Source organism: Octopus bimaculoides, chromosome 10 (assembly GCF_046866305.1).
Source record: "Octopus bimaculoides isolate indiv1 chromosome 10, ASM4686630v1, whole genome shotgun sequence".
Taxonomy (NCBI): Eukaryota; Metazoa; Mollusca; class Cephalopoda; order Octopoda; family Octopodidae; genus Octopus; species Octopus bimaculoides.
Window position 1 is genome coordinate 60229354 of NC_142937.1, and position 144179 is coordinate 60373532.

The 144179-nt window shown below is 37.4% G+C and overlaps 2 protein-coding genes and 2 long non-coding RNA genes across 6 annotated transcripts in view; 2 read left to right on the top strand and 2 right to left on the bottom strand.

Annotated features, from left to right (window-relative positions):
- Positions 1 to 9272: 9272 nt before the first annotated feature.
- LOC106880025 (N-acetylgalactosamine-6-sulfatase) lies at positions 9273 to 56155 on the top strand. Of its 3 annotated transcripts, XM_089358705.1 has the most exons (16): positions 9273 to 9411; positions 9574 to 9640; positions 9785 to 9880; positions 20377 to 20500; positions 21530 to 21604; positions 22533 to 22635; positions 25420 to 25563; positions 32176 to 32242; positions 32389 to 32516; positions 33744 to 33880; positions 34592 to 34695; positions 38241 to 38377; positions 40992 to 41094; positions 43233 to 43354; positions 47343 to 47460; positions 53575 to 56155. In XM_089358705.1, exons 3-16 carry the CDS (start codon positions 9848 to 9850, stop codon positions 53659 to 53661), a joined length of 1482 nt encoding a protein of 493 aa, XP_089214831.1. In that variant the 5' UTR covers positions 9273 to 9411; positions 9574 to 9640; positions 9785 to 9847; the 3' UTR covers positions 53662 to 56155. The 3 variants fall into 3 exon arrangements, with proteins under 3 accessions (XP_089214831.1, XP_089214832.1, XP_014785311.3); XM_089358706.1 differs by lacking the exon at positions 9273 to 9411 and having other exon boundaries at positions 9509 to 9640; XM_014929825.3 differs by lacking the exons at positions 9273 to 9411; positions 9574 to 9640; positions 9785 to 9880 and adding an exon at positions 15203 to 15573.
- Positions 56156 to 57383: 1228 nt separating this feature from the next.
- LOC106880024 (U5 small nuclear ribonucleoprotein 40 kDa protein) lies at positions 57384 to 81729 on the bottom strand. Its single transcript, XM_014929824.3, has 8 exons — positions 81513 to 81729; positions 77960 to 78089; positions 76183 to 76276; positions 74073 to 74238; positions 71360 to 71603; positions 65197 to 65279; positions 59966 to 60131; positions 57384 to 58631 (listed from the first exon to the last, which is right to left on the bottom strand). Exons 1-8 carry the CDS (start codon positions 81615 to 81617, stop codon positions 58582 to 58584), a joined length of 1038 nt encoding a protein of 345 aa, XP_014785310.1. The 5' UTR covers positions 81618 to 81729; the 3' UTR covers positions 57384 to 58581.
- Positions 81730 to 107857: 26128 nt separating this feature from the next.
- LOC149133748 (uncharacterized) lies at positions 107858 to 108565 on the bottom strand. The gene is made up of 2 exons (XR_016243298.1): positions 108463 to 108565; positions 107858 to 108357 (listed from the first exon to the last, which is right to left on the bottom strand). It is a non-coding gene; the product is annotated as an uncharacterized LOC149133748 (long non-coding RNA).
- A 34067-nt stretch (positions 108566 to 142632) lies between these two features.
- LOC149133749 (uncharacterized) overlaps positions 142633 to 144179 on the top strand; it is a 10903-nt gene continuing 9356 nt past the window's right edge. Inside the window, exon 1 of the long non-coding RNA XR_016243427.1 lies at positions 142633 to 142737. This is a non-coding gene — a long non-coding RNA (uncharacterized LOC149133749). The remainder of the gene's footprint in view (positions 142738 to 144179) is intronic.

Below are 144179 nucleotides of genomic sequence, written 5' to 3' on the forward strand. Positions count from 1 at the left end.
ACATACATACATACATATTATTTAATAACCATTTGTTTCTGCCTCATGCAACCAAAAGTTTCATAGGCTCGTCACATGAAACTAGCTATGGTTTTCCTGTCATTTTCTGCATAATTATAATTATAGGTCGGCATAATCAATTTACAAATGCTGTCATGCAGTTAACAACTGCCTGTCTATGTTTATTTTATTAAACTTTCATTAGCTTGATCATAACATTTCCTGTAGCCAATCCTTGTTTGTTTGCATTCCATCTCGAATCATTTGATGTTGGATTGGTGGAACTTCTTATATTTACTCCCTATAAATTATGGTGGACATTCAATAGGAAGTATTGAAGCACTTATATATGACAGAAAGGTAGCTTGTCTATCAACATTTTAATTTTCTTTCAAAATATTCTGTTACTTTCTGTTCGTGTTTTTCCAACAATATTTGAGCAAACATTTAGGCATGTATAAATATGAGTTTATCTAGTTATGGGAAAAGAGCGACTAGGATGCAGTTTAACATGTGTAGTAACAGTCAAATAAACAGCAGTATTCAGTCAGGTCGGAAATAATCCTTTCTACTATAGGCACAAGGCATGAAATTGGGGCCGGAGGTGATTACATCGACCCCAGTATGTAAGTGGCACTTATTTCACTGACCCCGAAAGGATGAAAGCAAAGTCGGCCTGTGCGGAATTTGAACTCAGAACGCAGCGACGGGCGAAATACAGGTAAGCATTTCGTCCAACGTGCTAACGATTCTGCCAGCTCGCCACCTTAATCAGCTCAGCTCAGAAATAATGATACAGATCTAAGGACCAGCTACTGCAGCGAAGAGTATTCGAACCCAAATCCACATTTTTATTAATTGTCAAACAAATTTCGGGTCTTTTATTTTCTCCTCTCTGCACTTAGAAATTAATGAGGATGAGTTGACATCTGAGACTTTCTCCAGTCATGGAGGAGTTAGATAAGTCTAGAGAAACCTTAACCTACTATAATCGCCAAACTTGATAAATACCAAGAGAAATGTCAAGTCTATCTCTTTGGTACAGGCAACGCCAAACAATTGACATAGGCCGATTTCTGGTCAGAGTGACGCGCGAGAATAGAATAATCACTCTCTCCATTTTTAAAGGCACTTTCACTCAGTCTCGTTCACTAGCAATACAGTGATGGAGCTAGCTCCCACACAGAATGATCACACAGAAAACACCATACTGCACTTACAAACAATGTGCACTCGGGACGACGTCGTTTATTTCATATTGTAACTACATTGTAATCAACTAAATAAATGGTCATCTTCATAAGCAATTAATTGTTCTTCAGTCATTCATTTCTCCGCTGCAGCTTCATCATCATTCAAACATCATCGTTACACATATACAGTGCCATATTTACTATTGTGCTTAAGCACACCTAAGCACAATAGTAAATCTGGCACTGTATATGTGTAACGATGATGTTTGAAGCTGCAGCGGAGAAATGAATGACTGAAGAACAATTAATTGCTTATGAAGATGAACTGTTACTGAATATCTCTCTTGTTTCCTAGTGCTAGCCACAATATGTTGGCAAAAAGCCTTTACTTTATAAGCTTTTACTTTACATATATAAAGTAAAGGCGCAGGAGTGGCTGTTGGTGTGTTTACGTCCCTGTAACTTAACGGTTCCGCAAAGGAGATCGATAGAATAAGTACTAGGCTTAAAAAAGACAAATAAGTCATGATGTCAATTTGTCCGACTAAAACCCTTCAAGGCTGTGCTCCAGCATGGCCACAGTCAGCTGACCGAAACAAATAAAAGAATATATATATATATATATGAAAGAACTTTTCCCCTACCACCTCCTCTTCCGGTCTTTTCACAATGTAACCTCGTGGGCATCGGTACCATTTTCCTCTTTCTCCGTTCTTCCATTCTCCGAACTTTCCATCTTTCCGACGAAGGGCTACGCCCGAAACGTCATACACTCTCTCTTTCCTTTCCTGAGCGTCCAATTACACTATCCGTATCACGTCCTCACTTTGTTGTTTTTTTGTTATTGTTTTTTGGAACTTATATATATATATATATATATATATATATATATATATATATATATAAACCTTCACATATCTCAGTTCATATTGCTCCCGGCTTTATTGAACTTCATAATACCACCCAGTGAAATCCTCAAGGTCATAATGAGGGACACAATAAAAACACTCAAGTAAAGAATTTTTGTTACTCGAAACATTTTTTTGTGCTCGTGGTTCGATTCGGATTTCTTGGGGTTAGTTGTCCAGGTTATAAAAGTTCTGCTTTTTTTTCTTATTTGTTTCGGGATAATGTTGAAAAGAGCAGATCCGTATGTGAGAAAAAATTATGTGCCACGATTTATTTAAGTGCTGTGAGTTAGATTATAACAGAGGTTCTTAGAGAGTGCGGGATCCCAGCTATAATGAATTTTAAACTTGGTGCTAAGATCAGCTAGACAGCGCTTGTGGCTCTCCATAAAGTCACTAATTCTTCTTCTCAGCACCCTCCCATATATCTTTATGGATATGAAAGGTGGGTGAGATCAGTTGGTAGTTTCGTACGAGCAGCTTAATTCCGTTTTCGAAAACTGAGATGACAAACTGCATGAAAAAAGTTTTCAATTATATTAGCATCCGTCTCGCAAATTTCTTCAGAAATTAGCAAGAAGAGGTGTAATTTGATGTCAGTACTCCTTCAAGGTACAAACAAGCTACTGCCGAGAAAGTAAAACTAAATTTTAACGATGTAAAATTAACAGCATAAGTGAAATTTAATGGCGTTGAGCTGAACTCGAAACTACCTCGCAGGTTCGGATCACCAGTATCTTTTCTCTTCTTCTTTAATGCTGTGGGGTTTTAGTGATCATAAGATTCAATTTGATGCCCACTGTGCAAATGGATTATCTTAATAGTACTTAACTAGCGAATCTCGGAGTTATAGTATTACACTAATACTAATATATATAAATATATAAAATCACGTGATGCGATTGAAAATACGTTTAATAATCTTGCGGTTCTTTTGTATTTAGTTTAAAAGCATAATAGTCCAATACATTGTTAGTATAACGATTGGTTAGAATATCAAAATACTTTTGACAAACGGTGTATCATGTATAGTTGTTACATTACTGAAACTTTATGCATAAAGCCAGAAAATTTATTGTAATTTGGGTTTCCATTTTCATAGATTTAAGATTATCAAACTTATAAATGGAAATCCGATTTGGTTGAGCAAATCATTTGGGGGCAAGTTTTCATTACAATTGACAAACGATCAAGTCACTCGAAATCAGGGAATTCCAAGTGAGGGAATAATTTGAAGCCTCTTGTGGGCCTCTGATTGAACCAATCAAAGTCTTCTTCGGTAGCTTTCTGTTCGATAACAACCAATAAGAATCCACTTTAACTGGAGCAGTTTCAAGAAAGGCTAATTAGATTTTCAGCTATGATAATAAGTTCATCTTTAACCATTGAACAAGCTACGTTCTACTGCGGCTACTGCCAAGGGGAAAGAATGCTGAATGACTTATTAAAACTAATATTATGTTCCCCGAAGTTCTATTGACGTGAAACCAACATTACTTAGAAATCGGGAAAATTATAATATTATTCAAGTTTAAATATTCATCTGTTTTATATTAAAATATTTTTATATTTACATTTAAAATAAATGTAAACTATATGCTGAGCAAAAGTCGTGTAAGGATTGCACTAAAAATAAAACAACCACAGGAGACCATTTCTCTGATATCTTTTTGTTATTCTTGCTACATTTCGTCCTCTTCGCGTTTTAAGATAGTATCGTAGTTTTAGCTACGGATTTGAATCCTAAAATCTTCATATCCACCTTGTTCAAGGTTCACAAAAATTTATTTTATTTTGTGTGTACAGCTGCATAATTAAACCTTAACATACATTGTGCCTGTATTCAGTGTGTGTATGTAAAACAAATAAAATTGAATACATAAAAAGAAATCCACCCGAGAGAAAGGAAATACAAGAAAATATTTGTTGCTCGGTGTTGCTGATGAAACAAGTTCAAATTTCACCGCTGTCAACCTTTCCTTTCGTCCCACCGAAATCAATAAATGAAATACCAGGGAAATACAGCGGCCGATGATATCAACTCACACTCTCCCTACAAAACTATTGGGTTCTGTACCTAAATTAGAAACAAACTAAGGAAAAAGTTAAAAAATAAACTGCTCCATTAATAAAAAGAAGAAGAAAAAAACTCCGAGACTTTGTTTATACAAAATGGTAGAAATTCTCGTGATTTTGAAAAGTGAAAATCTCTTTTACTTGTTTCAGTCATGTGACTGCGGCTATGCTGGAGCACCACCTTTAGTCGAGCAATTCGACCCCAGGAATTATTATTTGTAAGCCTAGTACTTCTTCTATCGTTCTATTTGGCCGAACCGCTAAGTGACGTGGACGGGCTTCTTTCAGTTTCCATCTACCAAATCCACTCACTTGCCAAAGGTGCCACGCAGTGGAACTGAACCTGGAACCATGTGGTTCGGAAGCAAGCTTCTTACCACCTAGACCATTCTTTCACTATGGACCGCTTTGATTCCTTTTTACTCTGCTGGACCCCCATAGCCATTCAGAATCTAATAAAAAATCCTATTATATTTTTGTAATTAAATATCATTAGGAACTGTATAAAAAGAAATGTTAATATTTTGTGTATTGTAGAAGTATAAGCAATTTATTGCGCATAAATTTCAACAACAAAATCTTATTTGGACCCCCAGGGATCATGTGGACCCCAGTTGAGAACCACACCAGTAAATCAAATAGGAAATTTTTAATGATCTGTAAACAACTTCCTTGCCGACTGCGCGAGAAGTTTGAACACATTTTGAGCTATTAATAAAAAGGAAAAAATGTCTTTTGAATTAGATCATAAGTTCTTAAAGTGTGCGCTACCCCCCCCCCCCCGGTGGGCGTTGAGACGGTCCAGGTGGACGCTGGTGCTTAAGGGGGCATAGAAAACAGTGGATTGGGGGACGCTATGAATTTATTATAATATTATTATATATATGTATATATATATATATATATATATATATATATATGTGTGTGTGTGTGTGTGTGTTTCTGTGTTTGTCCTCCTAGCATTGCTTGACAACCGATGCTGGTGTGTTTATGTCCCCGTCAATTAGCGGTTCGGCAAAAAGAGACCGATAGAATAAGTACTAGGCTTACAAAGAATAAGTCCCGGGGTCGATTTGCTCGACTAAAGGCGGTGCTCCAGCATGGCCGCAGTCAAATGACTGAAACAAGTAAATGAGTAAAAGAGTATTGTATACAAATTATGTATTATATTAAATATCAAATGATTCATAGTATATATAAATTAGAAAAATATAAAACATGTATTTATACATAAAAATAGGGGTGGGGTGCTGAGGGTATTACGTGGCCATGAGGGGCGTTGGCCCAAAAAGTTTGAGAACCTCTGAATTAGACAAAATTAGTCAGAAAAATGTCTATTTAATCAGGGTATTAGATAAATGTTCACCAATTGTTGCCCGTTTCGTAGTTGTTCAATCAGTAATTGGCGGTTTAATGAGCACACAAAAATAATAATAAATAGCTAAATAGTTAATCGTAGATGTGGCTGTTTAAGGTTTTGAGATAAAAGATCACAAATTACAGAAAAATGATAACCAAGAGTCTCTACAACAGTCGTTGGCATTCAATGACTCCTCGTCAGATCCAGATCTCCCGGTAAATTATCGAGCATACAAAGTCTTCAATCAAAATTATAGTGTCATCCGACACGCCGTGTCTATAAAAGATGCTGATTAATTTTCAGTGCTATGTTTTGAACCTAATAATTGCAATAATTAAAACATTACACTCCATAACCTAAATGCACTTGCTATTACCATTATTTTTATACTCTTATAATGCTTGCATAATTTACCGTTATTTTCAACCAATATTTAAACATCCTGTATGGTGCAAGATCACCCAGAACGATTTAGGTTTTATGTGGCAGACCTATTCCAGGAACGACAGTTATTCTAAGAAAATTGTCGATTCAGACGTTGTTAAATAATTAAAAGTAAGTGACATATATATGCTAGTTAAAAAGATAAATTTCGAAAATTATACTCTTAAAGGGCAAAAAACATGAAGAAAATCTTGACAAACATTTTCAAGTTTATATTTGAAAACAATGTTTTTTTTAATGTGTAAGGTTCGAGAATCTGTTAGAATTAATTATGTCGTTAACGTGTAACTACACATCATTTGTTGTTGTTGGCACTCCGTCGCTTACGACGACGAGGGTTCCAGTTGATCCAATCAACGGAACAGCCTGCTCGTGAAATTAACGTGCAAGTGGTTGAGCACTCCACAGACACATGTACCCTTAACGTAGTTCTCGGGGAGATTCAGCATGACACAGAGTGTGACAAGGCTGGCCCTTTGAATTACAGGCACAACAGAAACAGAAGGAAAGAGTGAGAGAAAGAGTACAGCAGGGTTCGCCACCATCCCCTGCCGGAGCCTCGTGGAGCTTTAGGTGTTTTCGCTCAATAAACACTCACAACGCCTGGTCTGGGAATCGAAACCGCGATTCTATGACCGCGAGTCCGCTGCCCTAACCACTGGGCCATTGCGCCTCCACACACATCATTTACCAATATAATAAACCACTTTCAATATTCTATATGATTAAGGCGGCGAGCTAGCAGAATCGTTAACATGCTGCCACGCTCTGAGTTCAAATTCCGTCGAGATCGACTTTGCCTTTTATCCTTTCAAGGTTGATAAAGTAAGTACTAGTTGGGCACCGGGTTCGATGTAATTGATTTAATAACTCCCTCTCCTCAGAATTTCCGGCCTTGTGCCAAAATTTTAAACCAGTATTTTATATGACGGCGAGCTGATAGAATATTTAACACGTCAGGCAAAATGCTTAGCGGACGAAATCGTCTGTCTATACCAGTGCTCCGCAACCTTTTCTTTCATTTGTGACATATTTATATTGCTTTCAAAATTCGGCGACACACCTAGCATCGTTTCGTGGAACACCAGTGTGCAGCGGCATACCGGTTACAGAGCACTGGTCTATACGTTCTGAGTTCAAATTCCGTCGAGGTCGACTTTGTCTTTCATCTTTTCGGGATGGATAAAATATATACTAGTTGAGCACTGACGTCGACTTACCCCCATGCTCCACGCCTCCAAAACTGCTGACCTTGTTCCAACATTTGAAAGCAATATTCTGTAACATCAGAGAACATTATAGAATAGTCTCTATAGTTTGACAAAGGTTTCGTCAAAACAGGTTTGATGGACGATGTTAACACTGTTTTTATTCTTTTACTTGTATCAGTCATTTGACTGCGACCATGCTGGAGCACCACCTTGAAAGGTTTTAGTCAAACAAATCGACCCCAGGACTTTTTTCTTTTTTTTAAGTCTAATACTTATTATATCGGTCCCTTTTGCCGAACCGCTACGTTACGAGGACGTAAACACACCAACACCGGCTGTCAAGCGGTGATGGGGAACAACACAGACACAAAGACGCATACACAGATATATCCATGCATATATATATATATATATACACACGACGGGTTTCTTTCAGTTTCCGTCTACCAAATCCATTCACAAGGCTTTGGTCGGCCCGAAGCTATAGGAGAAGACTACAGGGTGTCACGCAGTGAGACTGAACCCAAAACTATGTGGTTCAGAAATAAGCTTCTTACCCGACAACCACGCCTATGTCTATCCTGAGTTTGGCTGGCTTTCGAAATAGCTGTCCCACATAAGTTGTAATTACTTTGTTTTGGCAGAGATGCCCCTCCCTCATACTTCTGTGTTTTTTATCACACATTTTAAATCAGTGGGAAAGCCTTTCGTTTAACCCATAAAGCGCTAGGATTTGCATGAAAATGAGACTACCATGCACACAGAGAAAACAAAAAAATAGTTAAAATATCTTCTTAATATATAATGGTGATAAGCTTTACATCATCTGAAAAGTCATTAGTTGAACTGTTAGTCCCCTTGCAATTGGGGGTATCGGGGCGTTTGAGTGACATTAGACCCCCAACAAACGCCTATAAATTAAGTGCACTTGTCTGGGCCATAATCGTGGCCCGTCGCGCTTTATGTGTTAAGAAAAAATGTCTTCGTGCTTTAAGAATTTCAACCACCTATTTATTGATTTTTTTTTCTTTTCTGTTATTTTCGTCATTTTATTGTATTCCATATTCAAACACTTGTAATTTGCATTAAAAAGACAAATGGGGCTGGAGAGAAGATGCCTGACTAAGGAAGTATATGAAAACAGATGGAAGATTGTGGAAGAAAGTTGCGTATGGAAGGTTCCTCGTGAATGCGAGATAGGTCACAACCCGGAGCAATGGAAAGGCGGGGTTCGTGAGGTCCGAACTGAAAACTCGTCCCCACGCCATCTGTAAAATTTTAGTAATTTTTCAGATTAACACCTGCACGATTTTCACTAGGGTGTTAAGGTTTTAGGGTTAGGATTAAGGTTAGAGTTAGGGTTATGGTTTAGTGTTAGGATTAGGGTTAGTGTTAGTGTGAGGGGTTAGGATTAGGTAATCGTGTGGATGTTAATCTGAAAAATTACCAAAATTTTTACGTCCTGTATGTTTTTGTTTCATTCGTTCTATACATAATTGTAAATTTTTAAAATCATATATATGTTTTTCATTCGTTCACTGACCCCATATCAGTCGTGTTGTCCCCTCTGTGTTGGCCCCTTGTGGATAATAAAGAAATGGTTGTTGTTGTTGTTGGCACTCCGTCGCTTACGACGTCGAGGGTTCCAGTTGATCCGATCAACGGAATAGCCTGCTTGTGAAATTAACGTGCAAGTGGCTGAGCACTCCACAGACACGTGTACCCTTAACTTGGTTCTCGGGGATATTCAGCGTGACACAGTGTGTCAAGGCTGACCCTTTGAATTACAGGCACAGCAGAAACTGGAAGAAAGAGTGAGAGAAAGTTGTGGTGAAAGAGTACAGCAAGGTTCGCCACCATCCCCTGCCGGAGCCTCAGGTGTTTTCGTTCAATAAACACTCACAACGCTCGGTCTGGGAATCGAAACCGCGATCCTATGAACGCGAGTCCGCTGCCCTAACCACTGGGCCATTGCGCCTCCACAAAGAAATGGCAATTTGCATTAAAAAAAGATACCTGCCACCACCACTCGACCTCATCGTACATTACACGATGAAAAGAAAAAAAAAACTTGGCATTCGTTTGTATGGCATTCATCCACACAATCTTCCCTCGTGATAGAGGCTAGACTGACAAACCAGGTGAATTTATGTCGTCTCCTTATACCGACACGAAGACGTTTAAAAAAATATGGATTAAAAATCAAGCACCACAAGTGGGTGAGTGAAAGACAAAATTAGAATTTGGAAAGAAAGTATGCATAAAATGACAATTTCAGTTGTATAACATCTGGAAGAGAATATTTTTTTAACAAGAAAAGTATAAGACCAAAAATCTCGTTTTCTCTCTCTCTCTCTCTCTCTCGTTCTTTCTTTTTATAGCAAAAATTTGTCGCGGCAGCAGTACATCCTAAGAAAATCCTTATTGAGAGATGAAAAAAAAAAAATGGTTTGTAAAATTAAATTATATATTTTTTTTTTTTTTGTTGCTGTCACAGTTTTTGAAATTTTGATATTAAATGGAAATTTTAAAACTTGGTGTATTGATATAATTATTCACGCCAAATTTGATTTTGTTATTCACTCGTTTCAGAAAAAATTTACAGAAACCCACCCAGAAAACGGAGTTTGGAAGCTGGCATTTTCTCCGTGACACATGCCTATCACAAAATCAACGACGACGAAAGTTGTAAGGAGTTTTGAACTTTCAATAAGTTTTAATGAATAAAGTCGTGTGAAACGGAGGAACAGACATGTAAACAATTTAAAATGGAAAAATCTGAAATCAATTTTTTTCTTTTCGAAAAAATACAAGACCATCACTTACAAAAAAAAACTACGTCATAAAAAATTGTATTTACTCAATTGTTTAAAATACTATACAACAAACCAATCCAAAATATTTTATTTAAAACTAACATGCATTTGAACATTATTAAAGAATTATTTTTACAAAAGCTAAATGACATAATAGTAATGAAAACCTAAAACAATTATTTCAAGTTTCATTGAAAACAATGGATTTTTTCTTTTTTGTAGAGAAAATTCAAGAATGAAAGTTTGAGATACACTCTGGAAAGTCTGTTAAACAAATTACAATTATCATATCGCCTGCGTTACGAACTCGTAGAGATGCGAGTCTACCGTACAGTGATGGGTCCCACAACGTTTATTCCCTCGTTTTACACCGACCCATGTGTTTTTTTTGGTTTTTTTCCACAACTTGTTGCATGTGGTACCATCTCTCGAATGATTAAGAACCGACTGACGTATGCATTCCTCTTGTGTGTCGCGATTCCGACATGGCACCACACAAAGAAAATCATGTCTAGTCCCGCGACACCCTCCTCTTCAAACAAACTGCTCAGGTAGCAAGCACCCTTCCTCAGTTGTATTTGCGTCTTGAGAAGACTGTTTCGTCTATCTGAATTGGGTTGCGGAGCAGGTCGTCGTGCATTTTACGAACACAGCTGTTATAATCAACAGCTGTGCAGTGGCTCATCCCCAGTTCTTCAACACAAATCCGAACTTAAGTCAATTCCTTGGCCCATGAGGGAAGGAAAAGCAGTACAGTCCTAAGAGTGCAACCTTACAACCGTTGCATCTTTTTCGGAAGCCGGCTAAAATTACTCAAAACTTAAACTTTTAAAGTTAACTTTTTATTTGGCAAAAAATTAGTTTCATTTCCACAATTAGCATACAAAACATCAATATACTAAATTTTAAAATAATTGGAACAAAATTTTAAAAAATAGAAAACAGTAAAGATCCTTTAAATTTTTTGAACTGTCACACTTAGTGTTAATATAGTCTTGCCTTTTTTCAATATAGATTTTAATTTAAAGGAAAATAGCTTTTATAGCATGGAAGTAGTACGGCGGCTGCTATCCAGGCCACATCAATTTCCGGTGATCTGCCTTCTACCCTAACCCTGGAAGCACGTCTCCCAAGGTATGTGGGTAGAAGCACCACTTCTTCATTTTTCAACGGTGCTGCCGAAGGTAGCCTAGTAGTAGCCGCCTCTCGGAAACGCACCTCTATTGTTCCATATTCTGTTCCTCTGGCAAAATATGTAATTTCTTGCCAGATTGGTCTTAATGCTCTTCAATTTACTTGGTTGCCATAATTCCTATTTTTCCCTGCTTCTGTTGAATATGTTCTATAGATTATTGTTCTTTCCTTTGTATTATTTATTATCTCTTGAGGAGGGGACACCTTTACATCGTATCCCTCTCTACTGAGAAAATCCTTGTAACACTTCAACAAGTCAATTTCGTTATTCTGGCTCCTTGTAACATCTGCAAAGTTCCTCTTCTTCATTTGCTCGTCTATTTATAAATTGATCTTAACAACTCCACCTCAGAAGACGTCAGTTCCGAGGAGGTGAGGTCCTCGTATTGCATCATACTTGATTAACCCTCCTCTTCGAAGAGGGAAAGCGTCAACAGTCTGCCGCAAGGCAGCAAAACAAATTAACAAAGTGTTCAAAGAAAACGAAACAAGTAATAAACAGCAAAGTATAACTCACGATAGACAGACATAAAAAAAACTCGAACCTCAACTAGAACTTTCTTTATTTGGCACTTAGGCCATAACACAGAGGGGGACACAAGGACAGACAAAGTAATACAGTACGTGGGGTACAAAGAATGAATGGAATGAATTACTTACAATGAGGTGATGAAATGGCTTACGAGTCCCCCAAAACTCGCAGTTTCATTAAACAGTTCTCTCATACAGTTAATAATCAGGTTTCTTCTTTAGCAATTGTAAGTGGCCACAGCACCTTTACCGTTACTACACTTGGCAGGGTGTCGTAGCCCACGTATAATCCACTTATTTGAAACTTGTCCGGGTGTATCTGCTGCAGTCTCTGCATCACATGTTCTTCCACCAATATCGCTTTCTTTTTTTCTTCAAACGTTTCAGGGTCCAGTTTAACCCTTACTAAACCTTTTATTTTTGCAATCGTCTTTTCCAATTCTAAATCCTTGTCGTAAATAATCACGGTTTTAATATTTTTAAAATCAACTCTTCCAATTACCTTTCCTTGCTCTTGTCTGCTTGTCTATTATCTTGTTCGACCATTTCCTCCGCTTTTCCTTTCTTTTCACTTTTTCGTGCTCTGTATCTTGGGTTCGGTTCTCAGCTTCGTCTTTTTCGGTTTCCATTTCCTTCGCTGTCTTTTTTTTTTCTTTTTTTTGAGGGTTCTTTGGCGGCGATTCTGTCCGCATACGTTTTCTATCTGTTTCTTGAGAAATTTTCTCGCACTCCACAGTTTTCGCCTGTTTTTTTCTCCACCTCCTCTTGTACGCCTTCCACCATCTCCTCTTCACAGACCTCTATTTCTTTCACTTGTACTTCTCTGCGGGGACACCGCCTGCATGTTTCCCCTACTTTTACACTTATAATAGATTGGAGGTCTCCCCTCCACTACAACTCTTAGTCGTGCTCCGTCGGGGAGCTCCACCTCCTCTGCTATATTGTGCAGATCTGGTAGGGTTATTTGTACGAGTGCATCTATACCAAATCCCCACCAGTTGATCTCTCTCGATTTCTCTATTTTCAAAACTTCCACTTCGTCCTTGCAATTATCGAACCTCAACTAGAATAATCGTTGTCGTAACCGACCTGTCAATTTGACTATCCACCACATACATAAAGTTAGCAGAGTTCAAGTGACTAAGACATAAATCGGCTAAGGGAAGAACATCTGTTGAATTTCACTCTTGTCAACTTAATGTCTCTTTATGGGAAAAGTCTGTTGTACATTAAGTGAAATTTGGCGATTGAGGATCGAATCCACGCTATGCCTGCATGAAGCCACTACATACACAAGAACTGATTTTCTAAAATAGTTTTTTTAATACATTTACAGACTGTCATTTGCTTAGCTTAAATAGTTTTTTTTAAGGTAGTGAACATTTTGTTAAAAAGAAACGTCTGAAAGTCAAAAATGCAGTAATCTCTCTCTCTCTCTCTCTCTCCCTCTCTCTGTTTTTATATATATATATATAATCTCCATAAAATGAGACATGAAATTTTAAAAAATTGTATTTCGTCAGTATATATGTGTACGCGTTCACCGATTTGTTTCTTTTTTTCTACGTTAAATTCGCATTATAAATTATACACCATTTGGAAAAATATTCGTAGACATAAAGAATATATCTCTTCTGAAAGTTATGAGGAAACAAAGTCGGAAGGACACACTTGTGAAGTTATGTCCACTGTGCCAGCAAATTTTCAAATAGAACTACGTTAAGATCCAAATTTCGTGTAGAAATTATAGCTCTCCTATTTTCAGAAAATTCTACACGGGTTTTCATACGTTTATGCAGAAAAAAAACAACAACAACAAAAATTTGCGTGATTTGAGGCCTATTTGGCTATTATTTCAGTACATCTCACGACCACCTCATGTGTTTTTAGCATTTAATAAGCGAAAAGTGACCACGTGTTGAAGCAGCTTGGTAACAGCTTGGCTTGTTACTATGAAAACGGGCACCTGTGGCTTTCGATTGGCTGAAACTGCCAAAAATTTACAAATTTTAAAAGCTTATTAACTCTTTATTGACTTAGGGCGAAAATGAATTTTATGTCAATGATTACCATACAAAACTACACTAATACACAAAATATGGAGCCAACTGGAACAAAAATTGAAGAAATTGAAAAGTAGCAGCCAAACAGAAAAGATCCTTTTCTTGAATCATGCTCTACAACATAACAGATCATGCGAAAAAATAAATAAATAAAATGATATCGGTGTTTGATGCGAATAAACTATTTTCAAACGTGAAATATACGGAAAGCAAGTTGAGGCTACGAATTACTGATGACCATTTGGAAAACGTTGGTCCAGCACGTGGTCTGGTGTAAAATTTCCGAGCGGCAACCAACATCATATAATCCTTAATTCGTGTCCGTTTCGACATAAATCCCAGCAGCATGTCTTCTGGCTCTTTACGTTCTGAGTTCAAAATCCCGCAAAATCGACTTTGCCTTCCAGTCTTTTGAAATCGATAAAATTAGTACCAGCTTCCCGCTCCCCTCACGATTTGAAACAATTATTATTATTACGACCTTCGATTAAGGCGAATCTTGGAAAAAAAAAAAAAAAAAAAAAGGCGGAATTCTGATTTTAGCACCCCTCCCCCATAACTTAATTTTGGGGAATTTTCAGAAAATGTTTGCGAATTTGTTCTGCACACGGGAATCTATACATTTATGCAAGAATAAGATTGTTTTGTATACGTGATTTAAGGGCGATTTATCTCTTATTTTTAGCACATTTCAAGGGCCCCCTGATACCTTCCTTGTTTCATCCTCACGTGTATCGATGTCTTTTCAATATTTTCCTCGATAAAGTAAACTATTAGTCTTGTCTTGCAGTTCATATAACGACTAAGCCCCTCCCCTCAACATTGTTAGCTTTATGCCTATAATCAGAAATAGGTGGCGAGCTAGCAGAATCGTTAGCTTGCCGGGTAAAATGCTAAGTGGCAATTCGGCTGTCATTACGTTTAGAGTTCGTAATGGCATCGAGGTCGATTTTTCCTTTTATCCTTTCGAGGTCGATAAGATAAGTATTAGTCGAACACTAGGCTAATGTAATTGACTTACCCTTTCCCCCGAAATTGCTGGCCTTGTATCAAAAATTAAAACCAATATTACATGCAGAAGTCAGCTAACGAAGGAATCTCAACCTGTCGGAAATGGCAGTCAAATCTCCTTTATAACACGCCCTACCCTTTTACAAGAGTAACTAACTTGGAATTGGGTTAGAGTTCATTTTAATCTGTTAGAACTGGAAAAGGAATCGAATAAAATTGTTATATCTTTAACTTGAGTCATTGGACTGCGGCCATGCTGGAGTACTGTCTTCAAGTGGTTTTGCCAAACAAATCGACCCTATTATTTCTAAAGTCCGGTATTCATACTATCGATCTATTTTGTCGAACTGCTACGTTACGAGAACGTAACAAACCAACAAGAATTGTGATGCAGTGAGGGTGACACACAGAAACACACAAACATATACGACGGGCTTCCACGCAGTTTCCGTCAAATTCACTCACAAAGGATTCGTAGGTCCGGAGCTATAGCAAAATACATTTGCCCAAGATGCCGTGCAGTGGGGGTGCAAAGAAAATTCTATATGTCAGTTTAAGAACAACTCAGCTACACATAAGACCACCTCTCACTTCCATAATCATCCCTCAGCTTTGTCACCCAGCTGTCTCAATAGATATCAAAATCACGTGGTTACATTATTTCCTGGTTATTTTCGTAATGGAGCTGCTATCCTGGCTAACTTTGGTCTTTCTCTACGGATATGTCAACGGTCAACCCAATTTTATCATTATGCTCATGGATGATGTAAGTTCCTCTGAACTTCTTATGTTATAATATTAAGCAAGACTTGGTTAATCCGACTAAATCCGGCTCTGATTTGTTTTGTAGGTTTAAACTTATTCTTTGTTTAGTCTTTCAACTAAACTCTTTCTTCTCTTCTTTCTTGCTCTCTGTCTCTCATTTCTACCCCTCTCGTTGTTTCTCCCACTTTTTCACATGTTGTTATATGTCCTTTCCCCCACTCTATTTTTAGTAGTACATGATGTTTACATCTTCTTACTATTATAATCGTATAGTTCAAACAATTTTTTTTTAAAATCATTGTCGCAACAAATGGTTAAAACACCAGCTGATGCCCGACCATGTTACATCTGTTGTGAGATTGCACATTGCATATAAAAAAAAATGATCGATCAATTACGACTTTACAAAGCGTAAACCAAAGCAAAGATCAAATGTCACCGATTATTGAAATTTATATCGTAAGTGTTTGAATAAATGACAAGAGTCTCTATGTGGACGCTCGATCTGCTAGAAAAAGCAGCCAAATGTCCTTAACGTCTCATTTTACCTTCTAATTCCTTAAACTTACAATATACTTACAAATAAAATATCGGCTGACTCCCTCTTCTAAAGCTGGCCTAACCCGAGCTGACAGAATCGTCAGCGCGCCCGACAAAATGCTAAGTGTCATTTATTCCTATCTTTGAGTTCTTAAGTCAAATTCCACTGAGGTTGACTTTGCCTTTCAGCCTTTCGGATCGGTAAATTAAGTACCGGTTAAGCACGGGGGGGGGGGGGGGGTCAATGCTATCGATTTCCCCTTCCTTCAAAAAACGTTGGCCCCTGTGCCAAAACCTTGAAACCATTATTATTATTATTATTATTAAGACAGTTGTTGGGCATTCTATCGATAATGGCCAGTTGCTGTTTAAATATACGGTTCAAGTATATGAGATATACTGCAGATATTAATTATATTCCCCGTCAGACGAAGACCTACTATTTAAGCCCTGGATTATCCAAGCAGTTGGTAACAGGAACCAGATCGTTTTCGTTGCAATTTGCCTTTCATCTTCTGGAATCCGACATCGATAAAATATCCGTCAAGTACTGGGATTGATTTAATCAGCCTCACAATTACTAATCTTGAATCTTTATAAGAAATTATCAGATATTGTGTTTATAGTTTGCCGAGAAATGAAAGAAACAGTGCGAGTGTGTCATTTTACTATAAGTGCTATATCTACATTACTACCAATTAGGTGTTTTGCGCGCGCACACACATTTCCCATTTAGTTAAGAAAGAAAGGCATCACTTGTAATTCTGCCTTTTTCAAGGTTGTTGACACTGGTGAGAGACTGAACTCCGTTGAAGGCATTCATGGAGGAGGTGGTAATGTTAAACTTCGGACGGCGGGTTAAGTCTACCACCCTAGAACGTGAAGGTTTGAAGCAATTACGCGAAGCGCTTTTGTCATTTATCTCTTATTTGTTTGTCATTGGACTGCGGTCATACTGGGGCATCGCTTTGAAAGGTTGTTGTCGAACGAATCGACACCAGTACTTTGGTTTTTAAGTCTGGTACTTAAGCTGTCTCTTTTTACCGAACTACTGTGTTACGAGGACGTAAACAAACCAGTAGCAGTTAAGCGGTGGTGGGGCTCAAAGACACATGCATATATATATATATATATATATATATATATATATATATATGTATATATATATATATATATATGTATGTATGTATGTATGTATGTGTGTGTGGTAAGAAACTTGCTTCCTAACCGCATGGTCCCTTTGATAAGTGTTTTCTGTTATAGTCTCGGGATGACCAAGCCCTTGTGAGTGGATTTGGTAGACGGAACCTGAAATAAATCTGTCGTATGTATTTGTGTGTGTGTTTGCCCCCCCCCCCCCACCACCACCACCACCATTGCTTGACAACCAATGTTGGTGTGTTTACGTCTCCGTAACTTAGCGGTTCGGAAAAAGAAATCGATAGAATAAGTACTAGGCTTACAAAGAATATGTCATAGGGTTGATTTGCTCAGCTAAAGATGGTGCTCCAGCATGGCCGTAGTCAAATGACTGAAACAAGTAAAACAAAATTATAATGTGATTATCTAATATTTAATAGACATGCCCTTTGCATTTTTTAATGTGAGGCCCCTATTAGGCATGCTACTGATCAGATGAAGAATATTCTCTTGAGGAATTTCTTGCCAAGTTTCACACAGTAGTTTCAAAATATTTAGCTTTGAGGATGTTTTCTTCTTTTTATAAAGTTCCCTGTCCATTATGCCCCAGAGGTGATCAATAGGGTTCATATCTGGTGACTGGCTTTGCCATGGATGCTTTTTAATACCATTTTCTTCCAACCAACCTTGCGTCTTTTTAGCTTTGTGACAAAGAGCCCCATCTTCCATAAAGAAAGAGTCTGCTTTAATCATTTCATCCCTGGAGAAGATTGGAAAGAGTCCTTTCTGCAATATGGACACATATTTATCTGAGTTTGTTTCCCTCACATTCCACCAGCTCTGATTGACCATTGCTCCAAATTGCTTCCCAGACCATCACAGAATAGCTGCCATGTTTCATTGTTGGCTGCAGTATTTTCACATCAAATTCTTGATCACAGAGTCTCCAGGCCCACACTTGACCACTGTCAGAAAATACAGCAATTCTGGACTTGTCAGAGAATATGCTAGTGGCCTCTCCACCATCTCACTGGTCCAATTTTTTCTCTGCTTGGTATTGGCTGGTTGAAGAAGTGGCTTCCTGCTTGCTGATCTGCCATAGTAACCAAGTTTGTGAAGATACCTGACAGCTGTTCTGGGACTGACATCAACTTGCTCTGCTATGTCAGAGGCCTTGCAACGAGAATTATCATCCACACCTCTCGTAACAAAGAGAAAGGTCCTGTCAGAGGGCCCTGGTTGACCTCAGCAAGGTGATGTGAACTCCTTCCCCTCTATGGGGATGTGAACTCTTTCTACTCTATTAACTGTAAGAAGTGCGATTCCAAGGTTTTCTGCGATATTATGCTATGTCCACCTTTAGATTGACCCACAATATGACCTCTTTGAAATTCAGACAATTCTAAGACTTCTTTTGTATGTAGCATGATTAAACAATCACCTATGGAACCTGAAATATAAAAATGTCAATTAATGGAAAGTATAAACCTTTTCAATTTAAAACAAATATAAAACAATGTTTTATGGAGTGTCTACTTACTTTTGTCATGTCTGTGTGAAATCGTAGTCATGACTGATGCCAGTGGTGTGTGACTGGTACCCATGTTAGTGGCACGTAAAAAGCATCATTGAGCCTTATGATGTACTTGCATTCATCATGAGTGTACTTGTCACAGTAGAATGCAAGGGTATTTCACTTCTGTTTGTGTTTGAACGCTCATATGTATTCTATATGTATATGTGATTGTGTCCCAGAACGTCAACAAGAGGAAATCTGAAATGTTTCATAGATGTTCACTGTTCCTCTGATCAATTGTATTTGGAGAATGTGCATATGTCTGTTCATGTTTGGAGAACCTCGGCACGTCTAGATTTTCTTGCAGATCTATTGTTATGTAGCACATAACAATAGATTATGTTATGTGCTACATAACATACATTGGCAATACATTTAATATGAACAAAATGCACAGTTCTTGCTAATTTAATCTATCTAGCTATAAATAGTCATGGTTGGCCAGAGCAACTCATCACAATAAACAGTGGGAGCACTGCATAAGTGTTCTATTAGCAGTCCTGCTTCAAAATTATTTCATCAGTATAGTTTGAAGTATGGCTATATGCAAATTACTCCGAATACTCAACAAAATCTCAAACCGATGTGTTGACCTGTACATGGTCAGTTTTTCCGCAAGAAATAAGTCAAACTTCCCCCCAAATACATTCTTGGTTTGGGGAAAAATTGGACATAAGGACGTTTTTGATATATTAGACTTGTTGGATAATGTAGTCTTAGATACACCATACCACAAAAAATGAAAAGGCTATATGGTCGTGGATGGAATGCTTTTGATAGATCTGCTCAGTCAGGGATGACTGACTTGCTGGCTAAACAACAACTACAACTCTGCAGGAAAGCAATCTTTTTTCCCTATTATACTGCAGGATGCCTACCCCTGTCCCTTAATCAATTGGCATAAAGCCACCCCTCCCTCACTACTATTCCCTCCTCTGAGCTGAGGGAACTTCGTTTTGAGAGTTACTCAGTGATCCTGTCAATGGTGCTTCATAAAAGGCACCAGTGCTGGTACCATGCAGAAAGCACCCAGTGATTGGCATTCAGAAAGGCATCCAGCTGTAGAAACCATACCAGAACAGACAATGGAGCCTGGTATGACCCCTGAAAGGTAGATTGCATGATGCATGTGTGTGAACTTCCATGCTTCACAGCAGTGAAACATGGGCTGTGACTGCTGAAGACATGCGTAGGCTCAAAAGAAATGAAGCTAGCATGATCCACTGGATGTGTAATGTCAGTGTGCATACACGACAGAGTGTAAGTGCCCTGAGAGAAATGTTGGACATAAGAAGCATCGGATGTGGTGTGCAAGAGAGATGTTTGCATCGGTATGGGCATGTACTGCAGATGGATGAGGAGAGCTGTGTGAAGAAGTGCCACTCCCAAACAGTGGAAGGAATCCGGGGTATGACCCCAGCTCCTGTCGAACCATCCAATCCATGCCAGCATGGAAAATGGACATTAAATGATGATGCCCCAGATAAGCCAATCCTTTAAAGAATTCACCATCAATATCATACCTTACTTTTCCTTTTTTTTTTCCAGATGGGTTGGGGAGACTTGGGAATTTTGGGGGAACCCAACAAAGAGACACCCAACATTGATGAAATGGCTTCACAGGGAATGCTACTGACAGACTTTTATTCAGCCAACCCATTGTGTTCTCCTTGTAAGTAAACAAATTTGATTCTTCATATTGCATCTTTTCCTTGCTTTTTTAAATCTTTACTATCTTTTATCTTTTACTTGTTTCAGTTATTGGACTGCAGCCATGCTGGGTTTTAAACAAATTCATTTACCATAGTTATGTTTTCTTTTTCTTTTTTTCAAGCCATGTACTTACTCCGTTGGTCTGAACTCAGAAGCACATGGTTGCAAAAATGAAAAGAAAAAGAAACATATGATGTGTTAAAGAGATATTGATATATAAACATGCGCAGGAGTGGCTGTGTGGTAAGGAACTTGCTTACCAACCACATGGTTCCAGGTTCAGTCCCACTGCGTGGCACCTTGGGCAAGTGTCTTCTACTTTAGCCTCGGGCCGACCAAAGCCTTGTGAGTGGATTTGGTAGACGGAAACTGAAAGAAGTCCGTCGTATATATGTATATGTATGTGTATGTGCGTGTTTGTGTGTCTGTGTTTGTCCCCCCAACATCGCTTGACAACCGATGCTGGTGTGTTTACATCCCCGTAACTTAGCAGTTTGGCAAAAAGAGACTGATAGAATAAGTACTAGGCTTACAAAGCATAAGTCCTGGGGTCGATTTGCTCGACAAAAGGCAGTGCTCCAGCATGGCCACAATCAAATGACTGAAACAAGTAAAAGAGTAAAAGAGTAAACATGAAACTATGTACCAACCAGCATTAATATTATATGCATTCTGAGGGTGATGAGTTGGTGGAACCACTAGCATGTTGGTCAAAATGCTTAACAGCATTTCATCCATCTTTATGTTCTGAGTTCAAATTCTGCTGAAATCATCCTTTCAGGGTCAAGAAAATGAGTACCAGTTGAGCACTGGGGTTGATGTAATCAACTTATCCCCTCCCCCAGAATCGCTGACCTGGTGCCAAAATTTCAGACTAATATTATATGTAGTCTGTGTTAAAATACAGTTGCTAACACTAAAATATAGTTTCAGGATTAAAATAAATCCATGTTTTTCTCTCTCTCTCTTCTCTTTTTCTTCTCTCTAGCTCGAGCTGCCTTGCTCACAGGACGTCTTCCTATCAGAAATGGATTCTATACCACTAATGCACATGCTCGTAATGGTAAGTATTTACTCATTTTCTCTGTGTAATTCAATGTATAGTGTCATGAAGTACATTTATTCTCACACTATTTATACTTACTAGTGGGACCCTTGAATGTTTCACAGAATTAATGGTATACCTACTGGATTATTTCTGAAAACTTTATCCAAAAAACCTGAAAGCATAACCTGTGTTGTGTCTGTATGGAAAGATAATCACTCATCTGCTACTCATTGAAAAGTGAAAGAAATTGAAATATGATGATTACTTAATATATTCACTTTATATACTTTATGCACAATTTTATAGACTTAATACACAGCACTCATAAAATAAATATTCACTCTTATTTTTCCATTTTCCCCATAAACAACAAAAATAGTATCCAGTACATATGATACAAACTTTAGTTAAATTGTCACGTAAATAAACGTGAATATTTCACGGAATTGCACTTATGCATGTGTGTTAAGTGATAGGTGATATAAAAAACTTAGTTCAATTAAAAAAAAAATACACTTTTCACAATCCAATCACCACCACCACCACCATCATCTCTCTCTCCCCCTATCTCTGCCTTTCTTTAACCTCACCATCAGAACATCACCCCTCTGCTAAAATTATATTTTCAACTCTCCTCCTCCTCCTTCAACTAACATTTTTAACCACATAATAAATATTATATTCCCCCTACCTCATGTCATGGATGCTTCTCTCTCCCACTTTTTTCTCCCTCTTTCTGTCTCACTCTTCGCCTTATCTTCTTTTTCTTTCTCCTCTCTTCCCTTCAACTAATCACGTGAAAGCGTTACAATTACATTCCCTCTATTTCACATCATGGAAACTTCTCCCTCCCCCTTTTTCTCTAATCATGTGAAAGCATTACAAGATTATACAGGGAACACATCTCCATCTGACTAACCAATGTGTATTTTCAACTTTTCAGGTTATACACCCCAAGTTATTGTAGGGGGCATCTCTGACCATGAGATTTTGTTGTCTGAACTTCTTGAAAAGAAAGGCTACCAAAGCAAAATCATTGGCAAATGGTATACTTTTTAACTCTTTTACTCTTTTACTTGTTTCAGTCATTTGACTGTGGCCATGCTTCAGCACCACCTTTTAGTCAATGAAATCGCCTCCAGGGCTTATTCGTTGTAAGCATGGTACTTGCTGACCTATGGGGACATAAACGCACCAACATCGGTTGTCGAGCGAAGGGAGGGTGCGGGGGGAACACAAACACAGACAGAAAGACACACACATAAATATATTTCCATTTGTTTCTCTCGTTTGCATATTGAACTCATTTGTTTTCGTATTTCATGTTGTTTACTGTTGGTGACGTCCTGTACCCATATATGCATATGTATGTGTGTGTATATATATCTATCTATCTATATATATATATATATATATATATATATATATATATATATATATATATATATATGTGGAAAATGGAGCAACAAATACAAGAAGAAGCAATTCGGTTGGGCTAGTTAGCCATTGTTTTATTATGTGGAGGTTATGTAATGAGCCCCCTGGTTGCTTGGATACCTCAGACTACCCCTGAAAATTTGAAGCAATCCTATCATTTACCTATATATATATATACACACAAGCACATACATAAGCATATATTTATATAGATATTATTGATATTATTATTTGATAGAATGCCATGCATCCATTTCCAAGTATGTTTATCCTAATCCTTTTGATGCGACTCTACTCTATACTATTTTCTCCCCCATTGTTTTCTTTCCCATTCTTTTCTCTAATTGCCTTTTTCTCCCCTTCACCATTCTTTATCTGTCCCTCTCTCTCACATTCTTTCTCCTTGTGTGTCATGCCAAGTCGGACCACTGGACTCTACACAGTTTTTCTCTCTCCATCTTTTTTCATTCCCTCTCCACTTTTTTTCCTCTTATTCCTTTCTGTTGAAGAGTGCAGGCTCAAAACGTAAAAGACTTTTCAGTTCTCCCTGAGCGTAAAACTAATACACCTGTTGGTTGTTCCTACACCTGTCCTTGTCTTTTGTTTTTCTGTAAACGACAGCAGTGGCAATGATGATGATGATGATGATTGTTGTTATTGTCATCATTGCTACGTTTATGTGAATGTGGTTGTTTAGCCCTAGGTCAATTGATTCAGTAAACCTCCAAGACAATGAAAGGCTAAGTCAACGTCAGCAACATTTGAGCTCAATATAAGGACAGATGAAATGCTACTAAGCATTTTTCCTGGCATGCTAATGATTTTGCTAGATTGCTGCTTTGTTTAAATTTAAATATAAACACTTTAAAGCTTAATGTTTTGTTTCATAGAACAATGGCTGGACTAAGCTGGGCTCCTATCAATAAGGTTGATATCACAACTAATCTGTCGCAAAATTTTCAAAAACCATTTTACTTTTTCTGCCCAAAGGTTTTTTAACCAAATACTCACATTTTTTTTTATTATTCTTGTTTCAATCATTAGAATGTGGCCATGCAGGGGCACCACCTTGAAGAATTTTTATTCAAATAAATCGGTTCCAGTACCTTTTTTTTTGTCTTTAAGCTTGGTACTTATCATATCGGTCACTTTTACCAAACTGCTAAGATAAGGTTGCATAAACTTCCTAATACTGGTTGTCAAGTGATGGTGGAGGACAAGCGCACACTCATACATACATACACAAAGCAGCACTGGCATCGGCCATGTTCAGATGGTGCTTTTTATGTGCTACCAGCGTGGGACTCACAACAACAATTTCCATTTGATTTGATTTTGATGTTGATGTACTTGACTCAATAGGTTTCCTCAAGCACAGCATGTCATCCTACAATCGAAGGTACTTTTGAGTGGGCTGGTTATGCGACACTGATGTAGGTTACAGCTGTGGACTCACTTTATTTGCCCGGTCTTCTCAGTCACAGCATACCTCCAGAGGTCTCGGTCTTTTGTCATCGCCTCTGTGAAGCCCAATGTTCACCACCTTGTCCCATGTCTTCCTGGGTCTCCCTCTACCCCAGATTCCTTCCACTGTTTGGGAGTGGCACTTCTTCACACAGCTCTCCTTGTCCATCCGCAGTAAATGACCATACCAACGCAAACGTCTCTCTTGCATGCCACATCCGATGCTTCTTATGTTTAACATTTCTCTCAAGGCGCTTACACTCTGTCGTGTGTGCACACTGACATTACACATCCAGCGGATCATGCTAGCTTCATTTCTTTTGAGCCTACGCATGTCTTCAGCAGTCACAGCCCATGTTTCACTGCTCTGAAGCATGGCAGTTCACACACATGCATCATACAATCTACCTTTCACTCTGAGCGAGAGGCCCTTTGTCACCAGTAGAGGTAGAAACTTTCTGAACTTTGCCCAAGCTATTCTTATTCTAGTGGTAACACTCTCTGAGCATCCACCCCAACTACAGACTTGGTCACCTAGGTGGTGGAAGCTATCAACTACTAGTTTCTCCCCCTGGCATGCAATGTAGTCTGTTTTCTGAGCATCTGTGGTGTTTATTGCTCCTGTGCATCTGCTGCACGTGAAAGCTATCTTCCCAGTTATAAATTCTGATGGCATCGACAACATAGAAGTCTCACTGATAAGAATAAAGTTTCTAAAATTGATAGAGAAATTCAAAGGATTGCTTTGGTACAATGCTTGAATGCATGTCATGTTTATAGGAGATGTAGGTTCAAATCCCACAGACAGCCTTCGGCTTTTTCTGTCCAAAAGGTTTTTTAACCCAAATTTTTACATGCTATTATTTATAACTTTATTTGCTTCGAGATCCACTGCTCCAAAAATGAATCCTTTCATTTTAATCTTTTAGGCACTTGGGTCATCAAGAAAAATACCATCCTCTAAGACATGGCTTTCAAGAATGGTTTGGCTCCCCTAACTGCCATTTTGGTCCTTATGATAACATAGAGACACCAAATATTCCTGTTTATCGAGACTGGAATATGACAGGAAGGTAATTTATTCAAATATATGTATTCTAATACAATCTTACATTTGGTATAACATGAAGTGGAAATTACTTGCACAATGGAATGGCTGAAAATGGACATTTTACTATTGCTGTTGTTGTTGTTGTTGTTGTTGTTGTTTAGACTCAGGCTTTAATGCAATCACTGTAGCCATCCTGTGTTGTTTTCTTTTTTAGGTACAGTGTATGTAGGATCATGTTATGCAATGTGTCCCTTTTTGAAATTCTAGATCATGATTTGATGGAGATTTGTTTATTATTTCTAGCAGGTGGAGGGACCATTCAGAGACCCCTTTCTTTACAGTAATTAAAATATACCAACTGGACAGTTTAATTGCTTGCCTACTTCACAATTCACTGCTCAAATAAGTACCGGTTTGATTAACTAAGGAGGTTTAATAAGACCGAAACACATCCATAACTTTCACTATTTGGTTTTAAAGACCAGATCTACTCAAGTCTACATAATCTATAGTTTAATAATTTTAATCGACTGATATTGTAGGAGTTATCTGCCTTGCTTCTTGTTTTTACGTTTTAAACAAACACTAACTGTCGTTGGTTCTCTTCATCATCAAGGATTGCCTTTGGTGGAGGTACATCCTTAACATAACTACCTTTTACCTGTTCAGTCTGACTGCGACCATGCTGGGGCACTGCCTTGAAAGGCCTTTGTCAAATGAATCGACCCCAGGACTCTTTTTTTTTTCTATTGGGCTCTTTGGCTGAACTGTTAAGTTACTGAGACATAAATAAATGAACACTGGTTATCAGGCAATTGTGAAGAAAAACACACATGTATATCTATGGAGCGGGCTTCTTTCAGTTTCCATCTACCAAATCCACTCACAAGGCTTTGATTAGCTTGAGGCTATAGCAGAAGACACTTGCCGAAGGTGCGTGCGCCACACAGTGGGACTAAACCTGGAACCATGTGGTTGAAAGGCAAACTTCTTACCACACAGTCATGCCTGCATCTAAATGATGTATCATTATTTTTATCTTAATCACCAACTTCCTTAAATGTTTGGCATTTCTATGTGAAGAGCAATGATGCAGAATTGGTAGCTTTTCACATCATCTTATCTTTAACATTTATCATTAAACCAGCAACTTACTGTCTCTCTTTCTTTCTTTCTTTTTTTCCTTTTTTTTTTCTCAGTCTGACAATCATTTGTGATTGCTTGGCAAGGCAGTTTGTTTCTTTGTATCATCATCATCAGCAGCAGCAATTGCCATTGTCATCACTATTACATTAATATCATTAGATTCATGATCATCATCATCACCAATGTGCCACCAAAAGGAGCATCTACATCAGTGGTTCTCAGTCAGGGTCCATATATCCATATAAGATTTTGTTATTAAAATTTATCTGCAATGAATTAGTTATACTTCTACAATACACAAATATTTTAACAATTTTTTTATACAATATAGGCGCAGGAGTGGCTGTGTGGTAAGTAGTTTGCTTACCAACCACATGGTTCCAGGTTCAGTCCCACTGTGTGGCACTTTCGGCAAGTGTCTTCTATAGCTTTGGGCCGACCAAAGCCTTGTGAGTGGATTTGGTAGATGGAAACTGAAAGAAGCCCGTCGTATATATATGTGCGTGTATATATATATATGTGTGTGTGTGTGTGTGTGCATTTGTGTGTCTGTGTCTGTCCCCCCACCATCACTTGACAACCGATGGTGGTGTGTTTACGTCCCCGTAACTTAGCAGTTCGGCAAAACAGAAAACAGACTGATAGAATAAGTACTAAGCTTACAAAGAATAAGTCCTGGGGTTGATTTGCTCGACTAAAGGCGGTGCTCCAGCATGGCCGCAGTCAAATGACTGAAACAAATAAAAGAGTAAAGAGTAAAAGAATAATTTCATCTTTTATCTTTCACTGGTTTCAGCCCAGGGCTGAGGTCATACTGGTGTATTCCTAATAATATTTAATTATAAAAATATAAAGTGATTTTTTTTTAAAACTTCAAATGGCTATGTGGGTCCTGTCGACTAAAATAAGAATTAAAGGGGTCCAGAGGTAAAAAATTGCTGATATTCACTGATTTACATGGTTGCTTGACCTGCTAGAAATAATAACATAATCTCTGTCAGGCTTTTTTTACTCTACCATCTAAAACAGGGGTCTCCAAAGTGGTCGATATCAACCCCTGGAGGTCAATGGGACTATTCAAGGGGTCGATAAATGCACATCTACTTAATTATTATTATTCATTTATTTTCTTGTACATGCCTGGGGGTCAATGAGGCATCAATGATTCCATGAAGAGGTTGATGGTTTAAAGAGTTTGGGAATCCCTGATCTAAAAGAACAAAGAGTACTTTGGATAATATAGATGTTATCAACAACAATCACCATTGCCACCTCTACAACCATCATCATTGTCATTGTAGTATTCTGGGTTACCTTTTCACCAACTCTGGGTTTCTTTTCAATTGCATCCTTGCTTGTTCACCTCTGCTTCAGTGTCCCTCCTTCCCCGAGGGAACATCTTCCTCTCCCAAATCTTGTTGGTTTTTGAATTGTTCTTGATGCTTCTGTTCCTTTGTTTTTTCTAGATAGTCTGATGTTTATACAAACCCATTTTTTCACTTCTGGGAAGAACTAGTTCATATTAGTCTGGTTTCTATCTCTATCTCTTCTCTCAACTGTTGTGCTTAAAAGGCCCTATCAGAATCTTATGCAGATCTTTTCTGTTTGGCTTCTACTTTTCAATTTCTTCAATTTTGTTCCAATTGATTTCAAATTTAATGTATTGATGTGGTTTTGTATGCTAATTATCGACATGAAGTTCATTTGCATGATAAATTAATAAATAAGTAGTTAATAGCTTTTAAAGTTTGCAAATTCTGGGCAATTTTAGCTAATCGAAAGACACAGACATATAGGTGCCTGTTTCCATAGTAACAAGTCAAGCATTGCTGTTGTTGTTTATGGAAAGCCACGTGTTTATAAACTAATGTTTTACACTGTGTTTTCCTACTTGTATCCATCTGCTGCTGTTTTGGGATTTTTTACATTGTATTTTCGATACCAACCTCTTGAATGCTTAAAACTACAAAATACATGTTGTTTATTCATTTTTTTGTCGTTTTTCACTCATCAAATGCTTAAGACATGTGCTATCATCACAATGTTGACATTGTTTTGCCATCTTAAGATTGCAGTCACGCACAAAATGCCAGCTTCCAAATCCTGTTTTCTGACTGGATTAAAATGATTAAACTTTAAACCTCTGTAACTATTTTTTAAAAAATTTCTGGAACGAGAGAATTAGTCCCTGAGATTCAGCATGAAAAATTACATCAATACACCAAATTTGAAAATTTTCACTTAATTTTGAAATGTCAAAAAGTGCAGCCAAACAGAAAAGATCCTCTTATGCTTCTGAGCTCACATGGATAAGCCACTTACCTCACAGCAACAAGGATTACTCTGTGGCGAAAGATGCTTTATAGATATATCACTTTTCCCTAGTCCTGAACAAGTGAGTGTTTTATTATTTTACTGCCCACCACCACCACCACCACCACCAAAAAAGAATGAAAGACTAAGCTGACCTTAGCAGGATTTGAATTCAGAGTGCAGAGAAATGGAAAAAAATTTGCAAGCTTTTCTATTCTCTGTTGTTCTAATGACTCTGCCAACTCACAGTCCAGGATGATATCCAACATGACATTGTTTAGTCCAGGGTTTCTCAGCTCTATCTAGAACAGAGAGCCCTCTTTCATGAGAAGGAATTTTACAAACACACTCATTAAATGGTTTTTAAAGAATATTTTAAAAAATCAGATTATTTTAAATGATAGCAGCTAATTTTGTGCAGGCATGGCTGTGTGGTTAAGAAACTTACTTCCCAACCACATGGTCATGGGTTCAGTCCCTCTGTGTGACACCTTGGGCAAGTGTCTTCTACTATAGCCCTGGGCCAACCAAGTCCTTGTCAGTGGATTTTGTAGACAGAAAGTGAAAAAAACTCATTGTGTGTGTGTTTCATATAGGGTAAAAACTCTTTTCGGTCATGAATGACAATGGAATAGCACCTAGAAAGTTACCCTCTGAGGCACAAGGTTGTTTATGGAAGACAAGCAGTTGCCTATGCATACCAGCCTCCCCCCTCTGTGCGATTGATGTTATCCAAGGTAAAGGTAAAAGCTGATATAGCTTGGCACCAGTGACATTGCAACTCATTTCTATAGCTGAGTTATCTGAAGCAACGTGAAATAAAGTGTCTTGCTCAAGAATACAACACACAGTCTGAGAATTGAACTCACTACCTACCTCATCATTGAGAGCCCAATGCTATAACCACTGAGCCATGTGTTTCATATATATATATATATATATATATAGGCGTAGAAGTGGCTGTGTGGTAAGTAGCTTGTTTACCAACCACATGGTTCCGGGTTCAGTCCCACTGCGTAGCATCTTGGGCAAGTGTCTTCTACTATAGCCTCGGACCGACCAAAGCCTTGTGAGTGGATTTGGTAGACGGAAACTGAAAAGAAGCCCGTCGTATATATGTATATATATATATATGTGTGTGTGTGTTTGTGTGTCTGTGTTTGTCCCCCCAACATCGCTTGACAACCGATGCTGGTGTGTTTACGTCCCCGTAACTTAGCGGTTCAGAAAAAGAGACCGATAGAATAAGTACTAGGCTTACAAAGAATAAGTCCTGGGGTCGATTTGCTCGACTGAAGGCGGTGCTCCAGCATGGCCACAGTCAAAAGACTGAAACAAGTAAAAGAGTAAAGAGTATATAGGGGGAGAATTCACAAAAAAAAAACACAAGACGAAGACAGGTGGTGTAGACAACAAACAGATGTATTAGTATAACGCTTGGGAAGTGAAAAAGTCTTTAACGTTTCGAGCGTACGCTCTTCCACAGAAAGGAACACAGAAAGAAACAAGGAGAGAAAATAAAGAATGTGTAGTGGCTAGCGATCTATCATGGCGAACACATACATACACACAGGTGTGTGTGTCTGTGTTTGTATTTGTTATCCTATCACCAGCGCTTGACAACCATTGTTGGTTTGTTCATGTCCCTGTAAGTAAGCAGTTTGGCAAAAAGAGACTGATAGAATAATTACCAGACTTAGAAGGGAAAAAAAAGCACTAGGGTCAATTTGTTTGACTAAACCTTCCGAAATATGTGCCCCAGCATGACCACAGCCTCATGAACGAAACAAGCAAAAGATAAAAGATGTAACAGAAAGAAAATACTTCCAAAAACAAACTTTATAACATTGTGCTTTATGATTAAAAGTGAGTGGGGAAAGCTTGGCTACCTAATATTATGAACTACATGCACTCCTAATTGATTTTGGTGAAAAAATGTGTATCAACATCATCATCATCATCATCCTGCACAGGTCCTTTCCATGTGGTACCAGGATGGATCCTTTTCACATGATGCTAGCACTGGTGCCTTTAAGTGGGGTGCCAGCACGGGTGCCCTTCACATGACACCAGCATGGATACCTTTCATGTGGCACCGGCACTGGTGCCTTTCACGTGGTGCCAGCACAGGTGCCTTTCATGTGGCGATGAGATGGGTGCCTTTCACATGACACTGGTATGGGTCACTGTCACGTGGTGCCAGCATGGGTGTCTTTCACATGGAACCAATATAGGTGCCCTTCAAGTGGTACTAGCTCGGGTGCCTCTCACATGGCACCAGCACAGGTGCCTTTCACATGGTGCCAGCATAGGCACCCTTCACATGGTGCCAGCACAGGCACCCTTCACATGGTGCCAGCACAGGCACCCTTCACATGGTGCCAGCACAGGCACCCTTCACATGGTGCCAGCACAGGTGCCTTTCACGTAGAGCCAGCACATGTACTTTTTAAATGGCACTATCACATGTGCTTCTTATATAGCACCAACATGAGTTATATTATATAGGAAATTCTGGATAAATCTATCTGAAGTCATCAATATAATGTTCAGTTTTCTAATGAAACATGCTAAATCTAAACCCAATGAATACAAACTTCTCTAACAATAGAATAATAATGGAAAAGAAATAACAAAAATACATATAAAATTGAAAGTTACTGTATCCCATTATGTTGTGAGTATTTAAATTCTTCCCCAGAATTTATTTGTTCCTTTCTTATTGGAAATGTCAGACATCAAATAAATAATTTTCTTGTGCAGTCTTATGGATCTTAGTTATTTCTGAGAGAGGCAAAATCTAATTAAAAAATACACACAAAAAAATGGCAATTATTTATGAACAATGGGAGAACCAATTCTAATTAAAAATTGCCACAAATAAGTTTTCCTTTCAGTTGAGTAAGCTTGTAGCAGTTGTGAACATTGCATAGTGAAGGCAAACAATGTCGATAATTCTCATGGTAAATTAACTATAGCTGACCAATTATTGCTCTAAATTAGCTGTAGCTAACTAGTTATTGATTGCAAACTAGGTTTATACTAATAATAGTATGGAATTGAAAATTAATCATTGAATTTTTTTTTTTTTCTGAAAGTTTGTCAGTGGTTCTTTAGATCTATTAATGACTTTGTATAAAGCTGTATATAGTATATCTGTGTTGTTTCTTTTCAGATATTATGATGATTTCAAAATAAATAGGAAAACTGGTGAATCAAATCTGACTCAGATCTATATCGAGGTAATTAGGATTTAGAATTGTTTCCATTTTAAAGATTTTATGTCCTTCAACTTTTAATCTTTCTGAGAAATTGTATGTTTTTACCTTGAGTTTATTGTCATTCTCAACCTTCCATGTTTTCCATTTTTGATTTCTTCCTATGATAGGAAGCAGAAAGATTTATTGAAATACAAGCCAAGAAACAGCTACCATTTTTCTTATATTGGGCTGTAGATGCTACACACGGTCCTGTTTATGCTTCTCCCCAGTTTCTTGGCACCAGTCGTCGTGGACTGTAAGTTAATTTGTGATTGCCACAGTTTTTTAATATTACTTAAATATAAAATAGTGAGCCAGCAGAACCGTTAGCATACCAGGCAAAATGCTTAGCAGCATTTCATCTGTCTGTAAGTTTTGAGTTCAAATACTCCCGAGGTCGACTTTGCCTGCCGTCCTTTCAGGTTTGATAACATAAGTAACAGTTGAACACTGGGGTCAATGTAATCAACTTTCCACCACTCCCTGAAATTGCTGGCATTGTGTCAAAATTTTAAACCAATATTACTTTAATTGCTTTTGTTTCACCTTCATTGTCGAATGCAAGAACTTGAAAGACTTTGGGTTCTGTCCTGCTAACTGAAATACAGACAATGAGAGCAATCAGCTGAAATAGCTGAGCTTTTGCTTAACCCTTTTGTTATCAAATTTCTGTTGAAATATACTGTTTTCGTTTCAGTTACTTTTGAAAATAATAGAAAATTTTGTAAAATAAACCATCATTACTAATCTGGAACTAAAATGAAATTTCTATACAAAATGACTGACAAGATAAGATTTTGCATTACTAATTCAGTGGGTTGTGAGTTTAAGGTAGTTCTGTTGTTATTTCTCAGCCTGACTCTTTATTCTTCAATTCCACTGTTCAGATCTGGTTGTCAACGAATGCACAAAATATGTTTTCTGGATATATCACTCATGACATGCTAACATTCCAATTCAAATGAAAAGATAATGTTCTATCTAAAAGATTATCCTTTCTACCTGCTCAAAAGATATTAACAAGCAATGAATTAAGAGTGTCTCAGTGTTTGTTTCAATTCTTCACAGTCTGAGATCAAATCCTTCCAATGCTTAACCTTGCCTTTTGTTCTCTTAGGGTTGTTAAAAAGTACCAATGGCATCAGACTGAATGCTATGCAGTATTTGTTCTGGTTTTCTTTGTGTTGTCAGTTCAAATCCCACTATGGCCTATTTGGATGCCTGATATAATGCCACCACCTGGCAACTTGGGTACCTTTCATGGAATCTACTCTGTTGCAAACATTCTGGCCAGATAGGGTACTTTTCCCTCTCCTAACTAAAAGTTAAGAAAATAATTGAATTGCTGTTCTTGCTATTCTCTTCTCTTTTACTCGTTTCTTCTTCTCTGCTTGCATCTTCTTCTTCTTCTCTCACTCCTGCATCTTCTTCTTCTCCTGCTTCTTCATCTCCTACTCATTCTTCTGCTTGGACTTATTTGCAGCTATGGAGATGCTGTTAAAGAACTTGATTATGGTGTTGGACGTATCTTGAAAACTTTATCCAAATTCAACTTAGCTAAAGACACGTTTGTATTTTTCTCCTCTGATAATGGTGCTGCCACCTATGCAAAATCTCATGGTAAGTAACAAAGCATGATTTTTTTTCATTTGATAGATTGCAGACAATCTATTTAAAGTATAGGGGTAGACCTGGCTGTGTGGTTAAGAAGCTTGCTTCCTAACCATGTGGTCTTGAGTTCAGTCCCATTGCATGGCACCATAGACAAGTGTCTTCTTCTATATCCCTAGGCTGAACAAATCCCTGTGAGTGGATTTGGTACACAGAAGCTGAAAGAGTCCTGTCATAAATACACACACACACACACACACACACACACACACATGCATGTGTGTGTGTGTATACTTTCATCCTATCTTATAAGGCACAGGTATTATACTTTCATGTACACATATTTACTCAATGGAGTTTCTTTTGACCAAGTTCACTGGCCCAAAACTATAGTAGAAGATACCAAGCTTGCTACACAGTGGGACTGAACTCAAAGACCATCTGGTTAGGAGGCAAACCGCTTGCCCACACAGCCATACCAGCACCTGTGTGTGAGTGTGGATACAAGTGAGGTTGTTTGTTTCCAGCTTTCTGTCAAAAACATGTCCAGCTTCTGTTAAAAATATTACCTTGTTTGGAAATGGGTGAGGGCTAGCAACAGGAAGGGCATCCAACTTAAGAAAATCTGCCTTAACAAATTCTGACTGACCCATACAAGCATGTAAAAGTGGACATTAAATGATGTTGATGATGTTAATCTTCAGTTTATTTATTTCTTAGGAGGCAGTAATGGACCTTTTCTTTGTGGAAAACAAACAACATTTGAAGGTGGAATGAGAGAGCCTGCTGTTGCATGGTGGCCTGGTAAAATTCCAGCTGGAGTTGTAAGTATTAATTAATCACAATTGATATTAGTTAATTAGTCTGAAGGTAGCAAGCTGGCAGAAACGTTAGCACACCAGGCAAAATGCTTCGTGGTATTTTATTTTTTTTTTTTTTTTCACATTCTGAGTTCAAATTCTGCTTGAGATCAACTTTGCCTTTTATCCTTTTGCAGGGGTCAATAAATTGAGTACCAGTTGAGCACAGGGGTCATTGTAATCAACTTACCCTGTCCACCAAAATTGCTGAGCTTGTGTCAAAATTTGAAACCAATATCAATTAGTCTCAATGTTGTTGTTCTCACTACCACTGTCATTGCCATTTTTAAGTTCTTTTGATATTAGCATGAATTGGACAAGACTTTTTGATGCATTATTCTTCAGGTAGATGTCCTTCCTGATATTGACCCTTACTTGGTTTCAAGTCAAGTTTTTTATTCCACTGGTCATTGCATGTGAAACCACTGAACCATGGAACATAAAAGAGTATGACCGCTGTTCAGGTGGTGACATGGAGAGTCAAATACACACATATATATATACAAGCATATGCACACAAGCACCTATGCTAGTGCCACGTTTAAAACATCTGTGCTGATGCCATGTATGGAGCACTTGTGCTGGTGTCACATGTAAAGTACCCATGCTGATGCCATGTATGAAGTATCTGTGTTAGTGCCATGTATAAACCACTGGTGCTGGTGGCTATGCAAAAAGCACCCAGTACACTCTGTAAAGTAGTCAGCATTAGGAAGGGCATCCGGCCATAGAAACGATACCAAAGCAGACAATTGGTATCAGGTGCAGCTATCTGGCTTGCCAGCATGAAAAATGGATGGTAAATGATGATAATGATATACATACATACATACATACATACATACATGCATGCATGCATGCATGCAGACAGACAGACAGACAGAGCTAATAGTGAGGGATTACCAGTCCAGGCAAAATACTTATAAATTCTCTGTTGGCACGCCTAGCTAACGATATTGTTTAGATTAGTGAAGAACTCCAAATATTATTATGACAGGGTTCGAGTTTATGGTTCATCACAATTCTATATTGTAAATCCATGGTTGAACACCAGTCAAACTGTTTTTTAAACAGTTTGATATATAAGACAATGTATAAATAATGGTCATTACATATTTTCCCTTCATCAGAGCAAATTTGGCTTACAGCTGTCTCCAGTAGTCATTATAGTTACATTACTGATAGGTTTACTCAATTGGTCTATTAATCAGTTGAGAAAAATTGAATGACCGAAGAAAAATTAATGCTACTTTTATCAGAAATGGCTCTAACAAAAGTAGCATTAATTTTTTCAATAGACCAATTGAGTAGACCTATCAGTAATGTAACTATTATGACCACTGGAAACAGCTGTAAGCCAAATTTACTCTAATAAAAAAAAATATGTAATGACCATTATTTATATCTTGTCTGATATATGTATAGGCACAGGAGTGGCTGTGTGGTAAGCAGCTTACTTCCCAACCACATGGTTCTTGGTTCAGTCCCACTACATGGCACTTTGGGCAAGTGTCTTCTACTATAGCTTCCGGCCAACCAAAGCCTTGTGAGTGGATTTGGTACATGGAAACTGAAAGAAGCCTGTTGTATGTGTGTGTGTCTCTATTTGTCCCCCCACCATCACTTGACAACCGATGTTAGTGTGTTCCCATCCCATAACTTAGTGGTTCAGCAAAAGAGACCAATAGAATAAGTACTAGGCTTACAAAGAATAAGTCCTAGGGTCGATTTGTTTGACTAAAGGCAGTGCTCCAGCATGGCCACAGTTAAAATGACTGAAACAAGTAAAAGAATAAAAGAATATATCTATATATAAAGTAATGATTTTTTGCCAACCTAATGTGGCAGTCCCATTTTGGGGGCGAATGCTACTTTTGTTTAGCCCCAGAAGACATCATCTCCAGCTGGCTATACGACACAATATCTGTGTCCTTATATTTTCAAACAGGGGAGGTTAGTACCCCCGCCCAGCACAAAACAGTATCTATGGACCATATTGTTTCAGGATTATTTCTCTTCGTTGGCTCAGAATAACTCTTCGGCTAAGATGACGCTGCTAAACACCTGTTCGAAAATATATATAATTTTCTAAGTGACTCACAGTCACTGATCTAATAAAACAGAAGTATTGTTGCTCCCAAATCTCTCAATGAGAAATATTCAGTAGCAGCTCTTTAAAGTAACAATTTTTTGCCAACAGTAGCATTCGCCCCAAAATGGGACGGCCATATTAGGTTGACAAAAAATCGTTACTTGAATGTGCTGCTATTGAATATTTCTCATTAAAAACAAAATTTTATGGAATGACAAGTTAACCTGCTCAGTGTTTTTAGTCATTATGAGACCTAAAACTAGAATTAAGACTTAACCCTTTAGCATTCAGACTGGCCATTCTACCGGTTTTATCTTCAAACTGGTCAGATCTGGTTATTCACCCCTACCCTACTGTGTCATTTTACAAATAAACAATCAAATTATTGAAACCTCAAAGCTAAGAAATAATGCATGATTAATTCAAAACAAGTAAAGGCATGTAGCTTAGTGATTAGGGTATTTGACTCATGATCATAAAGTCTCAAGTTCGATTCCTGGTGGCGCATTCTGTCCTTGAGCAAGACACTTTATTTCACGTTGCTTGAGTCCACTCAGCTGGCAAGAGTGAGTAGTACCTGTATTTTAAAGGGTCGGCCTCGTCACACTCTGTATCATGCTGAATCTCCCTGAGAACTACATTAAGGATACATGTGTCTATGGAGTGCTCAGCCACATGCATCTTAATTTCATGAGCAGACTATTCCGTTGATTGGATCAACTGGAACCCTCATTGTCTTAACCGATGGAGTGCCAGTTTAAAAATGTCAAAATTATTTGAATACACAAGAAGCTTGCTTCCTAACCAGTCTAACTGCATGACACCTTGGGCAAGTGTCTTCAACTGTAGCCTCAAACCGACCAAAGCCTTGTGAGTGGATTTTGTAGACAGAAACTGAAAGAAGACCATCATATATATGTGTGTGTATGTGTGTTTGTGCTCCCATCATCACTTGACAACCAGTGTTGGTGTGTTTACATCCCCATAACTTAGCAGTTCAGCAAAAGAGGCTGATAGAATAAGTACCAAGCTTAAAAAAAAAAAACAAGATAACTCAGCTAAGAAAACACTTTAAGGCAGTGCTCCAGTATGGCTGCAGTCAAATGACTGAAACACGTAAAAGAATAAAAGAATATATAGATAGATACATCTGTAGGTGTGTATCATAAACATTTAACTTCATCATATTCTCATGACCAATCCTCTCTATTTCAGTATAACCACAGCACATCACTATTACAACCTTCTACTCTTCTAGCCAATATGAGTTGTTCATTAATATCAACTGCCCCATGCTCCCACTGTTCTCTCCTCCCTTTCAATGGACCTAGCCACTCCATTTTCCTAATGTACAATGAAATCTATAACAATTCTTCTCATTTCTAATGCTGTCAACTTTATTTCTCTCTTGTTTCAGGTTTCTCATCAGTTGGGAACTTTGATGGATTTGTTTTCCACTGTGTTAGATTTTGCCAATATTCCAATACCAACTGATCGAATCATCGATGGAATCAGTCTGAAAGAAACATTGCTCTCGAACCATATTACAGACAGGTATGTCTGTCGCCAAGATAGGAATGTTCCTAAGTGGTTTTCTTTCTTTATATCTATCGTCTCACTCATCTTGTGTGTGTGTGTGCGTGTGTGTGTGTGTGAGAGGGTGTGTGTGTGTAAAGAGATTGCGTAGGTGCTAAATGAAAGGTAAGTGAACATGAAGGTGCAGGCATGGTAGTATAGTAAGAACTTTGAGAAGTTTGCTTCCCAACCATTTGGTTCTGGGTTCGATCCCACTGCATGGCACTTTGCGCAAGTATGTTCTGCTATAGCCTTGGGCCAACCAAAGCTTTGTGAATGGATTTGATAGATGGAAATTGAAAGAAGCCTGTTGTGTGTGTGTGTGTGTGTGTGTGTGTGTATACGCGTGCCATTGTGTCCATGTGTGTCCCCCTCCACTGCTTGACAACTGGTGTTGGTGAGATTACATCACCGTAACTCTGCAGTTCAGCAGCAAAAGAATCCAATAGCATAAGTAAATATAAATAAATAAATGCGCCCTTTTAAAGCCTAGCTAGGCTCATGGGCCCGGTTTCCCAGTTTCTATGGTGTATGTGTTCCCCAGCTGGACGGGACGCCAGTCCATCGCAATGTTACTCATTTTTGCCAGCTGAGTGGACTGGAGCAATGTGAAATGAAGTGTTTTGCTCAAGAACACAACGCGTCGCCCGGACCAGGAATCGAAACCACAATCTTACAATCATGATGCTGACACCGTAACCACTAAGCCACGCGCCTCCACAATAGCATAAGTACCAGGCTTTAAAAAAAAAAAAAGGTACCAGGGTCAAATCATTGCACTAAAATTCCTCAAGGTGGTACCCCAGCATGGCTGCAGTCTTATGACTGAAACAAGTAAAAGATAAAAGATAACAGGGGCAGCATGTTGGATGGAGGTATGACTGCATGGTTAAAAAATAGGCTTTACATAAATCTTTTTTTAAATTGCTAAAAAATGTTTTATTTTCAAGAACCTGAATAAAAAATAGGCATCTACTGATGGACAGTATTAATTTTTGTAATTTAAAGATGATTATCACCTCAGTTTCAAAGATATGACATCACAAATATGGCTAATTATTCATTTAGGCCTAATTAGGCAAGATTTTCACCAATTCACTGACCATTCAGATTGTCATATTTCCAAAAATATTCATCCAAATTTCGCAAATGCGGTATCAATATATTTCTTTTTAGACACTCTCCAAGAAACAGTACACTAATAAGTTAGATTTAAATATTTTCAAAAATTCATAGTGATACCTATTTAAACCAACCATATCCAGCCCATATATTCTACATGTTTTATGTTCAAACTGGCCAGATCTCATCTCTCACACCTACCCTACAATGTTATTCTAAACATATACAATCTCATCATCGAAATTTCAAGACTACAAGATAATATATGATTAATTCAAAACAATGTGAATAAATAAGTATTACATTTTGACAAAGTAATCTGAATGCTGAAGGGATCAAGTAAAAGGATGCATTGGCTCATAGTCCTAAATATAACATGACAAAGAAATTAATTAAATGGTGAAGGCAGGAATGCCTTTGACCATAAGTTGGTCTTAAGTCAACAAAACCTGATATAACAATGTATAAAATCCAAACTTTCTTAGAACTGTAGGAGATGGTATAAAAAAGTTCCTGAATTAGATATGTTTAATAAAAAAACAACTTATTTACCTAAGTTTTAACATCATCTCCTCTGAAATAGTCACCTTGTCCAGCAATACACTGGTCCCAGCATTCCTACCATTTTTAGAATCTGGCCTGGAAGTGATTTTCCATAAGCGAGTTGAGGATCATCTGTGATTTGCTCTTGATTTCAACAATGGTGTTAAAACGCTGACCTTTGAGTTGCACTTCCCTCTCGGTGAAGAGATGAAAGTCCACAGGTGCTAAATTTGGCAAATAGGGCTGGTGCAGAAGCAACACCATGTTGTTTTGGGTGAGAAATTCCTCAGTGAGAAGAGCTTGGTTACAGGACACTTCGTTGTTGTGATGAATCCAATTCTTCGCACTCCACAGATTTGGGGGATTTTGCCAAATGTCCTCCCTCAAATGTTTCAAAACATCATTAATTGTCCTCTAACGATCTTCATGTACAAGCTGACGAATTTTCTCCACATTTCCGGGTGTGATACTTATGGCAGGTCTTGCAGATTGTCTTCCAGGAATGTTCTTCTACTTTTGAAGCCCCCATACTACTCAAAACATTATGTATGACTCACTGCCTCATCACTGTAAGCTTGCCAAAGCATGCTCAATGTCTCTGTAGCAGACGTCCCAAGTTTAATGTAAAATTTCATGTTGGCTCTTTGTTCCAATTTCCTGTCCATGACAGAAATTGCAGACTACAGCATACACATGATCACAAAAACACTAATTTGACAACTTGTGAAGCAAACACAGTGATGTCACTCAGCACACTGCTTCATGAAGGCCACTGCTAGCTCTCACTGTGCACACAACTATGTGGTGCCATCTGTTGGTGCACTGCAGAACTAGTCTGGAAACTTTTTTATACCACCTTGTATCTTTAACTTAAAAGTATTTCTAACATCAGTAACAGATAACAAAACTGATTCGTTTTTAATTGTAGACCAATTTTTTACTACCGTGGCAATCAATTGATGGCTGTTCGTCATCGTGACTATAAAATTCATTTGTGGACTTGGACAAATTCACTGGAAGAAAAGAAAAGAGTAAGTAATAAATAGTCTTGAGTTATGAGAAGGTAAGTTTACTTGATTGATCAGTTGAAAATATAGAGATAATCCATTAAAATGCTATCATCATCAGTCCAACACATCAACTAATTACTAAACTCTTATTGATAACTCATTGTTTTCATGTAAAAAGCACCCACTACACTCTTGGAGTGGTTGGCATTAGGAAGGCCATCCAGCTGTAAAAACCATGCCAAATCAGATTGGAACCTGGTGCAGTCCCCAACTTAACGGTTTTCAGTCAAACCATCCAACCCATGCCAGCATGGAAAGCAAACGTTAAATGATGGTGATGATACTTAAAAAATTTAACAAAAACCAACAAGCAAAATTTTACAAAAATATTACAAACAGAAAATTCATAGCTAATTCCTCATCAGTCATCATCAACATATATATATATATATATATATATATATAAATTTAAATAATAAGGGTGAAAAATTGAATATTAATTTGATCAATATCAATTTAAAACCAGTGGCCTAGCATATTGAAAAATCTGCAGATTCAGAAAAATTATATTACATACATATGAGGGATGTCCACTTAGTGGTCATCCCTCTTATGTGTGTGTGTGTATATATATATATATATATATATATATATACACACACACACACACACACACACACACACATATATATTACCAATAAAATACTTTCTTCAAACCAAATTTTTTATTTCTTTCACATCCTCCATGACAAATATAATGCTAACACAAGAAATTAAGAAGACATAATGTCATTGTTGCCATATGTGTTGAACATTGCATTCTTGTGTGTGTGTGTGTGCGTGCGTGCGTGCCCACATATGTATACAAAAAAATATACTATATATGTACAGATATACTTTATTTCTGTATGTATATAGATAAACACACATTCTTAAACAAGAATATTATTGACACTGACTTTGAAGTTTTGGCCAGCTAAACCAACATCCGGTCCATCAGATTTCTGTCAAATTATTTTTATTATAACTGAACTTAAAAACAAGTATTAATATATCTATCTATCTATATCTATATTTACATTTATACATACATACATACATACATACATACATAGATACATACATATCCCAAAATTAGGAAATGGAGTTGATAAAATCCAGGCTACATATGTTTCATAGCTAGCTTTGATCCTTGGATCATACCTTTACATCTCTCTCTCTCTCTCTCTCTCTCTCTATATATATATATATATATATATATATATATATATATATATATATATATATATAAAATGTACATATCTATCTGTCTGTCTGTCTAGCTAGCTAGATAGTTAGATCGGCTTGCCTAACTTGCTTCTCATTACGTTTACTCATGTGTGTGTGGGGGGGGGTGTAATGTATGTATGTATATTTATATAATAGTGCTTAGCTATCAGTTAATTCCAAGTAATGTGTCATTACTGACACTAGTAACAGTGGTAAAAATATGTTCCCAGTGTCTAAATAGACGGATGGAGACATGTCAACAATTACATTGATAGATATTTAAAAATTTCTTTGTAAAATTTCATTGTAAGCTGTTTTGTAATGTAATGTAGTGCCATCTGCTATCTTTTGAAAATTTTGACTACATTTTGTGAATCTGATCTGACAATCCTAACACCCAGCTACAACCATAATTGTTTGTGATAAGTAGCTTGCTTACCAACCACATGGTTCCGGGTTCAGTCCCACTGTGTGGCATATTGGGCAAGTGTCTTCTACTATAGCCTCGGGCCGACCAAAGCCTTGTGAGTGGATTTGGTAGACGGAAATATATATATATATCTGTGTTTGTGTGTCTGTGTTTGTCCCCATAGCATTGCTTGACAACCGATGCTGGTGTGTTTACGTCCCCGTAACTTAGCGGTTCGACAAAAGGGACCAATAGAATAAGTACTAGGCTTACAAAGAATAAGTCCCGGGGTCGATTTGCTCGACTAAAGGCAGTGCTCCAGTATGGCCACAGTCAAATGACTGAAACAAGTAAAAGAGTAAAGAGAGTAAGAGTATTAGTTAAGAACTATGATATGTATATATGCGTGAGAGAGATACAGAAGGGAGTAAAATAATAACATCATGGGTTAAAAATATACTTTTTTGTTTGCTTCTTACAGGGTGTTGAGTTTTGTCCTGGTGAATTTATATTAAATGTCACTACCCACAAGCAAGTAAACCATACATCAATGCCATTGTTATTTAATATTGCTGTCGACCCAGGTGAAAAATATCTAATCAGGTGAGTTGTTTTTAACTATTTAGCTTAAGCATAATGTAGTTGAAAGAGATGCAAAGATATTTTTTTCTGACAGACTAAATTATAAAGGACTAACGGTTATTTCTTGACTTTTGAAATTTATATCTCATTCTTAATATTTTATTGTGTGTCTGAGTAAAGACAGTAAGTTTTTTTCTTGCAGCTAATTTAACTGGAGGGTCAGTAGTGGCATAGCTAGAGTGTGCGTCACCTGGGATTGCCTTTAAGTCTGTCACCTTCCTCCTAAACCTCTAGCCCCAAAGTCTATACAGGCTTTTTCAGCTGACCCAAAAGTGTTGTCCCCATAAAAGTGTTGCTAGGGGTGGACTGTCCTACTGGCTGTGCTACTGACATGGAATAAACTCACCATGCTGCTCTTTAGTTTTGGTTGACAAGCTATCTAGGAAATGGAAAATGCTAATAAGAAAAAGCAATACAGGTTATTTAATGAATAATTAAACAGTTTGTCATAGAAATATAGAATGATGGGTTGAATCCTGGCAAAGGTGGAGCAAGTTCCTAACTCTTCGTCTTGTTCTAAAGGTCAGTTTAATATCAGTGACTCCAAATAGGGACCATATCAGATAGTAAGCTAAGAACAGCTACTATCCCCTTATTTCAACAGAAATAAGGTAACATAATGGTTAAATGATGTTTGTATTGGTATTTTAACAATAAATCACAAGGCAGGCATGTTTACTGAATGGTGATATATATTTTAAGATTATCATTAAGAATTTGCTGGCTCAGCTTCAGCTTGAAGAATATGCTATGCATCACATGAGACACTTCATTGAAGAATGAGAAATTTTAGAAATTTCCAGCAAGCCCCATTCCTAAGTATGGAAATATAAACATTTTACATAATTTATTGAGTAAAATTTCTTTCTCATTACCAGTCAAGCTTTGATTTAAAAAAAAATTTCTCCAGCTCTGTTCCTTCTGGAAAGTTGACTTGTGATAGTTCAGCATACTACCCATGAGGAAGATTTATCTCCCAACCACTTAAAAGTGTGAGAAATGGGGACAAGCATCTGCCTTGGATCTTGAGATTGAGACAAGGATTAAAATGCAAGATTTAACCCTTATGATACCAACCCACCTGAGCCTGGCCCTGGTTCTATGATACAAACTTCCTGCTTAAAGTGATATAATTTAATAACTTCCATAAAAATTTATTTTTAATTTATATCCTAAACCCCAACTATGCCATCCAACTCCAGCTATGTCATTCAGAGATGTTTGACCAGCATAAAATTCAAGCAAGATGTGCACCTAAAACTTTTCCCATATAGTTGAAGTAACAAAATTAAAGCTATAAACACAGGCTGTGGGTTCCCTAAGAAACAATCCGTTCTACTAATTGTATATGACACAGCACTCAAGAGGTAGGTAGATCTGAGTCCCTTTGGTTTATAGAAGTGTAGTCAAGTTCTTTAATATATTAAGTGATGTTGTTGTTATTTTTGTTGTTTTGCCCATGATTGAGTAGATCTATGATCAGGGATGTTCAAGCCATGACCATTTGGGGTTTTTTTAATCGCCCTTGCAAATTTCCTGTTTTAGAATTTCATTTTAAGTTATTTTGCAAACACCAGCTTATTAATAGCAAATTATTTGACTGAGCAATTCATTACTTTCAAAATTAAATGAAACAAAGGCTGCATATTTCTACAGAAAAGGGTTAAAATATCGAGTAGTGGTCTCCAAAGTTTCTGTAACTTCTTTTACCCTATCTCGATATATTTAGTGTATGTAGCACTCTTGTTTTACTTTAATATAGAAAAAATAAACTCCAGGGGAAAATCTTCAATGCTTTATTCTCTCTCTCTCTCACTCTTTCTCTCCCTTCCTCTCCAATCTTCCATATTTAGAATATGTACTTTTACTTATTTTTGTCAATTGTGTTACTTAAATTTAAAACTTCAACAACCTTTAGTGTTTATGATACCTCACAGCATCACTACACCTCAGATGGAAACCACTGGTTTCCTTGCAATTTTTAAAACAGTAAGATGTGATTTACTGGAACTTTAACTGCTATTTCTAGTAAGCTGAGTTATCATATAGAGGATTATACCTTGGTCCTAACCCTTTTGATCTCAACCTATTTGAGATTGCACCTGGTAATATGAAACAAACTTCCTGTTTTGAAGTGATCTAAATTAAAACCTACCATTAAAATTTTATGTAGATTTAAGTTCCAAAAACCAGCTTAATATTGACAAAATCATTTTATTAAATTCTTCCTTATTTTATTTTATTCGAAATTAACAGAAATAATCCCCTTATTTCAATAGAAATAATGTAACATAATGGTTAAATAATGTTTGTATTGGTATTTTAAGGAAACACTAAATCCCAAGATAGGCATGTTTACTGAATGGTGATATATATTTTAAGATTATTATTAAGAATTTGCTGGCTCGGCTTCCACTTGAAGAATATGCTATGCATCACATGAGACACTTCATTGAAGAATGAGAAATTTCTTCTAAAATTTTATACATTCAGAACTGACTCTCTCTCTATAAATTATTCATTAGAGTAAAGCAGAAGGCTCTCTGATGGCATATCATTGCAACTATCCACTATTCTGAGAGGACTTATCACGGCTTCTATAGAATTTATTGCAGTTGTTCTGACATTGTTTAGAGACAGTACAATAGATGTAGCAAGGTTATATAGTGAAAGTTGAAAATATAACACTGTGGCTGTGTGATTAGGAGTTTGCAGCTTAACCACATGGTTCTGGGTTCAATCCCACTATGTGACACCTCAGGTAGATGTCTTCTGCTATATTCCTGGGCCAACAAAAGCCCTGTTAGTGGATTTGGTTGATGGAAACTGAAAGAAATCTGTCATGTGTATGTATGTATGCATTTCATCTCCTTGCCTTGACATCATGTGATAGTTGTAAGCAAGTGTCTCACTGTCATGTTAGTGGCATCCTTTGTTTCCAGTCTTCCATGCAAACATGCCTGGTCGTGGGGGTAAGAGGTGAGTGTTGGCGACAGGAAGAGCATCCAGCTGTGGAAAATCCACTTCAACAAATTTCATTTGACCCATACAAGCGTGGAAAAGAGCAGCATGGAAATTGCTGATAACACCTCAGTTACGCTTCTATACCTGCCAATATAGACCAAAAGATAATGCAAGCCATTAAGGGAGTCTCTACATGGTCGCTTAACCTGCTAGAAAAAGCAGCCAAATTGTCTTCAAATTACATCATACCTGACCATCATAAAAATGGACATTTAGGATAAAGGAAAAAGATGGAATGGTCATCACTGGAATGTTTTTGATCATAGATCTTCTCATTCAGAGCTGACCGGAGACTAAAAACAATCTCAAGAACTAAAAATATTGTTAAATCATGTATATTTTTATCAATTTTATTTTGATAAATATAGTTAGACTTTCTATTGTTGTTTGGGTCCAGGTTAGCCCTGACTGAGCCAGACTATGACCAAAGGTGGTCTAATAATAACTATCCTACTATATTTGTGACTACACTGTCCAATGTGTTCCTTTTTCTTTTCTTTTTTTTTAATAGTGGCAGTGTATGATTTAGGGGAAGTTGGTTGCTATTTCTAACAAATTGCTGACTCATATTTCTGTTTGGTATAATGTTGGGTTGACAGAGTATAAATGTATACCCCCAAATCATCACCACCACTGCTGATGCTGCTCCTCCTCCTCTTTTTACTGTTTCATTATATCTTCCCCTTCCCCACCACATTATGATTATTGGCAGTGAGTTTGGCAGAGTCATTAGCATGCTGGACAAAATGCTTAGCAGCATTTCGCCCATCTTTATGTTCTGAATTCAAATTCCACCAAGGTCAAATTTGCCTTTCATCCTTTCGGGGTCATTGAAATAAGCACCAGTTGAAGACTGGGGTTGATGTAATCAACTTGCTCCCTACCTCGAATGTAAATGTTTAACTCAACTTTTGTGTTTCCTCAGGTATACTCATCCTACCTATCATTCTGTTATGCCTGAATTCCAGAAAATAGTATGGAAACATCTCGAAGATTTGGTTCCTGGTAAGCCTCAACTTAATTGGTGTGATAAAGCAATACAGGTAATTTAATGAATAAGTAAACAGTTTGTTATACAAATATTAACATGTTACATAATTTATAGAGTAAAATTTCTTTTTCTTCACCAGTCAAGCATTAAATTTAATTTTTCTCCAGCTGAGCTTGTAATTTTTAATAAACATGCCCCTGACTTGTTTCCTTAGTATATTCTATATCGACTTTCTTATGTATGTATGTATATGTGAAGGTGTGTGGCTTAGTGGTTAGGTATATTTGGTTCATGATCATAAAGTTATGAGTTCATTTGCCCTTGAAAATGACACTTTATTTCATGTTGCTCTAGTCCACTCAGCGAGCAGAATTGATTTGTATTTGAAAGGGGTCGGCCTTATCACATTCTATGTCGAGTGTTCAACCACTTCATCATCATCATCATCATCATCGTTTAACGTCCGCTTTCCATGCTAGCATGGGTTGGACGATTTGACTGAGGACTGGTGAAACCGGATGGCAACACCAGGCTCCAGTCTGATTTGGCAGAGTTTCTACAGCTGGATGCCCTTCCTAACGCCAACCACTCAGAGAGTGTAGTGGGTGCTTTTACGTGTCACCCGCACGAAAACGGCCACGCTCGAAATGGTGTCTTTTATGTGCCACCCGCACAAGCCAGTCCAGGGGCACTGGCAACGATCTCGCTCGAAAATCCTACAGGAGCCAGTCAGGCGGTACTGGCAACGGCCACGCTCAAAATGGTGCATCTCATGTGCCACCCGCACAAGAACCAGTCCAGGGGCACTGGCAACGATCTTACTTGGCTTGCCGGGTCTTCTCACGCACAGCCCATTTCCAAAGGTCTCGGTCCGTAGTCATCGCCTCGGTGAGGCCCAATGTACGAAGGTCTTGCCTCACCACCTCAGCCCAGGTCTTCCTGGGCCTACCTCTTCCACGGGTTCCCTCAACTGTTAGGGTGTGGCACTTTTTCACGCAGCTATCCTCCTCCATTCTCACCACATGTCCATACCAGCGCAATCGTCTCTCTTGCACGCCACAACTGATGCTTCTAATGTTCAGCTTTTCTCTCAAGATACTTACACTCTGACGGGTATTCACATTGACATTACACATCCAACGGAGCATACTGGCTTCATTCCTTGCGAGCTTACGTATGTCCTCAGCAGTTACAGCCCATGTTTCACTGCCATGTAGCATGGTTGTTCGTACGCATGCGTCATACAGTCTGCCTTTTACTCTGAGTGAGAGTCCCTTTGTCGCCAGCAGGGGTAAGAGCTCTCTAAACTTTGCCCAGGCTATTCTTATTCTAGCAGCTACACTTTCAGCGCACCCACCCCCACTACTAACTTGGTCGCCCAGATAGCGGAAGCTATCGACTACCTCTAGTTTTTCACCCTGGAATGAGATAGAAGTTGTTTCCTGTTTGTTTGCAGTCTTTATTGCACCTGAACATCTGCCACAAACAAAAACTAACTTGCTAGTTAACCTGCCTTTGATGTTGCTGCACCTCTTATGTGTCCATAGCTTGCACCGGGTACATCTTATAGAGTTACTACCTACTCCTTTTCTACATACTGAGCAGGGCCATCTACCTGAAGGGGTTTGTGTTTTATCTACCTTCCTACTTATTAGGATTTTGGTTTTAGCTAGGTTGACTCTAAGGCCCTTCAATTCTAGACCTTGCTTCCACACCTGAAACTTCTCCTCTAGTTCTGATAGTGACTCCGCAATTAGGGCAAGGTCATCAGCATAGAGGAGCTCCCAGGGGCAACCTGTCTTGAACTCCTCTGTGATTGCCTGGAGGACTATGGTAAATAATAGGGGGCTGAGGACGGAACCTTGGTGGACCCCTACCTCTACCCGGAATTCATTGCTGTACTCATTTCCAACCCTCACCTTACTGGCCGCATCTCTGTACATGGCTCGCACAGCTCTCACTAGCCATTCTTCTATCCCAAGTTTCCTCATTGACCACCAGATAAGGGATCGGGGGACCCTGTCAAAGGCTTTCTCCATGTCAACGAAAGCCAGGTACAGAGGTTTATCCTTGGCTAGGTATTTCTCTTGCAACTGTCTCACTAGAAATAAGGCATCAGTAGTGCTTTTACCTGGCACGAACCCAAACTGCATCTCATCTAAATTGATTCGCTCCCTAATTAGTTGGGCTATGACCCTCTCTGTAACTTTCATAACCTGATCTAACAGCTTGATGCCTCTGTAATTATTTGTATCTAAAGCGTCCCCTTTACCTTTGTAGCAGTTGACTATGATGCTGCTACACCAGTCATATGACTCCTTCGTGTATCACCTGGTTCGTAATACGGGTGACTAGGCTATAGCCAACACTGCCAGATATTTTGAGCATCTCTGCAGTGATTCCTGATGGGCCGGGGGCTTTCCCGGTCTTCATACTCTTAATTGCTTTATCTACCCTGGTACTATCAACTCGGATAGCTGGTCCCTCTATTGGGTCGACATAAGGCAGGCTCTCTTTCTCCCATTCATTCTCTTTATTAAGCAATCTATCGTAGTGGCATCTCCAGACCTCTTTCTTTGCATCCTCATTTAATGCAAGCGTACCATCATCCATGCGAACACATTTCTCTCCTACAACATCACTATTCTCTCTCCTACACTGTCTTGCAACACGAAATACCTCGAGTCTTTGGTCCTCACGGCGCAGAACATTGGCAAATCTTTCCTTATCTGCTTCCCCTCTGGCTAAATAAACCTGTCGCCTAGCCTCCCTTCTGGCAAGCTGGGTGTTCCACGAGTCAGATCAAATGGAACCCTCATTGTTGCAACTGACCAAGTGCCGGTTAGTATATATAAATTAAATATAAGGATAAAATTTATATAAGAATTTATCAAGTAGCCAGCATGAAAAACCAGTTAAGGGAAAAAATTTATACAAAATGTATTATTATTCCCTTTAAATATAAATATGTTCATTATATTAAGGGTTATTACAACACATAAATGGCTCACACTATAAGGGACTCTTAAAGTCAATATCATGTGTATTTATTAAAGTAGTTTTGACTTTAAGAGTCCCATACAGCATGAGGCATTTACATGTAGTAATAGCCCTTAATATAATGAATATATATATATATAATTGTTGATGATATAAAACTTTAGAAACTTTGAGAGAAAGTGAAATGATAATCTTTTTGAAACAGTGAAACTTGAAGTAGATACAGCTATAAATAATAGCATGTAAATAGTAGGTTAAAAACCTCCTGATAGAAAATGTCCAAGACTGTCCCAAAGCCTTTGACTTTTTCTACCCTAGGAGGACTTTTAGCCCAGTATATTCATGCTATTATTTATAGCTTTATCTGCTTCAAGTTTCACCAGTCCCAAAAAAGTGATTATATATGTCTACGACGTATCATATTTGCACACCACTAGTAATGTATAAACTAGTATGACTTGTTGCATGCTCAGCTTGTTGTCAACTTAATGGCTGTCTTCACCTGACTACCTTGACCAGAAGGTTTACTAGAAATCCTGTAGGTTGCAAGTAGGACCTGTGAAAAGAATAGATAAACCTAGCATAACATCAATAACTATCTAGAAACAGTACACAAGTGTGCAGTTGATGGTGACACCTAAAAAGCACCCTTGCTAATTAACAGGCCTAGTAACTACAATGGAGGTAAATATCAGGTTGATATCTGGCATGGAATAAACTCACCATATGGACAATCACTTCCCTGTCTATCTCTCTCCCTCTCTTGTTCTTCATCCATTGTTTTTCTCTCTCACTCTTTCCCTATTCTTCTGTCCCTTTCACCGTTCCCTCTCTCTCTCAAACTCTTCCTCCTTGACCCTCTTGTCACTTACACGTGACGAAAGGGGACCTTTCTTTCTGCTCACTGCCTTCTTATAGAAAAGACATTTTTTCTATTGTCTTAGCTTAACAGCCCTCACTGTTTGTTTTACTGTCTTGTTAACGTTTTCACCCTCCGCAAAAAATTCCAAATTTTATTTAATTTGCTTTACAGGAAGGACATATTGTCCTTGCCTTCGAAATGCGGAGTAGATGGAACAGGGACAACTGACGAAGGGTTATACTCTTTATGTTGCATGTCTCGCTTCTCTGTTTTTTTTCATTGTTTGAAAGAAGTTTGTTTTCTGTTTTCCTTTCTCATGGTGTTTAACGTTTTTTTTGTGATGTCATGTACCCATATATGCATGTATATATACATATAGATGTAGGTGTGTACATATATGTATGGATATATGCATATGTTTATATATTATTTATATTATATATATATATATATATATATATATATATATATATATTGCATGGAGTAAAAGAAATAAACCATCTGGAGAAGGGAAAACTTTCAAATCAAATCTGTACTGACCTATAGAATACTTTTATTGGAATAGCCTTCTGATATAAGATCTGTGGTTGAAATAGTTGCCCATTATTCTGTGCTTACTTGTCACTGATATTTAGAAAGTGACATGTGTTGTACAAGTGTTTGTCACTATAAATCAATGACAAGATGAAGTAATTAATTATCTTCATATGACAGCTAAGAGGAAGGTAAAACAGCTATGAAAAAAAAAAAAATTAAAGGAATAGAGATTTTTAAGCCCACAAGGTTATCTGTGTAGGAGAGTAGTAACTCCACATAAAGACTAATGTTGGATACTGGGGACACTTTAGCATTGATTTAACATCCTCTCCAGTACTGAGGGCGTGATAAAACCCCAGCCAGTTCATGATGCTTTTTGACCACATGGTTCCAGGTTCAGTCCCACTGTATGACACCTTGAACAGTCTTCTACTACAGCCTCAGGCCAACCAGAGCCTTGTGAGTGGATTTGGTAGACAGAAACTGAAGGAAGCCTGTGCTGTCATGTGTGTGTGTGTGTGTGTGTCCATCATTGTTTGACAATGGGTGCTGTGTATTTGCCTCTGTAACTTAGTGGTTTGGCAAAAGAGACTGATAGAATAATTGTCAGGCTTTAAAAGAAAAAGTACTGGGATCAATCATTCAGCTAAAAAAATTCTTCAAGGTAGTGCTCCAGCATGACCACAGTCTAATAACTGAAATAAGTAAAAGATAAAAGGTAAAAAAAAAATATGATGGTAATGATATATAGGTTTGGCTCTACAAATGGAAAACCAAGTGTACTCAATACATAAACTAGAGTCAGTTATTCATTTCTATTTGTGATTCAGCAAATGTAATTATACATTCTGAGTAGCACCAAAATTGGTTTTGTTCATTTTCAATGCTTGTGTGGATTGAATGGTGACAAGAAGAGCAACAAGCTATAAAACTTTATCGCTAAACCCCAATTGACTTTCATGTAAGGAATTATTTGCTTCACCATTTAGCATTCAGATTGGTCTCTCAAATATAATGCTTTTTTATTCACATTGTTTTCAGTTAATCGTGCACTATCTCATAGCTTTGAGCTTTCAATGATGTGACTGTTTATTTTTTTCAATGACCTTTTATAGGTGAGTGTGAGGAGCTGGATTTAGCCAGTTTGAACATAAAACAAATAGAACATTTCGACTGGATATGGCATGACAGTGACACTCGCTTACAACTACCACATGATGTCAAGGCAAGGAGATGGTATGCATACATACATACACATAACAGGCTTCTTTCAGTTTCCGTCTACCAAATCCACTCACAAGGCTCTGGTTGGCCTGAGGCTGTAGTAGAAGACTGTTCAAGGCGTCATACAGTGGGACTGAACCTGGAACCATGTGGTTGGGCAGCAAACTTCTTACCACACAGCCATGGTGTTATGATGTGTTCAACCTTTGCTATATAACCTTGCTATATCTATTTAAATGCTAAAAGATTCACAAATCTTCAAAAGCACTGATTAATAAGTCATGATATCAACAAGGAATGTAAACATACCGGTTTCATTCCAGTGAAACCATTGGAACTCAACATTCATGTACATTTGCACACACACACACGAGGCTTCCTACAGTTTCCAAATTCACTCACAAGGTCATATGTATACATGTCTTCATTTACAAATACGTGTTGATATATTTTATTTTCATTGTTTTAATTTGTTGTAATATTCATTTAAAATGAAAAACCGTTTTGAGGTTTGTTTCTTATTTTTCTCTCCCACCTCCTTAGAACTGGTCACCTCCAGGCTGTGAAAAATTACAAGAGTGTTTGAAAGGACCGCCATCCAAACCTCATCTTTGTGTATGGCCTCATTAAAGATAAGGTCTACCTCAAGTATTCCATTTCCATTTTAACCCCCACATTTTTTTTTTTTGTTACTGTATTTCTGTTGAAACACTTTGTTTTAATTAATTTTCAAAAATAATGAAGAAATTACTGATATCACATTTTCTTTATTAAGCTGGTGTTTGGGATATAAATTAACATGAAATTTTATTGGAAGGTTTTAATTAAGATCACTTTATAACAGGGAATTTGTATCATAGAACCAAGAGTAGTCACAGGTGGGTTGGAATTGAAAGGGTTAAACAAAGATCGAAAAAATAAAAAGGACTTAGAAATGAATTGTACTTTTCTGTTTCAGCTGTTTAATATTTTACCTTTTAGCATTCAGATTTATCATCATCATCATCGTTTAACGTCCGCTTTCCATGCTAGCATGGGTTGGACGATTTGACTGAGGACTGGTGAAACCAGATGGCTACACCAGGCTCCAATCTGATTTGGCAGAGTCTCTACAGCTGGATGCCCTTCCTAACGCCAACCACTCCGAGAGTGTAGTGGATGCTTTTACATGCCACCGGCACGAAGGCCAGTCGGGCGGTACTGGCAACGGCCATGCTCGAAATAGTGTATTTTACGTGCCACCTGCACAGAAGCCAGTCCAGCGGCACTGGCAACGATTTAATATTTATTAATTTGCATTGTTTTGAATTAATTATGTATTATCTTGTAGCTTTAAGATTTCAATGATGTGATTATATAGTTTTAAAATGACATTGTACAAGAGATTAAGTTGTGACAGTTTGAATATTAAACAGGTGGAATATTTGAGTCAGATATGGTCTGTTTAAATGGAAAGAAGTTTTGTTAGTGTATCTAGTCTTGGTCCTACATTCAAAACCCTGTCAAACTTGTCTTTTGCTTTCATTTCTCTCTCTTTCTCTGGGCTCAATAATATAAGATATAGTAAATCCCTGAAACTGAGTGAAAATATTTCTTTTTCCACTTGGAACATATTGTGTTGAGTCAACAGTTTTGTAATATTTTGGTAACTTATTTGCTCTATTCATCAAGTTACAACTAAAATAAGTCTAGCATTCAAAGTAGAGACCATTGTGTTGCACCGTCTAAATCCACCTTTCTGCCATTTCTTTGATGCCACACTGATACCAGTTCTTGTCCTTTAAGACAAAGAACTCCTACACTGAAGCTTCTACCATCTCATGGCTGATGAAGCATTGCGAGTGCAGGAAGTAAGCCATGGATTGGAAGAAGTAATAACTCAAGGGAGATATTTTTTTACAATCCAAACGTGCATAAGCAAGGGCCAGTTTCCAGAAATTGTCACCAAACATGGGCGTTTTGAACACAAGGTAATGCTCTGCACCTGGTGGAACTATGAGGGGATAATTCACTACGAGTCTGTTCCAGACAGTTGAACCATTGATGCCAACCTATGCTCCAAACAGCTGGAGCAGATGTATGCCATTGTACAGCGAAAATACCCAGCATCACTTAACAGAAAGCGAACTCTTCTGCAACAAGATAACGCAAGACCTCACACTGCACAAACGACCCAGAATAAATTGTAGGAGATTGAAAGAATCAAACTGATGCCACACCCAGCATATAGTCTGGACCTAGCCCCCTCAGATTATTATTATCTGTTCCAATTGATGGCTCACTTTCTGTGCTTGCAACACTTCATCAACCAAGTGGAGGTGAAAGCTTAAGTGAAATAATTCTTCACCTCAAAGAACAAGAACTGATCAGTGTGGGATCAAAGAACTTCAGGATGGCCTCTACTTCTAGACTGCTTCTGTTGTAACTTGATGAATAGAGCAAATAAGGTACCAAAATGTTAAAAAACTTCTGACTCTATACAATAGCCTGCAAATTGACATGGAAGAAAAACAGAACTATTGAGATATTTGTGCCTTTGTCAAAGGCATTACATGCAAAAGTAAAGTCAAACGGCTTTAACTGAGAAAGCTAAACTATATTACAGACTTGGTTCTTCAAAAGCATGTTTGTAAGGAACTTAAAATTGTTAAAAACAATAAAATAAATAAATGTCAGTTTTAATTATTTGCTCTGGGTTCTATAATAGAAAAAAAAAACTTGATTTAAAGTGTTCTGAAAACTAGTCACTATAGTTTCTAAGAACTTGTATACGTTATATTTCATGCACCAGACTAATAATGGAAAAAGATGTTTATTTTATTCAATCCTTCCAAATTTTTATTATTATTTTCATACTTAAGTTAAAATACAATGGTTGGAAGTTACAGTTAGAAATACAGCGACAAGATTAAAATGGTCGGAATTTATACGATGCAAGGGGAATAAATCTTTATTCCTGCATATAAACTTACGTCTGTTAAGTTATTCATTACAGTGCTTTCAAAATAGAGTGAAGTTCAGGTTTAAATAAATAAATAATTAACTAACTAACCACAACTCAGAGTTTTGCAATCATTTCTGCTTGGTATGGTAAAAATAATTAAAGTTTGATTACCTGTACTGATATATTTGTTTTGTTATTTTAATTATTATTTCCAGTTTTGCAGCAAGCTTTGACATGGATTACACATTTTAACTCATCAGTTATAAAACAAAAGACGCCATATAAATGGTCCATTGATATGCTAGAAGTAGCAGCCAAATCACTTTACTGTTTTTTAAAAGGGAAGAACACATTGGATAAATGTAAACGTAGATACTCTTAAAAGAAAAATACTATATGGTCACGACTGGAAAGCCTTTTGATGATAGGGTCACTCACTTAATCAGGTCAGAGCTGACCTGGTGGCTAAACATACAGTAAAGCCTTTCTGTAATTAGTTTTATTTTGAGATAGTCGTTTAATTTTTTTTTGCACAAAATAAACACGTGCACTATAAAATTCGTTCTTCACTTCAGATTAATTATTGTTCTTATTTTATATCCTTTGTCTGGAAATCTTTGTGATCTCTTCAGCAACTCTCCATCTCACGTCTCCTGTTCACAGCTGAGTGGACTGGAACAAATATGAAATAAAGTGTCTTGCTCCAGGACAAAACGTGCCATCGGGAATTGAACTCACAACCATATGATTGTAAGTTGAATATTCCTAACCACTAAGCAACATGCTTTCATATATATATATATATATATATATATACACATAATTAAGCAACAGTTGCTTCACCACATACCGAAGTTCAGAGATAGCAGCTAAAGTGCTGAAACTCCAACAGATAGCATTACTTGTAACTCACAAAGGCAAAACAAGAAGTTTCAACACTTTAGCTGCTATTTCTGAACTTCGGTATGTGGTGAAGCAACTGTTGCTGACCCCTTAATTATGTTTATAAATGTATAAGAACTTTTAAATAAGTTCTTCACCGATAATGGTGTTTTCATACCAAAGGGCTTGGTAAAAATTATGAATTATTAATTTATTATTAAATTAATAAATTGATAATCCTTTACCCTTTTAATTGTAATAATTATATATATATATATATATAAATACAAAATGGGACGAGAACGCAAAACATCCGGACAGTTAAGTGATATAGATGTGTCTTCTGTTTGTTCCCCCATCACTTGACAACCAGTGATGGTTTGTTTACATCAACAATAGAGACTGAGAGAATAAATATTAGACTTAAAATATTAAGTACAAGGGTCAATTTGTTTGAAGAAACCCTTGAAGGCTGCAACTCTATCACTGAAATAAGTACAAGATAAAAGATTAACAAGAGATCTGGTGAGTTATTTATTTATCTTTTTTTTTGTTTGTTTCAAATTTGTTTTATTAAAAAAATAATTGTAAATACTTGAAAATATTTTGTGTTGGTTCGACGTAGGAAGCTCACACATCAGTATTCAGTTTTCAATAAGGTGGTGGTGGTGAGATGAAATTATATGACAGATATAGAGGATAGAGAAAAAAAAGTTGCAGATGAAATCATAATTTCTAATTGGTGTATTGACTGCCTTAGTATATGTAACAAGTTATATATCAGTTAGAAATTCATTTTTACCAAGCCTTTATCCAGAACATAGTATAAATCAGTAGTAGAATAGTAACATTTATCTCATTTTCAAACATTTCATTCCCATTTACCATAAAGATTTATGCCTGCATATGACAGCTATTTTACTCTGCTCCCATGGATGGATTATGTTGAAACATTGGGCATTACAGCTAGATGCCTTTCCTACTCTCAACCACTCAGCAGAGTAGTAGGAGTCACAAATTTCTTAATGAGGAACACAACACTTTGACTGTTGTAAAACAGGAACCCATGACGATGCGTTGATCAAGCACTGCAATTCCACCACTATTTTACCTCAATAACAGAGCAGAAAGCTATATAGCTGTGTGTAAAAAATCTATGTATCATAATGTAAATACATGTTTACATGAAGTATGATATATAAATTATTATTTTAATCTATTATCCAGTTCCATATAACAGATTTTTATTGAGCCAGACAACTATTTGTAACACCAGTGTTATTTACTGTTTTCCTATATATTTGGTGGTGAAAAATTTTTTTCTTAACAAGCATCTGGTTGTGAGTACATGCTATTGACAATGCTCAATGAGGCAGAAATGTATCAAATGTTCTCACTAGTTCCTGCTAGGGCGATTCTTGTCTGCATTTTCCAACACAACACATTCATTAGAGATGTTGCCTCCAGACAAATACCGCAGTAAATTCGCCCTTCAAGAATGTATTTACATTAAATATGATACATAGATGGCTATTCATTTAATCTAATACTGCTTCTGTTACATAAAAGGCATAAGTAATATTGTCTGTGAGAATGTTTCAAACTGACAAGAGAGGGACAAGGCATTGATAAGAAGTAAATGAGTGACATATGAACAGTCGAGACAAAATGAGGACCTTTTTCTTTTTAATCTCTTAAACCATATGAATGAAAATTTAATATCTTCAAGCTATTTCACCAAGGTAGATTTTCTTGTCACTTGAACATGACATAACTGAAAAGGAAAACATGAAAATATATTAATTATGAAATACAACTGTAATTACTCCATCTAAAGCAGCATCTCTTAATAGAAACCTCAAAATCTACCTCATTTATGATCATCTGCTACTTCTCCCTCACATAGCACTGTTTAATCTGAGATACTCTGGCATCTTGTCACCATGAATCATCTCTATATTCTTTCCAGCTACCTACACCCATCCCTATATAATGTTGGGTACTCGTGCATCTACTCTATAGCAATACACTTCTCAACCTCTTGATATCCCTCCCACTTGATCGGGGGATGGATCTTTTTCCTTTTCCTTCTGCTATACTTTTCTTTTCTTGCAAGTTACCAATGGCATAAAAAAAAGCATCCAATACCCATGGTAAAGTGGTTTGCATTAGGAAGGGCATGCCACTGTAGAAACCAAGCTAAAGCTGACATTGCAGCTTGCTAGAATTTATCAAACCATACAACCCAGAGCAGCATGGGAAACAGAATTTAAATGATGATAAATCTGCTTACCATTAATTACTAGCTTCAGTCTTAATAACACTACATTAGACTTTTTTTTCTTACCTAGAAGATGTCTTTTTCCTCACTTTTCCTTCCTTCTATTTTTGATAAAAGACAACTGTCTAAAATGCCTGTATCCCTTCTTCACAGCATGATATTGGGTTAGCCCATAAAGAATGTGGTTTTTTTCAATTGCATGAACTAAAAGTTAGAGTGGGACGGGATAAACTACCTGCATCAACTTGCAATAAAAGCAGGTAGTAATTTTACCATGGTCTTATTCTTAGTGCAAGTTTTGAAGAGTGCAGTTCGATTTTAACAGATATTTTTTCAAAGCTATAATGGAAGTGACAAAGGTGCATATTCAGCATATTTTCCTTTATGAGTTCAATAAAGGCAACAATGCAATGGAACGTGCAAGGAATATTAATGCTGTATATGGGTCAGGACAATAAGCATAAGCCAGTGTCAATGGTGGTTCCAGAAATTCCGAACCAGAAACTACAGCCTAGAAGACGAGCCTCATCCTAGAAGATCTGTACATTTCTCTCTTTCTGTTCACCTTTCTCTCCCCACCCAACAGCATGTCATTAACACTTCTCTCTCCCTCTCACTTTTTGCCTCTTGCTTCAACTAACCACATGAAGCATTTGACCTTATTATACATCTTTCTCTACTTCCTCATTTCTTTCTTCTCGACTCAAACTCCTCCTCTCTCTCTCTCACTTTAACTCCACATCTCATTCAATTCACCTCTCTAACAAACTAAAGCATAGGCAAATGAACAAGCAGATTATTATATAAATGATAACAAACATATTTACCAATTGGTTCATGCGGGTGAAAGTCTACTTCATTCACAGAGCCAGTGTGACCTGGTAATTTGTACAAAATCTGTCGTGTCGCTGTATCCCAAATATATACAAATCGATCACCGGAGCCAGCAGAGATCTTACGACCATCAGTTGACCAAGAACATCTCAGTAAGTTCTGCAATGAATGAGAAATATTAAAAACTGACATATATTCAACAATAGTTGATAAGAAACCAAATTCACACTTTAGCACTTGCAATATGGCTAAGAAATGGAATGGATAATTGTAGATTTAAAAAAATAATTATTTGCACTGAGTACAGCGAAATCTGGAACAATGATTTCTATTTCATCACTTCAGATTTCATCGTACACTGCAAATAGTTTTTATCGGTTGGCAGAGATCAGCACTGATCAGCAAACAGTCTTGCTAGTTGAAATTATAAACAAAGCCAGTGACTTATATCAGCTTAACGGTCTGGATCCTTGTTGCTGATGAGAGAATTTGTTAAAACCCAATGTCCCAGAATCCCTTGCATCAATGAGTCAAGTATGTTAAGAATAAACTGTCAATGTAGAAAAGTGAAGTTATTCTTCTGTGACACACACAACAGTGACTAAAATATTTGCATTTGACTCTGCCAGAATGTATTAAGAATAAACATGTTAATCATCATTATGTGTAGGGTATTCTACATCTAATAAAGATAATGCATTTCATACAAGCTTTAACTTTAGCCAATCAAAATTTAAGGCTGGATTATGAAGGAATTCGAAACAAGTGTGCTAACAGAAATGTATACTAAATCCAGAGTGCTGGATACGTTTGTTTCAAAATATGTGATCAATTATATCCATGCCAAAACTCTGTTGCTCAAACATAGCTATCTATTCTTTTATTTGTTTCAATCATTTGATTGCGGCCATGCTGGAGCACTGCCTTGAAGGGCTTTAATCAAACAAATCAACCCCAGGACTTATTATATCGGTCATTTTTGCTGAACCGCTAATTTACAGGGACGTAAACACACCAACACCAGTTGTCAAGCAGTGATTGGGGTGCACACACACATATATGATGGACTTCTTTCAGTTTCCGTCTATCAGATCCACTCACAAGACTTTGGTTGGCCCGAGGCTATAGTAGAAGACACTTGCCCATGTTGCCACACAATGAGACTGAACCTGGAACCATGTGGCTGGGAAGCAAACTTCTTACCACACAGCTGTGCCTGCACCTATAGGTACTTAATAGCAATGATAACTATGTCTTTCCTGCTTGTCAGGTTTTCATATTTTGAAACCACTAATAGTATAAGGATGGCATTTTGCCTAATGTCAGGGTTATCCAAACCAGGTAAAAGTTTCAGTTGAGAGACTGATTGAGAATGTAAAATTAAAGACAGAAAGCCTCATTTGTCACACACACACATTGTGCTGAAGTACAATCGACTTATCTTTGATAAGTCAAAATGACCCTCCTGCTACCACCACCACCACCTAGTTGAAGGGTTTTTGTCATGCAAAGTACCCAGTGACCTTTTGGTGCTGATGCCATGTAAAAAGCATGCAATACACTCTGAAAGTGGTTGCTGTTAGGAAGAGCATCCAACTAGAAACCATGCCAAAACAATGGAACCTGGTGTGGCTCCTGACCTTGCCAGCACCTGTCACACTGTCTAACACATGCCAGCATGGAAAACGGACATTAAATGATGATGATGAGCAGGAATTAAATATTAATTCTCAGACCCACTGAAATGATTTTAGCACCCCAGGTTGGGAAAGGGATCTATTTTATCAACTATTATCATAAACTGAAAGACAAGATACAGTTCATAAAAGTAGGTCGTAGGACTACAATGTAATTGATAAATATTCCATTAGGGTAATTGGTAAAGACCTCCTTTGGTCATGAATGACCATAGGATTGCACCAAGAAAGTTCCCCTCTGAGGCACAAGTCTGGGCAAGGTTGTTTATGGTAGACAAGCAGTCGCCCATGCATACCAGCCTCCCCTCTCCATGCCACCAATATTATCCAAGGGAAAGGCAAAGGCAGATACAGCTTGGCACTAGTGACATTGCAAATCATTTCTATAGCTGAGTGAACTGGAGCAATGTGAAATAAAGCGTTTTGCTCAAGAACACAACATACAGCCTGGTTCAGAAATCGAACTCAGTACCCTATCATTGAGCCTGACGCTCTAACCCAGTGTTTCTCAAACTGTTTACTCTTGCATAACCCTTAAAATAAATTACATGTCTCAAGGAACCCTGCACAAAAAAATTATACACTATATCTTTCTCATATATTTTTCATCGTAGTTCATGTGGTAAATATATATATATATATATATATATATGTATATATATATATTTACCACATGAACCATATATATATATATATATATATAAAAGGAAAGATTTGCCAATGTTCTGCGCCGTGAGGACCAAAGACTCGAGGTATTTCGTGTTGCAAGACAGTGTAGGAGAGAGAATAGTGATGTTGTAGGAGAGAAATGTGTTCGCATGGATGATGGTACGCTTGCATTAAATGAGGATGCAAAGAAAGAGGTCTGGAGATGCCACTACGATAGATTGCTTAATAAAGAGAATGAATGGGAGAAAGAGAGCCTGCCTTATGTCGACCCAATAGAGGGACCAGCTATCCGAGTTGATAGTACCAGGGTAGATAAAGCAATTAAGAGTATGAAGACCGGGAAAGCCCCCGGCCCATCAGGAATCACTGCAGAGATGCTCAAAATATCTGGCAGTGTTGGCTATAGCCTAGTCACCCGTATTACGAACCAGGTGATACACGAAGGAGTCATACCCTATGACTGGTGTAGCAGCATCATAGTCAACTGCTACAAAGGTAAAGGGGACGCTTTAGATACAAATAATTACAGAGGCATCAAGCTGTTAGATCAGGTTATGAAAGTTACAGAGAGGGTCATAGCCCAACTAATTAGGGAGCGAATCAATTTAGATGAGATGCAGTTTGGGTTCGTGCCAGGTAAAAGCACTACTGATGCCTTATTTCTAGTGAGACAGTTGCAAGAGAAATACCTAGCTAAGGATAAACCTCTGTACCTGGCTTTCGTTGACATGGAGAAAGCCTTTGACAGGGTCCCCCGATCCCTTATCTGGTGGTCAATGAGGAAACTTGGGATAGAAGAATGGTTAGTGAGAGCTGTGCGAGCCATGTACAGAGATGCTGCCAGTAAGGTGAGGGTTGGAAATGAGTACAGCAATGAATTCCGGGTAGAGGTAGGGGTCCACCAAGGTTCCGTCCTCAGCCCCCTATTATTTACCATAGTCCTCCAGGCAATCACAGAGGAGTTCAAGACAGGTTGCCCCTGGGAGCTCCTCTATGCTGATGACCTTGCCCTAATTGCGGAGTCACTATCAGAACTAGAGGAGAAGTTTCAGGTGTGGAAGCAAGGTCTAGAATTGAAGGGCCTTAGAGTCAACCTAGCTAAAACCAAAATCCTAATAAGTAGGAAGGTAGATAAAACACAAACCCCTTCAGGTAGATGGCCCTGCTCAGTATGTAGAAAAGGAGTAGGTAGTAACTCTATAAGATGTACCCGGTGCAAGCTATGGACACATAAGAGGTGCAGCAACATCAAAGGCAGGTTAACTAGCAAGTTAGTTTTTGTTTGTGGCAGATGTTCAGGTGCAATAAAGACTGCAAACAAACAGGAAACAACTTCTATCTCATTCCAGGGTGAAAAACTAGAGGTAGTCGATAGCTTCCGCTATCTGGGCGACCAAGTTAGTAGTGGGGGTGGGTGCGCTGAAAGTGTAGCTGCTAGAATAAGAATAGCCTGGGCAAAGTTTAGAGAGCTCTTACCCCTGCTGGCGACAAAGGGACTCTCACTCAGAGTAAAATGCAGACTGTATGACGCATGCGTACGAACAACCATGCTACATGGCAGTGAAACATGGGCTGTAACTGCTGAGGACATACGTAAGCTCGCAAGGAATGAAGCCAGTATGCTCCGTTGGATGTGTAATGTCAATGTGAATACCCGTCAGAGTGTAAGTATCTTGAGAGAAAAGCTGAACATTAGAAGCATCAGTTGTGGCGTGCAAGAGAGACGATTGCGCTGGTATGGACATGTGGTGAGAATGGAGGAGGATAGCTGCGTGAAAAAGTGCCACACCCTAACAGTTGAGGGAACCCGTGGAAGAGGTAGGCCCAGGAAGACCTGGGCTGAGGTGGTGAGGCAAGACCTTCGTACATTGGGCCTCACCGAGGCAATGACTACGGACCGAGACCTTTGGAAATGGGCTGTGCGTGAGAAGACCCGGCAAGCCAAGTAAGATCGTTGCCAGTGCCCCTGGACTGGTTCTTGTGCGGTTGGCACATGAGATGCACCATTTTGAGCGTGGCCGTTGCCAGTACCGCCTGACTGGCTCCTGTAGGATTTTCGAGCGAGATCGTTGCCAGTGCCCCTGGACTGGCTTGTGCGGGTGGCACATAAAAGACACCATTTCGAGCGTGGCCGTTTTCGTGCGGGTGACACGTAAAAGCACCCACTACACTCTCTGAGTGGTTGGCGTTAGGAAGGGCATCCAGCTGTAGAAACTCTGCCAAATCAGACTGGAGCCTGGTGTTGCCATCCGGTTTCACCAGTCCTCAGTCAAATCGTCCAACCCATGCTAGCATGGAAAGCGGACGTTAAACGATGATGATGATGATGATGATATATATATATATATATGGTTGTTATATTTTTTTGATACCATAATAGGTCAGATAGGATGATGTCTATATTACAATAACCAATAATATGTTGTGCATGTATAGTAATACAACAATCATGAAATTAGCATAAGTTTATCTCACTTTTTCTCATGGAACCCTAGGGTTTGGAGGAACTCCAGTTGAGAAACACTGCTCTAACCACTGAGCCATGCATCCTTTATTAGCTTGCATTATATGTGGGGTAATTAATCTAGATGCTGCAAAACCACTTAATCTGGCCTTTTACCACTGTGCAAAGTTTTATCGGCACTTTGGCAATGGATAGTGTTGAAGATGTAGTTTCAGTAATATATAATAATAATATGGCTGTATTGATTAATGGGTGAGGTAAAGAAGTAGTTGTACTAATTGCTTCTACAACCATACAATAGTCTTTAACAGCAGATATATGTACAGTGGTCATGAATGACCATGGAGCATGCAAATTCACAAACTGTATCAATAAAGAAGTATAAACCTCTTACTTTCTCAAAGCTATGTTGATGTCCCTGAAACAATTTCAGACAGCGCTCCTGAGGCGCAAATGGTCGTACATCCCAAATTCGCACTGGAAAAAAAGAAAGAAAAACTGAAAACACCTAAATTAAAACAAATTAACTATTAGAAGTAATTAATAAATAGCACATAGCAATTTTTAGCCCATGATTTAATGTTATTTAACCCTTTAGCGTTCAGATTACTCTGTCAAGTGTAATGCTTATTTACACAGTTTTGTATTAATCATGCATTATCGTATATTGTAAGGTAGGTGTAAGAGGCCAGATTTGGCTAGTTTAAACATAAAAGAAGTAGAATATTTAGGCCAGATATGGCCAGTTTCAATGCTAAATGGTTAAATAGAACAGGAATGAAAATAAGAGGAAAAATTACTTAATCACTTTGTAATCAGCTTTGTAAGGAAAATCTGTAAACTAGTACTTGATTTAGAGAAATAGTTAAGCAAATAATGTGATATGAACCTTGAAATTTTTGATGGGAATATTAAGAGGTAACACCATTTAATGTCCGTTTTCCATGCTGGCATGGGTTAGATGGTTTGTTAGGAATGGTGAGCAAGGACAGTGTCCCTCTCTGTCTGCTTTGGCATGGTTTCTATGACTCAATGTCCTTCCTAATACCAACCACTTTATAAAGTGTACTGGGTGCTTCTGACATGGCACAGCACCAGTGAAGTTGCCAAGTAACTAGCAAGACTAAGAACTCTCAAATGAAACATGGAGTGAGTATTTAGGGAGGTGGCTCTGTGTCTGATGGAAGTACGATAGGAGGACAGAAACAGGTATATTGCTGTAAGGTGGTGAGCTGGCAGAAACATTAGCACACTGGGCGAAATGCTTAGTGGTATTTCGTCTGCCATTACGTTCTGAGTTCAAATTCCGAGATCAACTTTGCCTTTCATCCTTTCGGGGTCAATAAATTAAGCACCAGTTACGCACTGGGTCGATGTAATCGACTTAATCCCTTTGTCTGTCCTTGTTTGTCACCTCTGTGTTTAGCCCCATGTGGGCAATAAAGAAATAAGAAACAGGTATATTGCTGTGGAAGGGATACATGGTTACCCCATCTGGAAAAGTGGAGAGAAAATGGTGGTAAAGATGTGTAATCAAACTTAGCCAGAAATCACTCAACTAAAATCAAACACATTTCAATCCAAATATCAAATATTTAAGTAATGTATTTATAATTTATCAAAATAAAAGAATAAGCTTATATTTTTTTAAAGTATTTTTGTGTAGGTTTACAAAGGCAGCACGAAAGAAAAATCAAACGAGATTAAAAGTGAGATCACGAAAACAGTAAAATGGATTCGTTTTTCCACTTAGTTTCCACCTTGGCATTGTATATCAGCTAAAAAAAACAAAATTTCAAAACATCTAAACAAAGTTATTGTTCAATCTAAAGTTACCAATTATACACTAAAATAAGATCTAAATTGAAAAAAATATTTATGAAACACCTATGCTTCATATATTTCTTTGGGATATAGTATAATGATGGATTAATGAGTCGGTGAGACAAAGTGAGATACAGCTGTTTTAAAAATGACAGTATAGGGTTTGACATCATTTAAAAGTGGTAAATACAAGGAGTTGTCTCCCATGTCACTTTCCGTTTCATAATCATGTAAATTATACTCTTCCATCGAAAATTTCACGTTAATTTACGTTCTAAGCACCAACTTAATAACCATAAAGTAATTTTCTAAATTCTTCATTATTTTCAAAATTAACCAAAACAAAAGCAATGTATTTCAACAGATATCGGCTAACAAAAGCGTTAAGTCATATGACTAAAGTAGTTCTCTATCCTTTTGACTTAGAGACACCGAAAATAAAACAAAATTATTTTATCACTTCACCTGTAAAACCAAAAGATCTACATTTTAAAATTCAGAAAAACATACAGAAAGCCATTGCTTTACTTGTTATACTGAAGTTTAATTCTGTTACACAAAGATCATCGCCATCTTACCAGCAAGTGAGGTGGAAAAACAGAATTTAACGACCATTTTTCCATACTTACATAGGTTGGAAGAGGGGAATGTATCTGAGGCAAAGTTTTGTGGTCAGATGCTCGTCTCATCGTCAACCCATACCTATTTTATAAGTAAGAAATTCTTTATTCCCCAGTGCACTGAAAGTGCATAGTGACCAGACGTAATGTAGGCAAGGCTTTATAAACTTCACTTGCCATTTTGCTCAAGTGAAATAGTGTCAACATCCACAAGTAATTACAGTGTGTGTGTAATTACTTGTGTATATTAACACTATACATACATACATACATTACCTGTTACCGACCGTACCTTATTAAACTGTACCAGCAAGCCCTCAATGGAGATGGCAGCATACCAGACTGGTTGGCTCTGGCGGAAACAAAGCTTGTTCCGAAAAGCAAGGAAACCCAATTGACAAAAAATTACAGGCCTATTGCATGCCAAAATTTAATGTATAAGATTTATACAGCATGCCTAAACAGATTCCTCCAGGACCACTGTGAAAACAATAGTATAATCACAGCTGAACAAGCAGCTGGGAAGAAAGGAGTCTGGGGATGTACTGAACAATTCCTTATAAATAAGGCAGTAATGACGGAGGTACGGCAGCACAGAAGAAATCTGGTCTCCATGTGGCTTGACTATAAAAAAGCCTTCGACTCTGTCCCCCATTCGTGGATGCTAGAAGCCCTCCGACTTGCTAAAGTCCCAGGGAACTTGATTAATGCCATATCTAACCTGACATCTTCCTGGGCCACCATTGTGAAGTTAAATACAGTAAGTGGATGTATCACCAGCAAAAAAATACAATATTGCAGGGGGATATTCCAAGGAGACAGCCTCTCTGTGATGCTGTTCATACTGTCGGTAAACCCATTATCATACATGCTGAAGAAGTCTGAAGGGTATCTAATTGGAACGCAGGCAAACAGAAACAACAAAATTACGCACTGCTTCTTTGTCGATGATTTGAAATTGTATGCCAAGAACATGGATGATATGAAAAAAAGCCTCGACTTGGTCACAACATTTTCTGGTGATGTAGGACTAGAGTTTGGCCAAGATAAATGTTCCTATATGGTTGTGGAACGAGGAAAGGCTAAAAACCACCCTAACAACATCTCCATCAATGGCCTATCTGTTTCTCCAATATCTGATGAGGAATCCTACAGATACCTGGGAGTAGATGAAAACGTATTATATGAAGGTACCTGTAACAAAGAACGTGTTACTAAGGAATCCAGAAATCGGGTTAGGAAAATATGGACCTCGGAACTCATACCGACATTCGGGATACTTGACTGGACGATCGATGAAATCCGAGCCCTTGATGTGAAGACCCGAAAAATACTAACGAGCACGAACAACTTTCACATCAATAGCGATGTAGACCGCCTATACCTAAAACGAAATAAAGGAGGGAGGGGCCTAACATCAATTCAGACTGCCTTTGAATGCCATGTCATATCTCTTCGACATCATCTCATAACCACCAAGTGTCGAAGTGCACCCCTTGATGAAGTCTGCAGTCATGAGGTAAATACCATTATGAGATTGGGAAGGCAACTACTTGACAAGCATTCCCTATTCGACAACCCTGAACTCTTACCCAAAGAAATTGCAAGACTCTACCGTAACATAACATCAGAGGAGAGGATGAATGCATTCCAGCAGAAGACCATGCATGGATACGTTAACAGAAAGCTCCAGGGTGATAACAACATTGACAACCAGAGCAGTCTATCGTTCGTGGACAAACAATTGGGTCACCAACTCTCACTTTGAAGGGTATGCCTTTGCTATTCAAGAACAAGAAATAGCAACCAAATTCCTAATAAACAAACGGGACAGAGAGGCGGGCAAAGCGCCACAATGTAATAATCGATGCAGACTCTGTGGAATCAGTATCGAAGATATCACCCACATCATTAGCAGCTGTCCAAAAATGTCATCACGGTATTACCTACCTATGAGACATGATGTTGTGGCCAAGACACTGTACAATGAAATCTGCCGACAGGATAACCGCGGGGCTAAGGAGATGAAAACCCATAATGAGGTAGAGGCCATTACCACTCACAATATGAAAGAGTATTGGTGGAATGTCCCAATAAAAACCTCAATAAAGTGCAGACATAATAGACCAGATATAGTAATCTGGGACAGAGAAGAGAAACTCTGTACAGTAGTAGAAATCAGCTGTCCTGCGGATGTCAACATCCCACTAAAGATTAGAGAAAAAGAGAACAACTATGCCGAGCTACTGAGAAATTTGTAGATACTCCACCCAGACTACAAGTTCAGATTCATACCCGTGATTGTTGGGGCATTGGGATATGTAACGAACTGCTTCAACAAAAACCTGGAAAAATTAGGGTTCTCAAAACCTGAAAGAAAAAAGCTGATTAGAAGACTACAGATTCAAGCCATCAATGGAACTGTAAAGATATGTAAAACTTTACAAAAATTTAGCACATAAATACATATGCATGCATCTAGACATAAAAACGCATCCATAATACAAACATACAAATCTGCGCATACACTAACACCAAATACTGCACACACACACACACATATGCACAAATACCTAGATGATGTTGATAAAAGTTCCAATGAAGGAGCCTTGAATCTATGTTAGAGTCCGGCTCTTTCTCTATGGACAAGAAATACAGAAATGAAACTGATTGATAACATACATACATATATATATATATATATATATATATTTATACGATGGGCTTTCTACAGTTTTTACATGTCAAATTCACTCATAAAACATTGGTTGAGTCGAGGCTACAATAGAAGACACTTGTCGAGGGTGTTGCATGCACTGAGCCCAAAACTAAGTGGTCCTGAAGTAAACTTTCATCTTCACAGCCATGTCTGCATTTGAATGATTTAAAAAAAAAAAAAAGCTAACTACTATAGGGGCAGGTGTGGCTGTGTGGTAAAATGCTTACTTCCCAACCATGTGGTTCCAGGTTCAGTTCCACTGTGTAGCGCCTTGTGAGTGGATTTGGTAAACAGAAACTGAAAGAAGCCCATCAGATGTGTGTGTGTCTGTGTTGTCCACCACCACCATTTGACATCTGGTGTTGGTGTGTACTTACATCCCCCATAACATAGTGGATCAGCAAAAGACACCAATAGAATAAGTATCAGGCTTTAAAATAATACTGGAGTCACTTCATTTGACTAAAAACTTCTCAAGGCTAAAGTCTAATGATTGAAACAAGGAAAAGATACTTAAGTACAGTTAAACACAGAACTGCTGGTGTTGGTATCATTATGAAATCCACCCAGAACACTATAAAATGGTTATGACATGAGCTGAGACGTGGCAAGAGAGGACTCTTTAGTGTTATTAAGAGCATGACAATCTCTCTCTCTCTCTCTCTAGTGCTGCAATAAACTGCCTCCAAAGAAGTGGTTGCTGATAGGAAGAGCATCCAATCATAGAAGCCAAATCAAAAATAAAATGTGCAAGCCAGGTTTGATCCTCCAAGCCATCTCGGAGAGTAATAGAATAAGTCCTGACATAATCTTTTAGCATTTGGATTACTTCGTCAAAAGTAATGCTTATTTATTCACATTGTTTCTGAACTGATCATGCACTATCTGATAGCCTTGAGATTTGGATGGTGTGACTTTATTTTGAAAATGACATTGTAGAGTAGGTGTGAGAGGCCAAATCTGGCTGATTTGAGAATAAAACAGGTAAAATATTTTGGCCAGATATGGCCAGTTTAAATGCTAAAGGGTTAAACCGTGACAACCTATCTAATTTATGCCAACATGGAAAGCTGACTTAACTCTTTAAACTGGGTATACCAGCCCAAATCTTCTTCCAATTCTATTTTCAAAATCACCCAAGATTCGACTTCTCACACACTACAATATCATTTTAAAAAATAAATGGCCACATCATTGAAATCTCAAAACTGTGAGATAATGCATGAGTAATTCAAAACAATGAATGAATAAGCATTACATTTGACAGAGTAACCTAAATGCCAAAGGCAAAAATGATCATGAAGACACACTGCACAGCAACAAAAACATAGTTCCAACAAAATACTGCACATTTTTCATATCATCTATGTTAAAAATAAAAGGACATTACTTACCAGTACCATCCATGCCATTGGATAATAAGTAAGAACCATCAGGACTTAACTCCAAGCCTGTCGGTGTATCTGTGTGACCTCTTAAACGATATAAAATATCATTCTTCCTTAAATCCCAAACTTTGATGTCATTGTCAATACCCCCAGAAATGATTTGTTCAGCAGTGTCACTAAATGTGACAGAAGTAACTTGATAAACATTCTGAAAAGTCTGTATAGCTCCTCTCTTCCGAGAATCCCACAACTGAAATAGGAATAACAGTGGAATCAGATATTTCATTTTTATACCTTTAATGAAAATGCTTTTTCAAAGTATTTCAGGATGGACTAAACAGAAAAGGAGGAAACACGTGGATGAAAGAGTAGCTGAAAAGGTCACAGGTGTGTGAAATGGAGATAAGATAAAATAAGAACAATAATAAATGAGTGAAAAACGAATACATAGTGCAAATGGTAAGAAAAAACAAATGACCATCCTGAAATATAACAATATCTGTTTCAATACACAATTTCATATCAGGAATCTTGCAAAACAAATTCATAAACATAACATTTTGAAAATACTAGGTGCAGGCATTGCTGTGTGGTAAGAAGCTTGCTTCTCAACCACATAGTTCAAGGTTCAGTCCCACTGCGGAGCACTTTGGGCAAGTGTCTTCCACTATAGCCCTGGGCCAACCAAGATCTTGTAAGTGGATTTGGTAGACAGAAACTGAAAGAAGCCCACTGTATATGTTAGCATGTGTGTCTTCATTTGTGTTCCCCACCCATGCTAGCATGGAAAGCGGACGTTAAACGATGATGATGATGACCACCACTTCTATCATTTGACAAGTGATGCTGGTGTGCTTATGTCCCCATAACCTAGCAGTTTGGCAAAAGAGACCATGAGAATAAGTACTAGGCTTACAAAGAATAAGTCCTGGGGTTGATTTCTTCAACTAAAAACCTTTTAAGGTGGTGCTCCAGCATGGCTGCAATCAAATGACTGAAACCAGTGAAAGAATCCTTCACTCTTTATGACAAAATTAGTAACCAAGTGCCAAACTAAAATCCTTGCAGTTTACTTTTTTGCTCGTTTCTTAAGTCTGGATTTTGAATTCAAACCCTAGAAGAGTTGGCTACCTTCCATAGAGCCCAATCAATAACACTCCGCCTTTGTGAAATATGCTTAACAGAGTAACCCAATATTTTACAATAAAATAATCAACATGGTGGCTATGTAGTAAGGAGTTTGCTCCCCCAACAACATGGTTCAAGTTCAGTCCCACTGCATGACACCTCAGGTAAGCGTCACCTATAGCCTTGAGCCAACCAAAGCCTTGTGAGTAGATTTGGTAGCCAGAACTAAAAGAAGTTTGTTGTGCGTATATATGTGTGTGTTTGTGTTTGTCCCCATGAGACTACTTGACAACCAGTGCTGGTTTGTTTATGTCCCAGTAACTTAGCAGTTTGGCAAAAGAGAACCAACAGAACATGTACCAGATTTAAAAACAAAATAAATACTGTGGTTGATTTGTGCAACTGAACTCGTGAAGGCAGTGCCCCAGCATGGTCACCGTCTGATAGATGAAACAAGTGAAAAGAATAAAAGACTCGCAGAAAGCAATTTTAGTTTAGCCATCAGGCTAGTCTAGAGAGCACAAACCTATGATCAAATGGTTTTCCAGCCATGACCATCCCGTTTTTTTCTTTTGTTTTACACAATGGCACTCACAAGCACTCACAAGCTCACTGGATGATATACTCGTATGTACAAAATATAGTAAATTTTTCAATTATAAAATTTATACAATATTCGTATGCCTTTTTGCAACATAGGTTGTGGACCTTTTTCTTTGTAAAAGAACAGAAACTTGTCTGGTAATTGCTATTTGAATAGAAATTTTGTTTTCACTATAAAACACATATTGCTAGGTTTGTACCACCCCATTCAGACCCAACTACACTCTAGCTGAAAAGTATAGAAACCTCATAAGTAATATAAATGTGCTAAATTCAATGGCGGCATTAATGAAGATGTTACGCGTTAATTTAATGAGTTAAACTTATCTTTATTAACGTATATCGAATTATACATTAGATATATACAAGATCTACACAGATATAAGAGTTAGAACTTGTGTTCCGCCTGTGGACCATTTTCTTTGTAAATTTTTGCCCACTGCACTAAAAAGTTTCCCCACCTCTGTTTCACATTACCCAGAATTTACTAGCATGTCAAGCAACAAAGAGGTTTCATTAAAATAAACTTGATATCAGTAATTGTAATTAACATAGCTCAATAGGTTCAGTAGTTAGTACTGATGATGTTAAAAAAAGTTTCTAATTAGGCACGGCTGCATGGTTAAGAGGTTTTTTGCTGTCATGTGGTTTCAGGTTCAGTTCCACTGCATGGTACCTTGAGCAAGTGTCTTCTATCATAGCCCCAGACTGACCAATAACGTTTGAGTGAATCTGTTAGACAGAAAATCCATGTTTGAATGTTATGTCTGTGTGTGTTTGTGTTATGTTATCATCATAATCATTTAACGACTGCTTCCATACTAGCATGGGTTGGGTGGTTTTACAAGAGCTGGTATGATTAGGGGCCACTCCAGGCTCCATTGTCTGTTTTGGCATGGTTTCTACAGAGATGAGAGGTTAAAAGATCAGTAATGTCTCCACTGTAGCAAATGTTTGTATTGGCTGAGAGAGAGAGAGAGAGACAAACCTTGATAGTTCCATCATCTGCTCCACTACATATTAACTGTGGTCCACGGCGTGCAGGGCAACAGGAATTTATAAAGTCTTGATGCCCTTTCAGTTTCTTGATACGTGCACCAGCTTCTACATCCCAAATGGCGAGGTTCTTATCTGTTGATGCTGTAAACAGCTGGCTGCAAAAAAAAAAGCAGATTTATAAGCTTAATATAATATTGGTTTCAAATTTTGACACAAGTCCAGCAATTTTGAAGGAAGGGAGCTAAGTGGATTAAATTAACCCCAGTGTTCAGCTGGTACTTATTTTATCGAGCCCAAAAGGATGAAAGGCAAGTTGACCCCAGCAGTATCTGAACCCAGAACGTAGAGATGGATGAAATGCTGGTAAGCATTTTGCCCAACATCCTAACAATTCTGCCAGCTCACTGCCGTTTTAAGTCTAATAATATTGATGAAAAATGAAAAGCCGATAAGTAACAGACGACATGAACAAACTTGGAACATGAATGAAACTTGATCAAATAATTATTCTAGAATGAGAGATTATTAGTTCAACGAAACTCAATCACAGTATTTGTGGATTTTACAGCCATTTTTGAGTAACTATATCATCTGTCATTATATAAAGGCATTTGATGTTTGTCACCTAAAGCAATGGTTCTCTAACTGATAAATACCAGGACTCCTGCCCACCACCACCACCACCACCACCACCACCACCTCATCCAACCAGATTTTATCTTTTACTTGTCACAGTCACTGAACTGTAGCCATGCTGAGGCAATATCTTGATGGGTTTAGCTGAACAAATTGACCCCAGTACTATCTTTTTTTTTTGTCTGGCACTTAAGTCTATCAGTAGCTTTTTGCCAAACCCCTAAATTACAGTAACATAAACAAACCAACACCTGTTGTCAGGTGGTGATAGGGAACAAACACAAATACATAGAGACACATGCCTGACAGGATTCACTCTGTTTCCAATTATAATTAAGAGCATAGAAAGAAATTTTCTAGCCTTTATACTGAAAGTAGACACTATATCATCTCACCACATAAAAGTCACAAAGTTACATGTTGAAATCAAAGCAGCAAGTTAACAAAATTAATAACAATATAGATAGCCCTGGATTAGCTAATATCTGGATTTCCCCAGTGGCTTTTCCTTCTTCAGCAGAGCACACATACAGGAAATAAATGAATAATATATATATATATATATATATATATATATATATATATATATATATATATATATATATATATATATATATATATATATATATCATCATCATCATCATCATCGTTTAACGTCCGCTTTCCATGCTAGCATGGGTTGGACGATTTGACTGAGGACTGGTGAAACCGGATGGCAACACCATATATATATATATATATATATATACACGTTCAGGCATTGCTTCCCAATCATATGGTTCCAAATTCAGTTCCACTGTATGGCACCTTGGGCAAATGTCTTCTACAATAGCCACAGGCTGACCAAATCCTTCGTGAGTGAATTTGGTTGATAGAAATTCAAAGAAGCTTGTCGTGTGTGTGTGTTTGCGTGTGCAGGTATGTTACTTTCTCCTTGGCTTGACATCACGTGATAGATGTAAGTGTCACCACTATACAATCGGTGTCATTTATTTCCAATCATCCATGAAAACATGTCTGCCCATGGTGAAATGTTACTTTACTTGGAAGCAGGTGAGGGTTGGTGACAGGAAGGGTATCCAGCCTTAAAAAGTCTTCCTCAACAAATTCCATTCAACCCATGCAAAGCACGAAAAAGTGGATGCTAAAATAGCAATGAAACAATCATGAGTCTTTCAAGTGATCTACAAAAACAGCCATCTACAGAATCCATACTTTACTAAGCTCACTATTTGTTGAATATTTTGCTTATTTAAGAATTACCTCATGACAAGATTTCTACAAAGAGCAGTTCCCAGAGCAGGTATTTCATGGAAGGGCACAAAAAAATGGAGAAATGGATATGTGGAAATTCAGCTGAATCTTTATGAAGCCAACTCTAACTGTCACACATTTTATAATAGCAAATCAGGTACAAGGTAATTCCATGATTTCTTAAGAGAAATAAATAGAATTGTACTCACCTGCCATCTGTAGAAAAATGTAACTCCATAACTGCTCCAGTATGGCCCCGCAGCACACCAAGGTTGTCACACTCTCCATAAACATTCCAAAAAACTACAATGAAGAAAATTATAAATTTCCTTATAGACATCTAATCATGAACAGAATAAGAGGACAAGAATTAGAATTTGATGAAAACATGAAATCTTGCAGTGGTTTTTGTATAAAAGCTTTTAAGTTCATCCCATGGTCATTTTGAGGTTAAAAATATGTATTTTTAACCTTTTAGCATTCAGATTACTCTGTCAAATATTAAACTTATTTATTCAGATTGTTTTGAATTAATCATGTATTACCTAACAGCTTCAAGATCTCAATAACGTGAATGTTCATTTTTAGAATGACATTTATTTCTTTATTGCCCACAGGGGTCTAAACAAACAGGAGGCAAACAGGGACAGACAAAGGGATTAAGTTGATTACATTGACCCCAGTGTGTAACTGGTACTTATTTAATCAACCCCGAAAGAATGAAAGGCAAAGTCGACATTGGCAGAATTTGAACTCAGAACATAAAGACAGATGAAATACCACTAAGCATTTTGCCCAGTGTTCTAGTAATTCTACCAGCTCGCCACCTTATTGTACATTAAATGTGAGAAAATATTTAGGCCAGATATGGCCAGTTTAAAGGCTAATGATTTTAGGGAACTTTAATATGTTTCAGAAACTAGAAAAGATAAGGTCCAGACTGACAGGCTAGAGGACCATATCTCATTCATAGATATCATTTTTGGCATGGATGCAGAAACTGGATATCTTCCTGAACAACAACCACTTTACAGAATGTACTGAAGGCATTTTATCAAGGTACCAGTACAGAGGGGTTGTCTTGTTTGTTGCAAGACTAAAATGTCTCCCCAATGTTGTCTCCATTTTTCCAAGGCAAACATAACTGGGAGACTAAATATAAGAGAGAATGATAGCTAAAAGGGCAACAGTGATGAAAATATATGGAGTATGACAGAGGAAAAGAATTATATAATGGTAGGGAAAGGAGAGAAGTAAATAGCAAAAGAGGATAAGTTACATGATGGGATAACAAGGAAAAAAAAAGGGTGATGTTAAGAAATATGTCTCTCAAGTCCAAATAAGATAGTTCTACAATTTCTTGTTGAACAACTTGTACAGATTATAGGTTTATAGTGATCAAATGTTTATGCTGTACGTTAGCTCACTCCCTCCAACATTGCCTGTACAGGTGCACAATGTGCTACATAACAGATGTTGAAGTGAACACAGAACAACATGAGATGAAGTGTTTTATTCAAGAATACAACAAACTGCCTGGTCTGGGTATCAAAACCATGATTTTACAATCATGAGTGCAACAGCCTAACAAATAATGATCAGGCAACAGAGATAAGCAATGGTGAGAATGGTGGATGTCAATGTAGAGTCACATGGAAAGAGTGATAGTAGAGCAAACTAAATATGGAAAGGTCTGATGCTGTCCCTTGTTACACAGGCATCAGGATGAAAGCGAGGAAGTGTATTAAAAGGGTAAAGGTGGAAGCAAGGGAGAGTGAGGAAACATGGATAGATTAAATGCCATTCCTTTACATATGGTACTGTGGATAGGAGAGAGGGTGATGAAGTGGGCAATAAGTAGAAATTTAACAGGAATATAGTGCAAAATTCAATGAAGATGTACATTCCAGCCTCCATCACTATTTTTACTGACTGTTTTACAATGTTTGGCAAACAAGAAATATATTTTTTTAAAAATCAACTTACAAATCATTCGATCAAATCCAGAAGTTGCCAAAAATCTACCATCGGGAGAAAATTTTCCAGTAAAAATATCACCTTCATGACCAGTTAGAAGCATTATTGGAGCTTCAAGATTTGAAGTTCGAGGAATTCCCTGAAAGAATAGATATAACATGTAACATATCATCATTATCATCATCATCATCATTTAATGTCCACTTTTCCATGCTTGCATGGGTTGGATGGAATTTGTTGAGGTGGATTTTTTTTTTACAGCCTAATGCACTTGTTTCCAAGTAAGGTAATATTTCCTGGTGTCTATGTTTTCACAGGAGACTGGGAATGAAGGGCACCAGTTGCCTGCATGATGATGACATTCATTTACAAGTATTACATGAAATCAAAGCATAGAGGTAATAAAAACACATACATACACACACACAAACACTATGAATGATAGGCTTCCACAGTTTCCTCTAACAAATCTACTCCCAAGACTCTGACTAGCCTGGAGCAGTAGTAGAAGACACTTGCCCAAGGTGCCACACAGTGGGACTGAACCAGAGACCATATTGTTGAGAAGGAAAATTCTTGCCACACAGCCATGCTTGCATAAATATATTTAACATATATTTATTCCATTATTCATTTTAGAGAGTATTGTTCTGCATTGGCAGTGATTAGGCATAACTAAATCTATGTCTTTAGTTAATGATCTTTGCTATCAGTGCCTAATCAGATCTTATTTCAATTTGCCCTAAGTTAAATAAGAACATCTAATCATAAGATCCGCTAATTACAGCAGCGGAGGCACATGGCTTAGTAGTTAGAGTGTTGGACTCATGATCATTAGATTGCTGTTTGGATTCCTGCACTGGGTGACATGTTGTGTTCTTGAGCAAAACAATTCATTTCACATTGCTCCAGTCCACTCAGCCAGCAAAAATGAGTAATCCTGTGACAGACTGGTGCCCTGTTCAGGTGAGGAATTTATACGCCATGAAACCAGCCTTTATGAGTTGGCATGGCTTGAAATGAAATGGTAACCTTTACCTTATTACATCTATGCCTGGAATGTTACCAAACATCTAATAGAGATATAAACCTATAGATATGTCTCATAGTATGCTATAGCAATGAAATAAAACACTTAATGTTTGACCAAGCTACCTAGAAAAGTGCTAAAATATGCAAAACTGGTTTATCCAGTTTACTTTAATCCCTAATGGGTTTATAAGCAGTGAGTCTGTGGAAAGATGAAGATAATACACAGTTGTATATTATGTGGTGATTTCAACAAGAATTGAAATGTGTGTATATGTATACGGATATTAGATGCTATAATGTACCATATAGTACATCAGGTATAAGACCTTTTGGTGCAGCCATTTTCGCAACCTGATTTATTTGACATCATATGTTTTAATGTTTCTCATGTTCTCTCTCGCTGTTTATGCGGGTGACTATATTTCCCTTTATGCATATGAGGAGAGGGAAATGTTTAGATCAATCATGTTCAATAAATAAGCTGTAATGTCTCACTCTCTCTGTAAATGTATGTGTTTGCCTCCAGTGCCAAAAAATACAGTCACCAAAACTGGTTCAATGTCCAGTCAGCTAAGCCAAATTGCCAGCAACCACATATCCTCATCCAATCATCTCATTCCGTCATAGAGCACTTTAATGCAAAGTTTGATGTTGCAATTTAGAGAAATTCACAGAACATCAATTCGAACTTACCAGTCTGGGAGGCTTTTCAAAAGTTACAAGTATCACCCTTTTCCAGAACTACTCAATAATAAAAATTATTAAATTTACCTTTCATTCTTTTGGCATAGGTAATACTCTTTTACTCTTTTACCTGTTCCAGTCAGTTGACTGCGGCCATGCTGGAGCTCCACCTTTAGTCAAGCAAATCGACCCCGGGACTTATTCTTTGTAAGCCTAGTACTTATTTTATCGGTCTATTTGCCGAACCGTTAAGTGACGGGGACATAAACACACCAGCATCGGTTGTCAAGCAATGCTAAGGGGACAAACACAGACACACACATATATATATATACATATATACAACGGGTTTCTTTCAGTTTCCGTCTACCAAATCCACTCACAAGGCTTTGGTCGGCCCGAGGCTATAGTAGAAGACATTTGCCCAAGATGCCATGCAGTGGGACTGAACCCGGAACCATGTGGTTGGTAAACAAGCTACTTACCACACAGCCAGTTCTTTTTTTTTTTTTTTTACAATTTCACTGGAGCTAAACGATTCTACACATTACGATAATAAACTCAAAAGAATATGCAGCAAAAACGGAAATCATTATAAAATTCATAACACCTTTTGAGTTTTTGGCACAAAGATAGGAATTTCAGGGAAGGAGATAAGTTCATTTACATTGGTCCCATTGTTCAACAAGTACTTATTTTATCGCCCTCGAAAGGAAGAAAGGCAAAGTCGGCTTCTGCAGAATTTGAATTCAGAACGTAACGACAGACGAAATGCCGCCAAGCATTTTGCCCGGCGTACTAGCGATTCTGCCTGAGTAGATATGGCAAGATCGCACAAATGTAATATAGTAAGCCGGAACGATTACCTGAGATAATCCGTATAGTTAATAGACAGTATCTACTCTAATAGCGTTCAAAATCTAAAAATAAGCTAGGGGTCACTTTTAACTGTTCCCATTTGCAAAGAAAATGTTTCACTGAGTGAGTTGGGATAAAAGAAGACCAACACATGGCCGTTGATTTTCAGTAATTAGTTCCCATCTGCATAGCTTTATTTTCCGAAAATTGCGACAAGTTGATGTAACTGGAGCTATCACTCTTGCTTACATTTAACTTTTAAACAACACCAAACAGAAGTCTTGCCTGCTAAATGCATGAAAAAAAAAATCAGCTAACCAGTTTTTCGATTCAGTGTAATTACATCAGAGAGATCTACTGAATGCGGGTGCAGTATGCAGAAGACTCCCCTGGGATATTTTCCCTTAATAATTGTTGATATTATAGTAGATTCGGATCACTATTGTTCTTTATTACCTCCGATTCAGAGTAAGGAAAGTAAACTACAAGCGAATAATTCAGTTAATAACAAAATAACCAATATTAAGATTGTGTACAGAAATGTCTGGTTACTTTCGTTCGAGAATATATTTGTGAGTAGTCGTCAATAAGTCTAGAAAAAGATGCATTCGTATATCTGTCAATAGAGTGGGTACATTATCATTATCCGTGATGGATATGTATAATACTGTACATTTCAGACAATATATATAGAGAGAGAGAGAGAGAGATATATATAGATATAGATAGATAGATAGTAGATAGATAGATAATCAGTTTGGACACGTGTGGTTCGTATTATGTATACATATGGGGATTGACTTAATGTTCTAAATATCAATTAGTTTTTGACTATTTAATTTGTTCGTTTGTCTTTTTTTATGATTTAATGTTTATTTTGTAAATAACGAAAATACGAACACATTTAAATAACTGAAAATATATTCCACTAAACAAACTGGTTAACAACAGACAAAAACAGACACAAGAATCACAAACATCATCTCACCGATTGTACTACAGATAGATTCTTCCTATGTATAGGAACGATTTCATTTCTTGGTTTCTTAAACGGAACAATCACCAATTCGGAAGCTTTTCTTTTAAGATCCATATTGGAAGAGTAATTAATAATTATTTGAGAGATAAACAAATAATACCAGTAAAAGGAAGGAAAACGAGCCGGCACTTAACGGAAGTTTATGAGTAAATATCGTAACTGCGCATGTCTAGAAATAGGTTAGCAAAACTTTTCTAGTTAAGTTCAAGGGAGATAATTTAAAGTGTGACTTTCACTTTTTCAAAGTTAGTGAATTTAAATAACTAGCCATAAGTTTCATAAACTACAAAATATAAACATCCACGCTACCACACTTGAAACATACCTGTTATAACTCTTTATCTCGATTTGAATATACGTGAAGGTATTTAGAATGCCCAAACCTCTGCAAATGTGCTAAGCACATGCTGATCATAGTTTAATCAATAAGCGTAGGAGCGAAGTAAATGCAGTAAAAATAGAGGGTGGAGGTCAGTGGGACTCCATTTAAACGGCCCTTCAGAAATTGAACCTCTTACGATACTCCTTGGGAGTTCATGGTATGAAATTCATTGTCATTGCTCCGATTTGGTCACCAATGCCATGTATTTAGTTTAAAATGCAGTTAAAATAGGGTGGTTAGTGTGACCCTAATTGAGCGGTCCTCAAAACAAAAATTGACCCTCTTAGGACATTCCCCGGGATTAAGGGTGTTGCTGGTTTGAGTTTTGTTGTCCTTGCACTAACGGTCTAGGAGAAGTTAACGAACATAAAAACGTAACGGACCGAAAAACATCACTCAAATTTATAATAGGATAATAATAAGAAGAATGAAATTATTGTGTATAGTGCTCTGGTTCACTTCAATGTATCAAAGGTGCATGTATGGTACATAGAATTATGTACAAATGTCAGGAAAGTGAACAGTGTGAGTCATGATATACATGTGTGCATGCGTATGGAGGTGAAGATATGGCGTGTAGTGTTGGCGAATTTCAGGAAGCAATGATGCTTTAAATATCCCTCAAATTATACAGTACTGTCTGAAACGACACATTGACTGAAGATATTTTCTAAAAAAATAAAGGAAGATAGGATAGTTATGGCGTGAAGACATTGTGAAGCCAATAGGCATAGCTCCAGATTACTTTGAACCAGTTAAATATCATCCCGCGGAATTATAACAGTCAAATCGACGCGTTTTGTTTCACCAGCTTAACACTCGCTTTTTACGCTTTCACTTTAATATTTAGGCTTTACATCCATCTACAATAATTTAGAAATAGTGAAATCTACTCTAAAGAGTATTTAGAAAGAGGACATATTGTATATTTTAATCGTAAATACATTGTCCGAAAAGAGAAAAAGAAATTGATGATCACAGCTGGAATACCTTTCATCAAAGCAAGGTAGCTCAAACTGCAAGAAATAGTAACCAAAGCTCTCAGACTAAATCATACAGTCTAAAAAGTGAGCTTGCTGGATAAAGTAGTCTATGGTACATAACTGCCTAAAAAATCTTCCATACTCATAATCTGAATGCCTTTGATGATGGCAGTGCTGTCTTAAAGGCATGAGCACACTGGACGGTTGCCCAGGGGCCTCACACGTCTCGGGGACCTATTATGATCTATGAATGCTATGGATTGCTGTCAATAAATCTTATAATAATTCCGTTTGTTATTTCATTATTTAACCTGTCGGTAACGCTTTCACGTGATTAGAGAAAAAATTGGGAGAGAGAAAAAATTGGGAGGTGAGAAAAACAGAGACGGAGAAGCGTCTTTAGTAGAAAGTGGGTTATACATCTTTAGATTGTATACCTGACTTTCTACTATAAAATTAAAGAAATTGACGGAACACTGAACTCCAGACTAAACAACATTTATTTACTTGGTAAAACATACATATCTTTAGTTATACATCTTTAGAGGTGAGAATAACGAGCTGTCGAGTATAAGACCGAAAGATGTAGGGACAGCTTTTAAACACACGTCCATGCTCAATCGCTGGCCAGCGTGAAAGAGAATGAATTGAGCGGGAAACGCTTGCTTTATTAATTCTACGCATGCGTAAGACTACGCATGCGCAGGCGTTACTACAGAGCTCCCTCGCCAGAGCGGAAACGCACGATAAATAAAATCTGTTAGAACGCCTGAGGCAGGATGGCCACTGAAAAACCACCCACAAGATGTGGTGCAAACACACACAAAGAAAATTCAAAGAAATGAAATGTACACTTGTGAAATACATGCATGCAACGTATAAATGAAATGACAAAACAACCGTGATGACAACTGTCCAGGAATACTGGAATCACGCGATGTAAAAGTCTGAGAGTTTGTTTTCCCTGAAAGGAAAGAAAATGTATGAGTGCACAAGTGTGTGTGTGAGAAAAAACACAGAACATGCAATGTATAAATGAAATGACAATGACAAAACAACCGTGATGACAACTGTCCAGGAAACTGGAATCACGCGATGTAAAAGTCTTGAGTGTTTGTTTTCCCTGAAAGGAACGAAAATGTATGAGTGCACAAGTGTGTGTGTGAGAAAAAAAACACAGAACAAGTGAAAGTGTCTGTAGTATAGACTGTGAAAAAAAATCCCAAAACACCGAGATAGAGTACATTGATGAAAACGTCGGCGCAGGAACTGCTCTAGCTGTGTTCTGTATGTGTGGTGGTAATGATTCAGTTGAAACTTGGCGATGTCGGGGGGAATGCTTGTAGTTGGTAGTAGTAATTATTGTTGTCACGGTGGTAATCTTGGTTGGCGCACGACGCTGGTGGCGAAAAGGCTGTTTGGTGATGAGTGTTTGAAGAGGTACGCTTTTACAGAACGATCGACAGACACAATTTCTGTACGACCATTAGCGAAAACCTCGAAGAAAAATTTTCTTAACCCAAGATGAAAGAACGACCGTGCGAAATGAATAACAAGAGTTAATGTGTGGCATAAAAAATGTATGTGTATGTGCATGTGAGAGTGTGAAATGCGACATATAAGAACATAATAAAAAACAGGCCGTCCATATGTGTGTGAGACATCACAGCAGTTAAAAAGTCAGTACACGAGAGTTTTATACCAAGTTTTTTTTTAGTACACAATTGGAAAGTCGCAGGCTGCAATTCCTGTCTGTTTATCGTGAGTGGAAAATATCCACTCCAACAGAGGCGAGAAAAAAAACCGCGCTTGTTGAGTCGTGTTGACTATGTTTGGAGATGTTGGTAATGAGTCAGTCTCCATGGCTGTATTTGTTCTTTAGTCGAGGTTCACCAGTTATAAGTTGGTAATCCGTAGTTCATGCTGCGTTTTTTCTTCGTCGGGGGTCACCACTTTAGTAGAAAGTGGGTTATACATCTTTAGATTGTATACCTGACTTTCTACTATAAAATTGAAGAAATTGACGGAACGCTGAACTCCAGACTAAACAACTTAAACAACATTTATTTACTTGGTAAAACATACATATCTTTAGTTATACATCTTTAGAGGTGAGAATAACGAGCTGTCGAGTATAAGACCTAAAGATGTAGGGACAGCTTTTAAACACACGTCCATGCTCAATCGCTGGCCAGCGTGAAAGAGAATGAATTGAGCGGGAAACGCTTGCTTTATTAATTCTACGCATGCGTAAGACTACGCATGCGCAGGCGTTACTACACGTCCATGATGTGAGGTAGAAGGTATGTAATTGTAACGCTTTTACTTGATTAGTTGAAGGGAAAGAGAGGAGAGAGAAAAAGAGGATAAGGCGGAGAGGAAAGACCAGGATTGGTGGAAGTAAACCTTCGGCGCCAAATGCTCACGCTGGCAACCGTGTCCACCATAAAGTACTTTGAAGAAATAGCATCTCGGATGAAAAATGCACGGTAGGGCGAATCAATGGGGGAGACAACTGACGTGCCAAGCGCCTCCTTGCCTAGTTTCCCCGAGAAGAGTAAGAGCAGGGCTGTGTACACTTTTCGGCCTGGTCCTTGAATTTCCTATGGTACCAGCAAATTGATGAAATCAGAAGCGCGCGTCCGCACGAGAAAAAAAGACGTCCGGTTTTCCCTGCAGAATGATTCCGTGATAATAAACGGTCATTGCACATGCATGCGACTTGACAGGTCAGTTCTGCAATGACCCGCAAGATTTCGAAGGATTGCATGTCGTCCAGAGCAGAAGTACAAGCTCGTCAAGAAGACGAGGAAACGAACTGAGGTAAAGGAAAAGGACTCATCCTGGACGATAATAGGAAACGGAACGCCACGAAGAACAAACTGGTTGAAAGAAACGCCGTTAGAAATAGCAGTCAAAACACCCTAGTTGAAGGAAGACACGACGAGCAGCGAACTAGGATTTTTTCTCAGTAGCAGAGGATGAAATAGAAGTACTTGCAAACGGATGAAGAACAAACATGGCCAACACGTGGATAATTCGGGTAGAGTTGAGAGAAATTCATACCTGGTACGTAGGAAAAATTTTTGTCCATGTGAATTCTGGAGAAAATTCCGGACAATTTTTTTTTCTTCTTTTCACATGCAAATAGAAAATTATCCTAGGACGCTGTTCTTCGAACGACCAGGTTTTAAATTCAGTTACAACACGAAGAAAAAATGATGTGCAGTTTCCCGCTTGAAAATGGCGCCAAAATTTTCTGCTGAAGAAGACAATATGGCGATGAGAGAGATCAGGGATATGTTCCTATACGACGAATGGTGGTCTGGTCGCGTAGACGAAGTCGAGAAGAAGAAAAAGGGATACGTATCCACTGGTCAGAAATTAGTCCGGGGTTCACCATTTTAGAAGGAATTGTGGTGTGTACTGCGTCGGGGTCACCATTTTAGATGATCTGTTTGTATCATAGTTGTGGAGCCATCTAAATATGACTCTATTCAGAAGGCTATAATATCATTTTATAGGAACACAGTACAAAGAAATACATAGAACAAGGTTGTAACCTTAAATACCTTTAATGTCGGCCTCACATATATATATATATATACAAGCTGAATGATAAATGGAAATGGTTTGATGTTTGGAGGCCATGATTTTCTCCTGTACGTTGCCTCCTGTCTACTAGTCGCCGCGTGTCGTGAGAGAACCAACTAGACTATGTACTGCATTAACTTTGGATATCTTTGTTGCTTATTTTGATTTTAATCACTTTATTTTGGAATTGTATGGATAATACCATACTTAATTCTGGTGCTTAAACTTAAGTACCATATTCACCTTGAATCTAAATTTACATATATATATATATATATATATATATATATATATATATATATGTATATATAGTTGTTATATGGACTGTTGGATTTGTGTTCGTCTGAAGTCCTATGTCAATGTGGTTCGTCTGAGTTCATTGTTTCATTGTTGTTGTCTTGTGTGACTGTCGTAGTAAAAGGTCATTAATAGATATGGCGGACATGATTCTTGTTTATTTGCAACGAACATTGGGTGAGTGCGTTCTTTGTATGTAATTGAATAATAAATGTAATAATTAAATTGTACAACTCGTTGTGTTATCTCTGCGAGTCTCCCGAGTGGAATACAACAGAGTTTATTGGCGTCGCCGGTAGGATACATGCTTACTTTACCGTAAAATTATTCATCGTAATAACAATGGCTGAAAAACAGACAGTAGAACTTATTAAATTGTTTAGAGAACAAATGGACAAGCACATGCAACAACATAAGAGAGATATGGATACTCTGTTAAAACTGTTTGGTGCTCGACAAGTTGAACGCGATCCTAGTGGCTATTTTTCTGCTGCTTCGACAACGGTGTCGATTCCACCATTTGCTGCATTTGATTCTACGTCAGAACTATGGCCTGATTACTGGTCAAGATTCCGTACGTTTGTGGCTGCTAATGCTGTACCTGAACGACGCATGGCACAAGTGTTCCTGACCAATCAGACCGCTACTGTTTAGAAGCAACTTGCTAATCTGGCTACCCAACAAAATCCGCTTAAAGATATCAACAACTTGAGAATGGACGAAATCGTTGACTTCATGAAAGAACAGTTTGACCCAAAACTTTTCATTGTGAGAGAGCGTTTCAAGTTTTGGAGTGATATGCAGCGGAAGCCAGGCGAAACTCTCCAGGAGCTGGCAGCACGTATACGTCAGGATGCAGCTACCTGTGATTTTCCGTCGATCGCCAACCCACAGGATGAAGCTTTGAGACAGAGATTCATATGTTCGGTCAACAATGAAGCGGTTCTGAAAGCGCTTTTTAAGATAAAAGACACAGAACTAGATTTTGCCCGTGATGTCCAAGTTGTCATCGAGACTGAAGATGCAGCAAAGGTTGCAAAAGAAACTGTATACGGTTCCAAAACCAAGCAGGTCTACAAGGTCCAACAGAACAGGAATAAGAGTCCTCAAAAGAACCATCAGCAGTCTTATTCCACAAACCAGGAGAAATGCTATCGTTGTGGAAAGGCCCACAAAGCAACAGACTGTCCTTTCAAACAATCCAAATGTCATTTTTGTGACAAAAAGGGACATTTGCAAGCGGTGTGTAGGAAAAAACAACATCAGCAACGCAATGGCCACTCACAAACTTCCGTCAAAAGAATCACAAAAGTTGAGATAGTCAAGGCGATCCTAGGCGAAGTTTCCCAAGATGCTCATAGTTTAATTGTGCCAGTAACAATCCAGAACAGACTGTTCACAATGGAATTGGACACTGCTACTACAGGCAATTTTGTTTCCTTGTCAGTCTGGAAACAACTTGGAAGACCAAAGCTGCAAGATGTCAAGCATCGCTATGAATCTGCCAGCAAGCACGACCTGCCTGTTCTAGGAACTTTCATGGGCCAAACCAAGGATCCAACAACTGGTAAGTAGGATCTTATACCTTACATAGTCACCAAGATCTCTAATCTTAATTTGCTGGGTCGGGATGCTATCCAGACTCTGGGAATTTCCGTGGACACTGCTCTAGGTTTGAAAAGCATAGACAGCCAAGCCAAGAGGGAAGATGCTGAAGTGATGTATCCAAAGACCTCAAGTGAGCCCTATGTTTCCCTGCAGCAAGATTGTCACAACATGTGTGATGAATTTCCAGATCTTTTCAAGCAAGAATTGGGATGTCTCAAGAACTTTGAACTGGAAGTGAAGTTCAAATCGGACGCAACACCAGTCTTTCACAAGGCACGTCCGGTCCCGTTTGCTCTTCATGATGACCTAACCAAAGGTTACGAAGAAGGCATCGCCAAGGGAATCTGGAAGCCAGTCCAGTTCAACGAATACGGAACGCCAGTGGTACCGATTCGTAAAGCACACGCTTCAAGCAACCTGAAGCCCAAACTACGGATTTGTGGTGACTACTCTGTGGGAATTAATGACCAACTTGCTGATCACCGTCATCCAATGCCACTCCCTGCTGAACTGATGCAGAAACTCGGAGGTGGATTCGGATATACAAAGATTGACCTTGCTGATGCCTATAATCAGATCAAGCTGGCTCCAGAGAGTCAACGCAGACTCGCACTCAGCACTCACCGTGGAGTACTCCTGCAACAACGACTCCCTTTCGGAATCAAGTCAGCACATGGTTATTTTCAGGAGATCATGGAAAACCTGACCCATGATCTACCTGGAGTGGCCGTCTTCCAGGATGACATGCTCGTCAGTGGGAAAGATGCAAACAGTCACCTAAACAACCTAAAGTGTCTGCCCACACGTCTAAGCGACAATGGACTCAGATGTCGCCGTGAAAAGTGCCAGTTTGCACTACCCAATGTAGAATACCTTGGACACATTTTGTTGGCTGAAGAGATCACGAAGGGATCCAAGGTCGAAGCAGTCTTAAAGATGCCACGTCCAACGAACGAATCAAGCTTGAAATCTTTCCTAGGTTCAGTTCAGTTTTATAGAAAGTTTATCCCAAACCTAGCCAGTGTAACAGAGCCACTCTATTGCCTTACGAAAAAGTCAACTATTTGGAAGTGGGGAGATGAGGAACAGTCAGTTTTTGATCACTTGAAAAATGTACTTTCATCAAGTCAAGTTCTGATACACTTCGATCTAAACAAAACTTTGGGACTGGCTTGCGACGCATCAAACGTTGGTATTGGAGCAGTCCTGTTTCACCGCTATCCTGATGGAAGCGAGCGCCCAATATCCAATATGTCCAAGACTCTCACTTCTGCACAGTGTAACTACAGTCAAATTCAAAAGGAAGCCCTAGCTATCATATTTGGCTTGCAGAAGTTTTACCAATATTTGTACGGTCGTAAATTCGTACTCGTGACTGACCACAAGCCACTGACATCACTATTCAGTCCGAGGAAAGGGACGCCACTTCTCGCTGCTAACAGACTAGCACGATGGGCCCTGTGGCTGAACCAGTTTGACTACACCATTGAATATCGAAAATCAGCAGATCATGGCAATGCAGATGCCCTCAGTCGCTTGCCATTCGGTGATGACAACGACTTTGACAGAAAGGAAAATGGTGAAGACATAGATATGGTGTGTGCCATCAAAGCTCTTAGTATTCAAGTCCAACCTGTGGATGCTAATCTCCTCCGTCAAGAGTCAGGGAAAGATCCAGTGATATCTACAGTAATGCGCTACGTCCATGAAGGCTGGCCACCAAAGAACATGGAGATCAATGACGAAGTCAACAAGTTCCGTAAGTTATCAAACTCACTTAGTATCTGTCATGGATGCCTTATACATGGATCTAGAGTTGTGATTCCACATAGCTTGCAGCCAAAGATCTTCAATCTTCTGCATCTTGGACATTTTGGCATGGAACGCATGAAACAACTAGCAAGAACTGCTGTTTATTGGCCTTGTATCGATGCTGCTATAGAGATAGCCAGTCGACGATGTGATTCGTGCAACGAACATCAAAGGCAGCCATCTAAGCCTCCAGTTCACCCATGGATGTTACCAGAAAAGCCGTGGAGCTGCTTACACCTGGATCACGCAATAAATTTTATGGGTAGAGATTGGCTGGTGATCACAGATGCTTATTCCAAGTACCCGTGCATTCATCCTACTTCCTCCACGTCCTCCAAAGCCACTTTAAATCTGCTTGAGGAAGACTTTGCGCACTTCGGATTTCCTCACACACTGGTCACCGATAATGCACCAACTTTTACGTCTGAGGAGTTCCAGAGCTGGTGCAAAGAACGCGGGATCACACACTTGACAGGAGCACCTTACCACCCAGCTACCAACGGAGCAGCGGAACGTTTGGTGCAAACCTTCAAACAAGCTCTGAGGAAGTCTTTTCTTCCGCCGACACGAGCACTTCAAGAATTCTTGATGCAGTACCAGAGAACACCGACATCCTGTGAATTCTCTCCAAGTGAACTTTTGAATCACCGGCAGATACGAACAAGGATTGATTCTCTGCTGCCATCGCCAGCACACATTGCTCAAGGCAAACAGTCTAAGGAAGCACATAAGTCTCAGGTGACTCCTGGCTCGGCTGATGTCGCTAAAGTAACCAGGCAGTACAAGGCCGGAGATCCTGTGTATGCACTATACTATGGACCTCGCCGAGACAAAGATCCTCGATGGGTACCAGCAATCATTAAGAAGTCATTGGGTACTCGCTGCTTTAACGTGAAGGTCATACCTCATGGCCCGATGTGGAGACGACACTGGGAACAGCTGCGACCGCGGTACACAACTAAGGAAGACAATGAACCTGGTGATGCAGAAAACACTGAATTTGAATTTGCAACAGATCACCCGATGGAGATCTCAGAAACTGTGCCACTAACTCAAAGACAAACCAGACCCAAGACCATGTTACCCGTTCCAGAGTATGGACCAGACAACCCAAGACGGTCCAAGAGAACCCGTAAAACCCAAGAGAGACTTTGCTGTTGATACTTATTGTGTAGCATCAATTTCAGTGGGGAGGTGTTATATGGACTGTTGGATTTGTGTTCGTCTGAAGTCCTATGTCAATGTGGTTCGTCTGAGTTCATTGTTTCATTGTTGTTGTCTTGTGTGACTGTCGTAGTAAAAGGTCATTAATAGATATGGTGGACATGATTCTTGTTTATTTGCAACGAACATTGGGTGAGTGCGTTCTTTGTATGTAATTGAATAATAAATGTAATAATTAAATTGTACAACTCGTTGTGTTATCTCTGCGAGTCTCCCGAGTGGAATACAACAATAGTCTATTGATCCATCAGTCTGTCTGTCTCTGTGGCTATTAACCCATCTCTCTGACTGTCTATCAACTTATCTACTTTTATGCCTTCTGAGGTTGATGTAAACGCCTTTTCCTCTGTCCTTAAAACTTGTTGGCGTTGAACAGTAGTCTTGAACCCTACAACGGACTGTGGAGTGAGGTGGGGGGATATTGTGATTTTTGTCACTTATTCACCATAGAAACCGGGCAACTGGCTTTATGAATCCAAAAGCTCGAGAGAAAAAAGGATAATTTGAGAAAGAATACTTCTTGCAGGTCGAGCGACCCCATAACAGACCAGTAATGTCGTTGTTGTCGTTTAATCCCAGACAAAGTCATAATCCGAAATCTATGATCAATGGTGTCTGTTTGAAATGCAGTGTATCTAGTGTATCTAGACCTCCATTAACCGATGTCTTCTTTCAACCGAAAGACAGTTGTCCTCAACCTCCTTTCCTTTTCTATTCTTTTCTTTTCTTTTCTTGCTGCTCACTTTAGAGCAAATAAATAATATGATATTACTCGTATATGTAAAGTTGAAAAAGTATTTGAAAAAGGTATGTATTTTAGCGTGTAAATTCCATGAAATTTAACCGTCACTGCGTTTTTATACTGACAAATTCATTAGAGATGTGAAACAGTCGTAAACATGTTTCAATGAGTTTGTATAAATAAGGCCAGTAAGTTAGACTATAAATACCCATCAATCCCTGGCGTTCAACCAGTGTGCTACGTTTCTGTGTCTGGGAGCCATTATAGTACGGTGCAATTTGAGAAAGATTCACTGCTATTTCTAGTAACTTAAGCAACCATGTATAGACTCTTATTTAACTCGCTTTCATGATGAAGAAAATTCAGCTTAAGAACGATTCAATTCCCTTAGTTTTGGTTTGCAAGTTATTTGACATATATCTTATTAGCATCACCAAGGTCTATTGCCTACCTAATTACATAGCATTTTCATCATTACAGACATAAAAAGCATCCCCTGGAAGAAAATAGTATTCAACATTCTTAAGCAAAGAATCTCGTAGCATTTTGGGTTGATTAGACTGTGTGATGCTGATGCGGTTCAATTGGCATAAGCATATCCATAGTTGAGTTATTCCTTTCCAGTAAACAATAATCTAATTTCATTTTCTTAAGCATGGGAATTATGAAATTAACTAGCATACCCGTGTCGTCAAAAATACCGACAGTTTTATTAATGCTAGAAAATGACGCATCAAAACAATGGGAGAAACCATTGGTAAATGTCAGCAGTCGAGTAAATATATGTACATATATATAACTGAAGCTCTCAAACAATCAAATACGGTTGTAACGCCTCGGGTGGAAATATTATTATCTTACCCTTCTTGAAAATACCTCACTTTTTTTGTCAGAGAGTTTTTCTTTACTTTCTCCAACTAAGAGAACATTTCAATTAAGATGTTATTGAGTACGCCATTCAGTATATCACTCTTTAATTTAACGTTTAAAAATTGACTGAAATGTCATTGATAATATGTTAGTTGAACTGAAGCGAACCAACAACTGGTATACAGAAATAGACAGGACCATGGAGAGAATGTGAAATATTATACATCATACGATTAACAAAGTCGGTATATGTAGCATGGTCCTTAGCTTGGTGACGGCGAATTATATCTAGAACACTAGACCAATAAGGTCGAATCTAGTCATTTGACTGGCTACCTACGTACTGTCGATATGTTTAATCAGAGCTGACTTGAGATAATTCCACGACACTGGTGTACACACCAACGTTTTTATAGTAGGCTGTTAGAACAGAAAATTTATTATAAATAGTTGAAGCATGATTAACAACAAACCTGCCGTTTCATATGATTATTGGTCATTTTATTCCACAGAATCTATGTTTGCAAATATTAAACATGTTTGCGAAATATATGAAAACTATCGACACAAAATAATGGATAACGCTCTGTACAGATGTTGTACTCGTTCATGACTTTGTATAATTTACAGAAAGAAATTGTGTGTAAATTCAACCGGTTCAGAGAGTTCCTTGCGATATTAAAGGAAATTCACTGCAGCCTCATATCACCTTCAAACGTTAATTCTACTCCTATGTTCTTACATGAACTACAGATTTACAAGCAAACGAAAATTCGTTGCAATAATGAATATTGATGAACCGTTCGTAATGAACGATCTGAAATGTTTATAGAAGAGAGATTTATTGCACTAAGCCATCCCTATTGGGATACAAAAGCCTTTATAACAAAACCGTAAGAGCCATTAGAAAAGGAGAGCGTTTGATTATTCATAAACTATTAACCGATATATACCGTTTTTTTCTAACCACCACCCACTACCTAGAATCAAAGCTCAGAAAATTAAAACAGAGAATTCTTTTACGACACTCTAGCACATTGGTGAATATTAATATATTGACTTTTCATTGCCTTTAAGGTCAGCAGTAGTTTCAATATCTTTCACTTTAATGTAGAAGTAATAACTATTTCTGTTTAATCACAGCCTTACACATGCCAAATCCGTTTAACTCACTTCTGTGTTACGTAAGGTTCCAGCCGCCATGTGGACCTTGACGATGACAAATCACTGAACAAATTATCTTCATTACCGTTTTGCGAAGGTAAAATAACAGCGAGGAAAGCTTTTGGGAAAGCATCAACAAACATTATTACATTATTACCGGTCCATGTACGCTATTACTGTTAACGTGTTTATTACGATGCATCAAATTTGTTTCGTATTTTGTTCTTACTTTCAATTATATATATGCATGTTGCTGATCGATGGGCACGCGCGCGCGCGTATGTATGTATGTATGTATGTTTATTATTTATATTATTTACATTATTTACATTTGACGGATATTTGTCCTCATCTTGTTTGTTGTTAACACAACGTTTCGGCTGATATATCCCCCAGCCTTCATCAGGTGTCTTGGGGAAAATTTCGAACCTGGGTTCTCATTTCTAAGGTATTTTTCGATGCTATTATTATTATTATTATTATTATTATTATTATTATTATTATTATTATTATTATTATTCAAGTCACTACCTGAAATCGAACTCGTAATCTTGGGGTTAGTAGCCCGTGCTCTTAACCTTAAGATTCCGAGTTCGATTCCAGGCAGTGACCTGAATAATAATAATAATAATAATAATAATAATAATAATAATAATGTATAAAATAGCTCCTACTCTGCGAAACTTTTTATCTGTAAGTATGAGATCATGGAGAACCACACTGACGTTGAACAATGACAATGAATCTCTAAATGCTGGAGATGTAAGAATTTCATGTGGCATTTTCCAGAGTGACTCACTATCACTCCTCTTCTGTCTAGCCTTAATACCTCTCTCAAAATTGCTCAATCATGCACAGTATGGTTATAAAATATTTGATAAAAATATAAATCATCTCATTTACATGGATGATAAAGCTCTTTGCAATAAAATGACCAACAACTCAAAGGCCTACTAGCGATTGTTAAACAATTCAGTGATGACATCAGGATGCAATTTGGTCTTGATAAATGTGCAAAAGCTACCTTTATCAAAGGAAAAATGACAAAAACATCTAATGTGAACCTTGACCAGCAAAATGTCATAAAAGGGTTAGAACCAGCGGAGAGCTACAAATACCTAGGGGTGATTGAAGGGGACAATATCAAGCATTCAGTGATGAGGGAAAGGATCAGAAGAGAATGTTATCGCAGGGTGAGAGCAATACTGAAGACAGAGCTGAACGCAAGAAACAGGATCGAAGCGATCAATGCTCTAGCCATACCAGTCGTGACTTACAGTTTCAATATCGTTAACTGGTCACTTACTGAAATATGTAATGTTGACAGAAAAATACGAAAACTGTTGACAATGCATAGAATGCACCACTCTTAGGCAGATATTGAACGACTTTATCTGCCAAGAAAAGACGGAGGCCGTGGAATTCTACAGCTGGCATTAACAATGAAGGTAGCCACAATTGGCCTTAGACATCTATCTGAAAAACTCTGAGAACTGGATGCTAAAACTTGTCTCAAAACATGAAAGCAAGAAAGCATCTTACTCAGTAACAAAACAGGCAAAGGAATATCTAAGTGAATTCCAATTGCAACAAATTCAAGAATTAGACGAACTAGAAACACCCGCAGAAAAAGCTAAGCGCTTGAAAACCCGTGCTAAAATTAGATATTATGACTGATAAATGGCATGGAAAACCTCTCAATGGCAAATACCCAAAGAGAGCGAATAATGCAGATATTGACAAAGCCCTTACCCATCAATGGCTAATGGCCTCTGGCTTGAAATCAGAAACAGAGGGGTTTATCATAGCAGCCCAAGATCAATGCCTACCTACAAAGAACTACCAGGCCAACATATTAAAGAACGGCAGCTCCCCATTATGTCGTATATGCCAACAACAAAATGAGACCATCGATCATGTTGTCTCTATGTGCAGTCTGCTTGCGCCTACAGAGTATCTCAACAGGCATGATAGAGCTGCACAATATATTCACTGGGTAATATGCAAAAACCTGGACTTGCCCCATGATAAAAACTGGTCGGAACACAAACCACCCCCAGTACTTGAAAATGATCACATTGCACTCCTCTGGAACTTCACCATTCAAGCTGACAGAAAGATAGATGCAAATAGGCCATACATTAGAGTGAAAGACTTCAGACAAAAATCATGCCTCCTCATTGATATGACTGTCCCAATCGATATAAACGTATCTGTCAAGACCTACCAAAAACTGAACAAATATAAAGATCTTGAAATAGAAATTAGCAAAATGTGGAACCTGAAGACTAAAACAATACCTATTGTCATAGGTGCCCTGGGAATGACAGCGAAACGGGCTGATTACTACCTAGCTCAGATACCAGGAAACCCCAAAATGGCTGAAGTTCAAAAGATAGTGCTCATGGGAACTGCCCATATCCTACGTAAAATACTGTCTATGTGATCTCAAATTTTAAAACAAACACATAATTTTCTTATGGTTTCTTAAACATTCTCTAGAACAACACTATGTACAAATCCAAATATATGGTACCCTAGGCATAACACCTACATGAACTCCTAACTTGTTGTCTCTTGAGGTTTCTGGGTGAGACTTGGATCCAACTTGTACAAATGCAAAGCAAAAGTCAAACACAAAATAATAATAATAATAACATCGAAAAAATAACTTAGGAATGAGAACCCAGGTTCGAAATTTCTCCAAGACACCTGATGAAGGCTGGAGGGTATATCAGACGAAACGTTGTGTTAACAACGAACAAGATGAGGACAAATATCCGTCAAATGTAAATAATGTACATAATTACTCATCTCTTAAATATAGAACTGTATGTATGTATGTATGTATGTATGGACGTATGTATACACACAAACAGAGACAGACAGGCACACACACACACACACACACGAAAGGTTTACCATGATTGCAGTGAGGAGATCTTGTAATGAGTTCTTCAATGAAGAACGAATATTCTTTTGCAACAAGTCGATAATTCTGTTCGCTCATAGATAGACCTAAATGTGAAGACGACAGGTTTACACCACCATCACCATCATCAATATCGTCATCATTATCGTCATCATTATCGTCATCATCATCATCATCATATTAATCATTACCGTCGACAACAACAACAGCAACAACGTCTGGACAATACTGTTTCGAGTCCAAGGATTCATAGGACCGGATTCTTGGTTTCCTTGGCGTATAGGTTTCTATGGCGATCAAGAATATAATACTCTTTCTGATCTCTCGTTGGGTTACTCATTTACAGATGAGTGAACTGGAACAATAGGAAACGAAGTGTTTTGCGATCGAGAGTGCAACATCCTAACCGCTGGAGCCTACTGCCTTAGGATGTTGGATAAAAAAAAATGTGCCAGCAGATAGATAGAGACAGTGACAGAGGCGGAAGAAGTATTACCAATGACACAATTGAACTAATTCTTACTTTAAACGTTTCAAGGTATACCTACACAAGTGTGATCCCCATCGTCGATGATGTTTCCTCATAAATTTTCTACAAATATCTTTGATATGGTGTAGATTCCGATCACCACGGAATTTGTTGCGAAAACGTTTTCGGTGATGAGGAGCGGAATTTCGGAGAATTCATACGAGTCGGATTTGTTTTCTCATAACTTTCAGAAACAGGAGTATTTTTTTTTAATGAAATTTTCTACAAATACCTTTCAGACAGTGTAGATTGTGATTATATAGGAATTCAATATGGAAAAAAAAAAAAAAAAAAACAGTGAGTGCTCACATATACATACTGACATACGTCACATATATATCTGTAAAACCTGAAATTTCGAAAAGAAAAATTATGTGAAGTGAGTCAATATGTATGTGTGAACACCCACCAGTTTTTCTCATATTAAATTCCGATATAACCGTAAGCTACACCATCTGAAAGTATCTGTATAAATTTCATTAAGAAATACCTATTTCTTTGGAAGTTATGAGGGAACTAATTCGATTCGAATAAGTTGTCTGAAACTCCTCTCCCTTCCTCCGAAAACCTTTTTCTGTAGAAATTCCGATAAACTTGTAAACTACACCATCTGAAAGGATTTTGTCGAAAATCCTTTTCATTAAAAAATATGAGCGTAGCTGTGCGGTAAGAAATTTACTTCCCAAACTCATGGTTCTTGGGTTCGTCCCCGTTGTGTGACACCTTGAGCAAGTATTTTCTTCAAAAGCCTCGGGTTAGATAGACGGAAATTGAAAAAAGCCCGTCTTATGTGCGCGCGCGCGCGTCTGTGTGTGTACGCTATCCCTTCAGCTATTTGGGCTCTCCTCCCTACATATATACACACAGAGACATATATTTCAGTATACAGGGCAACCGGAGATGCAGCTGGTTCATTTCTTGCCAGCGGTACTACATTCTGGCCGACTCCAAGAATCATCTACACAACTGACAACGGATATCCAATTTAAGAATAATTTATCGCTCCAAGTACTATTCTTTACTGTTGTTGTTAGGGGTTCAGGTAAACCCTTTTTCAATAGATTTATCTGTGATCAAAGACATTCCTATAGTGATAGTCGCGTCGGTTATATTTTTGCACGTCTCACCTGCCTCCCCACGTCTTATGAAAGAATAGAAATTTCTTCCTTCTTTCCCCTTCTTTCGCTTCCTTTTTTCATCCGTTTCTTTCTACTCTCTCATTATGTTGGTATATCGTATGCGATGATTGTGTGGGCCTGTTTGAGAGTGGCAGCTTTTATTATAGTCATCCCAGATGAAGATTGGGTCGTCTTGTGGAGCTGATATCCTTCCCCTGCGGGTCAGTCTCAGCAGCATTATAGGCCCCTGGGAAAATCAATGTATAGGGCCGTACAGTATTTACTAATCAACAGTTATCCGCAGCATATAAGGGTAAAATCAATGCACTGGACCCTATAGTATTTATTTTTTGACACAACAGACCACAGCATATATAGATGAGAATTGATCCTTGGACTTGTGGAGCCCTCGGACAACTGCTAGATGTGCCCATGTCTTAAGAAGGCACATTCCACCTGTGTTTTTTTGGTATCCGAAACTGGTTTTGATTACCCTTCACATTTCCACCCCTACCTTCATAAAATGTCTCCGGGATAAAAAGTTTGACGGTCTAACTTTCCTGATTGTTACAATATGTATTCATTGGGAGGCTCATTTGCTTGCTTCCCTATACCTCAGGCAGAGATGGCTTGTTGGACATAATATCTTCTTAGTTCACAGACATATCAAATGTAAATAGACAACCCTCATTATATTGTTTTATCTACGCAGAGACTACATGAAGCTTCAAACTTGTTAATGTGTTATGCACAAGACATGTCTACTAAATACTAAACTAAGAATTAAATGCATCAAATTGCATTATTTTGTCTCTAGAAAGAAATCTTTCAAAAGTAACGGTGTCTATTAGCTAGTGACATATTTGTGTATATCTAGGTCAGCATTATCTTGTGTTCTTTGGACAGACAATAGCATAGCTGGTGGTGGGGTGGTGCAACCTGGGTGACGCTTTTATTGGAGGGGCGGTAGTTTTGGGTCTACTGTATAATCCTGTATAGAAGGTAGGGGTGGGGAGGGTGGAAAACTCAAGAGCTACCTTGAGCGGCACGTACTCTAGCTACGCAACTACGATAGGGTGTAATTTGAGGGAAATTTGACAGCTATTTCTTACATCTTAGAGCCTGAGCTACCATGCAGAAACTGTGTCGCTTGGCTCATCCAAGAACTGTAGATTTGACAAGTGGTTCGTTAGTTTGCAAACTTTGTTCGATTTTTCCTGTGGAAAGCGATGTATTCACCAAATGAATTCATCTTAGATATGTTGTATAATGCTAAATGCACCTACAAACCCAAAAGCTAACAGCCTTGTCACTCTCCACTCCAACTATCCATCTATCAGTGGTTCTCAGTAAAAATCAATTATAAATTCATTGATCGATTCACTACAAAATAAGTAAGTAAATATATAAGTAAATAAATTAGAAGTTAAATTCACTAAATACTATTGCGATCAATACCAAAGAGCGTACATTTAATACGGATATTTTAGAACATATGTTTTGGTGTTCCACCATTTTGAATCGTTTCTGAAATCAATTAACTTCATTTAGTTTAACCAAAATTTCTTAATCATACTGAAACCGAAATTTCGTAAATTAAATTCTATATATATATCTGAGTTTATCGAAATCTCTAAATTAAATTTTATCCGAATTTATCAAAATCTTTAATTTAATTTCTCTATATCTGAGTAATTTAATTACTGAATGGCAAGATAGAATTATAGTGTGACCAGTGAGTTTTAATTAATCTAATCAATCAGATTGGTGCTTAATTAGCAACCCAAGAGTATTTTTGTCTAAAAGTAAAGACCAAATTTATCACAACAGCTAGCTGACATTATGACATCATAATTTAAAACAGAACTAGAATATAATGGTCGTTGCTGATGTTAAAGTATGGAGAGTGTTTCAATCAAGAGACAAACTAGAAGATTCGAGCATACGCGATTCGAGTTGTATTCACTAAGACTATGATGAATACACGCGGCCGAAATGGAGTTCTTCCCAAGGATCTCTGGAACAACGTTACTCGACAGGATGCATAGCTCGAAGATCAGGGAGTCTCTCCAGATTGAGCCACTACTTCTCACTGAAAGGTGACAGGTCTAGTGCTGTGGCAGGTAGGAACCACAATGTCGCAAGGAAGAATGTCGCAGGTAAGAATCATAAGACGGATTCTTCAAGCCGAGCCAACCACTGACAGGAGATCTGGGGGTAGGCCGAGAATGAGATAGATGAATAATATCCATTGTCTATGATGGTCACACTTGGAAATCCAGCCGGAAAGTGTAATGGTGGTTGGTTCTGACAGGACCCTATGGAGGAGGTGTCTGAGAACTCTACCCCCATGGCTCTCCCAGAATTAGTGGGTGGAGAAGATGGATAGAAGGATGGAAGATAATGTATTCTCCATCAGTTTTCATGGTGGGCATTTTGTTGTTCATTCAACTGAACTACTCTACTCGTTAAATTAACGTTTAAATAGCTGAGTATTCTGCAGACAAGTGTATCATTAACATAATTCTCGGTTCGAATCAGTGTATCAAGCTTGTGACAAGACTGTGATCGTTAATGACTTGTAGGGAGACCGCAATCCGTTATGCACCCATAATATACTACAAAGTATAAGGCAGCGAGCTGGCAGAAACGATAGCACGCCGGGTGAAATGCTTAGCGGCATTTCGTCTGACTTCAAGTTCTGAGTTCAAATTCCGCCGAGGTCGACTTTGTCTTTCATCCTTTCGGGGTCAATAAATGAAGTACCAGTTGCGTACTAATCGACCTTTCAATAAATTAAGTACCAGTTGCGATCTAATCGACTGGCTCCCTCCCACAGAATTTCGGGCCTTGTGCTTAGAGTAGAAAAGAATATACCACAAAGTATATTAAAGCACTGCTAACACAATAGAACACAGTATAGATTTATAAAGCGTTTAATATTCTTTGTAGTATATTATGGTTGCATAACGAAATGCGGTATCCCCTACAAGTCATTTAATATGTACGTGTCAGCTGTCAGAAATGTGTTTAATATGTAAAATTGGTATATCCAGTAATGTTACACCGTTATATATAGGGAAGCAAGCAGAAGGGTCTCCCAATCAGTACATATTGTAACAGAATCATGAAAGGTTAAACCAGTGGTTCCCAATCTGTGGTCCACGGACCTCTGGTGGTTCGCAAAGGTAGAACTGGGGGTCTGTAAACTAAATTCAAAATTTCATGTGTGTGTATGTGTGTGTTCATATATATATATATATATATATATATATATATATATATATATATATATAAATTGTAAATGCAAAAAATAACAACAAAAACACAAAGGATTCTGCGGTACACGTGTTTCAAGCTTTATATCAGTGTATAATTGACAATACAAAGCTATTTTCAGCCGCAAAAGTATTTCTCTCCCAAGAAATTATATCACATCGGCGTTAAAGGAGGAAGAAAGGTGCGATATAAGAGGTGAAGTTCCTTTCGGTATTTTGCATTGTACTATACCTCGTAGAATTCTCCATTTACACATAATTTTCTCGGTACTCCGAAAACCGTCCATACCTTGCCACGATTCAGTGTGTAGTGTTAAGTTGGTGGTTAAGAACAATATAACAAAATGACAAAACGAAACAACAATATAAAATAAAATGGGAATATAAAATCCTGAGCAGAAAAGAAAAGAAAAAGTAATACACAGATATTCATGTAAAAATAAAAATAAAAATAAAAATAAAAATAAAATAAAAATAAAAATAAAATTAAAATAAAACATAAAAGGAGTCAAATCGGTGGGGCGGGTAATCTAAGAAACAATAGGAGAAAGTCTGGATAGTCAAGTAAGCTACATCTAAGCTATTTAGATGGGTTGGCGAAGGGTCGTGAGGAAAAATCTAAATGTAGAAGAAGATAAAGCGATAAATAGATATAGATACAGAGATCTTAAAGGTCGTAAGGGATAGATATATATGAGCTGTGTCTGTCTATATCAGTGATATATATCTATCCCTTACGACCTTTAAGATCTCTGTATCTATATCTATTTATCGCTTTATCTTCTTCTTCTACATTTAGCTTTTGCTCACCACCCTTCGCCAACCCATCTAAATAGCTTAGATGTAGCTTACTTGACTATCCAGACTTTCTCTTATTGTTTCTTAGATTACCCGCCCCACCGATTTGACTCCTTTTATGTTTTATTTTAATTTTTACATGAATATCTGTGTATTACTTTTTCTTTTCTTTTCTGCTCAGGATTTTATATTCCCATTTTATTTTATATTGTTGTTTCGTTTTGTCATTTTGTTATATTGCTCTTAACCACCAACTTAACACTACACACTGAATCGTGGCAAGGTATGGACGGTTTTCGGAGTACCGAGGAAATTATGTGTAAATGGAGAATTCTACGAGGTATAGTACAATGCAAAATACCGAAAGGAACTTCACCTCTTATATCACACCTTTCTTCCTCCTTTAACGCCGATGTGATATAATTTCTTGGGAGAGAAATACTTTTGCGGCTGAAAATAGCTTTGTATTGTCAATTATACACTGATATAAAGCTTGAAACACGTGTACCGCAGAATCCTTTGTGTTTTTGTTGTTATTTTTTTGCATTTACAATTTATTCTTTCACCTCAACCACGATCTGGCATACACAGTTGCTTACAATTGTCAAGTATCGCCTCTAGCTTTTACTTTACCTATATATATATATATATATATATATATATATATATATATATATATATATATATATATATATATATATATATATATATATATATATATATGAGGATAAGCATATTAAAAGGAGAAAACTCATTTTAATAAAAGGGGTCCGTGATAGTGAAAAGGTTAGGAACCATTGGGCTAAGTTATCAAACTTTTAATTCTGGAGACATTTTATGAAGGTAGGGGTGAAAATGCGTAGAACGATCAAAATCAAAAAGGTAGAAAGTGCTGTCTTAAGATGTGGGCACACTTAGCAGTTTACCGAAGGCTCCACAAGTCTAGGGGCCCATTTTTGATCAACGTAAAATTGGCATTTCCAATAATGTTACACCGCTATATTAAGTGGCTATTTAATCAATGAGTTCGTGGTTAATGGGTCGGATGTGATACTGATGAAGGAACAAGAGCTCCTGAAATATGGTATATACACTCATTGCCCATTTTTCATCTTCGATCACCTTGTTGTTTACATTAAGCGTACTCGGATACGAAGCGTCGTAACTAATCAGTACTGGCTATAATTTCTAGAGAAAATCCGCAGAGATTACCTTAGCATGTGACCTTTGACTATCTCGTTCACGTTCGTTTATTGATAACGGAATTATACAGTACAGTGAGGCAAATATGATGTTGGTTAGCAAGGGAAGCTGGAGATTGCTGGCTCTCATCAATGCAATTTAGCCTTTGACTCAGTTGACAGTTTTAATCAACCGCTTGAATATATTTTTCTTAATGGTATTGGGATATGCATTGAGTTTCGCAGAAATAATAATAATAATAATAATAATAATAATAATAATAATAATATACACTGGAAGCTATGCCAACACTATGGAATAACAACAGAAAAAAGATGGTATAAACACACGCCAGAAAAGGTCACAGAAAACGAGAAAGCAACCATACTCTGGGATATGCCAATACACACAGATAGAGAAATTAAGGCAAATAGACCAGATATAGTTGTCAAAGATCATGAAGGAAAAAAATGCTTTCTAATTGATGTATCAATACCAGCAGATGACAACGTTTCTCGAAAAGAAATGGAAAAACTTTCAAAATACAAAGACCTGGAAATAGAGATAACTCGAATGTGGAGTCTAAAAACAGAAACAATTCCTATCATAGTAGGTGCCTTAGGTATAATTAAAAAATACTCAGACAAATACATAACAAAAATACCAGGACTTACAAATATATGTAACATACAGAAAATTGCACTACTGGGTACTGCACACATTCTACGCAAAACACTTTCAATACAGTAAACATAAAAGCACCACAGCAAACCACAGCACATACCCAAGGCGCACAGAGCTGCGCTCGGTAGTGAAGTGAAAGCACGTTATAAAAATAAAACTACTGAACAATAATAATAATAATAATAATAATAATAATAATAATTTTTTACTGTTATAGGCACAAGACCTGAAATTTTTTAGGGGAGGGAGCTAGTCGATTACATTGACCCCCCAGTGCTAATCTGATACTTATTTTATTGATCTCGAAAGGATGAAAGGCAAAGTCGAGGAATTTGAACTCAGAACGTATAGATGAACAAAATGTTTAGCGGCATTTTGTCCGCCGTGCAAACGATTCTGCGAGCTCACCGCCTTCATAATAATAATTTCAAATTTTGGCACAAAGCTAACAATTTCGGAGGAAGGGGTAAGTTGAACACATTGACCCCCCAATACTCGATTGGTATTTATATTATCACCCCCGAAAGGATGAAAAGCAAAGTCGACCTCGGCGAAATTTGACCACAGAACGTAAAGACGGACGAAATGCTGATAAATATTCTGTCAGCTCGCTGACTTAAGTTATTCAGTTATATTCTTTTCTACTTTGGGGAGGGGGCCAGTCGATTAGATCGATCCCAGTATGCAACTGGTACTTAATTTATCGACCATGGCGAAATTTGAACCCAGAACGTAAAGACGGACGAAATACTGCGAACGATTCTGTCAGCTTGCCGCCTTAAGTTATTGAACTATATTAGTACATAAAAAGCAACTTTATAAACATAAGTTTCTTTAATTTAAACAGCACAGTGATTCACACAGAGCAAGCTAAGACGTTCAGGTTTCAAAAAGTAAAAAAGTGCTATGAAGGAAAAGAGAATAATAAATGTGTGACAAAAGTGCAAACTGTTATAAATAGATATTAGAAAAAATATTAGATCACTTGGATTTATTTATATAAAATAATATAACGGTTTGCAGACGAGAAAATAGGGAAATAGTATTAAAATAGTAATATGATGAAATTAAACAACATTACAGTACTTCGTGGAAGGAAAGATTAATGCAGACGCTGTTCCAATTCCACAGAATTGAAGAAATGGGTTACTTGGACAAGTCTTGTACAAACACTTTTATGTTTGAACTGTTTTGGTGTTAATCTTTGCTGAAGCACATAATTTCTGACAGAGACCAACAACTCCTTATAGAATGGAAACTGTTGGCAAAATTTCTATTTTCTGCGGAAGCTCTGATCAATAGATTCAATGTTCATTTGCTCATTTGTTTATTTGGGGCAGCTGCGTTTTTAGGATAAACCATAAAAAAACATAATCACAGTCTAATATTTTCTCCATTATTAAGGCGGCAAGCTGGTAGAATCGTTAGCAGACCGGGCAAAATGCTTAGAGGATTTTCGTCTGTCTTTACATTCTGAGTTCAAATTCCAAAGCTTTGTGAGTGGATTTAGTAGACGGAAACTAAAAAAAGCCCATTGTGTGTGTGTGTGTGTGTGCGTGCGCATGCGTGTGTCCTCCACCACCGTAAGACAACTCGTGTTGGTTTGTTTACGTTCCCGCAACTTAGCGGTTCGGCAAAACGCGTCCAATAGAATAAGAAGCACCTACTAGGTGGGGATATTTTCGACTAAACCCATCAAAGCGGTGCCCCAGCATGGCTGCAGTCCAATGTCTGAGACAAGTAAAAAATAAAAAATTAAAGATATAAAAGAATATATATGACAAATTCTACAAATTCTAAAGAAAATCTTTAAAATATATTGCTGATGAAATATTTAATATACCTTATCCTTAAAAAGTTGTTTTACTAAATTATTTTAGCATCTTTTAAGCTACCAAATATAATCTAACTTCTAAAGTCCCAAACGAACTTCATGTAAAAATGAAACAGCATCGCATAAAATATATCATCTTCTGATGGTCACTTTTAAAATATCTTAGAAGCATTCGCCTTTGTATTTATATTCCCAACATGAATTCAGGCTATAATACTAACCAACCATGCTGTTCGCAACCCTTAACCGGCTCTCCGTCGGTTTCGACGACAAAGGTTCTAGTTAAGATCAATGTAACAGCCTGCTCGTGAAATGAACGTGCAAGTGACTGAGCACGTTATCCTTAACGTACCCTTTACATAGTTCTCAGGGAGATTCGGTGTGACACAGAATGTGACAAGACTGGCCCTTTGAAATGCAGGTACTACTCGTTTTTGCCAGCTGAGTGAAGTGGAGTAACGTGAAATAAAATATCTTGCTGAAGAACATATCGCACCTCCGGGTATCGAACTCACGATCTTACGATTGTGAGTTGAATACCTCAACCACTAAGCGACGCGCGTTTACTCCACAACCCTTACACATAAACATACGATCGTTTCAACAATAAAAAAAAAATTCCCTCACAGTGTGACAAACTCTTAACTCGATTTGTCAATACCAATTCATACCCCAAATATTCAAGACCTCTTTAAGTAATAATACAAAACTCTGGCAAACAAACTCTCCTTTATGTCGTTACGCCAATGCAGTAAATGAGAATTGAATTTCCGGAATGGGCTATGCAAGGATCCTTCCTTTTACCGACTCTTTTTGATCAATGCCTACCAAACCTTTCACACTTCTACAAAACAGCCTCTATGTTGATGGCATCATGGTCACTCCTTCCACTTTTCTCTAGACAAAAATTCATAATTACTCTAACCATACATGAACAATGTATATCAGCAATCTCTCTTCAAGTATCCAGTTCGAAGAAGAAATTAGCAAACCAGCGTCTCCTGAAAAACAATAAAGACAGCCTATCATCACATATAACACTGAATACCATTAACACACTACACAGATAGGAAACAGACAAATCAAGAGTTACTTAAACGACTGGTGCGCGTAGGAGACAGAAAAAGAAAAACTCACTCATATACACTTAGAAAACACTTGACGCTTGAGTGTTTGTTGGCAGATCTGTGAATGTGACTGGTTGAGTTGAGGAATAAAAATGTTTCTTAGGCTGCGTGTAGAAGTTACTGAACAACGCCCGCGAACATTTAACAGAATATTTTATTATCGCACATAAAGTCAAACTGCATGGATCTTTTACAAATAACGACAGTAATAATTGTAGACTGGGAGAGATATACTGCTCGAAATTTATGGCTAGCTATTGATACGGCAACACGCGGTTTGCCCAACATAACTAGAAACAATTGTGTTATATTCGTGGCAAAGAAGGTTCTTAGCAATCTGTCTGAGCCGTCTACGTTGGCTGTCTGGAAACAATTGTGTTATATTCGTGGCAACGAAGGTTCTTAATAATCTGTCTGAGCCGTCTACGTTGGCTGTCTGGTGTAGCAAAAATGAAGACACATCGCACTCGGCTGTCTCAACATTCTGCAATTAATTACCGCCAAACGCGACAGAAGATTGCGGAGAAGTAGCGGGTTGAAGAGAATCCCTGATCTACAAGTTACACACGCTATCGAGTAACGTTACTCCAGAGATCCTTCGGGGAATTCCATTTCAGTCGCTTGTACTCCTCCATCCTAATTTATAGTAAAAATATATAAGTATATACAAACAAATGTAACAGCAATGTTGATATCCATATTAGTTTTGCACCAAAATGAAAGAAAAACACGATTTCTTACACAAACATGAAATTACAGTCCAGATACATTAACATGTTATGAATTTCATCTGTTCCCGAGGAGATATGCTATAAGCTTCTCTTTACTGTCTAGCGTCTGATTTGCAATTCGAGAAATATTCATCAAATTCGTTGAGGGATGTAATTATGACGTCATAATCGACGTTTGTTGTTTAACTTATATTTTATTTGTAAAACAATAGATACCGAATATGTAGTGTTGGATTTGCCGACAAAGGTGCATAAAATTTTACTATTATATTCATAACCCGAAAGTGTGTGTACTTTAAGAGTTGATTAAGATCAAATTCTCCTTTCTTCTTTAATCTAGAAGTGAGTACTAGTTTTCTTTGCGATCTTTAAGTTTATAGTTCCCCTTTGAATATATTTCAATTTCAAAACCTTGTGCATTATTTTATGCCTCATACCTTCAGTAATCCAGAATATCATATTCTAACATGGTTTACCGAAATTGTTTTAGCACAATTAAAACTATTCTAGTAACAAACTCGGCTCAATTTTTTTTAATTTTTAGAGCATTTTACAAGATTTCTTTTTAGATGAGTTAGTGAATATTTCTTTTCGTGAATATTTGCAATGAAGATGGTTCATGATTTAAACAATTTTCTTTTAATTCATTAATCAAATTATCAAACTTAACAGTCAAGATTTATTTCAGTTCTTAAAATAATTTCATTCCAATTTATTGTATGTTTTGTGACATTGGCATACATCGCTTGACCTAATTATGATACAATACACATTTCTTTAAGACAATACAAAGATTCTTTTCTTTATAGATCAGCGGTCGAGAACCTACGTCAAGATATCCAAATATATTTAATTTCACACTAACCTACTTACTTATTGATCTAATATCATCATTACCAACCGTAGTTTTTTTTATTATATACGCTGTATGGTCCTTGTTACTGAAAAGCATCAACATTGCAGGAGCTCACAGAAAATATCAATTAATTAATGTATATGGGTTGATATCATAAATATCAAAAGTTATTGGAAAAAACTCTAAAATATTAAGTTTGTACAGTTTTTAAAATATCACATTTAGATAAGTGTATAAATGAAATTCTTACAGCATTCATTAAAGCTAATTACATCAACCGATTCAGTATCGATAAATAATAAAGGCGGGATGCTGTAGGGTACATAGGAGTGGGGCGGTACATTTGGGTCTGCCGTATAATCCTATATAAGCTGTATTGGTAGGTGACACACTCAGGAGCTGTCCCGAGCCGTACATACGCTAGTTACGTCACTAGCAGGCTGAGAAAGTTTGGAACATCTTCAATATTAGATCTAATTAATCAAGACAGACTTGGGATAAAACAACACAAAATAACGGGATTTATCTTAGCGGTATGAAAGCTAAAATTTTATTTCAGAGAAAGAGGTTTTGACTTTCATGCATTTCTGAGGATTTTTGGGGTGAAGCTGTCAAAATGTGATGGTGTCACTTTTCTCACTGTTAATCACAAATTCCAGTGTTGGAATCATGATTCAAATAAGATTCTTCAACTTCACATCTTAAAATAATTTATTTCCATTTGCTGTATGTTAAGTACCGTTAGCATTCACCACCGCTAAATCTAACATCATAAACAAATATTTATTAATCTAATGATTTAAGATCCAAGTGTTTCTTTAAGACTATATCACTTTGTTTAGTTACTGCTTTCTGTCCTCTTATTCACAGTGTAGCAAGTCATAAAAGGCGGCAATATGACGTAATGGTCGTTTGCCCGAACAAGCATAATTGTTGGTAATCCCATTGGTTAAAATTACTGCCAATATTTGAATTCTAAACTTTCATCAAAGAGAATTTTTCCCGAAATACGAAATTGCCGACCTTGTGCCAAGATTTGAAACCGATATTAGAGAAATCAGTGTGATTCTCAGTTGATAGATGGACGGAATATATTGTTTCAGTCTTAAAATCTTCTGCATTATTTTATACTCCATAACTTTGGCAACCCAGAATACTATATTCTGATATGTTTTATCGAAATTGTAATAGCTTCTGTTAAAACCGTTTTACGAAATGACTCAGCTCAAACCAAAAATAAAAACAGAAAAAAAAAAAAAACCCAAGAAAGTAAGATTTTTGAAAAAACATTTTATAAGATTTCGTTTAGAAGAATTAGTGAAGCTGTAACTATTTCTTTTCAAGAACATCACACGGTGAAGGTGGCTCGTGATTTAAACAATTTTCTTTTAATTCCTTAATGAAATTAACTATCAAACCTAACACTCGAGTTTTATCCCAGTTCTTAAAATAATTTCATTCCAATTTAGCATGTGTTAAGTGATGTTAGCATGCACCACATAATCTAATCACAAAACTATTTTTTAAGAATTTAATACACGTGATACATGTGGATTTTAGCGAACGTTTCTTTAAAATAATCCTGCGATCTAGTTATTTATAGAAATGAGGTTCCCAAGTGTGACAAACTGAGACTATGGACATTGACCAACCATCTCCTTCCTGGTCTACCCCTAGGTCTCCCGCCGGTCAGCTCAGCTTGAAAAATCTGTTTTGCAATTATTACTGGCGTCATTCTAATCACATGTCCATAGTACCGGAGTAGTGATTTCTCGGTGCGAACAAGTAGTGACCCGACTTGGAGAGACTCCCTAATCTTCAAGTTACGCATCCTGTTGAGTAACGTTACTCCAGAGATTCTTCAGAGGAACCCCATTCCGGCCGCTTGTATTCGTGAAGATATCTAAATGTAATTAATTTCATATTAACGCATTGGTTTAACACTACAACTACTATAAATGTTATATTTTAATTATATGCATCATGCGGGCGTTGTTATTGTAGAAGAGAGGTCCTCAGACTCTCCGGCCACATAACTTCCCTTTCGATGACACATATTTCCGCAACCCTTCCCTTGTTTTGAATTACTATCTAGTAATGTTTTTTCACAATTATATTTTTTACCAAAGTATTTCTAGAAACATCAAAAGCATTCACAGACACACATACAGAAATGTATACACACACACACACACACACACACACACACACACACACACACACACACACACACACTAACATACATACATACATACATACATACATACATACATACACACGGGAACGGACTCCATAGCTGCCACCGTCACCATCAACTCCACCTGACACTAATACCACCATCATCACTCTTGTCACTAATAAAGGTGAACACCGTTAATCGGAAAGTTAATTTCGTTAACCGTTAATCCGTTAACCAAAAAGTTAACTTCGATAACCGTGAATCAGTTAATTCTTTGAAAATGTAACGGAAATAATCGGTAAACCGTTAGCGTTAATTTTTATTATAGAAAAAACAAAAAATCAGTTTTTTTCTCTAAAACCGCCTAAAAACACCTTCAAAAAGTACCAAAACTATAAAATCCGTTAACTTCAATTAAATTGAAGTTAACGGAAGTTAAATGTAACGGAAGTTAAATGTAACGGAAGTTAAATGTAACGGAAGTTAAATGTAACGGAAGTTAATTACTCCGATAATGATTTCCAAAGTTAATTTGAAAGTTAAATCGTTAACGAAAATGTTAACTTCGTTAATTAACAATGAACAGATTAACAGTTTGGTGCCCAGGTTTAGTCACTACATACATAAATACTACCATATACACATACATACATATATACATACATACATACATACATACATACATACATACATACATACCATGGTGTTGTAGCTAGGACACTCTATAATGAAATCCGTCGGAAGGATAACCCCCAGGACAAAAAAAATAAGAACCCACAGTATGGTAGAAACTACAGTCACTTAAAGAATACTGGTGGAACGTTCCAGTAAAGACCACAATAAAATGTAAGCGCAACAGACCTGATATAATAATTTGGGATAGAGAAAAGAAACTGTGCACAGTTGTGGAAATTAGCTGCCCAGCGGATTTAAGCTGAACATTAGTGATAAAGAGAATATCTACGCTGAACTGAAGAGAAATCTGCAGTTATTCCATCCAGATTACAAGTTCAGGTTTATAGCTGTAATTATTAGGGCCCTGGGATACGTAACACACTGCTTAGATACCAATCTTGAGTAATTAGGCTTCTCAAAACCAGAAAGGAGAAAGCTAATTCGAAGACTACAGATCACTGGAACTGTAAAAATCTGTAAAACTTCCCAGAAGTTTATCATTTAAATATATATGAGCATGTCTAGATATGCAACTATATGCATGCGAAGATATACATAAAACGAAACATACAAATCTGCACATATACATACATACATACATACATACATACATACATACTTACATATATTCAAACAAACATATAAAAATATCCCGCTGTAGCTGTTGAAATTCTAATGAAGGAGCCTTGGATCTAGGCTAGAAACCGGCTCTTTCTCTCTTGGCAAGAAATCTTGAAATAAAACTGAACACTGACATACATACATACATACATACATACATACATACATATATGAGTATATACACACTTAAAACCTTTGGTAGTGCTTAGCAACATACAAACAATAAGTGATTCTTGCAAATGACAGTTGCATATAAAATACTAGTAGGACGAAGTTACTGAAACGTAACGAAAATACTGAGATAATGTAAAGATTCAATGAAAAGAAATTCTATAGGTGTGAAGAAACATTGCAACTGTATTAACATACTGAGTAGTACTGTGGGGTACGAGAAAATTTAAATAATAATTGATTTCGATGCACGAGATGCAATCGAATAAACATGATCAGAATATCCTCCATCGATCCATGTTCTCCGCCCACTATTCCTGGGAGGGTTGCTGGGGTGAGTAGATTCTTCAGGCACCTCTTCCATTAGGTCCTGTCAAAAGCAACTGTCATTAGACTTTCCACCTGGATTCCCAAGCGAAATCAACTAAGACCATCTCGTTCTTAGTCAGCCCCTTGGTCTCCTGTCGGTTGGCTCGGCTTGAAGAATTTGTCATGAGATTCTTTCCTGCGACAATCTAATAACATGTCTGTAGTACTGGAGCTGTGACCTTTCAAAGAGTAGAAGTAGCAGCTCGACCTGGAGTGACTCCCTCGTCTCCGAGCTATGTATCCTATTGAGTAACTTCACACCAGAGGTCCTTCAGAGGAATCCATTTCTGGCGCAGAATGTCTTTAATATTAAAAGATATGAATTTGAACAAAAATGTGAAATATCAAGTTTGTACATTTTTCAGCATATTACATTTTAAATAGTTGTCTAACTGAAATTATTACAATCGATTCAGCAACAACTAATACAAAAACGACAAGGAAGGATTAAAAGTAAGCAACAAAATACAACAAAAAAAAAGCATGACGACTGAAACTTGTCAGATTAAGAAGCACATTATGATACTGTATTCAGTGCCTGTCAACAGTTTTAGCATATAAACCGACCATATCAGGCCAAGATATTCTGCCTGTTTTAAGTTCAAACCAGCCAAGTCTAACCTTTCAAACTCATCCGACATCGTCATTCCAAATGTAAACAATCACATCATCAAGATATCAAAAGCCACAACATAATGCCTGATTAATTCAAAACAATGTGAAGAAATTAGCATTAGTTTTGACAGAATAATCTGGTGGTGTACCGCCGAGGTCGACTTTGCCTTTCATCCTTTCTAGGTCGATAAAATAAGTACCAGTTGAGCTCTGGCATCGATGTGATATTGAAATATCGTCAACCAGATCCGCTCAAAAGTCTTTGGTTGGCCTAAGGTTATAGAAGACAGTTACCAAGGTGCCAAATGATCGACTTTCCCCTTCCCTCAAAACTGTTAGCCTTCAAAATTAGAAAGGATAGTTATTGCATAAGTGGAGACATTCAGGTTAAATCTAAATAAACATGAAACCTCATCTTTGTGTAAGCCTCTCGTACACCAGCTTCTGATTCAGGATTCGAATTATATGGTTGAAATTCATTACAAATCATTGCACCCCCCCCCCCCCGTCGTTCGAGGTTTGTTTAATTTCTTACAATAATTCCTTTCTATTTTACCTGTCATACGTTAAGTGATGTTACCTTACATCGCTGAATGTGACGGCAGAAATAAACTTTTGTTCTTCTAATGAATAACGATAAGATATATTCCTTAAAATATTTTTTTCTTGCTGTATAGCCATCCACGTGTCCTCGTACAAATTATAAGATATCTGTATTTCACTTCACATTGATCTATTTCAGGTATGGACAACTGTTTTCAAGAAACAGGCTGCATAAGACATGGTTCATTATCAAGCGGGTTGCACAGCTAAAAGAACAAAAGCAAATTCAAAGTAATTTTACGTTGGCGAGCCATTAAAAAATCCTGCGGGCCGCAGTTTGCCCATGACTGATCTATTTCATTATCCAATGCTTCACTGTTACCAGCAGTATAACAATTACCATTAAATCACATTCTAATTGTATACACAATGTGATCGTTCATGCGGTAAAATATAGTCACTGAATAGCCCTCATAACAATCCTTTAATAAATGATGAAATAAAAGAAGAGTTTCACAAATATCAATAATTATTCTAAAGGAAATTCATAGATATTTAATGGTCATACACTAAAAACACTGACATGTAGACACATGGACAACAAAAGGAAACAACATTAGAGTTTCTACTTAGATTTCGTTTTTTGTATTTGGTTTGCAAAAGTTTTGATGTGAACTCATGTGTTAAAACAGATTTTTTGTGGCTCTGGAGAGTCATTATGCCAACAATAAACACATGCACTGGTTCTGTTTCTTGCCCTGTAGTTCAGGCACTTTTGTGGGTTTTGTGGGTCCTAAAAGCACCTCCCCTATTGAAAGTTTAAATTGTTTAATTTTTAATTGTTATTTATATTGTTTACACGTTATAAAACCTATTGTGTCATCCTGTTTTTGTCTTATGTTGTTGTATGCCTTTTAATGTAATTTTATGCGAGCCCTCGTGGCCAATAAAAGGATGAATTATTATTATTATTATTATTATTATTATTATTATTATTATTATTATTATACATGTCGCACAGTATACAATATCGTGAGGTTGTTGATTGAAGATATTGTGTCTGCCGTGGGTTTGTACTGTTTGTCAAGTCACAACAAGAACCTCAGACAGTCAGGACTTTAGACAATATGTATGCGGTTCCAAGTGATACCGACATTCGCAATACACCTAGATTGTAGGGTATTTTTAAAGTTTTCAAATGTTTTTTTCAGATTGGGTGGTATTGAACCCAATGCTCCGATGACAATAGGGATAAGCTTTATTTTGACTCTCGTAGCTGCCACATCTTAGCGTTCTCAATTCTCAAGTTTCTTTCATGATAATATGTTGATCTCCTGACACTGCCACGTCAATTATTAGGCAGTCTTGTTTGTCTCTCCTAAAGGTTACTATATAAGTTGGTTCCGGGTTCATTCCCACTGCGTGGCACCTTGGGCAAGTGTCTTCTACTATAGCCTCGGGCCGACTAAAGCCTTGTGAGTGGATTTGGTAGACGGAAACTGAAAGAAGCCCGTCGTATATGTATATGTATATATATTCATATGTATGTGTGTGTGTTTGTGTATGTTTTGTATCTGTGTTTGTCCCACCACCATCACCTGACAACCGATGTTGGTGTGTTTATGTCCCTGTAACGAAGCGGTTCAGCAAAAGAGACCGATAGAATAAGTACTAGGCTTACAAAGAATAAGTCCTGGGGTCGATTTGCTTGACTAAAGGCGGTGCTCCAGCATGGCCGCAGTCAAATGACTGAAACAAGTAAAAGTGTATATCCGGCCTTCGGTGCTCTAATACCTTGTCTGTCTAGAAGTCAAAGTTCCATAGGAATTTTGCCTTCCCCTTTTCGGCCATTATCTTTTCCGGTGTATGTTTGCACCAAGCACTCGTAACCTTATATTCATACTTGCGGCATAGTAGCCAGTGGAGGTTTCGGGCTACCTTGTCGAGTCTACGTTCTTACTCCTTCTGCGCAAGACTTTCACAAACACTAACAATATGAGTCACGCTTTCGACCCCCTTCCCACACATTCTGAAGAGGTCCGTAGCACTTGTGTGGTATATATTCTTTTTCACTGAGTTATTCTGTGTGGTATATATTCTTTTTCACTTTTATCATCATCATTATTATTATTATTATTATTATTATTATTATTATTATTATTATTATTATTATTATTATTATTCAGTAGTTTTATTTTTATAACGTGCTTTCACTTCACTACCGAGCGCAGCTCTGTGCGCCTTGGGTATGTGCTGTGGTTTGCTGTGGTGCTCTTATGTTTACTGTATTGAAAGTGTTTTGCGTAGAATGTGTGCAGTACCCAGTAGTGCAATTTTCTGTATGTTATATATATTTGTAAGTCCTGGTGTTTTTGTTATGTATTTGTCTGAATATTTTTTTATTATACCTAAGGCACCTACTATGATAGGAATTGTTTCTGTTTTTAGATTCCACATTCGAGTTATCTCTATTTCCAGGTCTTTGTATTTTGAAAGTTTTTCCATTTCTTTTAGAGAAACGTTGTCATCTGCTGGTATTGAAACATCAATTAGAAGGCATTTTTTTCCTTCATGATCTTTGACAACTATATCTGGTCTATTTGCCTTAATTTCTCTATCTGTGTGTATTGGCATATCCCAGAGTATGGTTGCTTTCTCGTTTTCTGTGACCTTTTCTGGCGTGTGTTTATACCATCTTTTTTCTGTTGCTATTCCATAATGTTGGCATAGCTTCCAGTGTATATAGGTCCCAGCTCTGTCGTGTCTGTGAATATATTCCTTCTTAGCCAGGACTGGGCAGCCAGAGATAATATGATTTATTGTTTCTTGTCGATCTCCACATATTCTACAGTTACTTGTTATATTTCTTTTCATTATGTGTTTTGGGTAATTTCTGGTGGGGAGGCTTTGGTCTTGTGCAGCAATTAAAAATCCTTCAGTCTCTGCTTTGAGTCCTGAGCTTCTCAGCCATTGCTGGGATTTTTCTCTGTCTATTTCTTTCGCATTTAGTTTAGCCCAGTATTTACCATGTAGTGGCTTTTCTTGCCATCGTTTTATCATGGTCCGTTGCTGTTCTAGTTTTAGTTTGGATTTCATTTGTTTTATAGCTTTTGTTGTTTCTTCTTCTTCTTCGTATTTGTTAGGTAGATTGATTTCTTGTTTGTATTTGTCAGCTTCCTTAAATACTGAAAACAGTTTTTTGTTTTTATTATTATTATTATTATTATTATTATTATTATTATTATTATTATTATTATTATTATTTCTCTTTATCACAGGTTTTGTTGGAGCTCCTGGAGTCTTACATGCATAGCGGGTTTGCTACCTGCAGGCTACGGTACCATGGTATCCGTTCTTTTCAGCTAATATTTTCTTGATTATTCTGGCCGTGCCCAGGAGGCAGGCCTTTTATAACAGTTCTACTGGGTACTCTATTCCTATTATTAATATTATTATTATTATTATTATTATTATTATTATTATTATTATTATTATTATTATTATTAAGGCGGCGAGCTCGCAGAATCGTTAGCTGAGGTCGACTTTGCCTTTCATCCTTTCGGAGTCGATAAATTAAGTACCAGTGAAACACTGAGGTCGATGTATCGATTAGTCTCCTCCCCCAAACTTCATTGTTATCATCACTATTATTAATATCATAATTATCATTATCATTATCATCATTATCATTAATATTGTTATTAGTCAGCTAGTTAACCATTTAAGTTAACCGATTGATTGATTCATCATTCGGTCAATCACTCAACTAGCTCGGTTCATCAGAGTCCATTCGTCGCCCTTCGCGACTCCATTAATGACATGCACTCTCAACTCTGACCAACCAGGCCTATTGATTAATTAACCGAACGATTAACCAAACAATCGATTTGCTAATTGGTTAAATGTTTAAATTGTTGATGTATAATAAAATAAAAACAAAGGAAATAAAATCAGTGCATGTGTTTATTATTGGTGCAATGACCCTCCTGAGATACAACAATATAGTAGATTGATCACTAATTATACCAGCTTTGCTTGGGTCTTTAACCTTCCTGCAAACCATAAAACATTGTAACCATAAAATACAATCCCCTCACTAACTCTTGATAAACATAAACGAAAAAAAAAAACATACAAATATCAGTTTCAAATTTTATCTCAAGGCCAGCAAGTTCGGGGAAGAGGCTAAGAGGATTACTGCGACCCCAGTGTTCAACATGGTACTTATTTCATGACACCCGAAAGGATGAAAGGCAAAGTCGACCTCGGCGGAATTTGAACCCAGAACTTAAATACGGACGAAATGCTGCTAAGCATTTTGCCAGGTGTGCTAAGGATTCTGCCAGCTCTCCGCCCTAAAATACGTACAAATATTAGTATCATCTGTAGTCTCATTGGCCCCAGACACTGCAGTCAGACGGTCATTACCCAACATTTATGACCATATGGAAGGATCGAAATGAAGATAGCGAGCTTAACATTTTTGTCACTCATCATTCAAATTTTATTCATTTGTTTAGAATAATCTATTTCCAGTTTTTCGTACGATAAGCGATATTACTATACATCATTTACATCATAAAATAAACATTTGCTAATATAATGATTTAAGATACGACACGCCAGGTGATTTTAACAAGCATTTCGTTAAGACAATAACCTGTTCTTTCCTTATACCTACTGTTTTGTACTAATTAATGTAAGATAGCTAAATATATTCCACTTCACACTGGCCTACTTTAACACGACACTTTGGATTTTTACCATTTAAATATTTCAGAATTTTCTTCAGGATATCTTTTTATATTTATGAAATTCCTGCCATTATATAAGTATTCATCAAATGAATGTTACAAGGCCGTCCAATGACCAATTTACCGTAATAAAGGATAGCATTGCATGTATAATTAGAATATGGTATAACAGAGATTACGTTAGTAGTTGTGATACTGAAGCAACCGATCTTTAAACAGTGCAATGTGAAGTAGAATATATTTAGATATTTTACATTGGTACAAGGACATAGATCTATATAGAAAGAATTATTATTATTTTAAGGATACACTTGTTAAAATCTCTTAACATATCGGATCTTAAGTCATTATTAGATTAGTAGAAGTTTATCTATGTTGTTAGATTCAGCGATATTAAGTGCTAACGGCACTTAGCACACAGCAATTGGAAATAACTTTTGATACTTGTGAAAGACGTCACTGATGTTGTTTGTTGGCACTCCGTCGCTTACGACGACGATGGCTCCAGTTGATCCGATCAACGGAACAGCCTGCTCGTGAAATTAACGTGCAAGTGGCTGAGCACTCCACAGACACGTGTACCCTTAACGTAGTTCTCGGGGATATTCAGCGTGACTCAGTGTGACGCTTTTCATCAGCGTCACTGATATAAAGATGTATAAATCCGCACACATTTCGGATCTTAAATTATTAGAAAATATTTAGTTTTGTGATTAGATACAGTCATGTGTGCTATCATCATTTATCATATAGCAAATTGGAAGTAAATTATTTTAAACAATGGAATAAAATTTAATTTTTGCTAATTTAGTTAGCAAGTATTTTATCTTGAAATTTGGTGACAAGTCTCGTCAAATCTCAAAAATTTTTCTTAGGACTCTTGCAGAAAATAGGATGGTACTTTTCTGCAGATCGACAATGCCAGTTTCAGTTCCAATTTCTTTCAGTCTTTCGGGTATCATTTTGGGTATTGTTCCAAAAACACCTATGACTAGAGGAATAATTATTGTCTTGGTCTTCCACAGTCTCCTCAGCTCTATGACTAGATCCCGGTATTTTTCATTTTTCCCCCCAATATTTTGGTATTGACTCTATCATAAAGAATTGCAAATCTATGATCTTGCACTGTTTGTTTATTTCGTCCTCTATGATTATTTCTGATGTTCTTTCTTTAATAGTAGGGTCAATCTTTAAAGCGAAGTCCCACAAGATGTTGTAATTCTCATTTTCTGTCACAGCCTCTGGTTCGTGTTCATACCACATATTGGACTAACATCCCAATGCATTCTTTTGCCTATACAGTCAAGTCTTGCACTCACTCAAAATGTAACTGATACTCAACTCTCCTTTCTTGCAGATTCTACATCTGCTGTCTGATTGCCTTTGTCGATATTTGCCTTTATTTGATTTGTTCTAACAGCTTGTTCCTGAGCGGTTATAATTAACGTTTCTGTACCTCGTTTCAAGCTCCATTCCATAAACCAAAGCCAGCGGGTTTCACTTCCGACATTTTCGACTTGTAAGAAATGGTCGTGCAGTTCCATTTCTTTCTATTTCTTCATTCAATTATTCTTCATTTTCTCTTTGAATTCTACTGTTTCAGTCACTTTTTCGGTATCTCTAGCTACCGAAAGCATTCTTTCTTTATTCTGTACAACATAATTTTTCAGCCCCAGTGTCGCATTATCAACAGTGTCTTCTATTATTATTATCATTATTATTATTATCATTATCATTATTATTATTATTATCATTATTATTATTATCATTATTATTATTATTATTATTATTATTATTATTATTATTATTAGTCTGCACGCGTAATCGAAAGCAGGGTATTGTAGCCACTCGTCTTAGTCTATTCGTCTGTGTGTTTACAAAATTACTGGAAAACGGCTGAACGGATTTTCACCACATTTGGCAGAAATGCCCATAGGGTGAGTGGCTCGAAATGATGAAGATTTGGTCTGATTATCTTAAAAAAAATTATTATTTTTTAAAATCGAACTTACAAATTTCCCGATAAGCAAGTGCTCATATTATTTTGTTCACTTTCTTTTTCATATGAATCGACCTTCGTCTGCGTGTGTATAGATCATGGTGTACTTATGCGCGTAGACACGTGTGGGTACATACATACATACATACATACATCGCTCTTGTAATCCCAAAGTGCAACCGCATGTATAGGCTATGTCATGTTTCTATGGAAGACAGTACGCATGTGATTAGCAGCTGTCCTAAAATGTCACGGTACTACCTCCCTATGCTGCACGATGTTGTTGCTAAAACAATTTACAATGTCATCCGCAAAAAACACTGTCCTAAATACATTCCTAAACACCAACTCAAGGAATACTGGTGGAATATTCCCATCAAAACTTCTCTCAAATGTAAGCATAACAAGCCGGATATTGTTGTTTGAGACAAAAGGGCAAAGGTATGTACCATCATAGAGGTTAGCTGCCCTGCAGATACAAATACCTCTTTGAAAATCAAAGAAAAAGAGGATATCTATGGACAGCTGCTTCGAAACCTCCAGCTTCTATATTCAGACTATGAATTCATATACATACCAATAATAATTGGAGCACTAGGTTTTGTTAGTAAATGCTTAGAGGAGAATCTGGATAAACTGGGATTTTCAGAAAGAGAAATTGACCGGCTGATTCGTACATTGCAAGTCCAATCTGTGAGTAGAACGGTAAAAATATGCAAGACTTTTCTCAGGTTCCAAATGTGAATTTGTCTGTGTTAACTACATCCCAAATATGGAGCCTTGTGTCTTTGCTGGAATCCGGATCCCTCCTCAGTGGAAGATTTATAATAATTAAAAAATACATACATAGATATGCGACTGTGTGAGTGTGTGTGTGTATGTGTGTGTGTGTATGTGTGTGTGTGTGTGTGTGTGTGTATGTGTGTGTGTGTGTGTGTGTGTATGTGCGTGTACAATGATGGATTTGAGGGTTTCGTTTATTTACGAGTTGATTTTTAATTTCACCGGAGTATAAATAACTATAATGGTGATACTTAAAAAAATATTATCCAGTTCAATTAAAAAGCATGGGTAAACAACGTATTGTAAGTCTCACTAAATCTTGCGAAAAAATTTATCTGCGCACAGGGTATGCATCACCCCCTCCCCGATGTCTCTTATTATTATTATTATTATTATTATTCAGTAGTTTTATTTTTATAACGTGCTTTCACTTCACTACCGAGCGCAGCTCTGTGCGCCTTGGGTATGTGCTGTGGTTTGCTGTGGTGCTCTTATGTTTACTGTATTGAAAGTGTTTTGCGTAGAATGTGTGCAGTACCCAGTAGTGCAATTTTCTGTATGTTATATATATTTGTAAGTCCTGGTGTTTTTGTTATGTATTTGTCTGAATATTTTTTTATTATACCTAAGGCACCTACTATGATAGGAATTGTTTCTGTTTTTAGATTCCACATTCGAGTTATCTCTATTTCCAGGTCTTTGTATTTTGAAAGTGTTTCCATTTCTTTTAGAGAAACGTTGTCATCTGCTGGTATTGAAACATCAATTAGAAGGCATTTTTTTCCTTCATGATCTTTGACAACTATATCTGGTCTATTTGCCTTAATTTCTCTATCTGTGTGTATTGGCATATCCCAGAGTATGGTTGCTTTCTCGTTTTCTGTGACCTTTTCTGGCGTGTGTTTATACCATCTTTTTTCTGTTGCTATTCCATAATGTTGGCATAGCTTCCAGTGTATATAGGTCCCAGCTCTGTCGTGTCTGTGAATATATTCCTTCTTAGCCAGGACTGGGCAGCCAGAGATAATATGATTTATTGTTTCTTGTTGATCTCCACATATTCTACAGTTACTTGTTATATTTCTTTTCATTATGTGTTTTTGGTAATTTCTGGTGGGGAGGCTTTGGTCTTGTGCAGCAATTAAAAATCCTTCAGTCTCTGCTTTGAGTCCTGAGCTTATTATTATTATTATTATTATTAATATTATTATTATTATTATTATTATTATTATTATTATTGAGTAAGACAGCAGCGCATGCCATCAAATACCCATCATGACTACCCGTCTGATAAGGGTACACCAGGCACATGCATCACAACCATATTGGCGCGACACAGTGATCTTATATCAAGATAAATAGCGCATGATTTTGAAGGTGGGGCCAAGTTAGAATTTTGTTCGAGTCGAGTAGCCAATCACGCTCAAAAGGTCCTTGAATAAGGGTTATTTAAAAATGTTGAATGAAACACCCATAATTCCAGAGGTGAATTATTAAAACCCCAAAGAATTCCTCTCAACACATGACTACTTCTGCACGTGATCAGAGATGCATATATCATCAACCTCTAAGGCACATGCTCAACTGGTGAAGGTCAAACAATTGACAAGCAAATCTGTGGTTCTGAGAAGAACATTTGCTGTAACCCATCTTTTACACCAAGACAAAACATGTACCTAATAAAACTTTCAATCAGTTAAGATCAAAAGCCATGAAAGCCAGTGCCTGGCATTGCATCAGAGCGTTATTACTAATATTATTATTATTATTATTATTATTATTATTATTATTATTATTATGTCAATGCTGCTGAGGTCGACTTTATCTTTCAACCTTTCCGGGTCGATGAAACAAGTACCAGTTGAATACTGGGGTCGATGTGATATTCAAATATCGTCTACCTGTTCCACTCGCAAGTCTTTGATTGGTCTGAGGTTATAATAAAAGACAGTTACTAAGGTGCCAAAAAAGTAGTACTGAACCCAAGACCACATAGTTGGAAAGGAAGTTTTTTTAACTACACACCACCTCAGCGCAATGTGGCTTACGTTGATGGTGGAGATTGTGAAGCAATAAATCTTCAAATAGGCCAATGAGAAGTGAAACATATTTAGATATTTTATATTGGTACGAGGACAAAGAGGTATACGGAAAAAAAACTTGTTTTTATTTGAAGGAAACATTTGTTAAAATCTAACATATTGTATCTTAAATCATTAGATTAGCAAATGTTTGCTAAAATTATTATATCCAGCGATGTGTGCCAACATCAGTTAAAGAACGACAAACGGAAGACAAATTATTTTAAGAACAGATGATTGCTAACAAATTCAAACGAATATAATTTTAATTGATAAGCGTAAGAAAAAGTTTACAGCCTGACTTTTATAGCTTTTGATACATATGATAACCTAAGAGCGGTGAGCAGGCATTTCGTATGTCTGTTTTTACGCTCTAAGTTCAAATTTCACCGAGATAGACTTTTTTTTCATCCTTTCAGAGTCGATAAAATAAATACCAGTTGAGTACCGAAGTCGATGTAATCGACTTATTCCCTGCCCCGAAATTGCTGGCCTTATTCCAAAATTTGAAACCGTTATTTATGATATACTTTAAGGCGACTAGCTAGCAGAATCATTAGCACACCGGGCAAAATGCTTAGAGGCATTTCGCTCGTCTTTACGTTCTGAGTTCAAATTTTGTCGACTTTGCTTTTTATTTTTTCGGGGTCGATGAAGTAAGTACCAATTGAAATCTGGGGGTCAATTTAATCTACTAATCTGTTCCCCGAAATTACCGGCTTAGTTCCAAAATTTGAAAGCCGATATTTATAATATCCATCATGGATTGATGGAAAAATTTATAGCTTGATGGGAAAATGTATTTAGACATTTTGCCGTGAAGAGTGCGTCCTTGTTTTCAGGTAACTTTTATAAAAAAAGAAAAAAGAACCCTTACATTTCCTTTCCGAAAAAAAAAATATTTAGTTTAACGATTAGATCCTGTGATGTGGGCTGACATCACATAACATATAACAACTTGGAATTAAATTATCTTAAGAAATGGAATTAAATTTGATTGTTACGTGATAGTCAAGTTCCTTAATGAATTAGGGAAATATTCTTGAAATCATGAACCAAACTGATTATCTTCTTTGCGAAAATCTTCAGAAAGAAATGACGGTGACAGTTTATCATTTCACCGATTAATAGTATAAGTGGCATATGATATAAAATATTCTGATGTTCAAATAATACGTAATAGTAGTAATAAAATACAATATAATGAATGATAAAACAAAAAAATGATTTCTATACCGATCAGTAAGATTGATTAATTAAAAATTTGTTCAACTCACCATTCACGTTCTAAGTCCTTAGTAACATTTAAAATGTTTGTGGTTAAATTAATAGTTATGTTTCAAAACATTTAGGGAAGAAAATAAACATTGACATTGAAAACATTGATTGTGATGTCATAGTTATTTTCCTTGGCGATTACGAAAATTATTTAAACGCTGCAGCTCAGAACAAGTTAAGATCACGCTATTATTCACTCTGGCTGATAAATATCTCGAGGAAAGAATAAAGGCTACAGCCCTTCAGTTGTATCTTTTATATGTTTCAGTCATTAGATTGTGGCAATGCTTGGACACCGCCTTGAAGAATTTTTAGTCGAATAAATCGACCCCAGTACTTTTTTTCAAGCCCGGTCACTTTTACCGAACAGCTAAGTTATAGGGACGTAAACACACCAACACTGGTTGTCAAGCAGTGGGGGGGGGGGACAGACACACTCACACATACATACACACACACACACACACACACATACACAAACGCACATAGATATGCATAAATGACGGGCTTCTTTCAGTTTTCGTCTACCGAATCCACTCAATAGGCTTTGGTCAGCTCGAGGCTAAAATAGGAGACACTCACCCAAGGTGCCATGCAGTGGGACTGAACCCATTACCATGTGGTTGGGAAGCAAGCTTCTTACCACACAGCCACGCTTGCACCTATTTTTTTTTTTTTAGTTCTTGTCATTTAAAAAGCAAGAATGTTTTTTCTCTTCTAGTAATACAATTTTCTTCAGAATATATATTGGTATCACCGAAATTCTTGTTTTATATATTTAGTCATTGAGGCATTGTGGAGGCGCAATGGCCCAATGGTTAGGGCAGCGGAATCGCGGTCATAGGATCGCGGTTTCGATTCCCACACCGGGTGTTGTGAGTGTTTATTGGGCGAAAACACCTAAAGCTCCGGCAGGGAATGGTGGCGAACCCTGCTGTACTCTTTCACCACAACTTTTTCTCACTCTATATTCCTGTTTCTGTTGTACCTGTAATTCAAAGGGCCAGCCTTGTCACACTATGTGTCACGCTGAATATCCCCGAGAACTACGTTAAGGGTACACGTGTCTGAGGAGTGTTCAGCCACTTGCACGCTAATTTCACGAGCAGGCTGTTCCGTTGATCGGATCAACTGGAACCATCGACGTCGTAAGCGACGGAGTGCCAACAACAACATTGAGGCATTGTAGTAGCTCTCTTTCACTGTATGGATAGTTACACACTGATGTGTATAATTAGAATGCGGTATATTGTTTAGTGGATTACATTTGTGGAGAAGATGATGAATCAATTTATTTTTAAATAGAACTATGCGAAAGAAATGTGGAGGCGCGTGGCTTAGTGTGTCAGCATCATGATCGTCAGATTGTGGTTTCGATTCCTGGACCGGGTGACGCGTTGTGTTCTTGAGCAAAGCACTTCATTTCACGTTGCTCCAGTCAACTCAGCTGGCAAAAATGAGTAACGCTCCGATGGACTGGCGTCCCGTCCAGCTGGGGAACACATACGCCATTGAAACCGGGAAACCGGGCCCATGAGCCTGGATAGGCTTTAAAAGGGCGCATTTATTATTATATTTTATGTGAAAGAAATATATATAGGTGCATGCTTGGCTGTGTGCAGTAAGAAGCTTTATTTCGCAACCACATACTTCCAGGTTCAGTCCCACTGCATAACCCTTCGGGCAAGTGACTTGTACTGTATCCTTGGGCCGGCGAGAGCCTTGTGTGTTGATTTAGTTGGTGGAAATTGAAGGAAGCTCATCGTATAATCATGTGTGTGCGCGTGTGTGTTTGTCCCAACCACCTGACAACCGGTGCTGGTTTGGTTACGTCCCGGAAACTTTGTGGCTCGACAAAACAGACTAATAGAATAAGTGCCAGGCTTTAAAAAGAAAAAAAGTACTGAAGTCGATTCATTCAACTAAAACCCATTCAGGGCATTGCCCCAGCATGGCTGCAGTCTAATGACTGAGACAAGTCAAGAATACAGGATTAAAGAAGATTGGGCGGTCACAGTTGGAACTTCTGTGACATTAAATTTGTTCAATCAAGGAAGCACAGAACTAAACAACAACAACAAAAGAAAATGACAAGACTTATCTAAAAAATATAAAAAAACAGTGCAACTAGACATAACGTGAAAGAGGTCCGAAGACTGATATTTTCTACCAGATAAAAAGAAGGCAGTTCTGATATCCGTGCCTCTTTGAAGACTTTGAATGTGAAGCTGAATAAATATTATGACGTCAGCTTTCACTTTATCATACTCTCTAGTTTTTGAATCATGATTCAAATTTGAGTATTTGTTTAACGGTGTAGTGTAAGCGTGTGGGGTTGGGTAAGGGACAATAGGAATGTAAGAGTTAGGTGGTGGGTGGCGCTTGTGGGTGTGGAGGTGGGCTGAAAAAGAAAAGAGTTGGAGAATTTAGACCGTTAGTGACCGAGATATGATGACAAAAGATCAATTCCTGCTCCAAACGGATGGCCTTTGTGCGGCTTAGTAAATGAGATCGATATCAGGTTTAAAAAAAGGTACTAGAATCGATTCATTCGACTAAAAATTCTTCAATGTATGGCCACAGTCTAATGACACAGTAAAAGATACAGAATTGTTAAAATCTACAATTACTTCATGTCTTACATCAGTTTATACTAACGATGAAAAAGGTGACTCAGCAAACGTTGATTGTGATGTCATGGTTATTGACGTTAACGAATTTGAGGAACATTCTTTCTAATTTTGGCACAAGGCCAACAGTTTTGAGGGGAGGAGTAAAGTAGATTACATCGACCCCAGTATTTGGCTGATAATATATTTCATCGAGTCGGAAAGGATGAAAAGTAAAGTCAATCCCGTAGAATTTGAACTCAGAACATAAAGAGTCAGAGAAATTGCTGCTAACCATTTTGTCATACGTGATAATGATTCTGTCAAGCTCGCCGCCTGGAATTGGAGGAATATTATTTGAATCAAGAGAGAAATGCTGGAGAGTAGAGGCTAGTTTACAGCACAGCTGAGGTCAGGATCTTCGTTCCTTTTCGCTGCTAATTGCTGTTGGCACTCCGTCGCTTACGACGTCGAGGGTTCCAGTTGATCCGATCAACGGAACAGCCTGCTCGTGAAATTAACGTGCAAATGGCTGAGCATTCCACAGACACGTGTACCCTTAACGTAGCTCTCGGGGATATTCAGCGTGACACAGTGTGACAAGGCTTACCCTTTGAATTACAGGCACAACAGAAACAGGAAGCAAGAGAAAGTTGTGGTGAAAGAGTACAACAGGGTTCACCACCATCCCCTGCCGGCGCCTCGTGGAGCTTTAGGTGTTTTCGTTCAATAAACACTCACAACGCCCGGTGTGGGAATCGAAACCGCGATCCTATAACCGCGAGTCCGCTGCCCTAACCACTGGGCCATTGCGCCTCCACTTTCGCTGCTAATAACATGGGAAAAAGATGACGATCACAACCTTTCCGTCACAAATGTTGATCTATAAATACTATCTAGGATGGAGAATGATGCTTCTATATATTCTATTATTTGAAGAATTGTAAAGTAGAAGCTTAAGGTGATGGGGATAATTATGTAGTGAGTAGCATAATTTAGGTTATTTATTAATGAGCGGTGGGCTCAAGTGACAGATACTCCGGAGGCTAGAAGGATTGCTGTGTTGAGTAGGGGAATTTGGAATGGGTTTCATGAGAACATATAGATTGGTGGTCAACATGAGCCAATATCTATATTGGGTGTTAAACTTCCGTGAAAATATGCCCCCCACCCTCACAAAAAAGTGAAAAATAAACATACTTCTGATATAATAAATGATATTATTCCTATCGGAGTCCATTATAAATTGTAGATGTGTGAAAGCCTTGAATCACGATCACAAACTTCAATTTCAGACTTCATTCCTTTAATAAAACAAATATTTGTCGGAGTTTCGGAATAGCTGATCCACATACGCTGGATTTTCTCCGTTTTCACAGGGACTTTACAAATGTTTTTTTTTTTTTTTTTGCACCACGCACTTCGAAACAACAGGGGATGAGCGTTTTCTAAAAAAAAAAATTGGAAATCTATGATTTGGGAACCTCGTCTCCAACTCTGGCGCTTTCAAACGTACTTTACAAACTGGATGGGGTTAAACCTTTTAAAAAACAAAAAGGTTTGGAAATTTTCGATTTTGGAATATGGCTCCTCTTCTCTCACCCCCACCACTATCTTCACGGTATTCATCACCATTACAACTTTTTTCTCCCTCATGTTATAATATTCTACATTTTGAAACGCACGTAGTCCGCATTTTTAGAGGAAAAAAAAAAAGTCGTACCTGACTCAATCGCTAATTCTGCTTGACTCCACGTTGCTTCGACTCACGGACAAGAAAATGACATCACCACTTATAAAAACTGCTTAAATCACTACAGCTAAATTTCAGCACTTTCGTTAACTGTGATAGTTTTGAATTTATAAGTATCCTTGTACTTAGCTCCGTCAATGTGTGACCATTTCTTTCAACTACAGAGCCAAATATATACTTTAATCGCCTTTTAATTTGACACGAGTGAGTGTTTCAGTGGCGGGGAAATTTTCCCGTTTCTGAAAGACTCCCTCCCCCACCTTTTTTTCTTTTTCGAAATCACGAGCAAAAATACTCGATTGTTTCAGGCTGATATTTAGAGATCCTCAAGTGTTCAACTGCCTACCTAAAGGAATAAAAATATAAAAATAATCTCTTGTGAAAAAAAAAAAAAAAGAAAAAAAACATGGGATAAATAACACCCACTGCAAGTCATTTATAGGAAGTCTCCTGCATGAAGGTCTATTTCATTAGCAGGAAAAGTGGATTTTCTTCATTTGAAAATAGTACCCACTTCTTTATTCAAATAACTGAAGAACAATTTAGATACGGCAAGTTTTTCTGAAATTAGGTCGAATACAGAGTAAACATACTTCCACTATTATCTCAAATTCATTTACGCTTTGTGTTGAACGGAAAAAATTTAAGAACACATCTATAATTTTTGCCAGAAAAAAATTATTAACGGTTGATGAGTGGTTATGAAATTTTTTGGCTAATTTCTTTTTGCTCTAAGAGTGCGGATTACATGTTTCAGTATATGGAATATTATATGAGGGAGTTGGGGAATTTTGAATGATGAAGGTTGTCGTGAAGGCACTAGGTGGGGAGAAGAGGGGAGGCACGTTCCGAAATCATGGGTCTCTAAAATTTTTTTTTGTTTTTCAAAAAAAAGCTTACTCCATCGTTTTGAAGTGCAAAAATGAATAAATAAATAAAGAATATCGAATAATCCGTCGTGATGGCAACAAAAGAAGTGGGGGACGACTTTCCAAAATCATTGGTTTCCGAATTCTTTTCTTTTTTTCTTTTTTAGAAAAAGCTCATCCTTTCGAAGTGCGTGGTGCAAAAGCAGATTTGAAAAATCTCTGTGTAAACGAACAAGCTCGAACTTATGTGGATCAGTTATTCGGAAATTCTGTCGAAAATGTTTTCTGTTTGATGCAGAGTATATTGACAGAATTCTTTTCTTAGATATTTCAATAATTGCAGCTACAAAATTTTGTTAATATTTTATGTCGCTTTCAGAATATCGTATTTGGATGTTTTACTACCATAATATACGAGAATTTTACACATGTATCCCAACTTCTCTTTTCATCGTAATTAAAATCTCCGGTTACATGTTATTACGAGAAATCATTATTCCAGTGTGAATTGATTGAACGGTCGTTCGTGTAACGTCAGTTTTAATCAAACAGAGAGGTCCATGCAACCTATGTGATCAATGGAAAGACTAGGAACGATGCACAGATTTATCATAAGCGCCTCATAGCTGAGAATCACAGTGGATACAATGATATACATAATTCATCGTAAATGGTTTGAATATCAGTGTACGCAGGTAATATCTTTTCATCTATAGGCATAAGGCTTGATCAAATTGTCGGAGAGGGTTAGTCGATTATATCGGCCCCAGTATTTACTGGTAGTTATTTTATCGACTCCGAAAAGATGAAAAGTAAAGTCAACAGCATTTGAACTCGGAACGTAAAGCCGAAAGAAAAGCGACTAAGCATTTTCCCAGCGCGGTAACCCTTCTGCCAGTTCACCGCCTTAGTCTGGACATGTAATATCAACAGTATTCAGTCTCTAACTATATTTCTGTTGTTGCTATTGTTTAGCGAAAGACGACCCTGATTGAGCTGTGATAAAAGATAACCTAATCACAAATATTCCGCCCATGTCTTGGTTATTTACTTTACAATATGTATTCGTTCTGTAAAGGCGGTGAGCTGGCAGAATCGTTAGCACGCTGGGCAAAATGCTTAGCGACATTGCATCCGTCTTTACATTGTACGTTCAAATTTCATCGAGATTGACTTTGCTTTCATAGTCGATAAAATAAGTACCAGTTGAGCACAAGGGTCGATGTAATTGAGATACCCACTAACTCGAAATTGCTGACCGTGTGCCAAATTTGAAACCATTATTCTTGGTGGTGGAGATGGTTAGGCGACGAGCTGGCAGATTCGCTAGCACGTCGGACAAAATGCTTAGTAGCAATTCTTCCGGTTCCTTACGTTCTGAGCTCAAATTCCGCTGAGGTAGATTTTGCCTTTTATCCTTTCCTGGAGGATAGAATAAGTATCAATTGAGCATTGGTGATGATGTAATCGGTTAGCTCTCCCCCAAACTTTCAGGTCTTGTACCTATAGTAGAAAGAATTATTATTGGTAATAGTGGTGGTAATGTTAAAACAGTCAGCTATTGAACGGTAAATAAGAAATGAAATATATGTAGCTTTCTTACATGGTATTTGTCTTAGACCTATAGTGAGAAAAAAATTTACGGAAAGACCTTATAAAAATTCACTGAATGACATATATTCATGAGCAAAAGTTGATTTTACTAATTAGATCTATCGATATGTGTTCTAACATGACTTAACCTAAAACAAATTTGGAAATAAACTCTTTCAAAAAATGGAACAAAACTTGAAACGTTGATTGTTACGTCATAGTTATTTTCTTTGATATATTTTAAATCATGGACCAAACGTTCTCCAACAGTAAAAAAAAATAGTGGTACATAAAATATATTAGGTCTAATATGGATTATAGCAACTCTACCTAGACTCCTAATCTCTCTGCAAAACAATCAGCAATAAACTATCCAACTCTAAGACGGAACAACCCAGTTTGGATCGTTATAAGTTTTACTCCCAACCATCAAAGGACCACGTGGTACACAACAAAACAAAGAAAATATAAAACATCTGGAGATGCGAAGGTCACATTCTCTTTCTGCAGCAAGCTTAAATCCTTGTGGTCCCTGTCGCAACATATACAATCAACTAGTAATATCCAGACAGCGGTAAGAAACTCTGAAGGGAGCTGAACAACAGATCTTCAGAGAAGAATTCCCACTCAGGCAAGTGTTTTGGCCCTTAACTTCTTACACTCTAAGGGGGCTGGGCAGCATCCAGGTCATGACTCTTAGGAGCTCTTCTGCTGACACTTCTTAATCCACTTGGATAACGGAGACTTGTGCATAGATTTCACTTAGTTGGAACTCCTCTCCGTAGACTCAACTTTCAAACTTATACTTAACTAGCTTAAAAGCCGCACTCAGTGCGGACTATGAAGCGAGCTCCTGTAGAGGGCTAATTGGGCCTGCTGCCCAAAACTAAAGAGATCTAAATAACGTGATTATGATATGTCTATAATGACTATATACCCCGGTGGTATTTGATCAGAGGTTAAGGACGGATGAGAATTAATTTTGTAACGCAGTCGTTCTATTGCTCCAGTCCCAAGTTGAATTCCAACAGTTGGCCAATTTCTCCCAAAGTTCTTATCTTGACGTAAAATTAACGAAACGAATGTCATTTATCTCCCCCTTGATCTCTGACGTCATCTGACAAACGTCAACCAAGATGGCGTGAATCAGCTAAGCTTTACCTGCTAGAAATAGCAACCCGAATACTTTTAAATCAGATCCCAATACTGAATGTTCAAGAACTAAATGAAGGGCAGATTTTCAATCCCGGGATCATTCTGATTCCAAAAAGGTAGAACAAATGTAGACTAAGATACAGGATTCCAGGTAGACAGAATTTCGCTCTTGTTATTACAGAAGAAATTACGTTGGTTGCCATGGTAGCAATGAAGCGTCAACACTACCACAATGACTCACTCAGAGTTACGTACCTTAGCATTAAAATCCAAAAGTAATGCCTTCAAACAACGGACACTATCCTAAAATATTTGTTCCCTCTTTTCAGTCCAGAAACATGTATAATACACACATAATGTCAAACATAAACAGTAATATTAATAGCCACATTAGTCTCAAAGGTTGCACTGTGATACATAACAAGCACCAATAATATCTTTAGAGAAGGGTTAGGGTTCACGTTGCCTACCTCCTCTGAGACAACCACCAATATGTACAAAACGTATATAAATTGACTGGATAATAGAGGATGTATATTGAGGACCCTATACGATTTAATACGGGGCATTCCTCCTATACATGTGTGTGTGTGTGTGTGTGTGTCCCCCTCGATTTGTAGCCTCATAACTTCTAGAACAATGGATATCTTTTATCGAAATTTTCTACAAACGCGCTTCAGATTCTGATTATATCGGAATATGTAGCGAAAAAGTTTTCTGAAGGTGGAGTGAGGAGTTTGGGAAAATTCACACGGGACGGGTTTCTTTACTCATAACTTTCAGAAAAATGGGTTATTTTTTTAATGAAATTTTCTATACATACCTTTCAGAATGTGTAGATTACGACGGTATCGGAATTCAATATGAAAAAAAAAAAAAACATGATGGGTTCGTACACATACATATTGACACACGTCACATACCTATATTAAAAGCATTATTCGTTTTATTATATATATATATTTTCAGTTCAGGTGCACCGTTTCAATTCAAAGCTTTTGTACATTATTCTATTTTATGCTTCATAACTTCACCATTTGGGTAAATTTTTACTATTACATCCGTCTCAGTTTGAGGAGGTTCTTTACCCAAAGGACGAATGATTTCCGAGTGCTTCGATGGTCAGATTCCTTCAAAACACACCCTTCATCCTTCTGGTGTCAATAAAATAAAGTGCCAATCACTTAAGTACTGGGGGTCAATGTAATCAATTGATACCCTCACGCGTTAAAATTATTGGCCCTGTGCCGTAATTAGAAACTATTATTATAGCATCGATTAAGGGGAAGAGCTGGTAGAATCGTTAGCATACCGGACTAAATGCTGCTAAGAATTTTTCCATCGTTACGTTTTGAGGTCGATTTTGCCTTTCATTCTTTCGGGTTCGATAGAATAAGTAATCGACATACCTTCACCTCAAAAATTTGCTGCTCCTTTGCCAAAACTTGAACCAATTATTATAGCACTCATTAAAACGATTTCACAATCGACTTAGCATAATTTTAAGAAATCCGTAAAATTTTATTCCGGATTAATTAAAATTTTGTAATGCTCATTTCTTGTGATATCCATCTCTGAACGCTTTGACGGTGAAGGTGAAGATGAAGAAAAACGGCAGTTTCAGCTTGCTCTTCAGCTTACAATACACTCCTAAATTCTTCTAATTCATTAAAATTGCTTAATAAAACAATGACCTTCGCTTGCAATGAGAGATTGCTTGTGGGGTCATATATTACACTTTTGTGGTTTATTTCAGGCGGCTATGCTGTCGTGAGCTGATACATGTACAAGCCATCCCTCATTGCGAGGTGAAGGTTATTATTTTATTAGTCAGTTTTAATGAATTAGAAGAATTTAGGAGTGTATAGTAAGCTGAAGAGCAAGCTGAAATTGCTGTTTTTCTTCAACTTTTCCGTTACAGTTTCCAGAAATGAATACAAGTACAATCTCAGCCCTCCACTCTGAAATAGCCTCTAAATCGCCAAACTTTCTCTCTCTCTCTCTCTCTTCTCCCCCCCCCCCCAGTTCTCGATCTTTCTCCGTCTTTATTACAGTCTATTTCATTTACAAGAAGGGCAATTTTTCTGATCCAGCCCGATCCCATTTACTTTTAACTCCTCAGATGACGGAAGCTGCCTCCTTCTTCAACACCTTGACCATTCTCCCTTCTCAAATAAAAAGAAAGTGAAAAGGAAGAAACAAGAATAAAAAGGGAAAGAAAAAATACAATCAGTGCCGATCAAAATAATATTTATTGTTTGTCGATCAAAATAATATTTATTGTAGATAGTTAATGAACCAGCTATTTATTTTAAAGTCTCTAATTTAGTTTTAAACTAAGCAACAAAACACAATCTAAACACAATAAGCAATTGAATACCTCGAAGTTGTTGCAAATGCTAATGATGTAAAATACAATCATTGATTTACAGCTTTATATATACATATATATATATATATATATATATATATATATATATATATATATATATATATATATATATATTGAGCTTCTCATTGACCTATTTGATAAATAGTTGCTCCAACATCAACACGGCTGCCATCATCACTTCCACAGTAGTCTTCTCATTATGCTTATTAATGAGTACATATACAATGTGATCATTGATATAAAATACAGCCGTCAAATTACCTCATTAAAAGTGAATTAATAAATATATAAAATGAGATCACACACGTCAACAGAAAATTTAATGCAAATTCTTGAATATTAAAATTCTAAAAACCATAATGTTTCATACTCTAAACATGTTTAACCGAAATTATAGGAATCTATTAAAACCATAGTATAAATGAATTCAGCGCTAAGCAGAAATAAAAATTAAACAATCGAACATGAAATTAATATTTAAAGACAATCAATAATGAATTATGCGAATCACGCGAACGTTAAGTAAAATATATTCTAGATTTCTGAAATTGGTACGAAGATCAAGATGTGTTTGTTAGAATCTACATTCATTTCGTGACTTAGATCATTCGAAAAATATCTCTGTTGGAAGTTAGGTTCACAGATGTGTGCTGTCATCGCGTGAGATTTAGTAAATTCGAACAAAACTTGAAATTAAGAGCATTGATTGTGACGTCATAGTTGTTTTTCCTTAAATAATTTGAAGAAGATTAATAGTTTAGAAGTTGGCTTTGCAACCACGTGATTTCGGGTTCAGTCCCACTGCGTGACACCTTGGGCTAGTGTCTTGTACTCTAGCACCAGCAGCTTAATGCCTTGGGAGCGGATTTGGTAGACGGAAACTGTGCGAAAGCTTGTCGTGTGTGTGTGTGTGTGTGTATGTGTGTGTGTGTGTGTGTGTGTGTGTGTGTGTGCATCAGTCGCCCCCGCTACCACTTGACAAACCCGTGCTAGTTTGTTTACGTCCTCATATCTTAGCTGTTCGGCAAAAGAGACCAATAGAGTAAGTACGAATCTTAAGTCCTAGCGTCGATTTGTTCGACTAAAACCCTTCAAAGCTGTGCCCCAACATGACTGTAGTTCAATGACTGAAACAAGTAAAAGACAAAAGATAAGTAAGCCATGATAAAGGTCGATTGTGACATTGTGTTACTTGCTTTAACAAATTTAAAGAACGGTGATAGCAGGCGTAGTCTTTGCATTTGTTTTTGTTTTTAATTATTGCTAAACCGATTGAAATAGTTGGTGTCGTCATTGAGTTGCTCAAATCTTATTCGTTCTTTGATTAATCAATTGGGGAGTTAGACGAACGACCAGGCGAGAACATACAAATGTTACCTACTTTGATAATACTCTTGGGTTTTTCTCCCTCACAATATATGAATGAGAAAGGAAGGGATGATAGATGAATAAGGAAGGAAGGGGTGATGGCAAATTGGTGGGATGGTGAACATTCAACGCTGAAAAGAAAAATCAAACAGCGTTTCAACTCTGTGAGTTTATGTGTGTATGTGTATGCGTGTACAAGGGAAGTGTGTGAATGTATGTGAACGTTCACGAGTGTATTAATTTGATTTACCATCCATATAAAATGCTACTATTAGCCATCATTTTTGACGGCACGAGGTCGTGCTCATTACACTGATATACTGTATTAGGTATTCTTACATATGTGTGACCCCGCCCATGCCCGATGTTGTTTCGTCATAACTTCGAGAAACATAGATATTATTTCAAATACACACAAAGACTTAACTTCTCATAAACATTTATTATTTGGTGTCAAAATTTTCTTCTCACGATCTGCCATCTGGTCTCTGACATTATTCCACTGCAGTTCATTTCGAATTTTCGAATTTTACTATTTAATAATTTGTAAGGCGGTGAGCTGGCAGAATCATTACCACGCCGGGCAAAATGCTTCGTGACATTTCGCTCGTCTTCACGCTCTGAGTTCAAATTCCACCTAGATTAACTTTGCCTTTCATCCTTTCGGGATGGTTAAAATAAGTACCAGTTGAAACCAGGGGTTCGACGTAATCGACTTAAGCTTTCCCTCCCAAATTGCTGGCCATGTGCCAAAACTTGAAACCAATATATGATCATTTGTTTGTAATTTTCTACAGACATATGTGATGTCGTTCTATATATATATATAATTTTAAGGCACAAGAAAATGACTCTCCCCAGACACAACAGTATATATATATATATATATGTATATATATATATATGTATATATATATATATATATGTATATATGTATATATATATATATATATATATATATATATATATATATATATATATATATATATATATATATATATATATATTCATGATTCTTTCACTGCTCATACATTGGCGATAATTTACTGTATCAATGACGTCTTAGTGTATGTCTTCATACTATAGAATAAGGTAGAGTATTACATTTATAGTACTGGTTCTTGCGATGTTATTCTTAAAATAATCATTTAAGAAATGGGTCAACGGGAAGCGAAATTTAAGTTGGAAATCGTTCAAATCCACACTTAATTCGTGTTCTAAATCATTAGCATTGTATAAATTTGTGATCAGATCCGTTGGTGTGGGCTCAGCTTTCGCGAAGAGAAACTTGTGATTGTTTTAATAAAACTCTTATTAAGCTCTATCCACAATTCATGTCATAAATCATTAGAAAATATTTATTTTAGTGGTTAGATTAATGAGTACGTGCTTATAGCACTTAATACATAATTTCATGATATTTTCCGTATCGAAATTGAAGAATACTATCTAGATGATGGTGACTGAAACCGCGATTCTTCTAAACAACTTAAGACAACAGAAAAAGAACACCGTTTACAAGTTTCATTGCTTTATAAGAAATTTTGTTTGAGTCCATTCATTAACAAAACCAAGACAATCACATTTCCAACATTATGTTGAACTTTTCTAATGGTTTTGTAAGGAAAAAGAGCCATTGCCAATAAACTTTACCAGGCGTGTGAGATTAATGAAATCAATGAGATCAATGTGGTCGATATTCTTGAAAAACTGCAATTCTATGATGACAGGCAAAACATGGCCACGGAGAAATTTCTGGAGACTGCCGTTTCTATGGAGAAAGGATTGGTTATAGAGATTTGTGCATAGTCTGTAAATGTAAACACAATATTGTTGATGGGAGGAGATAAGGAGACAAATGAATTTGGCAGCTTTGAGTATAAATGAAAGGAGTCCAAGGAAATCTACCATAGTATAGTTGAAAAGATAATGATCGGCGACAGCACATTTATGGTTCAGAAAGCAGGTCTGTGGGTCAGAGAAAATAATGCTTCTATGAACGACTCAATGCTAAACAATCGAGTGTGCTTTTACAATGTGGTCACTGTATGTTCATATGTGTTTGCAGAATTTCCCAGATAGGGTATCAGTATTCACTCCTGTATCACACAGAAGATTTATAGAAAATTAGTAACTGTTGGAAACTAAAGGCCATTTTTAGGGTGGGTTTTTTTATATTTTATGGATAAGTGATCAAAAGAAGGGGTCATCAGTAAATGTAAAGTCTCATATGGTAGCATCATTGAGAATTTTAAAATCCTCAGTGATGCTACCATATGAGACTTTGCATTTACTTTGCCAAAGATAAAATTTTCTTGATTTGTGTAGTGATTGTGTCGTGTTAAATGATAGAAGATTAGTTTGATTCCTATTGTGAATGTTTGACGCCTGATGTCTGTGTTGATGAGAAGAATAAGTAGTGATACTATCAATATATGAGTGGGTGTCAGTGGAGTGATGACAAGTGATTTATTGATGTAAGTGTAGGAAAAAAAGTATTCGGGAAAAAGAGACCATTGGGTACACCAAATTTGATGGTGTGAATCAGAGAAAACGGATCTTTTTGATTGGTGTTACAGATTTGGAAATTTTAGAATTAAGTCAACATTTTCAAATTTGGTGTATTGATGTAACTTTTCACGCTGAATCTGAATTTGGGATTCATTTATCCCAGAAAAAAAAATTAGAAAAATGTTACAGAGCTTCCAAAGTTTGATCATTTTTAGCCAATCAGAAAACAAGGATTCGAAAGCCGACTTTTCTGCGTGATAGCTATTCGGCACAAAATATCGTCAAAATTTGTGGTGGTTGCGGTGGTAAAAGTTTCACAATAGTGCATATATAGCGTCCTTGATACAATATAAATGGGACAGACTACAGTTTTGCTCATTATTATGAAAACAGACTGACTTTGATGTGAGATTTACGTTCATGTGTATTATGGCGACTTTCGATTGGTTAAAATTACTCAAAATCTGCAAACTTTAAAAGCTATTAACTTTTTACTTATTAATTTATGGTAAAAATTAATTTGATTTACAAAGCTAAATCGTACCATCAAATTTGAAAACAATTGGAACAATACTGAAAGCATACGAAATTTGCGACTGCAACTGAAAATATCTAAGAAAATTATATCTGTACGGGCTACAATGACAGAATTTGTCAAGAAGTTTCCATTTCAAAAGATGAGTCAGATGGAGCCCATAGTAGAGTCGCATATCACATATGATTGAACGTATTGTTGATGTTAAATGCAGCTACGTTTTTCATTTCTTTTATTTGTCATACTTTTAGGAGAGGATGACGGTTGAGTGACATAAGAGAGAAGGTCTTCAGTAGATGTGATGGTCATTGAGAAGGAAAAGGAATTCAAGGTGTTGGAGAATGTGGTTGACTCCATCATCTGAGTTGTTGGATGCAAGAGTAGATTCATAGTTGGTTGGTTAGATGGGTTGTTGTTCTCAGATATGAGACACACTGCAGCATGTTTCTGAAGATGGAGAGAGATTCAGAGAAAAAGAGATAGAGAGAAGTTAACAAGTTTGGCGATTATAGAAGTTACTTGTTAGGTATACTGTTTTAGAGTAGTAGAAGGGACAGTGCAAGAGCTTGTAGTCTTGTTTATCTGTATTGACTGGAGGTATTTCTTTTGGATATGACATGTCTGTATACATCTGTGGTTCTCAACCGAGGTCCACATGACCTTTGGAGGTTCTTACATGGTTTTGTTGTTAAAATGTATGTGCAATAAATTGCTTATACTTCTACGATACTCCAAATATCTTAATTTTTTAATGCATTTCCTTATAATATTTAATTATAAAAATATAACAGGATTTCTCAAAACATTGAATGGTTGTTAGGATCCACCAGAATAGAATTGGAACCAAAGAGGCCCATAGGTGAAAAATGGTTGCGAACCGCTGGTATACATGTTAGTGTGTCTTGTGAAGGGAAGTAGGAGGATTTGGTAAGCATTTTAAAAGCGTGTGCTATGTAAATTTGAATACAAAGTGGGAAGGGGACTTTGGAAGCGTTTTAACAGGGTGTGCTATGTAAACTTGGTTACAAAGTGGGCATGAATGCAGAGACTTCCTCTGCAGGAATACTGCAAAATAGATAGAGATCTGTTTGGCAATGAATCAAAAGTGCTTTGTCTGCGGTGTTGGAGGTGAGAAGGCTAGCAGTGAGCACATTTATACTGAAGACTGGCAATGCCACTGAATTATAAGTGAAAATCAATGAATTAGAATAAGTTATTAGATTAGAAGATAATTCGAAATAAATTAAGAATTTTCCTGCTGTTTGAAAAATAAAGTCAGTGGTTAAAGTTAGAATCTTAAAGAAAAAGGGAAATAATTTTCCAAGATTTAATTTCCTCTGATATGAAATATCAATGTTAATTTTTCCCCCTTTTTATCGTGGTTTAGTCTTAAGCCTATCTTGATGAACCAGACCTAACATCGAAGATTCGAGGCTTGTGGTCATCGATATTAGGTCTACTTAATCAAGAGAGTAAGTTGAGGTTACCACATTTCTTCGTCTTAACAGTTAAAAATCCTCAGAAAAAATTGAAGACCACAACATCTAAATTCATCTTATAATTTCCAAAATTGTACAGAGTCGGTTTATGAATAGATTCGATAAAAACGTCAGTGAAACATATCAGTATTAAATGTTCCGGATCGTTGAAGATATGAAGTAGAAGTTAATATAATGTACAAGAAATTGAGACTATGTTTAAGACGGATAAAATAAATGAATAAATGATAAAATGAAAAGCAGAACACTTTTATACATGGAAAATAGTAGTGAGATTGATTCCTTGTTAAAAATTTACACTCACTTTATGTCCTGTAGTATTACTTTCAAATTTTGGCACAAGGCCAGTAATTTCGGGGATGGGGCTAAGTCGATTACATCGACCCTAGTGTTCAACTGGTATTTATTTGTTTGACCTCGAAAGAATGAAAGGCAAAGTGGACCTCGACAGAATTTGAACTCAGAACATAAAGACGGACGAAATCCCACTAAGCATTTTGCCTGGCATGCCAGCTCGCTACCCTAAAGCTTCTTCCAGAATCATATAGACCCATAGGGCAGCTTTCCCGGATTCTCTGGGGTATATACTCCCCAATTGAACGAAACGCCGGTTCGTCATAGGAATTCTCATTTTTTGCCAGCTAAGTGGACTGGAGCAACGTGAAATGAAGTGTTTTGCTCAAGAACACAACGCATCGCCAAGTCCAGGAATCGAAATCACGATCTTACGATCATGAGTTCAACACCTCTGATTAATCAAGTCATACGCATCCACCAACTCTCTATATTATTAATAGCATTTATACATATTTATGGTTTATATCTAGCGATACGTGTCAGCAACATTTACTAACCGACAAATTATATTCAATATCATTATGGGAAACGAAGTAAAAGTTGACACGGTAAATATTTGATTGTGACGTCACAATTATTGTACTTATCGGATTTGAATCACGTGAGAAACGCTGGTTAGAAGAGACAAGCTTATAGTAGGTCTGAAGTCACAATCGTTACTCATCTTCGCTGCTAATGTCCTGGGGAAAAGATGAAAGTCACGACTTCCTAATGTATTTTGTATGCAAGTTAATTTTTCGTGCTTTTATAAGAGATTTTTTTTCTTTCTCTTCAGTCTATCGATAACGATGTTTTCATAAAACGTTAAAGAATTTCAGTTGCAATTTTTCTCAGAATGACGTCTTTCATTTTAAAGTATTGTAGTCAGATGTTTTACTGTCATTTAATACGAGAATTTTACTCAAGGTTCCTAACTTTTCTATTAATTTCAATTAAAATCTCAGGTTACATGTTCTTATGAGAAATCGTTAACTCATTTTTAATTGCTTGAATAGCCGTTCGTGATGTCAGCTTTAGCTCATGTCACGCAAGTGGTCAGTGAGACAATTAAGGGTGATACACAAATCCTGCTACATTTCCCTGTAGATGAGAACCGTATTATTTATTCTGATGAGCACAGTTAATAGCAAGGGATACAACCCGACAGTCTAGATATGTCGTATCTACAGTGTCCAGTCTTTTACTGCATGTCTATTGTTGTTGCTTTGGAGGCGCAATGGCCCAGTGGTTAGGGCAGCGGACTCGCGGTCATAGGATCGCGGTTTCGATTCCCAGACCGGGCGTTGTGAGTGTTTATTGAGCGAAAACACCTAAAACTCCACAAGGCTCCGGCAGGGGATGGTGGCGAACCCTGCTGTACTCTTTCACCACAACTTTCTCTCACTCTTACTTCCTGTTTCTGTTGTGCCTGTAATTCAAAGGGTCAGCCTTGTCACACTGTGTCACGCTGAATATCCCCGAGAACTACGTTAAGAGTACACGTGTCTGTGGAGTGCTCAGCCACTTGCACGTTAATTTCACGAGCAGGCTGTTCCGTTGATCGGATCAACTGGAACCCTCGACGTCGTAAGCGACGGAGTGCAACAACATTGTTATTGCTTAGTTCAAAGACGGACATGAATTATTAACAAATGTTATTTGTCTTGTGTGATAATATCACTTACTTCGTCGGTTACGACGACGAGTATTCCAGTTGAACTGATCAACGGAACAGCCTGCTCGGGAAATTAACGTGCAAGTGGCAAAGAACTCCACAAACACGCGTAATCTTAATGTAGTTCTCAGCGTGACACGGAATATGACAAGGCTGGCCGTTTGAAATGAATGCACAATTCCATTTTTTTTTTCAGCTAAGTCGATTGCTGCAACATGAAATAGCACCGGCAGGAATCAAACTCACGACCTTACGATAGTGAGACGAATACCACGCGCCTTCACTAACGTCACTTAGCATCACAGTTATGTTCGTTATCAAAACTGAAGAATATTAATTGATTCATATGTTAGATACTACATGTATTTGGTATGACTATTATCTATAGACTGCCGCATTGCATAACCTAATACAATTGCCAACAAACAAGGTGCTATTATATGGTAGTGAAACATAGACACTGACAAAGAAATTATCGAACGGACCAGATGGACGATACACAAAGATG

What these genes read in the sequence shown, in the direction of transcription:
- LOC106880025 (XM_014929825.3), top strand. Translation starts at nt 15,319, where the DNA reads ATGCCGTGCAGTGGGGGTGCAAAGAAAATTCTATATGTCAGTTTAAGA. An exon ending in GACTGGAATATGACAGGAAG is followed by an intron (nt 25,564 to 32,175) that starts GTAATTTATTCA and finishes GTTTCTTTTCAG; the next exon opens with ATATTATGATGATTTCAAAA. An exon ending in GGTGAAAAATATCTAATCAG is followed by an intron (nt 43,355 to 47,342) that starts GTGAGTTGTTTT and finishes GTGTTTCCTCAG; the next exon opens with GTATACTCATCCTACCTATC.
- LOC106880024 (XM_014929824.3), bottom strand. Translation starts at nt 81,617, where the DNA reads ATGGATCTTAAAAGAAAAGCTTCCGAATTGGTGATTGTTCCGTTTAAG. An exon ending in ATCTATCTGTAGTACAATCG is followed by an intron (nt 78,090 to 81,512) that starts GTGAGATGATGT and finishes CTATTCTTTCAG; the next exon opens with GGAATTCCTCGAACTTCAAA. An exon ending in TCACCCGCATGAACCAATTG is followed by an intron (nt 58,632 to 59,965) that starts GTAAATATGTTT and finishes TTTCCTTTTCAG; the next exon opens with TTATGTCATGTTCAAGTGAC.